This window comes from Eublepharis macularius, chromosome 4 (assembly GCF_028583425.1).
Source record: "Eublepharis macularius isolate TG4126 chromosome 4, MPM_Emac_v1.0, whole genome shotgun sequence".
Lineage (NCBI taxonomy): Eukaryota > Metazoa > Chordata > Lepidosauria > Squamata > Eublepharidae > Eublepharis > Eublepharis macularius.
In genome coordinates, this window is record NC_072793.1 from 159,746,332 (window position 1) to 159,887,234 (window position 140,903).

The 140,903-nt window shown below is 46.3% G+C and overlaps 7 protein-coding genes, 1 long non-coding RNA gene and 1 pseudogene across 9 annotated transcripts; 6 read left to right on the forward strand and 3 right to left on the reverse strand.

Annotated features, from left to right (window-relative positions):
- Positions 1 to 2,719: 2,719 nt before the first annotated feature.
- LOC129328781 (nmrA-like family domain-containing protein 1) lies at positions 2,720 to 20,790 on the reverse strand. Its single transcript, XM_054978054.1, has 5 exons — positions 20,727 to 20,790; positions 9,653 to 9,894; positions 6,764 to 7,010; positions 4,620 to 4,810; positions 2,720 to 2,890 (listed from the first exon to the last, which is right to left on the reverse strand). The coding sequence occupies exons 1-5, from the start codon at positions 20,770 to 20,772 to the stop codon at positions 2,720 to 2,722; spliced, it is 897 nt and encodes a 298-aa protein (XP_054834029.1). The 5' UTR covers positions 20,773 to 20,790.
- On the forward strand, positions 12,299 to 13,486 carry LOC129328783 (uncharacterized). The gene is made up of 3 exons (XR_008596892.1): positions 12,299 to 12,559; positions 12,880 to 12,931; positions 13,290 to 13,486. It is a non-coding gene; the product is annotated as an uncharacterized LOC129328783 (long non-coding RNA).
- LOC129328782 (uncharacterized) lies at positions 15,572 to 16,718 on the forward strand. Its single transcript, XM_054978055.1, has 2 exons — positions 15,572 to 15,605; positions 15,726 to 16,718. Exon 2 carries the CDS (start codon positions 16,075 to 16,077, stop codon positions 16,714 to 16,716), a length of 642 nt encoding a protein of 213 aa, XP_054834030.1. The 5' UTR covers positions 15,572 to 15,605; positions 15,726 to 16,074; the 3' UTR covers positions 16,717 to 16,718.
- A 2,464-nt stretch (positions 20,791 to 23,254) lies between the features above and the next one.
- On the forward strand, positions 23,255 to 27,773 carry LSM2 (LSM2 homolog, U6 small nuclear RNA and mRNA degradation associated). Its single transcript, XM_054977642.1, has 5 exons — positions 23,255 to 23,358; positions 24,787 to 24,854; positions 25,026 to 25,056; positions 25,278 to 25,337; positions 26,689 to 27,773. The coding sequence occupies exons 1-5, from the start codon at positions 23,356 to 23,358 to the stop codon at positions 26,812 to 26,814; spliced, it is 288 nt and encodes a 95-aa protein (XP_054833617.1). The 5' UTR covers positions 23,255 to 23,355; the 3' UTR covers positions 26,815 to 27,773.
- Positions 27,774 to 30,338: 2,565 nt separating this feature from the next.
- LOC129327725 (zinc finger protein 3-like) lies at positions 30,339 to 34,980 on the reverse strand. The gene is made up of 3 exons (XM_054976480.1): positions 34,130 to 34,980; positions 32,734 to 32,854; positions 30,339 to 31,240 (listed from the first exon to the last, which is right to left on the reverse strand). Exons 1-3 carry the CDS (start codon positions 34,895 to 34,897, stop codon positions 30,339 to 30,341), a joined length of 1,791 nt encoding a protein of 596 aa, XP_054832455.1. The 5' UTR covers positions 34,898 to 34,980.
- A 2,356-nt stretch (positions 34,981 to 37,336) lies between these two features.
- Positions 37,337 to 65,674, forward strand: VARS1 (valyl-tRNA synthetase 1). Of its 2 annotated transcripts, none has more exons than XM_054978324.1 (31): positions 37,337 to 37,380; positions 39,517 to 39,889; positions 41,500 to 41,643; positions 42,392 to 42,542; positions 43,428 to 43,588; positions 43,969 to 44,053; positions 44,794 to 44,894; positions 45,103 to 45,230; positions 45,625 to 45,789; positions 45,894 to 45,975; positions 47,610 to 47,729; positions 47,831 to 47,939; positions 48,068 to 48,156; positions 49,505 to 49,595; positions 50,294 to 50,418; positions 50,643 to 50,746; positions 52,165 to 52,323; positions 52,771 to 52,861; positions 54,297 to 54,402; positions 55,828 to 55,898; positions 56,013 to 56,138; positions 57,523 to 57,627; positions 58,180 to 58,248; positions 60,517 to 60,595; positions 60,706 to 60,833; positions 61,012 to 61,167; positions 61,675 to 61,884; positions 62,202 to 62,313; positions 64,335 to 64,510; positions 65,112 to 65,261; positions 65,443 to 65,674. In XM_054978324.1, exons 2-31 carry the CDS (start codon positions 39,536 to 39,538, stop codon positions 65,509 to 65,511), a joined length of 3,816 nt encoding a protein of 1,271 aa, XP_054834299.1. In that variant the 5' UTR covers positions 37,337 to 37,380; positions 39,517 to 39,535; the 3' UTR covers positions 65,512 to 65,674. The 2 variants fall into 2 exon arrangements, with proteins under 2 accessions (XP_054834299.1, XP_054834298.1); XM_054978323.1 differs by lacking the exon at positions 37,337 to 37,380 and adding an exon at positions 38,001 to 38,087.
- Positions 65,675 to 69,222: 3,548 nt separating this feature from the next.
- VWA7 (von Willebrand factor A domain containing 7) lies at positions 69,223 to 98,742 on the forward strand. The gene is made up of 17 exons (XM_054975298.1): positions 69,223 to 69,296; positions 77,072 to 77,323; positions 79,218 to 79,499; positions 80,727 to 80,823; positions 82,393 to 82,515; positions 84,496 to 84,691; positions 85,998 to 86,167; positions 87,314 to 87,426; positions 88,177 to 88,293; positions 88,875 to 89,054; positions 90,257 to 90,434; positions 91,426 to 91,578; positions 92,430 to 92,522; positions 92,778 to 93,058; positions 93,918 to 94,054; positions 95,414 to 95,582; positions 96,568 to 98,742. Exons 2-17 carry the CDS (start codon positions 77,087 to 77,089, stop codon positions 96,964 to 96,966), a joined length of 2,925 nt encoding a protein of 974 aa, XP_054831273.1. The 5' UTR covers positions 69,223 to 69,296; positions 77,072 to 77,086; the 3' UTR covers positions 96,967 to 98,742.
- Positions 98,743 to 103,527: 4,785 nt separating this feature from the next.
- Positions 103,528 to 132,877, reverse strand: SAPCD1 (suppressor APC domain containing 1). Its single transcript, XM_054978284.1, has 6 exons — positions 132,451 to 132,877; positions 117,032 to 117,168; positions 109,120 to 109,257; positions 108,025 to 108,126; positions 104,816 to 104,923; positions 103,528 to 103,650 (listed from the first exon to the last, which is right to left on the reverse strand). Exons 1-6 carry the CDS (start codon positions 132,875 to 132,877, stop codon positions 103,528 to 103,530), a joined length of 1,035 nt encoding a protein of 344 aa, XP_054834259.1.
- LOC129327006 (proton-coupled zinc antiporter SLC30A2-like) lies at positions 121,711 to 122,817 on the forward strand (annotated as a pseudogene).
- Positions 132,878 to 140,903: the final 8,026 nt, after the last annotated feature.

Sequence of the window (140,903 nt, forward strand, 5' to 3'; positions counted from 1 at the left end):
GTCAGCCACTGAGGTTGCTGGTGGGCTTCTCTGCAACACGGACTGATCACAACTGAAAACGGGATGGTAGGCTGTACAGAGACGTGTGGTCCGATCCAGCGGTGGCGTTCTTATATTTTTATATTCTAACTTATGTTCTGACTCAATCCACCCTTTGGCTGGATTGACTTTGAGTGGGATGAAGAATTTGTATGTATGTTTATCTTAGAAAGAAGAGATAAAGCGGTGAGTCAACTGCCAGAACTTATTTATTTACAGTTTCTCTGGTGTCTTACTGTTAAAAGCTATGTAGGAGAGTTGTACTCTGCTGCCCCCTTGTGGAGGCAACAAAAACATCTGATTGACATCACATCAGTCCTTGCTGTCCCTTTATTGCCCCCTGGGAACTTGTGGATTTAGGATTTCTTCCCATTAGCTGTCCTACTGCACAGATGGCCAATTAAGTGGATTCTAGATGTATTCATAATCCCTAACACATTACTAAAATTTACTCCAAACTCCAAGTAGTGTCTGGAATTCTCTTGGAATCACAACTGACCTCCAGACTACAGAGATCACTTGCCTACTGCCTGCCTGTGCTGCCGCTGCACAGTAAGAACTAAACTGAACCACACGAACTGTTCAGTGCGAGGGAGCTGTTACAGCTTTGTTTCCCCAGTTTGTTCCACCGTTCTGGAAGCTGCTTTAACTAACCGAACCAGTGATTTCCTAATGTATTTTTGGCTCATTTGTTCCATTTTGCACACCTCTAACAGTTATATATTTAATATTAGTAGTGATATCTTATTGTATGTGTGTGTTTGGCAAGGTAGTGCATATGGCATACAGGAACCACAGGGCTCTTTTGGTTGATGGTAAGTGTGAGCATGGCTCACTATGAACCACGGAGTGAGTACCATGGCTGTAGTTGGAGAGATTTTTTTCCTTTTTCTTTCTTTTTTAGTATCTGGGATTTTTTGATTCCTGTTAGATTACTCACATGTTTGAGTCACCCAGAAAAATTTCCTTTGTAAGTACTCGTTTGTGCTGTAGTGGATTATGGGACACTGTTTTTGGAACTGCACATATTAATAGGTGGAGGAGCTCCTGGGAAGATTTTGTCTTTGGCCTTTTGGTCCCATCCAACTTTATGACAGCAATGTGGGTTTTCTATAGAAAATACAAATAGGAACATTTTCTAGCACCTTGGATAGATGCTATCTCATCTTTATTTTGACTTACACTTAGTAAGCAACATTTTCAAAGAACCCCATGTTAAGTTTATGCCCCAATAGCAACAGATACCTAAACCGAAATATTTGATGCGGAAAAATAAAGTGCGGTTTAAATGTTATATTAAGCCAAACTCGGTTTTATGTTCAAATTCTGTTTTATTGAAATAACGCTTTGTGGCAAAACGAGGCCTTTCCTCCTACTGGTAGACCCCGCTTTGCCTACCCCTCCCATTTCGCCTCTAGCCAGGCACCTGAAGGGGCTGTCTCCCTTTCCTGTCTCCGGGTAGTTGCTGCCACCACTGTCCCTGTATGGGGTCCTGGTTAGGCGGGACAGCCTCCTAACCTCCCTCCTCTGCTAGTGGGCCCAAGCGGTTGGGGGACTGTGTGGAACTGAAGAGCTTTCTTCCTTCATAAATTCCAAAACTCATTTATTTAACTTCTAACTATATACAGGCAAATATACAGTGAACAGAAGGAATAATAAAACAGAAACCTCTACTCTATCTCCCTCATGCCCTAATTAGATGTTGTGTAGGGCAGGCCCGATACTTTGGTACCTGGGGTTACATTAGATCTACATCTCCCCTCAGAGCCATCTCCCTCAACTTCCCCAGCCACCAACTGTCAACTTCCAACTCCCACCCACCAACTGACTCCCTCTCCCTCCAATCACATTCTACTCCAGAACTGGCCCCTGCCCTCTGCAGCCCATAGAAAGTTAACTCCACAAACAGAATGGCGTTTCTCCACACGCTTATAAAACTGTAAAGTTAATATGGCGAGTAGTTCCCTTACATTGTTTACATTTCAGAAAAATCTAAAGGCACTGAAAACCGCCGACACTCTAATTTTAGCATAACCATAGAACTGTGCATTATGTGCTATAAATGTGGCTGTCCACTCATCTATTTCAGCAGAATTTAACCCTTTTCTATGCAGGTGGCCGACTGTACCATTCTAAGAAGATCTACTCAGAATCCTAGTCCAGTTTTCTCAATAGGGCTTACTCCCCGGAAGGTGTTCTTAGGATTGTACCATAGAGAACCTCAGTTTCACCCTCATTCTCCATAGCATCACTTGTATTACTTGATAGCTCCATATCGATTGGTGATCACAATGCCCCTTCACTGCGAGAGAGGAGACTTATAATTAAGAGTTTTAGTTTTGTTTTTATTTGACCTGCACAGCCTATGAGGTAGAGGCATAACTTGACTTTTTCTAATTTGGATTATATGTAATTGTGTTTTTATTTTCCCCCACCCCTGTTTTTCAAAGGAATAAAACAGATACACTTCCTCGCACACTCCCTAGGGAATAATCACTTGAAAAATATTAATTACAACTTTGGAATTGCCAAGCTTGTCTAATATCCTATCTGCAACAGCATCCATTCTCTGGTATTTATTTTAGGAAACAATGGATCTTTAGAAATGGAAAATTTCCACTGTAAAAATAAAGCGCTGGAAAATTTCTTGACCCACATCTCTACTGCATGACTGCCAGGTTCAGAGATCTTCCATGGTCCACTTGATCTCCTCCACCCACTGTTGGAAGCTCCGGGCTTTGGGATTCAATTGATGGATCACATCTTCATCATAATTTGACATGGTTTGGAGGTAGCGGAACATGTCAGCAAAAGATTTTGAAGTCTGTTGCTCATAGTTTTCAAGAGAAATCTGCAAACAAAAAAAGTCACTGGTCATTTATGTTGATATCCAAACTTTCTTCCCTCAGGAAACTCTAGACAAGGTTCCTAAGAGTTCTAGACAGGCACTGATCAGACTAATTTATTTATGTATTTACTTACTTCATTTATACCCCCACCTTTCTCCCTGCTGTGGATTCCTTATGCTCCATTTCCCCCTCACAACTTTAGGCTGAGAGGTTGTAACTGACCCAAGTTCACCCAGTGAGTTTCCATGGCAGAGCAGGGATTTGAACCTGGGTCTCCCAAGATCCTAGTCCAACACTCTACCCACTACACCACCTCCTTAGCATCGGCAGGGTTGCCATATTGTGTGTCTTTCAACCATATCTGGGGTTAAAATTTGTTCACTATTTATGGAAGATTGATCAGACATGCGAGGATTCTGGAAGAGTCTGTCAGATTCTTAAGGCCAAAAGGTTGGATCCCCTTGAAAAGAACTTCACCTAAGAAGAGAGAGAAAATTTCCCTCATGTTGCTCCCCTCTCCCCCAGGAGAAGCACGAAGGAGCTGCCTCAGGAGGCAGAAGGCAACAGAAGTTGAGCTTTCGTGCCTTGGCATTTAGATGGGATCCAGCTCAGAGTACCTGTTACCTTAATGCCTGCCTACAGGGATCTTCTCCACATCTCCCAGGAGTGCTGAGTTTAAGGTGACGCTAGGCAAGAGATTGTTGGCTCATTGCTCACCATTTCTTCAGCCCCTGAAAGCATCTGGCAATGAGCAAGATGGAACCAAGGAAATGCTTAACACTATGGCAGAATGTCATATGACTCCTATATCTATATCTATATCTATATCTATATCTATATCTATATCTATATCTATATCTATATCTATATCTATAGCTGCTATAGCACAGTGGTTAAGTAGTTCAGCTGCGAATCAGCACTCTACTGGTTCAAATCCTGCTACTGTCCTGAGCTCAGTAGGTGGCCTTCGGTAAGCCACTCCTCTCAGCCCCAGCTCCCCAGCTGCATTGTGGGGATAATAATAACACTAACTTGTTCACCGATCTGGGTGAGGCACTAATTTCTCTAGAAGAGTGGTATATAAGCACAGTTGTGTATAAGCACAGTGGTATATAAGCACAGTGTTGTTATTATTGTTGTTTATATCTATATCTATATCTATATCTATATCTATATCTATATCTATATCTATATCTATATCTATATCTATCTATATCTATATCTATATCTATATCTATATCTATATCTATATCTATATCTATATCTATATCTATATCTATCTATGCTACTAGCAGACTGGAGGAAAGAGAGGCAAGATGATACAAGGATGTTCTAATGGTACATCCTTGGTAATATGGTAATATATGGTTCACATGATAATATAAGGATGCGCTAATAGCTCATCTGGACCAGCCTAATGGTCCTCCTAATCCAGCATCTGTTTCCCATCCCACAGCTATTAAGCAGATTTGGGACGGAAACAGGAACGTGCAATTGTTTATTATGTATTGGGATGTAATCAGGCCAGAGGAGAATGCTGAAGAGGAACTTTGAAATGTATATGATTATGTGATTGTTCAGGTTATTTTTGGATAAAGGTAAAGTTATTTGGTCCTACAAGTTTATGATATTGTGGTTAGGCTGTATCGGTTTTGTTCTGTGTTAAATGTAAATGTTTTTGCAAATAAAAAAGCCTAAGCCCAATGAGGTCAATGTCCGACTCTCTCTTACCTGAGAATCGCGGATGTTTTTCCCTAAACACTGTGACAGGATTTCAGCAAATTCCTGCTCCTTCAGCGCATCCCGAAACAGAGTGATGCTTTTCCCTATATAGACTTCAGGAGCTTTAAAAATGTTGACCACCGCTGGGCCCAAATCATACACCCCCATGGCATGGATTGGGAGGTCTCCCATCGGCATGGCTGGAAAAGAATTTTAAGTAATTCATTTTTAATCTATACCTCACCTTTATCCCTCCAGACTCAGGAAAGTCTATATTTGAAAAAAGAAACCGCCTATTTAGCTTCTGTAACAGCTGCTCTCCAGCACAGAAGAACCGCTCTCACTGTTTTTGAACTCACTGTCCTAACACAACCTACAACCTAACCCACAACCTGTATGCTTCTTGAATGTCCAAATGCAGAGGACATGAGTTTCACATACTCATAGTGCTGCCCGATCAGTGAGACTATCAGTTTGATCTCAGCTCTCTGTCTTTCCGTATAAAACAAATCACATGTGCATACAGCACTGAATGGGTCTGATTCGTATCCTTCATCTTTGCTTGGTTAGCTACAACCCAATCCCCCAGACAAATGTCATTTTAAAGAAAAAGTAGGTCTTTTTTCAAAACCTGTCCCCCACCCCCTTTAAAGGCATGAGGAATCTTGGGTCTCCCCATTTGCAATATGTGGTAATGTTTATATGTCACCAAATTGCTTCTGACTTATGGTGACCCTATGAATTAACAACCTCCAAAACTTCCTAGCATTGACAGCTTTACTCAGGTCTTGCAAATGGAAGGTTGTAGCTTCCTTTACTGACTCAATCCATCTCATGTTGGGTCTTCCTCTTTTCTTACTGCCTTCAACTTTTCCTAGCTTCACTGTCTTTTCCAGTGAGTCTTCCCATGACAAAAGAACAATACTCTCCATTTACTTATTTTAGCTTCCAAGGAGAATTTAGGCTTGATTTGTTCTAGAACCCACTTATGTCTCTTTTTGATAGTCCATGATATCTGCAAAACTTTCCTCCAACACTGCATTTCAAATAAATCAGTTTTCTTCCTCCCGTCAGTTTTCTTCATTGTCCAACTTCACATCCGTATGTAATAATGGGGAATACTATGGTATGAATCATCTTGATCTTGATCCGCAGGGACACTTCCTTATCCTTAAGGATCTTTTCTTTATTTTTTCCTTGCAGGGCTCTTTTAGAGATCATCAGGGCTTTTTTTCAGGGGGAACACAGGGGAACAGAGTTCCAGAACCTCTTGAAAATGGTCACATGGCTTTTGGCCCCACCCCCTGATCTCCAGACAGAGGGGAGTTGAGATTGCCCTCCGCGCCACTGAGCGGTGCAGAGGGCCATCTAAACTCCCCTCTGTCTGGAGATCAGGGGGCGGGGCCACCAGCCATGTGACTATTTCTCTGAGGGCAACCCACTGAGTTCCACCACCTTTTTTCCCAGAAAAAAAGCTCTGGAGATTATAATTAAATAGTGACTCCCATGTGGCACACACGAATACCGAGGAGCCTGCTAATGGATTTGCTGGTGCCCATTTGCTTCTTTCATAGAGCATCTCCTCCCCAAAAGACAGTCCTGGCTTTGCTTCGCTACATTGAGTAGGAGATACTACAGAAAAACCCAGGAGGCATCATCTTTGTGTCTGCCATGAGCACCCCTTCAGCAACAGCTGCCTCCATCGTAGGAGAAAGCTTGGCTTGCAACCTCCCAACATTTTGTGATTGGTCCCAGCACCTGAACCGTGAGGCAGCCATTTTGTGGTGTTGCCCATGCCCCATCCTCATAATTCCAGAAAGAACCTTAACAAGATTGGAGATCCCTGCTCTAAGGTATGTTAAATGCCTTAAAAACAAAAGTGCTATATAAAAGTTTAGCCTTATTCTCCTTCTGCCCTATTGCTCAAGTTCATCCCAATACTTCTTAGATCCCAAACATGAGGGAAGGAGGGAGGGAGGAAGGAAAGAGCCCCATCCACTTGCCCCATCCTACGAAGCTCTCCCACTCTATGAGCGAAGGCGCAAAATTCATTCTCTCATTAAAAAGCAGCAAAGCAACATTTTGTCCTATACATCCTCACATGAAGCGGACAATCCCTTTTCCAACATACAGATCCAACTGTTGTTACGTACTAATGGTATAAGCATCTTCCCCAGGCTCCCTTCGAGGGCGGCAAAATGTGACAAAGTTCTCATAGTAGCAAGGCACCTGGACGCTTGTGAGGGGCACCCCTAGTTCCCAGAAATGAGTTTCAGCTTCCCTCTTGACATCATATAACGGCACATTCCGTTGCCTGGTTGACAGCATCACGTGGTCCAATCCGCCAAAGATGACATGTTTCAAGCCCAGGCGTTTGGCGACCTCTGCAGCGTTCTTGGCCTTGGAGGAAATATGGGTTAGAGTGGAAGCGTTGGGTCGAAACTGGAAATGTCGTATTTCTTACTTACTAAATGCATCTACCATTTCTGATCTGTTATTTCCAAAGGTGTTTACAAAATAAAGCAGGTAAATATGATAAAGCACACACACACAAAGCCCAGTTCTAAAAACTTCACAGAATACACAAACCCCTGAGAAGCGATCCTCGTGGCTCTGTAAAGAGGAGAAATTGACAGAGCCTTCCAATCTGTCTTTGAAAACTCAGCTTCCTGGCTAATATTGTGGCTCCCTTCACTAGAGCGTCCTTGTGTAAGAGGTCTAGAAACTCTGTAGAGACTCTCTGTATAGAGACTCTGATCAGACAGCTAGCTTTTGATAATATCAGTAACGAACAACACTCTCAATGTAGTCAGAGACACTCTTATTTCCTCGTGCTTAGAGGACATAAACAATTGCTTCTGCCTCCTGTTTTGGATTTTAAACAATGAGATCTAAAAGGGCAGGGCAGGGCAGGGCAGGGCAGGGCAGGGCAACGTCCGCATCAATTGTGTGCACTGACCCGAATATAAGACCCAGAATCCTTTGCAGTGTGGCAGGGTGAGGGGTGGCACCGTGGCAGATTTGCTCAGGAAAAGGTTCCATCACAGGAAAATGTCTGAAAAGCAGTGCAGTCTTTTGTCTTGCTTATCTCAAGTGATCCAACAAGACAACAGATTTGATTTAGATGTAATCTCTTGCAGTAAATCCATCATCACTCCCCATCTTCCTGCTTCCTCCTCTCCTTCTCACCCAGCTTTGTCTGTCCTCTGTCTTCACCTTTTCCCCTCCCACCCCTGGCAGCCTCTCCCCTATGGCCCAATTGTGTGATACCAGCTGAGCCAGGCCCAGTTTCATGACGGGGTACCTGCAGGGACTTGTGGGGGTACTTCACTTTTCCCTGTATCCCCTTCCCTACACTATTTCCTCTTTCCCTCCTCCTAGCAGCCTTCACATGCTCATCTTTCCCTATGTCCTTCTCTCCTTCAAATCCACTAAACTACTTGCTTTTTATCTGCCCCTCAACATCTACATGTATTAATTTAATTCATTTATATTCTGCCTTTCTCCAAATGGGGAACCAAAACAGCTTACATGATACTGTTCTCAGAACAACCCTGTGAGGTCTCTTAGATTCTACTCTGAAATGCTTTGTAGCAGGGGAGGTTGCTGTTGAACAGGAGCAATCAGCCAGGCCTGGGTGAGTCATGCAAGTTATGAGGTATGAAGTCGCCTGGTAGCTGCTTCCAGGCCTGGCCCAATGAGCCCTTCCTTAAAGGCCCAAACAGCCCTGGAAAGGGCCTTGCCCCTTGCCTTTTACTGAGAGAAACCAAGCCTGGAGTATTGGCTCAACTGTTATGGATCCTGACAACAGATGAGGGCATCTGGACTTAGGTTTGCCAGCTCTCCTTACCTGCTGTGAAGCACAGGCATGCTCATGGGGTGGCACAATGACATCAGTGACGTTGTTGCACCAGCCCTGGGAGTGCGCCTGGGAGGCCCATTCCTCGCCTTTCCCCCTATCAGCCAGATATTATGTATGTATTGTCTATTATGTAAGATGTGACTGATGCCTTTGGATTTGACAGTTCTCCCTTGAGAAGTATGTAGCAACGTGTTTTAAGTTATCTAATTTTCATTCTTTCATGTCACCAGGGAGATTTTTTTGTTTTGAATGAATCTTCAGTCAAAAGTCAAGGCTGGAATTTATTTATTTGCTTCATCTATACCCTGCTTTTCTTCCAATATGGTCCCAAAGCAGCTTTTACATCATTCCCCATTCTTCCAGTTTAGGATTCCAACCTTTCCTCATATATATATATATGAGTTCACATTTTTGTAAATGTATTAATTAAGGTTGCCAGTCTCTAGGTGATGCCTGGAGACCTTCCAGAATTACAACTGAGCTCCAGGCAAGAAAGATCAGTTCATCTGGGAAAAAATGGCTGCTTTGGAGGATGGACTCTACGGCATTATACCTTCCTAAGCTCCCTCCCCTCCCCAAACTCTGCCCTCCTCTGGCTCCATCCCCCAAATTTCCAGGAATATTCCAACTCAAAGTTGGCGATCCTATTTAAACGCACCTACATGAAGTTGCTTTATATTGAATCAAACCGATGGTCCATTAACATCAGGCCTGTCTACTTTAACCGGAGATGCCAGGGTGCAAACCTGGAACCTTCTTCATGCCAGCAAATGCTTTACTACTACTGGGCCCCAGCCCCTCTGTATCTTGAACCCAAATTTTTTCATGTTCTAATAATGGTTCAAAATGGAATGGTTCTCCTGTTTTTTAAAGCAGGCACAAACATGATGACTGGACTTCTTTTGCACGTGGTCCTTACTTCCGGCATCTCTTCGAAAAGACTGTATGCAACAAGGGAAAAGAACAATTTCAGTTTAAAAACTAACTGAAATGGCAAGGCTTCCCTCAAGGAACCCTGGAAATTGTAGTTTTGTGAGAGTGCTGGGGGATTATAACGCTCTCTCACAGAACAACCATTTCCAAAGGAAGCCGTGAAGGTCAATCTGGTTTAGGACATTTGTAATGTTGGCATGCCACAGGCAGAAAATGGGTGGGAAACCACAGCCCTCATTTTATTTACTTGACTATTCTCTTGCTCCTGGCTGAAATCATCAGAGAAGCTGGTAACCACAAAAGCTCCATACGCTCCTTCCATAATCTTCTCCAAAGTAGCCAGGTTGTTGAGGTCTCCCCCAACCACTGTAGCTCCACGGCGAATGAGGGCTTGACCCGGTGGCTTGCTGAGGTTGTGGCCCACCGCAAGGACACTGAAGGTACCATCAAGAAGGAGGGCATTAGCGACTGAATTCCCCTTCCCACCTGCTAAAAGAAGGGGGGGGGAATTAGGTGCCTCTGTGTTGTTCTCTTTGCTGAGAATTTAACAGTTCTGCTTTCCAATAGCATCAGCAATTTTTTGTGGCAGCCTCATATATTTTTAGAAGGTGACCCAACACATCAGTCCTGAAGCTCTATTCAGCTGTTACATGAAGCAGTGGCTTCTTTTAACTGTGGCTGGTTTGTAACACCAGGATTTGGCCAACAGACTTTCACATAATCCTGGTTTGACTTAATAAATACTGGTTGGAGCGCCTCCATTCTTTTCTCCACTTTCCCTGCTATTCGGATCCTTCTTCCACTTCGCTGCAGCCCCCTGACTGATGTGGCTGGCAAGCCACACAAACCAGGAATATGAGAGTAGCCCAGGGCCGATTCCAGACGGGCACAAATAAAGCGAGTGCTTTCGCTTTTCCAGCGACCTCACTCGTAAAAACCCATAATGTCCCGTCCCTGCTTACCTCTGGTTCATGGCGCTGTGTTGCGCTCCAGAAGCGGACGGTGTGAACGCCGTATTGCGGGTTTGCACACTTCTGGACGCTTCGTCGCCGTGGAGAGGCCCTCCCCTTTCCCTCGTTCCTTTGCCGGCCGGCCGGCAACAATATTCCCTTAATTTTTTTTTTAAAACCGGGTGCCATTTGCGCAGTTGCACGTTTGCGCACATTGAACTGCGCAAATGCGCACAAATGCACAAAAGTTGACGCTGCATATTCGCATACCTGCACATTTGTGCATTTGCGCATTTGCGCAAAACACGTAAAAAAATTTTTTTTAAAAAAACTGAAATGTGAACCAATGAAGGCCCCCGACGTCAACTGTGATGGGGAGGAAACAACCAATCCCGGGTACCTCAGTTGGCCGTGTGAACATCCGGAAGCGGGATGGCACGGTACGCTGCGAAACAAAGCGGATGGAGTGAACGTGTGGCTGGTTAGTGGCCGGTGTGTGTGTGTGGCTGGTAAGCGATTATTTCCGCAGAAAAACCGCAATTTCTGGCCATCTGGAATCGGTCAAGGTTACCAACTCTGAGATGGGAAATCCTGGAGATTTGGAAGTGGAGCCTGGGGAGAGTGGAGTTTGAGGACAGGACGGGAGGACCACCACGGTATAATACTAGCCTGCCCACCTCCTCCAAAGCAGCCATTTTCCCAGAGGAACTGATCTCTGTTATCTGGAGATCAGTTTTAATTCCAGATCTCCAGGCCCCACTTGGAGGTTGGAAACCCTCTCCAGGAATCAGTTTTCTGGGGTCAGGAGGAGATTGCTCAGGGAAAAGGAATACAGTAAGTATCTGCACTTTCTCTGCTGATGAATTGCTGGATCCAGCTAGGGTTGCATCTCTCCAGGAGAAAAATGCCTCTTTAATGTGTGGAAAGAGGCAGTTCAAGCTTTTAAAGGCATGGAGGTAAATAATACCACCTGGTAAATGACATCCCATTAAGCCTTTATTAAAGGGGCAGATTTCTCCAGGCCTGTTGGCATCCTGATTTCTAGCATGAGCCAGTGACTTTCCGTGCCCACTTGCACTGTTCTCATGCTTTCATTCCATGTCATAAATTATATGACTGTGGATGTTATCTCAATGGGGGCTAATTGCTAGGAAATGATTCCCTAAATCCCAGAAGGCACACTATTGTGTATGCCCTACACTTGTTCTCACCTTTTACACATGTACAAAGCAAGCATATTGTTTAAAAACTATCGTTGTTGAAGTGAGCTCTGACTCACAAAAGCTTCTGCTGGAATAAAGGTTATTTGTTTTTAAGGTCAAAAAGAGTCCAGTAGCACCTTTAAGACTAACCAATTTTATTTTATTGTAGCATAAGCTTTCGAGAATCAAGTTCTCTTCGTCAGATGCCTGATACAGAGACTGGACAAACACAGAAGAGCAAGAGAGGGAAGAGGCAATTAGGGGGGGAGGGGGAGGGAGCAATCAAAACATTCCTTTGCTAGTATATGTAAACATCTCCTTTTGGTGTGTGTATCAGTTGGCTTCAAAGGAGTTTGCCCTGTTAGTTTGTAGAAGCCAAACAGCTAGACCATCCAATTCCAATGCAGTATGGGCCTTCGATAACCACAGCTCTCCCTGCCAGATGCATGGTGCCACTCCTTAAATAAAACTCGAGTTGGGCAGCCCAATCCTAAGAAGGGCACGGAAAGTGAACAGGAACCGAACTAAGGCTTGCGAGGGCGCATCTAGCCCGTACGCCCGCGTAAGTGGCCTTCCGCCCGCGCTGGGACGCGGCGCTGGCCCGCCGGCGGGCCAGCACCGGTGCAAGCCACAGGCGCCCGGGCGGCGGCGCAGAAGTGGCGTAGAGCCCTACGCCGACGCAGGGGGGGGCGGGGAGCAAGGCGGGGTCGGAGTTAGTCCGCTCCCTAAGCTCCTCCAGAAGCGGGAACGCCCACAGCGGCGCAAAAAAGCTACGCCACGGAAAAAGAAGGCGTAGCCCATAGGCGTCCATGGAACGGCGAAAAATCAGCCCCCTCTCTGAGCGCCTCGCCCCGCCCCTATGGCCCGAAGGAGCATAGGATGAGAACTATCCCGGGGACCAATCAGCGTGCGCGCCCGGCATGGACGAGCCCCCCTCTCTGCACCCAATCACCTGCGACCGCGTCCTACAAAACATCCGGCCAGCACCGCCCAAACCCCCAGGTAAGTGAGCACTCGGCCGGAGGCTCTGCCCGTCTGCTGAGTGGCATTGCCCCTTTGAAAACCGAAACGGGCTGAGGGCATTCACATTGGCAGGCGCAGAATGCACTCAGGGGACTTTGCGAAAAACTGGGGGAACTTCGCATAAAGGGGAAGAGGTGCCTAACTGCCTAACTCTCTTTCTACCGTGATAGAAAGAATGACTCCACAGCTAACTGATGCATGCTAGTTGCTTCTAACTAAGCACAAACAAACTAACCCTTCCGTGGCAGAAGGGAATGACACTTTGCAAATTAACCGCATGCTCTCCCGTTTCCTTGCAGGTGCCCTGACTCTTGCGCTCCCACCTGGTGATGACCGACAGAGCGCTGACAGGTAAGGAGGAGGTGGGGGGGCATTCCGCAGATTAGTGCAAACCGCCCATTCACCTGAACCCACCCGCTCACTTGCCGCTTTGGGTGAGGCCCAGCAGGGGTGGGGGGCAACCATGCCCGCCCCTGGCTGCCTCAGAGGCAGGCGCCTCGAAAACCACATGTGGCCAGGTGTTTGTTGTGACCAGCTCATTCTCTCCCTTAAAGGTAAAGGCTTGCCAAGGCCGAGTGCATCCTCACCAGACCGTCATGCATCAGCTGCTGCCCTCGACCATGTGCAACCCCCCCCCGGATGGCGGAGTGTGGGGCTTGCCTTGCCAGTGGAACGAGGCAAAGCCCACACGTGTCTTTTTCCCCCACAGGCACGTCCAGGGCATGGCTGCTCCCCCGCGCCCCGCCCTCCCCAAACATCTCTGACGGACGGTTGGCTGCAGCCCAGGAAGCACCGTCGCGCCGCGGCCTGCATCCCAGCCCCGCCCCTCCGAGCGGGAAGGAGGGCTGTGTGGAATGCTCCGGCTCCCTCGCCAGCCTAAACGCAAGCCCGCTCTTTCCAGTGCAATAAAACGAGATGTACAACAACTGTTTTCTGTGTCTGCGAGTCTGACTTCGTCCTCCGCCCCTCCCCCAACACTCCCGTCACATCTCCCCACCTGCACATTGCCACAAATGTATCCGACACACCCCGTCTTGCCTCCCCGCCCCCTCCCTCCTCCTCCCCCCCTCCTCCTCTGTATTTGACCAGTGTCTGTACCACCCATCTGCTGAAGAGAACTTGATTCTCAGAAGCCTATGCCACAATAAAATTGGATAGTTTTAAAGGTGCTATGGGACCCTTTTTGAATTCGCTACCACAGGCTAACACGGCTAACTCCCCTGCATCTATGGCCAGGTAGAGGGTTGGGGCGGGGCATGTGAGCGGGGAGGGGGATCAATCCCCGGTGGGGAGAATAGCTGGCACCCGATAAGCAAGGGAGAGGGTGGTGCGAGCTGCCGCTGCAAGGGAGCGGGAGATGGCAGGGGAAACGGTCCACTCGCGGGAATCCTAGCCCCCACCAATGGAGAATCCAGGGTGGTGGCAGGCGGATGCCATATCCCGGGCAGGAGGTCTCGCGCGCCTGGGGAGGGTCGCCCCCATCGCAGCCGCAGCCCCAGCAACACAGTCCCATGAGCGGCCGCCTCCCAGAGTGGGTCCAGCCCCTCGGGCGTCTGCAGCAGCCCCATTGGTCATTCCACCCCAGGGCGTCCTGCCTCGCATCCAATCCCGTGGAGCAGTTGCCAGCCTCCCACGCCAACAGGCCATGGTTGTTGGGAGGGGTGGGGTGTGTCCGAGGCTGCGCGTGGCTCCGCCCTGGCTCGGCGCCGTCTCCTGCGTTCAGCAATTGTGGCCACTCGCGTTGCCCTGCCGGGGGGGGGGAACCACTCCGAGGCTGCCAGCCCCGCCAATCCTGCAGGGAAGGCCGCTGGCCCCGCCCACAGGGGCAGTGGAAGAGCGCATCAGCTGCGCAAAGTGGCTAAAATGCGGGAGCCCGAGGCCTCCCGGCTGGCTGCCACAGCGTGCCCCTTCCCCGGCCGGGCCATGCAGGCTGGGTGGCCACCCCAGGCCCGGGAGGGCCCCCTGATGGCAGGTTGCGTGACTGCCCCAGCTCAGGGCGGCATGCCAGGCAGGGCAGGTGCGTTAGGGCAATATGGAAGACATGCCAGAGCGGCCCCTGGCCAGTCCTTGTGCATCCTAAGCCCCCCCCCCTTGGAAGGGATGCGCTGTCACCGCGGGCCTGGTCATGCACTCATGGTGCCAGGGCAGGATATGGCTGGCAGTTCACCAAACTATCGCAGGCAGACACGGGTCCATGTGTAGATGAGCTTTATTCCCAGTCCCACGGCGCAACGTACAGCCAGGCCCAAGGGTTCACGTCCCGCAAGGATGCACTTGAGCAGCACAGCATCCCCGCAAGGGAAGAGGGCCCTGGGGCCATAGGAAGCCAACCACCACGGCCCCCTCCCCTCCAACCCACAGGTCTGAGACGGGGGGGGGGGCCTGTGCTGAACCTATCCATGAACTATGCAGCTGCCAGACAGAAGATAGGGAATTGTTACATCTCAGACCCTCCAAGGTCATGCCGGCGGGCGGTGTAGTTCGGTGGGCAGCACAGAAACACTATACCCACAGCGGTCCCGGCTGCATGGAGGGCGACGGGTGGCGGGAGCAGTGGGCGGCCAGGCTCGGGGCCCAGCTCATTGCCAAGGCTGCCGGGAATGACCTCCTGGCAGATGAGGGTGCAATGACTGCACGGCCAGTTTACCTGGAGGAGCTCTTCCCTGGCCGTGCGGAGGAGGCCCACCTCATACGAGCGTGGCTAGACACGGCGCTGTGCGAGGTGGAGCATGACCTCCTGGAAGAGGAGGTGGCTGCGGGCCCCGCGCGCAGTAAGTCAGGGTCCTCGGCGCCATCCAGGGAGCCTCCTCCGCTGCCACAGAGGGCAGGCCATAAGGGCCCGGAGGCGTCCCAGCCACTTCCGTCGAGGCGCAGGTTGCAGGTGCTTGCAGCAGATGCCGGGCTGCCACCAACGGGTGCCCCCCCTCCCTCTCTCCCCCCTCTGCAGGGACCATCAATGACAGGTGGATGGCTGCCATGGACCGGGTTCACGGGGCATTCCAGCAGGCGCGGGCAGCGGCACCATGTGAGTCTCGCCAACAGGAGGGGCACGGGCATGTGGGGTGGGGCGGCCTGCGGCCGCGACAACAACCCCAGAGCCCACAGGGGCCCTGACGCTCCCATCCCCCACCTCTTGCCCCCACAGCGGCGCCCGCCCGGAGCCCCTCGCCAGATGAGGAGGAACTTGGGAGGGGCTTCACCGCCTGGTCTCCACCCCGCTACCCGCCACCCGCTGAAGACCCAGAGGGTGACCCAGTGGAGGGGCCTGGCAGGAAGCGGCCGAAGCTGGAGCCCGTCCCCGCAGACGGCCGGGCAGCTGCCGATATGCCATCCCAGGCACAGGCATCTTGGACCCCAGCCGGGCCCCTGCTCTGTAACGGGGATGCCGTGGCGGGGTCGCTGGCCTCCCCCTGCTCCGACGCGCTACCTAGCCCTCACCCTCCTGGCTGCTGAGGCCGGGGTTCTGGGTTGGCAAGCTGCTCTCTGGGCGCCTGATGCGGCCCTGGAATCGATTGGGAATAAAGCCAAGTTCATTAACCGCTTTTCCCGTGCAGCCCGTCCATGGGGGGCGGTGGCTGCTGGCCGGGGCGGCTTTCCCATGCTCTCTACATGCAGGGGTTGAGGGAGCGGGGACTCGGAGGGGCCGCCTGGGACACCATAGGGGCGTAAAGGGCGAGTGTTTGGCCGGCCGAGCCCCCCATGGCCAGGCATGGCCCTCAGCGCGCAGCATGCCACAGGTGCTCCGCGACCCTGTCTCGCACAGCTCGGTCATGCTCCTGGGGCTCTGCCGGGGCGTCAGGAGAAAGGCGACCGGCGGGCGGCAGCCAGGGGTCCTCGCCTGGGCCCTCTGTGGCTGGCAAGGGGAGCTGCTGGCGCACGGCAATATTGTGCAGCATGACACAGGCAGCCACGAGCTTGGCGACGGTGAACGGCTGCATGGCCAGGCGGCCGCCCGTGTGATGGAGGCATCTGAAGCGCATTTTCAGCTGACCGAAAGCACGTTCGATCACCATCCTCGTGCGCCGGTGGGCCTGGTTGTAGTTGGCTCTGTCGGCGGGCTCATCCGCAGGGTATGGCGTCAGGAGGTAAGGCAGCAATGGATAGCCACGGTCACCTGCAAGGGGAGGCGGAGTTAGGATCTCCCTTCCCATCCCCGTCCCCTCACAGCTCCCCCACCAACTCCTGACCTAGGAGCCAGCCTCTCCCCTCAGGCCATGATGACAGGAGCCTGTTCAGGCCGGAGGTGGTGAAGATCTGTGCGTCGTGGACGCTTCCCGGGAACTTGGCAACGAGGTCCGTGAAGATCCCCTGGTGGTCACAGGCTGCCTGGACATTGATACTGTAGAACCGGTGCCGATTCCTGTAGACCTGCGGCTCCTCTCTGGGAGCGCATATGGCCACATGCGTGCAGTCGACTGCTCCAATCACATTGGGGAAGCCTGCAAAGGAGGAGAAGCCAGCCCGGATGGGTGCCAACTCTGCCTCCGAGGTGGGAAAGTGGATGTGCTCGCGGATCCGACCAACTAGGGCGTCCAGGAAGGCATGCAGGCAGCGGCTGGCGGATGACTGGGAGACCTCCAAGGCCTCAGCCATGACTCCCTGGAAGGAGCCGGTCGCAAGGTAGCGGAGGGACAGCAGGACCCTCTGGAGGACGGGGATGCCCCGGGGAGCCGCAGCTTGCCCCTGAAGGGCGGGCGCGAGCTCCTCGCACAGAGCCTGTATGGCTGCCCTGTCCAGGCGGAAGCGGTCCAGGCAAGTCATGTCGCCCAGGAGCAGGGATGGCACCCTGGCCTGGAACCGGCGGCGGCGTCTGAGGCGGCGCCGCCTGAGGGCCGCTCGGACAAACACGGCTGGCAGGAGGTGGCTGGTCCGGATGGCTGGGAGCCGCGGCGGCAGTGGCGGGCACCAGGCGGGGATGATCAAGGTCCTGCCTGGAAGGAACGCAGGTTGAGTTTCAGCACCCTGAACCCCCCCCCCCCACGCACAGCAGCAGGCCTACCGGTCTCAGCGGCCCGTTGCAAGTGGTGCTCAGGAGCAGGTCCTCTGTCCGCTGCATGGGCCGTCCCAGCCACCCTTCCCGGTCCTGCACCCCCTGTGCCCTCCTCCATCTTGCCGAGGGGATGGGTGAGCACATGACTAGGTGGCTGGTTCCCACCACTTATCTCGGGGACCGGACATTCCAGCGGGCACTACCCCCATGTCTGCTGAGAGCACTAGTGGCGGCGGAAGCCAGCGCCAGGCAAACTGGACAGAGGCCGAGAGAGTGCTGCTTTTTGGGCTCGTGGTGGAGAATGCGGAGGTCGCCCTGAGCACGCACAGGGGCGCCTCGTCCCGGTCTCGACGACGGGCATTCTGGCAGATGGCAGCTGACAGGGTCTCGGCTGTGGGCAACGCGCCCCGCACTGCTCACTCGGCAATGAAGCGCTGGAATGATTCTTTCGGGCCCGCGCGCAAACGAGTGCGCCTCCTCATGTCTCAGGGGGTTCCTTATGAGCGGGCCCTTGACGAGGGGCTCCCAGGCCCAGAGGCGGTCATGCGAGCGGTCATCCCGGAGGCGGTGGTGGGCGGCCTGGGCGTTGAGGTCCTGCCCGGTTAGTATTTGTGGATTCAGGGAGGCGAGGGGGGGGACGTATGGATCGTGGCACATGTGTGACAGGGCCTCTCCCGTGAGTAGGCACGGCCCCTGAGGGTCCAGACCCAAGCCAGGCGGAGGCAGAGGCAGCGGAGTCTGTGCCCCCCCTGGCAGAGAGCGGGGCCCAGGAACAGACAGCCCTTCCACCGCCACAGCAAGCCCCTGCTGCCAGCGACGAGGAGCCTCAACCGGGCCCGTCGGGGGGCATGGATCCGGAGCACGGTATGTATCTGTGGCCCTGCTGCTGGTGGGGCCAGGGACCGGCTCGGCCGCCGGCCTCGGCCACACATCCAAGGCCACTCATGGCGCCGACCGGTCTCAAGACGAGGGGTTGCGGCCGCAGTTGGAATGGGTGTGCTTGGCCTGGCTCGGTGGCCTGTGGCAGCCCATGTTGGGCCGCTGCTCTTCCCTCCCTGGGGCCTCTTCCCACCCATGTCTCGCTCCAGCAGGGACCATGCGCCTGGAGATAGGCGGGGAGGTGATTGCCCAGCTGCGTGAGCTGCCACCCTCCCGGAGGACCTCTGCTGCCGGAGCGGCTCTCCTGCAGTCGCTCGGCTTCCCTGTGTCGGTGGAGGGTGAAGGTGGCCCTGGGACTCCGCCGGTTCAGGACACCTCATCGACAGAGCCGCTCGAGGAGCTGTCCCAGCCTGCAGCACCATCCCCTCCAGCCCCCCCGCCCCCGGGTGCCATGGGCCGTGTGCGGGAAGGACCTGGCTCCGCCTCTGAGGGGGAGGGGCCCATGGAGGGGATCCTTCCAGGCGCACGGGCTCGCGGCCCCCGCCCTGCCCAGCGGCTTCCCCCGACACTAGCCGCAATGTGGGCGGCGATCGAGAGGGAGCGGCTAGAGGTGCACGCTGCATGGGAGGAGGCGAACAACCGCGGCCGGGAGTTCATGGCTGCGGTACTGGAAGTGGGGGAAGGGGTCCGTGCCTCTCAAGTCCGTGCCGAAGCCCTGCTCGGGCGGCTCGTCGCCATCCTCGACCCTCCGGCCCCACCCGCTGCAGCAGCTCCACCCGCCCCAGAGGCACCCCTCCCTCGGGCCCAGTTGCGTGCGAGAGGCCGGGCCCGTGGACGGCCAAGGGGGTCCGGCCGCCGGCCTCGCCGGTGACCGCCGCTGCCGCCTTGGGGGTGGGGTGGGGTGTTTTGCTGCACAGACGGCTCTCCTACACGCCTCCCCTTCCTCACGTCTGCTGGGGGAGGTGGGATGATATAATAATAAAGGCTGATTTCTGTGCAATGGGTGTCTGTGTTCTTTGCCTTGGGATGGGGACGAGGGGGCAGGCCCGCTGTGTCTGCCTCTTGGTGGCGGCCTCAGGCCAGCCCTCCCCTTCGGCGCCACTGGGGGGCTGTCCCCTGCTGCCAGAGACTGGCTGCTGCCCTGGATTCCTCATGGCAGGGCGCCTGCCAGTCCCATGCCAACCTCTCTGGACGCGGCCGCCAGGGACTTGGTGCTACATTGGGCAAACGGGGGAAAGGCTTCTCAGACTACGCCCACCCCTCTCCTTCCCGACTGCGAGCCCCGCCCGACACACGAGCCGAGGCAGTCTGCCAGCATGGGCGCGGTTTGCCTGCTGCTCTGGGGCCTGGCCGGGATCGCGTGCTGCCCATAGGCTGCGCCTTTCCTGGCCCCTCCCCCTGACGCTTGTCAGGAACAGCGCCCTTTGGCTGCGCCTGGCGGCGGCCGTGGATCAGACCCGCCCACAACACTTTCTGGTTCTCCAAAATTGCATCTCTGCGCCGCTGCGGGCGCCGCTGCGGCCACACTTTGCTGGCACAGGATCCGGCCCGGCGGCGCTGCCACACCACCAGTGCAGCCGCGTCGGCGTTGGGGCCGGCCATAGGATTGCGCTGTTATTCTGCTAACACAATTACAGGGCTACCCAAGGTACATGACAGGTGCACACAAATCCAGATTGGACTAGAGTGTGTGTAGGCAGGTTAGCTCTTTCACTTTCCACACTAACTGGAACACCCCTCACCCTGGATAAGAATGAGAGATTCTTTAAAGCAATGTGTTTTTCTATTAGCAAAATTATTGGAGAGGCTGACGAATAAACCACCCATTCCCCTACTCCCACTGGCCCAATCCAAATTGGAACCACACGCCCCTCTAATTTACTTTTAAAAAACTGAATGGCAATTTTGCTACTTCTGTCCAATTTGGTTGAACCCTAATAAGTCTAATACAGCAGCACTGGACAATGAAAGCCTTCAGCAGGCACCCCACTGTGGCTGCCCCCAGGTGTCTCCAGGTATCCTTTTGCCCTAGCCCCATGCCACTGAGGATATGGTTTGGGATTGCCAGTCTCCAGGTGGGGCCTTGGAGCTGAGCTCCAAGTCATAGAGACCAGTTCCCCTGGAGAAAATGGAAGCTTTGGAGGGTGGACTGTATGGCATTATACCCTGCTGGTGTCCCTCCCCAAACCTTGACCTCCCCAGGCTCCACTCCCAAAATCTCCAGGACTTTCCCAGGCTGGAGTTGGCAACCCTATCTGGCTTCTGTCCAAGCCTTACTTGTGGCCCCAAACACCACGATGGTCTTCTTCTGTGTTGCCATCATTAGTCCCGTTTCAGATGCTGCTGGTGGCGGAACCGGCTCAGAAGAGATCCAATATATTCTTGGGAGTTGGTCAAAAAGTTGAGTGTGAGATCTCACAGCTGCCCCAGTAGACTAAGCCACACAATGACACCCTCCCAGGGGACTTACTTTACCAAAGGTGTGGCAAAATCAGATAACAAGGAAGAAAGCGGAACTGATCTTAGAGATAAGTTAGAAGGGGGAAAACATATTCCTTTGTACCTTCACAAGAGTATCTGACCCTGGCCTGTTGGAATGGTTTGCTCTCTAGAGGTTGCCAGCTCCAGGTTGGAAAATTCCTGGAGATTTGGGGGGTAAAATTTGGAAAGGGAGGTGCTTGGGGAGGGGCTTGAGCTGGGTACAATGGTATAGAGTCCACCTTCCAAGGCAGCCGTTTTCTCCATGGGAATTAGTCTTTGTCACCTGGAGATCAGTTTTAATTCCAGGAGATCTCCAGTTACCAACTGGAGGTTGGGAACCCTACAATATACTCATACCTCCTTACAGATTTGCACATTACTTTGCACACTATTTTGATTCACCCTATTCTGTCAATCTTTCTAAAGTCAGGAGTAGATTATTTACTTTTATGACTGATATTAGTTTTATCGGTGCTCAGCAATGTAATGTGACGCAACTTGACATGGAAAACTGAGCCCTCTGCCCTTTCTTTGTAATAACTCCTTCGTCCTTCTGCTGTTTGTAGATCTGGCTATAAATCTCCCTGACAACTGAAAAGCTTCTGCCATGATGTTATTTTTGTCAAAGCAGACTTAACCCTTCTGGAATTTGCCTTATTCAGCTAAAAATTCATATACACTAAACTCCCCTTAGACAATATGTGAGTGGCAGTTGGGCTACAGGCGTTTCTCTTGATTATATGCCTGTTTTTTATTATCTTTGAGTAGAAAAAGAGCTGGAAGTTTGCTGGGTGACCTTCAGCCAGTCACACTCTCTCAGCTTCACCAACTTCACAAGGTTGTTGTGAGGATAAAATGGAGAAGAGATTATGTAAGTCCCTTTGGGTCTCTATTAGGGAGAAAGGCAAAGTAAATAACTAAAACATTGCTCCTTATCTAATAATAATTACAACATTTGATTTATACACTGCCCTTCCAGACAACTTAATACCATCCTCAGAGCAGTTTACAGAGTGTGTTGTTATTATCCCCACAACAACAGTCGCCCTGTGAGGTGGGTGGGGTTGAGAGAGCTCCAAGAAGCTGTGCCTGACTCAAAGTCACCCAGCTGGCTTCAAGTGGAGGAGTGGGGAATCAAACCTGGTTCTCCAGATTAGAATCCTGCCGCTCTTAACCACTGGCTCTCAAATTTTAGTACTGACAAATATTTCATAATCATATAAATGGGTACAGCTTGTAGATCGCCTTTGTAAAGATGTGACATTTTATTTATTGCTTATTGATTGCCAATACTCATTTTTCAGCATTATTTGCTGTTCCTAATTTTGCACAATTCACTGCAGTGTGAGGAACACTATTCAAATACCATAATGTCATATTTTCATTGGTCAGAAGAACAATAAATATTGCTGCAAGACCTGTGCTCAGCCCTTTCTTGAGATACACTCTGGTACTCTTCTGTTGCAATGACAAGTGGAGGGAAAGTGGAGCGCAAGTGAACAGGGAGGAATACACATGAGTCTGTTCACTTGCCGTTCAAGTGTCATTCATCACTTGTAGCTTGGCCCTGAGTTGCCTTCCAGACACTCTCCACTGACAGTAGCCTGTAGCCACTCTGTCATGGGAAGACCTTGAATGGGGGCAGCTTTCCCCATCAAATTCATGGAATGCTCCACCAGTTAAATGTCTGCCTGCTGCTCACTTGTTAAAAAATAATAGTAAAAAAGAAAAAAAAAGTGTAGTTTGCTGAAAAAACATGTCAAGTCCTGAGTGGGAGAGAGAAGCAGGTCATCCATCAAGGGGAAACTTTTAAACATTACTCGTAAGGTATGGCTTTCCTAGGTAGATCCGGGTCCATCTATCATCTTGTTCTGTTTTCAACAGGGTACAAATAGATTCCTCTAGGAAGATTCCCAGCCTCTTTAAGTCCAGTGGCACCTTAGAGAACAACAAGATCTTCAGGGTGTGAAGTTTTCGGGAGTCAGAGCTCACTTCTCAGACAGCCTCTGTGATTCAGCAGCACACTGCCGCTGTACATGGAGTAGGGTTGCCAGGTCCAGGTTGGGAGATTCCTGGAGGTTCCATTTTGTTTATCGTGAACAGCTAACAAGGACTTTAACAATAGGATGTCTGGCCACTCGAAGAAACAAACCTTGAAAACAAATCGGCCGACCCCACGTTGGAAAACTCGAAGGCGGCAGCATGGAATAATTAGACAGCGGCCTCTTTAAGAACAGCTCCCTGTTCCCATTCACTTCCGAGTGCACGCGAGGTTTCCCTTCTCACGTGACGGGGGAGCGCCCGCAATCCCGCCCTTCCTTTCCATAGACGCGCTTGCAACGTCTGTCCAGCCCGGGAACTTCTTTCAAGCACTGAAGGTTTTATCCACGCGGGTTCTTTGCTGCTGTGAGTGGCAACTCCCGCAATGGTAGGTTATGACGTCACAACCTTTGTTTTCTGACGCAATTTATTTTGTCCCCTCCTCCTTTTCGTAAAGCGGGGTGCACGAATGAGTAGAGTTGGGCTTTGTGCAGAATGGTCAGGCTTCAGGTTTGGGCAACAGAGACGTCATGGGGGAGCTAGTTGTACACCTCGTTGGTGTGCGGTGGATGAATTTGTCCTGGTGTAAGTGGTGGACGGGCTGGGCTGGATTTGATATATTAACAAATGCCAAACAATTTATTCTTACTGCTGCCTAGAGTTGGGTCCTGCAGTCTACGGCTCTGGAGTCAATATGGCTTTTTAAAAATGCAGCGCTATCATTGCACTATTTCAATGGGCCTATTTTGATTGATTGGGTTAATTTATATTTATACGTTAATTATGCAAACTAAATTAATAACATAATAATAATAATATTTGATTTATATACCGCCATTCAGGACAACTTAATGCCCACTCAGAGCAGTTTGTGATGTTGTATACCTCTCTGAGCATGGTTAAGGGGAGGGCAGTTTAGAAATCCAATAAAAAAATGTTTTAAGTTAAGATATGTCCCAGGGGTAGTCTGGATGCTAGAATATTTACTTCCTTTATGCCCTGCCTTTCTCCCTGGTTGGACCCAAAGTTCGCATTGTTCTCCTGTCCAGTATTTTATCTTCACAACAGCCCTGTGAGGTAAGGTAGGCCAAGATCGAGTGACTCACCCATAGGTCACCCACCCTGCAAGCTTCCATGGAAGAGTGAGCTAACCAGTACGTGAAGGGAATTTGTATGGAACTAAAGGGCTTCTTAGAAGATGCACTACAGAAATCATAGAGGAGTGTGGTTGTTAGTAATCCAAGGGCAAACCATGTACTGATTTATAACTGTGCGCTAAAATAATTGTGCATCTTGTGTTCCTGTGTATATTTATTATGAGACTTTATTTGATTTATATCTTACTTCAATTATACCCAGCCTTTCTTCCTAATGGCTCCCCAAGGCAGCTTACATCATTCTTCTCCATTTTTTCCCACTCACAACAACCCTGTGAGGTTGGTTAGGCTGAGAGTGTTTGATGGCCCAAGGTCACCCAACAAGCTTGCAGGGCAGAGCAGGGAATTGAACCTTGGTCGCCCAGATCCTAGTCTGCCACTCTGTCCATTACACCACACTGGCTTGTTCCTAATAAAGGACTTGCATCAGTTAGTAGGACTTTTCAGTTATGCAAGTGGGCTTTCTTATACTGGCTCTTTGCTAATCTTTTGCTTTGAATTGTAACATTATTTTGCTCTTTAATTGTATGATGAGGTATGTTCTACGTGTCACTGCTTCCCACTGCAGTGTGGAATGAAGGTTGTGTGTTTTTTGTTTCTGATCTTTAAAAAAAAAAACTTTCCTTGGAGTTGATGTGTTCTTCTTTCTGCCCATATAGCTCTTCTACTCCTTCTTCAAATCCCTGGTAGGGAAGGACGTGGTGGTTGAGCTGAAGAACGACTTGAGGTAGGTCTTTATTCAGAGCTGCTTCCCGCAGGGAAAACTGGGGGAGTCCTAGATCCTAAACCCTTCCTGGCTCTCTGCCCTCTGTTTCCCCTGAAGTCTTTAATGCTCTAGATCTTCCACTCAAATTAAAATTATATTGTAATTGGTTTTCCCCCCTCTTATTTTCTACAGTATATGTGGAACTCTGCACTCTGTGGATCAGGTACGAATGGCAATATCTATTTCTTTCTCCTGTATGATAAATTTGATTCTGGGTGACCAGATATTTCTAATCTCGACATGTTTTAGTGGCCATCTGTTTTCTCTGGGTAACAGCAACTTGGTTACGGTATCTCGGCCCATATAAACAAGCTTTGGAGCACAGTCTTATGTACTTGTTGAATCTTTGCTGCTTAGCGTTTCTGTCTCTTTCTCACTTTGCAGTACCTGAATATCAAACTCACAGACATTAGTGTGACAGACCCAGAGAAATATCCTCATATGGTGAGTATCTGTCATGTTTTTAACCCATCCTTCTTCTAAGGAGCTTGAAAACACATGGCTGTCCTTATCTCTATTTTATCTTCACAACAGTCCTGTGAGGTAGGCTAGCTGATATACTAACTGTCCCAAAGTCCCCCAGTTAGCTTTATGGATGAATTGGGGATTTGAATTTGGACGTCCCTACCTGGAAGAGCTTTCAGAGGGGAGGAATACTTTGTAAACTGCTCTGAGTGGGCATTAAAAAGAGAGAGAGAGGGGAGGAATGGCGTGTTTTGTTTTCAGGTACATCTTGGCATCTCAGTCTTAGAAATATGTGTGCAGAAAGCTTGACTCTTACACATAGTGGTGGCTACATATAACTGGCTGGCTGTGAGCAGGGAGCTAGCATGGGCCAGGCTTTCCAGTAGGTGCCTGACCTCATAAAATTCACGTAAGATCAGTAGCTGCACATACATACACGTTCTCTGTTAGTGGCCCTAAGCTTGTGAATGGATTGCCTGAGGAGGTCAGCTGGGCTCCCACGCTTCTGTCATTCCACAAACTATAAAACAGAAATTGTTCAGGAAGGCATTTTTATAAAGACCAGGACTATAATCTGTGCCACTGTGTTGCATATATCTGTTTGTTGTATGTATTGTCCTGCTCTTAGGGCATCACTGTCTACTTTTGTAATTCCATTTTTTGCATCATTTGACACGTCCGATACCTTTTTATACAGTTTCTAATTTTTATAATCCTAGTCCTGTTGCATTGCTTATTAAATATCTCATACTGTTTGATTGCATTTTCTTATACCATACAATCTGTCTTGAGTCTCGGTCTTTATAAAATAAAGACAATATAGTTCTATATCTGGATCCGCCTAAGGCCATCTGGGATGAAGATACTTCTTGTCTTACTGTTGATGACTACTTTATGCCCAATTCCGAAACACAGAATGTTAATGTACTGCTCATTATTATGGGCATGAGGTTGGAGATGCCATAAAGAGCCACCTGCCTGGAGGCCCTTGCCACTTCCCCTGGTACTGCCCCAGTTAATTGGAGTCCTTTGTTGTAAACTGCTGCTGTGATGGCTTTCCATAATATTGATTTGTTTGGGTCTCCACTGGACACTCAAACCCTAAGACAGAAGGCGACTTGCCCGAGGTCACCCTGCCAGTTTCAGAGCAGAACAGGGATTTCAACCTGGCTCTCCCAAACGCAGTCCAGTGCTTTAATCACTGCTCCATACTGGCGACACACTTCGCACTAGCCTCTCCTGTAGTGTAATTTAGCTGCCTGCATATCATCATTACACGGTTTTCCTCCCTGGCTCTAATGGTCTTCTCCTCTTCCTCCCCCCACCCCAGTTGTCTGTCAAGAACTGCTTCATTCGCGGCTCAGTCGTCCGCTATGTCCAGCTTCCGGCCGACGAGGTTGACACGCAACTCCTGCAGGATGCTGCACGGAAGGAGGCCCTCCAGCAGAAGCAGTGATGGTTCTGTTGTCTTCTTTTGTGCTGCCTGGTCCCCTCCCCGGAAAAGCGTTGGAGACAGTGTGGGCAAGATTCTTTGGGAGAGAACCTTGAAATATTTTGTGTCTGTCTTAGTTTTGTCCCTGTTCAGAAAGAGCGGGTAGCGTGCTTGTGTGCCTGTTTCTTGGACCTACCAGAAGAACCAAATTTTCTATCTTACTTTCAAATAGGGTTATACATTGTTCGGTCCTGTGGCTTTGTTAGGCACATAGAAGCCCTTGCTGAAAAATGGCAGTAAAAAGATTAGAGAGCCTGGAGCATGATTTGTTTTCCTAGATCTTCCCATTCCAAGCATTTGACCCCCATTGTCTTCATGGCACTGTTAAATGATGGGAGAGAGACTTCTTGGGGCAGAGTGTCCAATATTCCATTTTCCTATTTTTTAAAAAAGCTCATTTTTCTATACTGTGCTTACAAGCAACAGAATGTGCACTCTGTCCATTTGCCACTGGCCTTTTCTAGAGATCTACTGAAGGTGTGTGTCTTACACTTTTGGGGGGTATTTTCGCCTGCATTTGACCAGCACAAATCTTGCTTTTATTTATATTCCAAACAGGTACCAAAAAGTCCTGAAAACTCCCAAGACACTCATGTGTCAATTACTTCTGTTCTGTAAACTATAATTCAGTCTGTAATTCAGGGCTCTCTGAGGGGTACTAAGGATTAATAATTTCTATTTGTGTTATTTTTGGCCAACAGAGCATGTTCTGCGGTCAGTTTCTCTAATCTTCAAAATGAAGCCCCACCCCCGTTCTGGATCTTCAGAGGTTTTGAGGCCATGAAAAATGAAATGTGTTCATTTTTGTGTTTCTGATCTTTTGTTACCTATAAACATCACAAGAGTATGTGGCTATTTTTTTACGTGGATCTCTAAAACTTGTGTATAAAACTGTAAAAGAATAAAATGTTGAAAGTTTGTGATTTAGAGTGCACTCCTAAGCTGCTCTACTCTGAATCCCATTGAGGCCTAGCCAGTGTGGCTTGCTCCTAGGAAAGTGGCTTACCTAATTGTCCTCTCTACCATTTTATTCCCTCACCAACTCTGAGGTAGATTAAATTGTGTGCAGTTGGCACAAGGTTGCACAGCAAGCAGAGGGGATTTAAACTGGGGTCTCTCAGATCCTCGTCAGGTGCTGTAACCATTACACCACACTGGCTCTATGTTTTAAGGTGACCGTCCTGACTTTCAAGTGGTAGGCACTGAAGATTGCTATACACAGAATGTGCTAATGATCAGGGTGTCAGGGACAGCCTGTGTCTTAACTTTTTAGTTGGTGGGGAACTACTTGTATATTTCTAGGTACCCTTCATGTCTCTTATTCAAAGGGGTTGGAACATCTGTTCCATTTCCACACTTTTCTAGTAATTGGAGTGTCTTTTGGACCATACCTTTCATGTTCTAGATCTCATGGAGAATTTCTACAGGCAGAAGGGATCACCCCGCCCCCCCCCACACACACACCCCACACACACACCCCACACACACACACAGAGCAACCCAAAATGGCCCATGAAATACTCTCCCAGTGGGGAGTAGGGGTGAAGGAGAATTAGTAATTATTCCCCATCTGCTAGGCCCAAGCTTCTACATACAACATAACATAGTGAAAAGGGAAATACTTAATATAGTGAATGCTCCTAATAGTGCATACCAATCTTTGTAGCTTAACCGAATGAGTCCTGCTTGGGGGTGCCATGAATTGTACTGCTTGAATACAGTCATCACTGAACATACGGTTATTGGCAAATATCACAGGTGGGACCCATTACGGCTTTTCTGTCGCATGGGTTGTGAGAACTTGTCATCTTTAAAATATGGACAAAACTAGTTAAGGCAACGCTCAAATGAGCATCTTTTCATGGTGACCACGAGGTCTAGAAAAGACTAACAAAATGAAAGATGGGCAGAAGTTCCTATGCATCTTACTATACAAACAGTCTAGGCTCTTTACACTAAAAGCAAAAGCGCTAGGAACATAGCTGAGATTTAATTTTTTTTAAAAATGGGCACAAAATGAGTTGCAGGATATCAGCTACCAAGACAACTAGCCTCTCTCTCAACTTTCCCCCTTTGCTTGCTTTCAAATGTTTTATAGAAATTAGGTAGGATGCCGTTGTTGAGAATTTGCATCTTATACTTCAGTGCTAAACTAGCATCCACTTGTAGCATGAACAAGGCACCTTTGCCGACTGGCTCATTAATATAGTCCTATGCCATATGATTACATGACTACAGTCAAATACAAGTATAAACATTTTGTGAAGTAGGGGATAAAGGCTTTGATTCCACCAAAGATCTTCCCAATGAAAGAATTTTCATCAGCACAGTATGACTTCTTCACTTTCCTGCTGCAGCCTAAAATACCCTCTTTAAATGCTGCTCATAGGACACAGCCCGTCACCAAAAAAACAGAATGAGGCAGAAGTTGGCAATCTCCCATAGACATGACCAGCAGGCCCCAACCTAATTTTTCAGCCTTTTCCTAAAAGCAGAAAGAACAAGAATATAGTCAGAGGGTGCCAATTTTACATTTAAGTAGCCTGTACTAACTTATGCACAGCACTGACAGACTGTTGCCGTAAAACCACATTTTAAATTCTGCATGGCCCTTTAAATACTCAAGCTCAAATTGTATTTCAGCCAGGCACATTGCTTAGCCATTGGGAATTAACCTGATGGGCAACAGGTACTCGGCTAAAAAAGGATGCAATTCTTCACCATTCTATAACTATGCAACTCGTTGCCACAAGACGTGGATGGCATTTTACTGTATTGCAAATGGGATGATATTGACAAAGAGTATTAGGCCTGGTTATGGCTAACTAACGTAACAGCTAAGCATGGAAGCTTAGCTTCATTTTCAGACAGTGTTCTGCTTATTACCAGATACAATTTTGAAGAGTGCAAAAAGCGTTTAATGCAGAATGTACAAGTAACCTGAAAACACTCTGAGAAAACCCATCTGTTTCCACATATGCTTCCTAACCAACACGTAGAGTCCTCCTTTCCCAGTTCTTACCCACGTTCCTTCTGTATATAATAAGGGTACTTAGAAAGGCAGGTTTGATGGTTTACAGGGTTATTTCCCCCCCCCCCTTCTTTCTTGCTGATGGGTCAATTATTTTAAAAAGGCAGCTCTCTCACTGAAGCTATCTGGAGGGTATAATTGACCAACCCTGTAGATAACCAATAGGGCATTATGCTGAAGGATGTTGTAGTACATTTGGACAGCAGCAGGTGGACCTTTGGGCCTGGCTCTGGCACAGTGCCTGACTTGTGAAACTGCCTGCTTTGTGCTTTAGTAGACCACAGAGAAAACCACACCAAACCACAAGGGCCTATATGTGCATTAAAGAGGTACGATCCTATACTGTGAACTTGTTAGCACACTTGCCAAGAAGACCAACCATCACTTCCTCATAGTTTTTCTCCACATACGTGCTACAGTTTGGGTTCTGGCTCAAAGTTCCTCCACATTCTATAAATCAATATGATTTCTGCCCTGCATGGGTTTTCTCGTGGCTGACAAGCTGAGAGCGCTGACTGAACCGTCTCCCACAATTAGAGCATTCGTATGGTTTTTCTCCTGTATGGATCCTCCTGTGTTTAATAAGGAGGGAGCTGCGAGTAAAGCTCTTCCCACAGTCCAAGCACATGTATGGTCTCTCTCCTGTGTGGCTTCGTGCATGCGCAGTGAGAGCTGAAAGCTGTTTGAAGCTCTTCCCGCAGTCGGAACATTTAAAAGGCCTTTCTCCTGTGTGGGTTCTTTCGTGTTCAGTAAGAATTGACCTCTGGTTAAAGCTTTTTCCACAGTCTGAGCATTTATACGGCCTCTCTCCCGTATGGGTACGCGCATGTACAGTGAGGGCTGACCTCTGGTTGAAGCTTTTCCCACAGTCTGAGCACTTGTGTGGCCTCTCGCCTGTGTGAATCCTCTTATGTGCAATGACATGGGAACGATGTCTAAAGCTGTCCCCGCAGTCAGAGCACTCGTATGGTCTCCCTCCTGTATGGACAGTTTTGTGAGCAATGAGATTTGAACGATGGCTAAACCGTTTCCCACAGTCAGGACATTCGTACGGCCTCTCTCCTGTGTGTGTCCTTTCGTGTATGGTAAGTGTTGATCGCTGGTTAAAGCTTTTCCCGCAGAAAGAGCATGTATATGGTTTCCCTCCTGGTGGGATTCTTTCACATGCTTGAAGGTCATGCTGGAGACGTTTGTCTCCTCCCTTGTCCGGGCAGCTTTCCTGCTGGGACTCCGAGACTTCTTGCTGATCAGGGAGGTGGGAGACAGCTTGCTGACAGCTTCCTCGCAGTGTCCAGTGTGGTTCCCTTTCGCTGAAATTTTCTGGTATGTTTCGCTGCTCATCTCTGGGCTTCATATCATCTAGAATAGGAACAGATAACATGGAGGATTTTTTTCTCCTCAGAAATGAAAATGAAAGATCCTGATTTTCCTACAGAATGCCGATTCCACACACACGTTCTGTTTAACTTGCATAATCTAACCTTTCCACCTTTTTACTACTACTACTGTATGCCAGTGGCAGCAGAGCCCTTTTTGGAGGCAGCCTGTTCTCTTACTTATTGCCTCATAACTTTTATATATCTGGTCTGCTTGGTGGGGTGATTAGAGTGTCCATCTGGGTGACCCAGGTTCAGTTTCCCACTTGGCCATGGAACTCAATGAGTGAGCTCGTAACATTCACTCTCAGGGCCAAGCTACACATGACGAATGACACTTGAACAGCAAGTGGATTGAGTGGAGGGCAAGTGAACACGGAGAAATACACTTGCTGTTCAAGTGTCATTCGTCATGTGTAGCTTGGCCCTCAGCCGAAACCACCCCACAGTTGTGAGGTTAAAATGGAGGAAGGAAGGGAGATGAATGTCACCTACAGCTTCCTGGACAAAGGGCAGGATAAAAGAATACCATATAACTTGAGTAGAATTTACATATCCCTGTGTTTTTGAAATGTTGTTTTCGATATATTATTCTGTGAGCAGGATTGCTCACGTTCTGTTGACTTAAAAAAATTGAAAAGGTTTTCAAAAGAGAAGTGAGTGATATTTTATGAGGATTTTGTTGACATCCAATAAAGTCTGCCGGCAAAATAACAGAATGTCACAGTTCTCCCCAAGGCAGATTGAAATTTGGGATTAAAAAGAAAGCAAAGATACAAGTGCTTGTAAAATGTCCACTCTATTAAAAACAGCAATACCACAAATTTGGACTTCTCCCATGGCTAGGTGTATATGCATTTTACCCTCAGGAAGAACCTTTATGTCCCGGTAGCTGTAAGATTCCTTCCACACAATTGGGCGCCATGGCTCAGTGGCAGAGCATCAGTTTGCTATGCAGAAGGTCCAGGTTCTATCCCCAGTATCTTAGGTAAAGAGATGAGGTAAGAGGTGATGTGGAAAACCTCTGCTTAAGACCCTGCTGCCAGCTTCATAGACAATACTGACACTGAAGGACCCCAAAGTCCATGCATTCACCATACACAGAGTTAAAATCTACAGACTTCAACTGGAGTAACTGATACAGGATTGCATGGCTTGCTGCTTAGCTCTTCCTTTACTTGCATCCTCTTTCCCACATATTATATGTCAATATGCCGGCTCACCTCTCTCCTGACCATCTGCTCACCATTGGGAATCATGTTAGTAAACACCGGGCAGCCGTTTTCCTTATTTTGTAATTGCAGAAAAATAAACGTTGCAGAGGCAGAGGGTGGGGGGTTTCTGCCTCCTCAGACTTGTGCCAGAGATTAGAAGAGAAGCCCCTATACTTGGGGCATCAGCAACTGAAGACCTTGAAGCCAAAGCTCATCCTTGGATCTCGAGAGCACACTATAATAAGGCTCAAGGAATCCTTACCCAGGGAGCTGGCATCACAGTCATCGTGCTGAACCTCACAGATGCTCTCCTCTTTGACTTCCTTGAAGAGGGACCTCTGCCTTGTGTCCAAGGTGGCAACTTGTACTTCTGTGCAATGTACCTGAAAGAGCAGCAAGGGTCCTGTTCAGAGCACCAGAGACAAGACTAGGAGAGGGAACAAGCACTATAAGACCTCAATTCAGTAACTCACTCCCACCTTTCATCCCATTCTAGTTAAGAAACCAGAAAGGCCTGGAAATAACGTTGTGAAATTCAGCAAAAGAACATATTGACATGGGAAAGCCAGTGCAGCGTAGTGGTTAGGGTGGCAGGCTAGGACCTGGGAGACCCAGGTTCAAAGCCCCACTCTGTCATGAAGTTTGCTGGGTGACTATTTCTCAGCGTAACCTACCTCACAGGGTTGTTGTGAGGAAAAATGGAGGCGCAAAGAACAATGTTGTATACCACCCTGAGCTCCTTGGAGGCAGTGTGGGGAAAAGATGTCCTTGATTAAAAATAAATACAAGCCTGAGAAATCGCTGCACTGTAGGTCTTCTAACACATGTTTACAGAATGCACAATGCCTTTATGTACATTGTCCCCATAATCTTGATATCAGTCTGTTAAGGTGGCCAATATTATGATCTCTGTAATAGGGATGACTAGTGCCAATTACAGATGCCATAAAATCAGGCCATCCAGAGGCAACTCAAGTGTTTCTATATATTTGGGGATGTGCAGAAAAATACGATTTTGTGCATTAACAGAAAGAAAAAGACACCACCACCACCATCAAAATCTCGCTTAGGACTGAGTATGTTTTAAGAGGCACAAAATGTTGAGAGCAGATGAGAATCTGTTAATCAGGAAGAAAGTAGGGCAATGAAAATTAACCTCTTTAAGCCCCTGAATACTTACTTAACCCTAGAGAAGATTTTAAGCACAGAGGCTTCCATATTCCCTAGCCCTTGCCTGCTGCAACTCTTTAAGAGTACCTGTCTGTCCCTTATATAATAGACGATGTGTGGTGGCTGTTCGAAGCCTCCAAGAATGCCCAATGAATCCATAGCAGTTTCAATTAAGGAACTTCCTGGCTCACAGCTCATGCTTCTGTCTACTATGGTACTTGATGGTGGGAGAGGCACCTGACAGACACCATGCTTTAGCTATTGTGCCAAGGTCCCCTTTATTTTCTACCACTGCGTACTTATTTCCTCAATGACTGGACACGCTACTATACTATGATTTTGAGCGTAATCTCAAGCATGATACTTTCCAATGGAAGTCGTTCACATGTTCCGTTAAGTGGTGTATAGTTTCAAGTGATAAGATGTAGAAAAGAGGAACAAATACATCCCTGCAGGCCCTTGGAACAACCACAACCAAACTCCCTTACCTGAACTTCCTGCTGCTTCCGTAGAAAACCCTGTGCCAGAGCCACTGCCTGAGCACAGGTCTGTGGTCCTCCTTCCCTGACCCATTTCTGGAGTTCTTGAGGCAGAATGGTCAGGAATTGCTCCAGAACCACCAGCTCCAGGATCTGTTCCTTGGTGTGCCTTTCTGGCTTCAGCCATTGAAGACAAAGCTGCCACAGCTGCCGACAAGCCGCCTGAGGCCCCTCAGCTTCCTGGTAGCGGAACTGCCAGAAGCCTTGCTGCTCGATGTCCAAGATGGTGGAACTGTTATCTGGCTCCTCCTCTTTCACTCCTCTGCCATCTGCCTCGGTGTTGTCTGACAGTTGACCGTTGGTTTCTTGGCCTTCTTTGCTGAGGACTGGCAGGACTTGGGCTGAACCCTCAGGGCTGGGGTTGGCTACCCCTTTGAGGCATGGCAGGAAAGCTTTGGTATGATTGACTGGCACGGGCCTTGACAACTGGGGATTTCTCCACTCTGACTGGGGGGACTCCACTCTTTTCAGGAACTCCTGTAACTGAATGTCCCAGCACTGTTGTAGTCGCTTCTGAGGTTCCAGTTTAACATCTTCCAGAATTGTTCTTTCCCCCCAATCTCCTTTACTCTCCCTTGGGACAATACAATAGCTGTTTTCTGCTCTCTTCCTTGGCTCAAGACTGGTGGGTTCCAGCTCCTCCATTTTCAGTCCCTTCTCTAGCATCACTTGGACAGGGAGAGGCAGGGTGGACACGTCCCCTTCATCTGCTGCCATTTTGTTTTCTTGAAGAAGAGGTAAGGGAGACTGAACAGGAACTATGAGTAAATCGCGCAGATTCAACGAGATGCTGTGAGAAATTCAGAATCTGTACAGGTGAAATGGGATGTTACAAGGGCAGAGGTTCTTGAAAAAAATACCATTACCAAATAGTGATAATGGAGGGTTAAGAATTATATACTGGCCACAAAAAGACAGCTTTGCTTTTTGCTCCTTCCCCAAACCTTCCCTCTCTCTTTTCCAAGATCATGGCTGTTCCCTGACCTGTAATTGGAACTTCCACTTGCCATCCCATCCTCTCATCCTTTGGCTTTCCTAAGAAGAGCCCTGCTGGATCAGATCGGTGGTCCATCTAGTCCATCCTCCTATTTCATACAGTGTCCAACCAGGTGCCCCTGAAGGGGCACAACTGGCCAAGCCCCACCCCTCTTGCCTACCAGCTGGTTAGTCCACCCCTTCAGACCTTGTCTACAATTGTACTTTTTTCTCTATCAGGACTCCCACACACGCAAGAGTTGCATGACAGTATCCCACAAGTGAAGAGTCTGCCACAGCACTCTATCGGCACATGACAAAAGCCACACCTGTTGAAATTCTGCCTTTCCTGCAGCTGAAAGCCCTGCCAATGTTGGGAGGTGATGGCAATCTTTCTGTAAATCTATGAGGTCTGAAAGGCATATACTAGTGATGGAAATCAGAAACAAAGGGAAAGAATGGGACTGATACACAGAACAGTTTCTGTGCCTTTAAGGGTTACAACGAAGGACTCAACTAGTGCAGTTGTTCAGTCTTCAGCTGGGCTTACTCAAGTCCCGTATTGAAAGGGGACAGGTGCCCTCTGCCTTCCTCTGCAACCTGGTTTTACCCACCCCCTTTCTACTAATTTCTGAGTTGTGCCATCCCAATTTCGCCTTGATGCCTTCCTTTTCCCTTTTTACTCATCAGAGTCCCCCTTCCAAACTGTGACGGTCTTTAATCCATCCAGCGCTTGGGAAATTCAAACACCATTTTCCCTTGCGAGCGCAGCGGCCACCTCCTTCCCTGGGAAATGGAGCTTTGTCCATTTAACTCTTCAGACTGTCGCTGAATAGCACCCAATCTGGCCTGGCTGGAAGGGGATCAGAAAGAGTGCAGAAGATACCAGAGCAAGGACGACACATCATTGCTCCACCGGGTAGGAATCCACTCCACTTTCTAGGATTTTGCAAGTAGGACATCTGGCACGCAAGGAGCTCTTTCCATCACTGAGCGCTCGTTCTCCTCTCCATGAGCGTCTTTTTCTATCTGTCGGCGCTTATCCAACCGGTTTGTGCCGTCCACTCTATGGTAGAAAAACCCCGCTAGAGGTTTTTCAGCACTTCCGGTGTCAAATGGAACTCGGGTCCTACAGTAACTATAAATAAGTACCAAGGACTGCTCAATCACAGAGATGTAAAATGATAGAGCGGCAGTAATGACCATGATTCATGCAAAAGGCTAGGAGGTGTGTCACTAGTTTCCTTCTAACTCTATGAACGGATCAGGCCCTTGACAAGTCCCACCCCCGTCAGTTCAGGGCTGTCTTAGGAATTGCCTTTCTAAAAATGGGGAATCACTTCATCATGCTGCAAAGTTGTAAAATAGTCTCAAAATACTTTTTCCCTAACTCCCCATAGTTGAATACCTTGTTACAGGCGACAATATTAATTTTTCTGCTAAATGCTACCTGTTTTTTGCAACACTCATGGACAATAATTTAGGGAGTTTTTAAGAAGGATTCATACATTGAGACAGGGCGCTCCAATGGAATTCATTCATTCACTTCTTTTCTCCCCTGCCTTTCCCCCAAAGTAGCTTACATCATCCCCTTTATCATTTTATCCTCACAACAACCCTGCGAGGTAGGTCAGGCTGAGAGAGCGTGACTGGCCCAAGGTCGCCCAGCAAGCTTCCATGTTAGCTCAATGGAACCTCCAAGGACAGAGGCAGTATTTCTGGATGTCAGGTGCAGGGGACATACAACAGGAGATGGCTATTAATAGTCACATGAATGTAGGAAGCTGCATTACACGGAGTCCAGTCAGACCATCCGACTATCAAACTACTCTGACCGGCAGTGCTCCTCTGGCTTTCTTCAGACGTTCCCCAGAACTGAGCCCCTGACACTGGAGTGTGAACCCTCCTCAAAGCAAGAAAGCTGCAAGCTACAGGGTAAAGGGGGGGCACTTAGCACATGAGCACAGCAACTTCTGTTCCTCCTCATTACTACTGTACATAAAATGATAACTACAGAGGGGGGGGGGCGAGTAAGAGAGGCGGGGGGAGGCAGGGCTCTTGGCTCTCCTAAGCGCAGGAGTCTCTCTCAGAATCTGACGCGCGCAAAACACAGGCTTGGCTCGCTTCAGATTAGTGAGGCTTTGCTGTAGACACCTTCAGGCGGGGTCCTTCTGCCAAGAGAAAATAGCACGTGTGGAAAGAGCTGGGACCGGCTGGTGGTGCAGGTAAGGGGGGACCCCGCCCCTTCCCCATGAGAACCCAGGAGTCCGGCTTCCCAGTCTCTAATCGAGACCTCTAATCGAAACCCTCTCTACCTCTCCGGGCAACTCCCCCATTTTCCGGTTTTTCTTCCTATCTAGCACCTCCCCTTTCTCTTCCAGAGGACCCAGGAGTCCTGGATCATTACGCCCTGCCCCTAACCCACTGGATCTCAGTTTCCTTCCAAAGGGTCCAGGGTTCTGGATTTCATTCACTTCCCAAGTTTCTAGTAGCTTGCCTGGCTTCCAAGTTGCCTGTTCCCTTACCAGGAATCAACATACTAGGTTCCCAACCCCCAGGATCTCTTTTTAACTCAGTTACATCTATCCTGTTTCTTCCAATGAGCCTCCTGCTCCCACCCACTAGCCCCTCAGACTTTCATCCTCACAATCTATCGGCTTTGTGAGGTGCCTCCACTTTTAAAACAATCTGTTCTTCTCTTCTTCCTTGGTGGTGGATTGCAGCCTGATTTGGGGTGACAGCCTGCTGAGATTACAGGTCTGGGTTAGGGGGATGCCACCACACTACGTAGAAGTGACAATCCCCATGAGGAATATATTAACCACCCCAACTTAAAACTGTCAGAAGCATCTGTGGAGGAGGTGATTTTTAAAGCTGATCTTTACTGATGTCTCCAAATATGTTATGGCACTTGATATTTAAACAAAAACAGGTAATATCTGTATGCTTTGAACAATTCCTTTCTCACGTTCTATTTTTAGAACCTTCCTCCACCCTTGTGCCTGGAGGAGAGCTGGGGTATCTAGGTCTAAAACCCAGGAGTCCTGGGTTTTCTGGGAGGGGAGTAGCAGTAATAACAATGTAGAGAAGGGAACATCTGTTGAAAAGTAGGATTTTAGGCTTTGCTAGGGTAGGGAGTGAGGTCTGAAGTCGTAGGGCAGGGCATCTGCATTTTTTCAAATAAAACATGCTTTCCCTGGATGACAGGGTATAAGGGTTCCAGAGAGGCAAATAAACAAATGAACAAAAAACACTTTCATTTGTGATTTCTGGACAGGCAAATCACATATGTGTGTATGTAGGGTTGCATTTACATTGCATCAGAAAAGTGAAATTAATGAGTTACTGAAGACTTGCTGTATATTGTACCATATAAAAGACAACTTTATGTGCTCTAAGGCTGCTTGGAGCTAGGTGTAACCTAAAAGACAGGAGTCACATAGTTCATGAGTCACCGTCTTCCTCCCAGGTTGTGTTAAAATTACATCTGGTGTGCAAGGAGTGAATGAAGAATTTTTCTTCCTCTGTTGTAGCACTAGAACTTGGACTTAACAATGAAAATGATAAGCAGGGTAGTGAATAATGAATGTAAGGAAGGTGGTGATAGCCACTAGTTTAAGTAGCTTTAAAAAAAAAAAGCAGTAGACAAATTCATGGAAGATAGAGTGCAGTACCAACATCTAGTTGTGAAGCTGCCAGAGAATGACTGAGAGTTGCAAAGTCTTGTGCTATGAGAATTTTTAAAAAAAACAGATCCAAAGTTAATCTTTAGGAACAGTGGGATTCCTTTTAGGTTTTGTTGTTTGTTGTAATAGGCTAACCTGGCTTTCTTCCTGGAACTCATCTGCAACTGGTGATCTCTGTCGAGCTCATAGTAGTCAATCCCTGCCACCTCCACACATCTTGAGTTCTTTGGGCAGTGGGTTGCTGGAAGAATGGCACTGGGGTTTTGCATATGACCCCGCTCCCCAATAATCTGGCCCCTTTCCAAGCTTTTACAGTTGTGCATGTTGTGACAGTGATGTATGCATGGCGGCTGCCAGCTAGCATGAGCCTACCCTTTAAGGGGGATGCTTCAGTATTCCAGAGGGTAACTCCTAATGGGGCAGAGATTTAGAATCAGTAAAGATTACTCACATTCAATCTATAGCTGTTACCAATCAGAGAGGTGTTCATGAGCAGGAACTGAGAATGTGGATACAGTGGCATTTCTTCAAGCTATCACAAACAGCAGAGAGAAAGATCTATTCGTATAGTGGCATGGTTTAGGATGTGGATAGAGCAATCTTTATCAATCTTCAGGCTATGACTCTATTATGTGTGGTAGCCCTACTCTCAATTCTTTGTTTCTTCCTTTCCAGGTCACTCCGTCTCCTCACCATGCCCACTGTCTATCTTTCCCCGCATCCCGATAACTTTCAGAATCTCCGTGTGCTTGTTGCTGCCTGTTATGGCCGACAGGAGCCCAAGGTGGTTGAACTGCCTCCCGACAGAGAGTTGGGGAGTCCTTCCTTCTCTCTGCCCAAACTCCCAGCTCTGGAAACCCAGGCAGGCGTCTATGTGTCTGGCCCAGCAGCCGTTTCTTACCTGCTGTCCCCAGATAACATGAGAGGGCAAGGCCCAAATGCAAGTGCTTTGATACGGCAGTGGATCAGTTATGCGGATTTAGAAATTGCCCCTGTAGCTTGCACGGCTGCCTTCTCTGTTCTGGGGATCTCCAAGCAGAGTAAACAGGTGAGAAGCCTATTGTTGAGGTTGTGTTGGTGTTCTGTACCATGTTGTTTTGTAGCCAGGTATGTAGCAACCCTCTCCCTGAGACCCCGTAGAGCCCATGGTTCAAGCCTTACCTCATCCACAAACTTTATAGATCCTAAACTGCCCCATCTGCAATATGGAGGTATTATTGGCTAATGTTATTTACATGGCTATTGAAAAGATTGCTGAGATAATGTATGAGATGCCTTAAACTTCACTTGTTTATGACATTTTTAGCCAAATCTTCCTCCCAGGTGTGCTGAGAGGCATACGTGGCTCTTCCCTGTTCTATTTTATTCACACAATAACCCTGTGATAAAGTTTAAATGGGGGGGAAATGCCAATTCAGTATTCTGATTCTACACCACTGCAAATTCCAGTTAGAATTATGTTGTATTGAGCTCAGGCGAAGCAGTGTCGTGGTTTGAGTGTTAATCTTGGACTGGAGAGACCTGGTTTCAGACTCCTACTCAGAAAGTAACCTTGCTAGGTAACTTTGGACCAGTAACTTTCTCTCATGATGGTTGTTGTGGGTTTTCCGGGCTGTATTGCCGTGGTCTTGGCATTGTAGTTCCTGACGTTTCGCCAGCAGCTGTGGCTGGCATCTTCAGAGGTGTAGCACCAAAAGACAGAGATCTCTCAGAGAGATCTCTCACACTGAGAGATCTCTGTCTTTTGGTGCTACACCTCTGAAGATGCCAGCCACAGCTGCTGGCGAAACGTCAGGAACTACAATGCCAAGACCACGGCAATACAGCCCGGAAAACCCACAACAACCATCGTTCTCCAGCCGTGAAAGCCTTCGACAATACAACTTTCTCTCAGCTCAGCCTACCTTTCAAGGGTGCTGTGAGTATAAAGAGGAAAATAGACGTAACGTATATGCTGCCTCAGTTCAGAAGGGCAGGATAAAACTTTGATTGATTTCAGTCATTACAGTTTTGATTCTCAGAGCATGTGTAAGGGGTGATGGTGCTACCTATGATCCACCCAATACTCTCTGGCACTGTTTGGTGTGATGTAGCATGCCTATGTTCCAGCTTTGGTAGGCATGAACCCTTGCAACACGTCTGGGTTTCTGAGTGCGCATACCAAAGCTGGAAAATACACATGTTGCCCTAATCCAACAAAATGACGCCAGTATGTATTAGAACGACTACAGGTGCTGTGAGCACCCTTGATGCATGATTTGAGCATCAGAAATGTAAAGGCTGATTCTAGTGTTCTTCCGAAACCGTGAGAGGGTTAATCAGTTAGAGAAGAGGAGGCTAAGGACAAGCATGGAGGATAGGTCTGTTAGCGGCTACTAGCCATGGTGACTAAAGGGAACTTTCCCACTCAGAGGCAGTTCATCCTTGAATACCTGTGCCAGAAGGCTACATCAGGGAAGGCCTCACTCTGTGCCCAGCTGTTGGCCCCCTGGAGTAACTGGTTGGCCACTGTGTGAGAAAGGATGCTGGACTAGATGCACCGCTGGTCTGATCCAGCAGGGCTCATATGTTCTTAAAGACTGTACCCCTAAGCAGAATTACACCCTTCTAAGTCCAGTGAAGTATGAAAGTCCTGTTGTTTTCTCTCCTTTTGCCCAGGTGTCGGATCGTGCTCTGGTGGAACTCCGGAAGCTGCTTGAGGTGCTGGATAGTCATTTGAAGTTGCGGACATACCTGGTTGGGGAGGCCCTGACTTTGGCAGATGTGACAGTGGCTTGCTCTCTGCTGTTGCCGTATAAATACGTGAGTCTGCTTGCACCCCAACCCTCAGTAGGAATATGTGTAATAGTTCCTAGACAGGCACTCTTTCCAGGCTGTTTTTCTAGGGAGTGATTTGCAAGTTGCAGAGATTGGCAGAAATTGTTTTTGAATTACAAGGAGAGAAAGGAGGGAAATTGGAGTATTTTATTTATTTACAAATGTATACCTCACTTTTCTCCCTTCTCCTCAGATTCCATTCTTGCACTTCCCCGTCCCAGCGTTAGACCCTCTTAATCTTCCCTGTCTAACTTCATTCTGCTCATTAGGTAACCACACAAGAGGAGAAAAACAAACCAAAATGATTTGCTCCTTTCTTTAAGAATAAGGATGAAGAAACTGTCTCACTTAATAACATCAGTTTTAAACCTAGGTCCATATTTAATCCCCCACCCCACCTCACAACAAATGTATTTCAAGATTCACCTGGAAATTGAAATTACTATATAAGACCACTTTTGAATTGTAACTCTAAAGGGATAATTATGCTGTACAACGCCCTTGTAATTTGATGTATATAGGAATGATGACAAGACCAATGAAAACACACATTTGTGAACACAGAGGATGTGTTAGGAGAGAAGAAAGTGCAGGTTCTTGCTTGTGAAACACTCAGTAGCTTTGAATTAACACAGATAAGTAATTGATAGTTGGGTTGGGTCTTTTCCCCTGCATTTTTATCTTGTTATTCACTCATCCCAAGGTGTAATGCTTCTAACTTTACTTCTTCTAGGTCCTAGACCTTGGCCTTCGCACGCACTACACCAACGTCACCCGGTGGTTCCTGACATGTGTCAATCAGCCAGAGTTTAAAGCTGTCCTTGGTCCCTTGAAGCTGTGTGGCCAGCCACTGGGTGGGGGGGATCTGGCACTGGAGCTGAAAGGTAAGAGGTGTCTGCTGTTCTCCTCCTACCCCCTCCTTGCGATCCTCATGAGTGTGGTGGGGACAAAGAAAGGGTAAGGAATATATCTACAAAGTTTCATCCATTTACTTTAACCTGTAAATTAACGAAAAAAGATGCCCCACTTAAACAGATACTGTAAAAAATGTTAATATAATACAAAAATTCATAAAATTATGGTTGTGACAGGCGTCCTCTCAGAAGAGTCTCTCTGCCCTCTTTCTCTCACAGGGAGGAAATGCCTCTACTAAAATGCTATTGGCTGCTAAATATCTAAGATCAAAGTGTGCTTCCCCCCCTTTTTATGAAGATAATTGAATAAGTCTCACAAACGAATGAACCAGGTATAGGATTCCTTTAATCATGTGACAGTCCTAGTAAGGAAGAAGGATCCCTGCCAAGCATCATGAACTCGTTCCTTCCTCTGTGAAGAGTTTGGTGGCCATTTTTTAAAATGTTGGTTACCTGTTGCCAGGGCAACCAAAATGGTAGCTGAACTTTCGTGAGAAGAAGGAATTTTGTGAGAGTTTGGAAAGCACTGTTGGCCATGTGTGGCCTGTTGTGCCTTTTTAAAAAGAGGCATGGGAGAGTGATAAAGCCAAGAGAGGATTAACTGCTCTGGCTTCCCAATAGCGGCAACCAGTGAAGAAGGTGAGGCAGGGTTGTGATTGTGGAGGAGACAAATGGATAGGAGGGGAGGCCATGGGTATGGGTGGCTGGGTCCTTCTTGGCTGGCTTCATAGCGGCACTGGCTTCTGGTTACAACATGTTCTTTTCCTGTTCCATCCAAGTTTTGTGGTGTTTTGACAAGGTGTAGCTGGGGTTGGCTCATTGGTCTCTGCGCAATGTTTCCTTTTTCCTCTCCAGATCCTGCATCATGTCCCAGGGCAGAACTGTTAGAGCAGAGGCCGCTAACAGAGCCGCCACCCAAAAGTGCATCTCAGCTGAAGAAGGAGGCCAAGAAGAAAGAGAAACTGGAGAAGTTTCAGCAGAAGAAGGAAAAGAGCCAGCAGCAACAGCAAGGGGAGGTCAGAATTGCGTCAGACGAACAGGTTTTTTTACAAAAACAGGATTGTACAACTTCAAAATGGAGGGGGGTGGTTGGATGGGACCGAAGTTGCTTTCTTGAAATATTCCTCCAGGACAGACACCTCCCCTGCATGTAGAAAGCAAGTACGTTGGGGGAGAGTCTTGCCTCACCACTTTCTAACATGCCAAGTTTTCATCTTCAGGGCACACTGGCCGCACTGTCCTTAATACTGAGTTGCAGTTTGGTGGGTAAAGGGTGGGTGAGGATTTAAAATGGAGGAATGAATTTGGCTGTTTTCAAGAAAACTTGGAACAGGGATCACTGTATATGAAGCTAGTTATCCTCTCCTTGCCTATCTTCTGTGTTGGATCTTTGCAGAAGAAGCCAAAAGCTGAAAAGAAGGAGAAGAAGGATCTTGGAGTGATAACCTATGACATCCCAACCAATCCTGGGGACAAAAAAGGTATTATGGACAGGAAGGGAGAGGAGGCCACTTGGATGTTTATGGATGGAATAGACAGGAGCTCCAAGGAACAGCAGACAAGCCCTTCAGAGCCAGACAAAGGCCCCATTTGGGCTGGCATCCTGTTTCCCAAAGTGGCCAAGTAAACACGTCTGGGAGGCACATAAGCAGGGCTTGAAGCCAGCAGGCTTCCTCTGCTGTGGCCTTCCAGTAACTGATATTCAGTGGTAGGTTGCCTTTGAATGTGGAGGTTCAACCTAGCTCTCAGCCAATTGCTCGTCTGTCCTTTGCAAATTTGTCTGGGTCCCTTTCGAAGCCCGTCTAAACTTCCAGCACCACCATGTCTGACATGGCTTCTCTGATCCATCCTACTACTGAGCGTTTAGAGAAAGGAAGCTGCTTACTCCTGAGTAACGCACACTAAGAAGAGGAGTAAGAATGTGCACACACAATTGTATTCTTTTTTAAAAATGTTCATATTGCTGCTTACCTGGTGTGTGGCCGGTGTTGCTTTTCAGTACTGTGCAAATTTAGCTAGTCACCGTCTAGCCCAGTATTGTTCACTCCAGCAGGCTTTCTCAGTATTTGCTTCCTGAGATACTTTTTTAGCTCAAGATGTGGCATTGGTTTGCAGCCTCTGAGCTGAATCACCCTTTTTAATGCACACGTGCCCCCAGAGGCCTATAATGTAATCAGATGTCTTCTGCTGCTCACAAGATCCTTTGCCTTTTGCCTTCCAGATGTCACCAGCCCAATGCCTGACTCCTACAGCCCGCAGTATGTTGAAGCTGCCTGGTACCAGTGGTGGGAGAGCCAGGGTTTTTTCAAACCAGAGTATGGGGTGAGTACAGGTGGTTTGTGCACTTGTATGTGCATGTGTGATGACTATTTAATTTACAGGTATGTTTGCCCTGTGTGTATCCATGTGTGTGATTTCTTTCACAACATGGGAGGACACCCCCTTTCCTTTATCTTGAGGCACAGAAGGTGTAGCAGGTCCATCAGAACTGCACATGTTCCTCACACCAGCTCTTTTCTTCTCTCGCTAGCGTTGCAGCATCTCTGAGCCAAACCCCAAAGGCCTCTTCATGATGTGTATCCCTCCACCCAACGTCACGGGATCTCTGCATCTTGGGCACGCTCTCACCAATGCCATCCAAGACTCCCTCACTCGATGGTGAGATGGACTGCTCAGCCCATCCTGGGCAGATTTTGTCGGTGCAGATCCACAGCTTGCTCCTCCTTTCCACTGCCCATATGATTGGTTTACTTTGCTCCATGTAGTCTTTTCGTTCTGTTTGTGGGCTTGCCCAAATGATCAGTTCAAGTCTCCCCTCCCCTGTCATTTGAGATTTAGTGGAATAATCCTGCGAGCCCTGATTTAAAGGCTGCTTTTATGATATGCTTCTGTAGGCATCCCAAAAAATCATAGAAAAGCGTTAACAGGTGCAGAATTCAGTTATCTGACAATCCGCTGTTTTCCTTTTCCTAACCCCCCTCCCCCATGCCACAAAGAGAAAACGTGTCTTATATGCTCGAAAGAACCAAACAAAATTAATTGAATCTTGCAGGCACCGGATGCGAGGGGAGACCACCTTGTGGAACCCTGGCTGTGACCACGCGGGCATTGCCACTCAGGTGGTGGTGGAGAAGAAGCTTTGGAAGGAGCAGGGCAAGACGCGGCATGACCTTGGGCGCGAGGCATTCATCGAGGCAGTCTGGAGGTGGAAAAATGAGTGAGTAATCTTGTGAATCCCTTTTATGATAATTGTGTGTATATTATACTGCACAGAATCATGTCGTAGTTTGTAGTGATCGTATTTTTTTTCTTTAACTGCAGAAAAGGTGATCGGATCAACCACCAGCTGAAGAAGCTTGGCGCCTCGATGGACTGGGATAGAGCTTGTTTCACTATGGACCCGGTAAGATCTTGTGTAGATAGTGAAAAGGCCCTGGGTAAAAGCTGTACCTAGGAAAAGCCCAGGAAAAAAGCAAAGCCAGTAAAGTGCGCCTTTGACTTCCTAACACCCAGTGCATCTTCCTTTTTCCATAGAAAGAGGTTGGTCTGGAAGGAGATGCAACCTTGAATCCATTGAACAGTTTTTCCCCTTAGAGCAAAAAAACCGGGGCGAGAAAACAATTCTCAAACAATTCTCAAACAATTTTGAGAATTGTTTTCTCGTCCCGGTTTTTTTGCTCTAGTTGTCTAACGTACCTGGGCGTCCCCCCTTTTGTTTGTTGTCCAGTTTTTCCCCTTGGCAAAAATATTGAAATGCATTAGCAATTATTTATGAACTTGCGCCTTGTTGACTTTGCCTGCTGAGGTATTGGTGGGGCCTTACCTCTTCTAGGTTGCTCTTCTATTGACTGTTGCTGATTAGATCAGGGAACTGCTGGGAATGGGGTGTGAGGGGGGTTGCCTTTTACTGCCAGTTGGCCTTCAACTTGGGGGGGCGGGCACTGACAAGTGGATCTGACCCCAACCTAAGGTGGTTTTGAGCAGTAACACCACCCTATTTGAATGGAGGTCCTTTTCTACAAGGAAGGAACAAGGCAGAGAGAGCAAGGCTGAACAGAAGCAAAGGAGAACAATCTTTCCTTTATCTTCAGTAGTTGTGTAGAAGATACTTTGGCAGAGGCAGCTTCTTAATTTTTGTCTGGCAGCCAAAATTCCCTATTCTCTACAGCTATGAAAATATATATTTGATCTGTTCTCCTTTCATCAAACCATCCTAAAGAAAGAGAGAAGCAAGCTGTTGAAGCATATTGGTTAAATGGTTGGGTTGTGAATCTGCGCTTTGCTGGCTCAAATCCTACTACTGCCACAAGCTCAGTAAGTGGCCCGGGTAACCCACTCCTCTCACCCCCAACTCTTCAGCTGTATTGTTTGGATAATAACAACATTGACCTTGTTCACTGCTCTGAATGGGGCATTAATCTGTCTAGAAAAGTGGTATCACTTTTCAATATCAACTGCACTTGTTGATATTGTTGTTATTATGGTAAAGGAATTAGTTATGGGTGCCGTATTGGGGTGAGGGGAGTTATTTGAGGTTTTATTTTGTATGTTTTCAGTGGCTCTGCTTTAAATTGGAATTTGTAAGCTTCCTTTAATCACAACTCACAAGTAAAGGCAAGATACGGGTATTGTACTAAATAAAAGTTGTAGTTGTGGCTGGTATTACTATGCTCATAGTACAGGTGCAAGGTGGTATCAATAGATGATGCTCAGAGAATGATGGTTTTACTCACAATCACCTAGTCAATTCATAGCTCAGTAGAGACTTCTGGATCAGTAGTCTGGTACTGAGATTTTGTACTAATAAGCTCAGTCCCTGCTGAGGAGTGCATTACACGAAAAAAGTCCCACATAGAAGTCCAGCTGTAAAGTACAGCTTTTTGGAACAAAACGGTTGCAGCTGTACATTGTTGCAGTGCAAAGACAGCAGTTGAGTTCCCAAAGAAAGGGAAGCCCAATTCTCCGTGAAACATAGGGGTTTCGTGAAAGCTGATGAAAGCTAAGCATTACTCAGTACTCTTCTCGTATTGCCCACAGAAACTCTCTTATGCTGTCCAAGAGGCTTTTATCCGGCTTCACGAGGAAGGGGTTATCTACCGAAGCAAACGTCTCGTCAATTGGTCCTGCACCCTCAACTCAGCCATCTCTGACATAGAGGTGATTTGGGCATGAGGGAGTATGCATGTGTCGTGCCTTGTTCCAGGAGGAAGCAAAAAGTGAGTAAGATGCTTTGAGCCTTGGTATCTTTCCATTACCAGGTGGATAAGAAGGAGCTGGCAGGCCGAACGCTCCTGCCCGTCCCCGGCTACAAAGAGAAGGTTGAATTTGGGGTGCTGGTTTCCTTCGCTTACAAGACTCAGGACTCAGGTGAGAAAGGGGGACTTGGCTAGCTGGTAGGTAGCTGGGCAGGAATCAGAATCTGGAGCCTTCCCTACTAATTCATTGTTGGCTTTGTTCTGGGTGGAACTGGCTTAAAAATAACTCTTTCTTCCTAGATGATGAAGTGGTGGTGGCTACAACCCGTATTGAGACCATGCTGGGGGATACCGCAGTTGCAGTCCATCCCCAGGATCCCCGCTATCGGGTAAAGAACCCTAAATAATTAATAGACCGGAGAAGTGGTAGGGGTTGGACTTGGAAGGTTGTCAAAAGCTGGGAACCTGCATGCTCTTCGACAGTACCTGGCTTGTGGGCACTCAGTTGAGGCTGCTGTCCTTGGTATGGGTGCTTCCCCCCGCCAACCACCACCACTAATTCCCACAGATACCTAGGAGCTGACCATTGCTAAAAAGCCTTATTTTGAACGAAAAATCTTAGGGTGGCTCATACCAGCCTGAGGAAGCCCTCCTTCAACTTAACAAGGCTCTTCCATTGGAGGCTCTTTAGGCTGGAGGAAGGAGATGGTTGGATCCACCCCAATATGTTTTGCCCAATTGGATGAACAGGCCCGTCAGTCCTTGGCAGTTAGATCCACAAGTTCTCCACTGCAAACACTCAGGTGTATGAGTTAAAGTAACTTTATTAGAGATCCATCAGGTTCAAGGTGCTCAGACAGTTGCATTGGCAGAAGTGACGTAAATGGGGATGGTAGCAGGGCTTTTTTTCAGGGGGAACATGGGAACGGAGTTCCGGAACCTCTTGAAAATGGTCACATGACTGGTGGCCCCACCCCCTGATCTCCAGACAGAGGGGAGTTGAGATTGTTCTCCGCACCGCTGAGCGGCGCAGAGGGCAATCTAAACTCCCTTCAGTCTGGAGATCAGGGGGCAGGGCCACCAGCCATGTGGCCATTTTCTCTGAGGGCAACCCACTGAGTTCCACCACGTCTTTTCCCAGAAAAAAAGCCCTGGGTGGTAGTGTTAGTTATAGGAAGGGTTCCCGCCCTCAGGACAGAGACTGAGAGTTCTGGCGTGAAGGTGCCAGAGGGTGGGAAGATGGGTTTAGGCTAGACGGAGAAAAGAATGAAATCATCTTGGTTCCCAAGGATGATACATCTCGAGCAGGCTTCAGCCAGCATTCAAGGACACTTGCTCCAGTCGGCTGGGAAAGTAAACACTTGCAAGATAAGCTACCAGCTTAGCATCAATGATATACTTCTCATACCCTCAGAGGATCAGTACAGAACACAGAATACATTCATGGCAGATATGTAGGCAGACATATATGACAAGGCCACTTTGGATAGTTGGAAAAATATCAGAAGGACATGAGGAGAATTCAGATACGGGATGAAACAGATAGTAGTGGAAGGTCATCATTGGGATTGAAGACTATAACAGAGTTCTTTTCTATAGTGTGCGTAGCAGGGGTGAGAGCTGGGAGATATTTCTGATGGGGAGTGTGGGGTCTGGTAAACGGTGAGTGTCTTAGAGTCTGGAAAAGTAGCTACTGGGAACATGTCAGCCTTTTTGTCTTCCTGATTTTGTTCACAGCATCTGCACGGCCGGAGTGTCCTTCACCCCTTTACTGGACAGCTCTTGCCTATTGTTTGTGATGACTTTGTGGACATGGAATTTGGAACTGGTATGTGTGGGATTGATACACAAGTGTGTGCATTTTTTATCCCTAACTTGAAGAAACAACTCTGAGTATGTTCTTTTACCTCGTACTAAGGAGAGTGCCTTGAGATCACTGAGTATTTCTCAGCAAGTGTGTGTGGGTGGGTGGGTGGGTGGGTGGGTGTGTGGGTGTGTGTGTTCTTCTGATCATAGGTTTTGGGGTTCTGAGTTACTTTCCCTTTTTCTTGGAGACGCATCAATGTGTTAATAGTCTATCAGAATTTTCTGATGGAAGGGTAGAAGGAGCAACCACCCAGCCTCATGTCTTCAGTTGTGCCCCAGACACAAAAGGAGTGGTTGGAATAATAACATAATATAATATGACATTCAATTTATATACCGCCCTTCAGGATGACTGAACAGCCACTCAGAGCGATTTACAAAGTATGTTACTATTATCCCCACAAAACACCCTGTGAGGTGGGTGGGGTTGAGAGAGCTCCTAGAAGCTGTGAGTGACCCAAGGTCACCCACCTGGCTTCTAGTGGAGAAGTGGGGAATCAAACCCAGCTCTCCAGATTAGAGTCCCGTGCTCTTAACCACTACACCAAACTGGTTCCCTGGAAATAAACTCAAAGATTAGGTCAAAGTAGAGGAGATTCTTCCTGCCATGTTTGGGCCGTAACCCAAGCAAATACCTTTTTTCTCCGCCTTCTCTCTCAGGTGCAGTGAAGATCACCCCAGCCCATGATCCGAACGACTACGAGGTCGGCTTGCGTCATGGGCTTGACTTCATCACCATCATCGATGAGAATGGCTATCTTGTCAACGTGCCTCCTCCTTTCTTGGTATCAGTGGGAATGGGCAGGACACGGGGACAGAGCTCTGAAGATCCCTTTAAGTCTGGGCCTTATTCATGTGCGATGGTGTCTGCTTGGCCGTAACTAATTTAGGAGTGTGTGACATTGGGGGATTATGCCTGAGGGGTAATGTGTTGAGTTCAAATGACCCTTGTATGCATTCCAGCCATACAGTTATCTAATTCTCACCCCCTTCTACCCCCTCTCTCCAGGGCATGAAACGCTTTGATGCTCGTCGAGCAGTGTTGGAAGCTCTGAAGGAAAAGGGGCATTTTAGGGAGGTGAAGGACAACCCCATGGTAGTACCTGTCTGCAGGTAAGGAGGGATGTCAGGGTAGAGGAGTAATTTAGGTGGAGATGGCCCATTCTGCATTTTTGTGGACCACTCCAATACCTAAACAAGAATCCTGAGGCTGAAAGCGGTTTTTGCCATTCCCAGTAACGATGGTTGTTGTGGGTTTTCCGGGCTGTATTGCCGTGGTCTTGGCATTGTAGTTCCTGACACTGTAGTTCCTGTAGTTCCGAAACGCCAGGAACTACAATGCCAAGACCACGGCAATACAGCCCGGAAAACCCACAACAACCATCGTTCTCCGGCCATGAAAGCCTTCGACAATACATTCCCAGTAACCTTTTCAGGAATGGTTTAGGCTGTACATCGAAGAGGCTGTTGCCTGGTAATGAGAGCTCCACAGTCAGGGATTATATGTAGTTGGGCAGAGCTAGGATACTACATAGAAAAATCTAAAAAGAGACAGAAAAGCCATAATGCCTTTTTTAAAAAGTATGAGGAAAACCTCCCCCATCAATTACAGCTTGACTAAAGTTAGCAGGGATGCCGAGGTCTATGTAAAATGGCTTCAGAGGCCAGATTTTAGATTTATAACATGCCCTGCAGCCTGGTGAGGGTGGGGAGACATATGTCATTACTGTAATACTGTAATACTGTAAAAACCAGTCTGTCTCCTTAGCCCTAAACTGTCTGAATTCTTTGTTCAGCATCAAAAAAGCATTAATCCCTGCTGGAGTTATTCGGGGGGGGGGGGACTTTCTCCCAGTTCTCTTCACATTTGCTCCATGTTGGAGAGAAGGTAATAAGTCTGTTGCTTTCTCCCTGTAAGCTGCTTTACCAAAGCTTATTAAAATATTCAGGACACAAAGAATGAAGTCTGGTGTTGCCAAGGTTCATTCTCACCACTTCAGAATGCAGATTGGGAGCTGGGCGGAGAGAGGGGAGGAGAAAATCTTGCCACAGAAATTCGTAGAAGACTAGGAGTAGCTTTTCTCTCTCTCTTTGATGTTAGTTTCTTTACATGCAGGAAGTTTTTGATACGGACAATAAATGAAACTAGTGCCAACTCTTTTTTCCATTCAAACACGCTTCATTTTTATGATAGGAAAAGATTGACTAGGGTGACAGGTTATCTGTAATTAGGAATATGGAGGATTCAAAGAAGAATGATGGTGGGATACTGGGGGAAAGAGGGGAGATAAAACAGAGTAGGTTTAACTTCCTGAGAGAGAACTTGACGATCAAAGTATATTCCATCTGAGGGAACGGGGGACTGTATGAACCGGGGGAAGCATATCTGGGTAGGAGAGAGGTGAGATTTTATTTAGTGAAAGGAATGATTGACATAAGGTTGTTCTTTAAGCTGCTGGAACAGCAGAATTCATGGGCCTGTGGCTAATTTCATTTTTCTTAACTCCCCCCCCCCACTGCCATTACTTTAGCCGCTCCAAAGATGTGGTTGAGCCGCTTCTGAAGCCTCAGTGGTATGTGCGCTGTGACACAATGGCCCGGGGGGCTGCCGAGGCAGTGCGTCGAGGGGATTTGCGCATTGTGCCAGATTTCCACCTCAAAACCTGGTTTAATTGGATGGACAACATCAGGTGAGATTGTTGCCCATTCTCTAAGAATGATGGTTGCGTTAAGCATCCTTCTGGAAACTGGGTGGAGAGGGCAGAGGGAAGAAAATCAGACCCTTTTCTCTTCTGTGCATTTCTCTGCCCCCTCGCCAGATGGAGGAATTTCTTTAGTCCATCATTTCCTTTTACAATGTTTAGTGAAATATTGCTTATGTGGGTGATCAAGTACTCATTGCCGTTTTTCCATTCTCTCTCCCCTCACTCCACCTCTCAATTTATTTTTCGTTTCTAAAAAGAGGGATATATTGTGTATTCTAAATGTTTTGTGGGGGGGGCGTTGTGTGAACTTTCACATTCTCCAGAAGTTTTACAACTCCTGATGAGGGCAGAAAGGCAGGGGTATAAAATTTGTAAATAAAAAAAGATCTTTCCATCATTTCCCTTTTAATTCATCTGCCCATTCAACTCTAGGGATTGGTGCATTTCTCGACAGCTGTGGTGGGGACATCGTATCCCAGCATATTTTGTGACTATTGATGATCCCTCAGTCCCTCCAGGGGAGGTAAGATAAACCACCAAGCTGTCAAGGAGCAAATGATGGTGTGAGGAAATGTCTGGAAGATATAAGCAGATATGCAGCTTCCTTCATGTGTTCCCAGAGCCTGTGGCTAAAGAGAGGATAGAAAAGAGGAGAGAATACTCTTAACACGTTGAACTTAGCATGCAATTGCTGGTATTTGAAATTTCTGAATTAGATGTGAAAGGCTTAGGATGACACGAAACAATAAAATCTACAAATTGGATATCCAGTAATGAAATAAATTTATATACGCAAAATTTCACTACCACTCCTCTGCTGGAAAGGCTCAGGTGACTGATCAGAAGAGAAGCTTGTGGAACCCGATCAAGAAGGGTAAAATATACAGTGTGGTCCTTTTTTAAGACCATTGACTTGGATGGATTGAAAATGCTGCAACTGTTCAGGATTCCAGTGTGTTTGGCCTGCTCCCAGTAGCATGTAGGGCACTTCTCCCATTTGCATAAGCATGAGTTCCTATGAATGCACATACTGGTTTGCAGGAGTGCAGACACCTATTCGTTTGGGAATTCACACCATTGTATCTGTGCAGAATCAGTGTAAAGGAAAGAGCTGCTAGTATAGGAATCACTGGCAAAATGAATTGCTTGTGGTGGTGGTGTTTTAATACAAAAACTTAGTTCTTCCACAATGACAGTGGACCGTGGACTTCCTCATTTTTGCGATTCTAACAGGATATATCTTATACTGCAGACTGTCAAATGTCATACAACAAGAGCAGATGAACGGCGACCTTTCTTTTAAAACAATGTTTAGTGGTCTCTTTAGATTAAATATTAAGGCTTGGATCCTGCAATGTACAAGCAGAAACAAAAACAGACTTCGTGATTCTGCTTGCAGAAGATCTTTTGCAACACTTAATAATAGTAACATTCGATTTATATACCACCCTTCAGGACAACTTAACACCCACTCAGAGTGGTTGACAGAGTATGTTATTATTATCCCCACAACAATCACCCTGTGAGGTGGGTGGGGCTGAGAGAGCTCTGGAAGAGCTGTGACTGACCCTAAAGTCACTTAGTACATTCTTCTGTATATATTATAGTGTCTATAATTTTGTTGCACAACGTATTATTTGAGAAGAAACACAAAAGGGATACAGTAATTTTGATTTAGCGCAAGTAGCTACCATGGTCTTGTGTTTCCACTTGTGCAAGAGCTTGAACACAAGCAGAATTTTGGGGGTGGGTTCAACCCTTAAGCTGTCTCAAATGTCAGAGGAACTACACCCCATGTTTAATATCTGCAGAAAAGCACTCTCGTTGAAGTTGTAATGACCAGCAAATATATTTAAATGTACGGCAACCAGTCCTTGGCTGACAGCACTGATACTCTGACCCGATTCCATGATAGAGCAGAGTTGGAGGTTTCAAGTAATCTGTTGCCACCTTCCCAGGATACCGATGGCAAGTACTGGGTGAGCGGCAGAAGTGAACAAGAAGCAAAAGAGAAAGCTGCCAAAGCCTTCAAGGTGACCACAGATAAGATCTCACTCCGGCAAGGTATGGGGAACTGGTGTTTCTGGGGAAGGAATTAGCAAGGAGGTTACAGTGACCTCTTGACCCCATGCAGGGATCCTCAGCAAAAGAGAGAACTTCACACTACACACCAACCTGCAGCCAGGGAGTGGGGGGAGAAAATTGACTGTCTTGGGAGGGTCTGCACAACTACCAGAAGAGAACAAGAAGGTTAAGTAGATGTCTCCAGAGCCAGAGAAGCGTGGAGCTTTCCCCTGACTCCATGGCTATCTATCTGCCATTTTTTTCCTCCTTCTTCTTCCAAGGAGCTCAGGGTGGTGGTGTACATGGTTCTCCCTTGCTCTGGTTTCACCTCACAACAACTGTGTGAGGTAGGTTAGGCTACGAGAGTGATTTGAACTTGGCCCTCCTAAGTCGTGTTCTGCCCCCTTAACCAGTACACCACAGTGGCTTTGTAGTGGCTACTAATCCCAGATCCCTCCCTCACTCCTGCCTGCCTCGTGGCACACCCCATCCTCCCCCCTCCCCCTTCCAGTCATAACATCCCATTCTTTGAATGGGCAAAATGTCGGTTGCCACCGCAGAGAATTTGGACTGTGGGCTGTGGGTGGGCAGGGCGCCTTGCAATACTAGTCTGCTATTAATTTCCCCTGAGAATCACTCATGTTTCTGAACTCAAAACAAGTTACGAAAAAGATTGGGAATATGTGCTTGCTTTTTGACATTTCTGAGGCCGCAAATTAAGCTGAGACAGGGTTCCCTCCCCCCTTCCATCCTGAATTAGCAGGTGTGGGACTGGGAGGAGTTGTAGGAGTGCATACGAGAACATTCAGGTATTACAAAGATCAGAATGTTGGCTAGAGGCAAGAAGGACGGGATCGGCATATAGCATTGCCTTATATGTAGCCGAACCATAGGTCCATCTTTGCCCAGCATTGCCTACTTGGATAGGTAATGGTTCTTTAAGGTCTCTGGCAAGGTCTCTTCCAGCAGCCCTGCTACTTGAGATCTTTTAGTCAGAGAAGCCAGGTGTATACAAAAGTGTGCGGTTTAGCCACAGGACTGGAGCCCCTCTCCTGCACACTCCGGGGCCTGGAAGATCTTGTTGACTGTATGAAGTTTCTCTATTCAGTCAGACTGCTGGTCCATCAAGGTCAATACTATCTGCTCTGACTGGTAGTAGCTCTCCGGTGTCTCACATAGAGGCTTTCCAATTTTGTTGCCTGGAAACACCCGTGATTGAACCTTGGACCTTCCGCAGGCTAAGCAGAGGTCCTGCCACTCAGCCGGGGCCCCTCAGGCTCTGCCCGTGCTGCAGTGTCCCCCTGCCTTATTTTCTCAGGGTTTCCTCTAGCTCAGGGAAATTTATTCTGTGTCTGAATGAACGGGAGGAGGATTCAAGTGTTCCCTTTCTTTTTTTTTAACCACTGATTCATGTCCTGTTTCCAGATGAGGATGTCCTTGACACCTGGTTCTCCTCTGGGCTGTTCCCGTTCTCCATCTTTGGATGGCCAAACCCTGTAAGTCTGACGGCAAAGCAAGGACGAGAAGATGGGCAGTGCGGGGGCATGTTGTTGGTCTTAGCTGTACTCCAAACCTCTTTCAGCTTTGTTACAGTTTCTTTTTTCTTCTAGAGTGAAGATCTTCAGGTTTTTTACCCTGGCACTCTCCTGGAGACCGGGCATGATATCCTCTTCTTCTGGGTGGCCCGCATGGTCATGTTGGGCCTCAAGCTTACTGGGAAGCTGCCCTTCAGAGAAGTAAGAGAGCGGCTCCATTATGGAAGTTTTCTTCCTGGGTTCTTCGGAAGCATGATCTCCCACCCACCCCTTGCCGCATATGGCCAATTAGGTCTTTTTATTGTCTCATCACACAAGTATGCAACATGCTGTCTTCTGCAGAACTTGCTGTCCTGATCATTTTTGCTTGAATTAAGGACATGGGGTGGGGTCGGGAAGGCTCCCACTCTTCTGTCTTTCCTTAGAAGGTGCACAAGAGAAATGTTCAGGAGGGTAACTTTTTATAAAGGGATTAGAACCGTAGTAGAATGGAACAGCCCAGGAAGGTGCCCATTATATTGGAAGAGGACCATAGACTACTGCAACGATTAGCGTTGGTCTCATTTTGCTTTTACTGTTTTGTAATTCACTTTCTCCAGCACTGTTTATCGTATACCGTTCCCATTGTTTTCTAATTACATAATCCTCGTTCTGTTGTATTGTTCATTGATTGTCTTATGGGGTTTGATCTTTTATCGTTTTATATTCAGTAATCTGGCTTGAGTTCCAGTGAGAAAGGCAGGCTGCAAATAAAAATACCATCTCTCATGGAAGTAACAGAAAAGAAATCAAGCTTAGAACATGAACTGTAAGGCCTGTGGTCCTCAGAGTTTTCACAAATAGCACCCTACCTAGCTCCATATTTTTGTTCTTCCCGTTCCTTGCCCCAACCTTGCCTGCTCTTCAGGCCCAAGTTCTCATGCCCTTCGAATCAAAGACAAAGGGAGAAGAAAAAAAGCCGGCTGTCAACTTGACCCATCTCCCACCAAACTGGAAACCCTGCCCAGGCCCTAGCAGCCACCCTGAAGGCTGAAAACCTGATCCTCTGGGGGAAGGCGGAGGGGAATGGCAATTCCGCTACAGTTACTCACCTTTTTTCTGCTTCAGAAGACATAATTTTGACATGAGCGCAGCTACTTAGCTCCGAAAGTTCAATTTGCTGTATTTGCGCACCTGCTCTTTTCTTCTAATGGACGCCGTGTAGGAATGAGCTGTTGTTAAATCCTGGAGAACTGCTTTAACAGTATGCATTTCTTTATGCAGAATGTGCTTTTCCCATATGAAAACTTCATGGAAATCATCCCATGTGACTGCTTAGCAGCCCATCCCCATGCTTAGAAGTTAATGTAGCTCCCAGCAAGTGGGAGGTTATTACATACGACCCTTTGTGTGCTGCCTTTTTGTTCTTTTCTTGCATGGAAGTCAAATCTGTAACGTGCTGCACACTGAGAGTAGAAGACATTGGACCAAGTCAGACAGAAGTGCAAGCCCCTGTCTTCTTACTTCCTGAGCATAGTGCCTGTTTATGTGCCTTCTCTCCACAGCACTCCCCTTATTTATACTCTTTCTGGGGTTCCCCTTCCAGGTTTATCTTCACGCTGTTGTCAGAGATGCCCACGGCAGGAAGATGAGCAAATCACTGGGAAATGTCATAGATCCATTGGATGTGATAACTGGCATTACACTGGAGGTAACTTTGTGTTTTGTGCTCTCAGAAATGTCAGGGGCGGGGGGCGGGGAGGTCCGTAAGCCAGTGCTACAGCGGACATAATTGCATCCAGGCAAAGCCCAAGGACGGTCCAGCTAAAATCCAACACTGCTATTGCATTTTCCTAACAGCTTTATGGCATTCTCTTCAGTGCTAAAAGAGAAAGAGCCTCAGATTTTTGGCTGTGTGTGACAGACAGAGACCACATACACAGAGACATCAGGCCCCAATCAGTTTTTCTGAGGAGGATTTACTCTCCAATCTGTGGATGTTGTCTGTCCTTGCTGGGACAGAATGCTGTACAGGATGAACCTTTTTTGGTTTGATCCTGTCAGAGGACTCAGACAGGGGTGTGTGTGCTTTGGGAGGATTCTCTCGCTTCAGTGGAAGCTTCTTTTAGCTGCTTATGGTTTTATTTGGCCTCATGAAAAGCCAGGGGGATGAAGGAGAGAGCATGTTCATTGGGTTTGCTCTTCTATGAAACATATTGTGGTTCTCTCCCATGAAAGACCACCTTTTTCTCTGCCTCAACAGGGATTGCATGCTCAACTGCTAGATAGCAATTTGGACCCCGCTGAGACAGAGCGAGCAAAACAAGGACAGGTTGGTTGTTTTATTTATTTATTTGGAATATTTATAAGCCGCCTCTTCAGAGACCTGCTTGAAGTAAAAGTAACACAATAAAGTCTGAAAAAGTGTAAGAATTATTGTAAGAACAAGCCATAAAACAACATCCAGCAGTCTAAGATGTCATTCATAAAACTTTCCTCAGGCATTCCAAAGATGAGGGGCCACCACTGAAAAAGACCTGCCTCTGGTCACCACCTGCCTCACTTTTTATGGGCAGAGGTGAATGGGACATGTTGCTCAGCTCTGCTGACTAGGTCAGGCCCGCACCCAGACATGGCTGCACCTGCTGTAGTAGCGCCTGTCGTGGGTCTTTGGGCGGTGCCTTTGACTCTATTGGGCTGAGGCATCTCAGCTCCTGACTTATCACCACCTGTCAAAGACTTACAGGCGTCAGCCTGCAGGCCCCAGTCTGGCCTCAGGTTTATGGCCAGAGGGGGTGGGTATACATCACCCTCGTACCCTCTCGTCCGTTCCTCCACCCTGCCTGCCTCTGTCCAGCCCTCCAACTCCTTGCCCTGCCTGGCATCCTCCCCTCCTTCACACGCTTGCACCAACTCCTTCTCCGTCTCTTTCTCTTCTGTGTGGACTTCCCTTATATCCCTTCACCACTTCCTAACCCCACCTGCTGGCCATGCCCCAACACCCTAGTTCTGGTCCTGGCTGTCCTAGGCAGCCACACCTGGGATTGCTCTGCTGGCTGTCCTGGGTACCGCACCTGAGCTTGCTCTGCTGACTGCCCTAGGCAGTCCCACCTGTGGTTGCTTTGCTCCCAGCCTTTCCTTCCCAACCTCTTCTAGCCTGCCTGCTGGTTGAGGTGTGGCTTGGTGCTGCCTTTGCTGTCCTTCAGCTACTGCTGGTGAGTTTGCTGGTGGTCTTGCTGTCTGGTTGTCCCTGACACCTGTGCCCTCTCCACCCCAGCCTAGGCCCCCAGCCTCCCACTGGAGGGAGGGGCTGTCTGTCTTCCACCTGCCCCGTTTGCCTCTCTGGGGCTTGGGTGTTTCTTTCCCTTCTTCTGTTGCTGGTCGTGGCAGGGTCTTCGTGTCTGTCTGGGCGGTTGAGTGGAGGCCATCCAGCTGTCTCTCCTCCCCTTCTCCTGTTAAGTCCGGGGGCAGAGTCTCAGATCCCGGACAAGGTCACAGTGGCACAATCTCTTTTCTGGATTCTGGTGAGAGCAAGACCAACCACAAGAGATCTTTTTAGATTTACAAATCAAGACCATGTATTAAGCACAGTAGCACACTACACTCGTAACAGCAAATAATCAAGTTACAGGTGTACGAAATCTGTCATTTATCATCTCATCCATGAGAAATAAGGATTCCAGCTGAAGCTACAGATTAGGCAACCAGTCACTTCAGAAGTAGAGGGCACATCTGGTTATTCTCTGGGTTGGTGAGGAAGAAGCAGACACCCATGATCAGTCTTGCCTAAGTTTGCTCTTGCAATGTTGGAATTGAAGAGCATAGAACCAGCTGGGTTTCTTGGGATGGTATCTTTACCTGCTATTAGAGACTCAGCAGATTAATCCACCAGACTAGTGAATCTTGCAGAGATAGAATGCAAGATTTCACATCCTTTCTGGCTAAGCTCATTTGGCTTCCCAGCACACTCACAGTTCTCTCTCAGTGTACCAGTGTACCATGCTTTCCCCCCCAAACTACTGTGTATATACTGTTACCTCCAACCACCTCTAGAGAACTCACTAGCGGTTTGCATGTCGCTCCCTCGCGTCCTTCTATCCAGGCAACAGTTCTAGCCAGAGTTGTTTTGCTTCAATGCTAGAACTGCATTATGTACCCTCTGATTATTTTCTGAGCTGAGAGAAGGAGAAAAAAGGAGCCCTGGAAATCCCCCCCTCCCCTTGGTTTTAATCTTCCCTTAGGTATCTGCTTGCTTGAGGGAAGCTACTTACCTCTTCAGGGCCGATTCCAGACGGCCCTCTGCATTCCGAAACATTGCGCGTCGTTGCACGGAAAACGCGAAATATCGTGTTTTCTTGCGCGAGTTTTGCGCAACCTCGCGCAAAACTCACGTGAGAAAACGCGGTATTTCATGTTTTCTGCGCGACGACGCGCAATGTTTCGGAATGCAGAGGGCCGTCTGGAATCGGCCCTGGTTTCCGATGATTCTTTAAAGAGTTTTTGCCTATTTTGATGGGAAAGGCACAATTAGGTTGTCTGTGGCACCTAAGTGGCTAGGAATGAATGGTAGGATTGATTGTCCCTCTTTATTTCTTCACAGAAATCTGATTACCCCAATGGGATTCCAGAATGTGGCACTGATGCCCTTCGGTTTGCTCTCTGTGCATACACCTCTCAAGGTAATATTTTCAATTCCCTGCGAGAGAGGGATGCACCTTAACTGACCTCTGGTCTCTCCTTTCTCCATTGCTTGTGTTTGATGTTTCTCTTCCTTCCGTCCTGTCCTCAGGCCGGGACATAAACCTGGATGTGAACCGGATCTTGGGCTATCGCCATTTCTGCAACAAGCTGTGGAATGCCACCAAGTTTGCCATCCGTGGCCTTGGGGACGGATTCCAACCACAGCCTAGGCCAGAGGTGAAAACATTTCCTTATCGTTCTTGACCCTATGTTTCTTTTCCCCCTTCCCAGTCCCTTTGTACTCAAATAAGTTCAGCACAGGCTGTGGAGTGTGGACTCTTCTTGCTCCCTCAGTATCCACACCACAAGCACCACCAGAAATACTTCCTTGTTAACAGAAAATGTTTTATTGCAGCCCAGTGGCATGGAGAGTCTCGTTGACCTGTGGATCCTGAGTCGCCTGAGCCATGCTGTGGAGTTATGTGGTAGTGGGTTCCAGGCCTATGACTTCCCCGGCATCACCACAGCAATATATAACTTCTGGCTCTATGAGCTTTGTGATGTCTACTTGGTGAGTGGGATCTTGGGGAGGCAGGGTTCTTTCCCCTGCCCCCAATCTAAAAAGTTCACAGTGATACACAGTTTACTCATTTAGATGTTTGTATCCTGTTTTTCTCCTCATGGGGACCCAAAGCAGCGTATGTCATGCTCTATTTTATTTTCACAAAAATAACCCTGTGACATAGGTTTGGCGAAGAGGGTGTGACTGGCCCAAGGTGACCCAGCAGCTCCCCCTGGTTAAAAAAGGTGGCCAGCATTTTGTTTTTGATGGGGTAGTGCTAAATTCTAGGTTCTTGTTCAGTCATGAAGCTCCCTGAGTAGCCATGAGCCAGGCTTCTCACACCTTGACATACTTCAAGGGGAGTTTTATGGCTAAAACGTTTATTGGAGAAAGATAGGGATGCAAATATAATAAACGTAATGTACAATAAAACATTTAAGCTGCCCTAGGCATTCCACTAGGGCATAAAAAAAGAGAACTTGATTTCCTTACAACATCTCTTAATTCTCCACCCAGGAATGCCTAAAGCCTGTGTTTGCTGGCCCTGATGAAGCTGCAATCCAGACAGCCCGGAATGTTCTCTACACCTGTTTGGATGCTGGTCTTCGTCTTCTTAGCCCTTTCATGCCTTTCGTCACAGAGGAACTGTTCCAGCGGCTGCCTCGACGGTCAACTTCCTCCAACCCCCCCAGCATCTGTGTCACCTCTTACCCCACCACGGAGCAGGTAGTGGGAAACAAACTCTCAGGCTAGTAGCTAGAAATGTCATGGGAGGTTTCCCATGGTGCTGTGGGAGCCTCATTATAAGTTAGCAAGAAACAAACAGGGAAAAATTTAAATTTTGAGCAGTTTATTAGTACAGATATTATTTTACTGACATAGATTAATAGGTTTAAATGATGTGCCTAGACCACATTTGGAAAGCCTGTCCACCAATTCAACATTCAGGGTGCCCTTATAATGTTCAGCTTCATTTGTGAATTGCGATACCCAGAATATCATTAAACCAATGTATCAAGAATCTTTTTCCTGTCTTTTCTTAGTACTGCTGGAGGAATGAGGACTTAGACCACACCGTTGACTTCATGCTGAGCATTGTTAGGGCTGTGCGTTCCCTCAGAGCAGATTATAACCTCACCAAGACCAAAGCTGACTGTGAGTACAGAGTGTGAGGTGAATGGGAAGGTTTTCATGGTGGAAGGAGAGAGTATTACTAGATACTAGAAATGTAGTTGTCTAACCTTCTGAGTCTGAAATGCTGATCAGTCTTGACTTGAGACAAAATTAACTTGGTAGCGTGAGTTGAATATTTTCAGTTATTTTTTTATGCCATGTCTTAAGGACCTTTCATCATGGAGATTTTCTCATGGTTCAGTTGTTGAACTGCAGCGGTTATTTTGCTGAACTTCCTCCCTTGTTTTCCATTTGTTGTTTTCTGTGTTTTTGACCACATTTCTGTGTTTTCTCAAACCACATTTGATTCAAATTGAGCAAGCATGGAGGAATGACAAAGAAGGCACGAAAAGACAAATGGGAAATAAGGAACTGAGGAAGCTCAGAGGAAAACTGCTGCAGTTCAGTACCCAAGCCACAGGAAAGCTCGTTTGAAAAGACCCTGAGAGGGGGAGCATTTAGCTCAAGGTCTCACTCTAATTTCTTGGGGCAGGGACAGGGGAAATTGAACTTAAATCTTTCTTAATTTGAGTCTGACCTTCTTTCACAGCACCCTTGTTGCTTTGTGATTTTTGTTAAACAGGAGCCTTGGGTCACCCTACAGACGGACTAGTTTATATTCTAGCTCAGACTTTTTGTAGTTTGCAAGATAACCTATTTTATTTTGCTGCAATGGGCAGCTACCCCTCCAGAAACAGGATTTTTCCCTTAATGTGTTGAGCAGAGCAGAAGTGACATTTTTGCATGAATCAGATGGGGGTGTGCTTTTAAAAAAAAGAAATCCAACATTTTGATTTTAAAATTTGATTTTGAAGGGACCGTTAAGATTCAGTTTTTGAATTTTAAATTGTACAGGAGTGATTTTAATTACTAGCCAAATGCAATGTGGAACACCCAGTTTTTCCAAAGCCTCCAGATATGAGTGGTTCTCCAATCTTGTGCTATAAATGTTAGTTTTGGGCAAAGATAAATGTAATTTTTTAAAAAAATAGGCAACCCCCCATTCATATTTGCTTCTGCTCTTCTTTTCAGTTCTCTCTCTAGATACCTGGTAAAACATCCCCTTGTCCACTGAATATCTGGACAAAAGTCAACTTTGTGTTGACATCAACATGTTACAAATTGTCGTGAAAATCCGTATCAGACAGATGTACAGGGCTGCATATGTTTTGTGCAAGTAAAAAAAATCAGAATTATCTGCCAAGATAACACAAGTTCTAAGCCATGAAAAAAATGAATTCTGTGTACTCCTTAACATGTGTACGTGCTTCATTGTGCATGACTTAATTTTGCTTCAACTAGTTTGAGGAAGGGACAAAGAGCTATGTAGGTTTCTAAAGAGAGCCAGTGTGGTGTAGTGGTTAGAGTGTCAGATTAGGGCTGGGGAGGGTCAGTTGCTCTCACCTTAACCAATCAGATAATGATGATTCTACTTTTATGTGTGTATATATAGTACTTTGGTTTTCAAAGCTCTTCTTCACATACATAAAACAACTCTGTAAAATAGGGCAATATTATTATCCCCATATCAAAATTGGGAGCCTGAGACTTTGCCTAAAGTTATCCAGTAAGTTATTGGGAGAGATGAGATTTAAACTGGGGAGTTCCTCATTCTTTTAGCCATTTTGATAGAATTGTTCCTGATTAATTGGGGAGTGGGAATCAAGTATACCAACCTAGCTTCTTTATGTGTGAAGAAGGGGATAAAATATTAAATAACAGAATAAAACTAATCTTCTCCTTTCGCGACCGTCAGGGCTAGACACTTGCTTCTTAACATTTTTATTTACTAGGATGTTGACCTATGCCCCTGATGCAAGTTCATGTGCATTGTGTGCTGAAACAGGAAACTAGAACTTGCAGTAGAAACCAAGCAGCAGACAAATTCAAGATGGGTGTTTTAATCGACCCAATTGGTCCTGATGGGAATGAAAGGGTATAGACACCCCAAGGCCAAGCTAGCTGAGACAAATGGATGATTCCTGTTTTCTTCCACTCCGTAGGTTACTTGCAGTGCCTGGACTCGGAAACAGCAGCGGCTGTTGCTTGCTGCTCTGAATACATCCGCACCCTCTCCTCTTCCAAGCAAGTGCTGGTTCTTGAGCCCACACAAGTACCCCCTCCTGGCTGCGCAGTAGCCATCGCCTCCGACAGATGCACCGTCCACCTTCTGCTCAAGGTACCTGAAACCACATACCCACTGAAATGACCAGTAGCGCTAAGAACCAATAAGCTTTACTAATCATAGGAATGGCTTTTCTTCCTAATGGGGCAGAGGGTGGGCGGAGCCTGTGGTTCCAACATAGCTGTGCTGCTTTCCTTCCTCTGCTGCCATGTTCTCTTTCTCAAGCTTGTCTTATAACTGAGGCTGCGCACTACCTACTTGTGGTATTTCCGGGTATAACCGGAATAACTGGTTTCTTCCTCAGAGTTTTGACATTTACAGAAACCCGTGTTTCTAGATGTCAAGGTTATGGAGACGTTTTTGACAAGCAGCATTAAGGTGCGCAAAAGCACTGCACAATGTCAGTTGGCTTAGTTATAAATCAACAGGCAACGCTGCAGTCTGTCTCCCATTCTGCAGAGAACGTGTTCTGTTCTTCAGAAACCATGACTAGGGAAATAAATATTGGTTATGCTGGACCATGTTCAGTACAGTATCCATTTGGGGGACCTGCACCTGACTCTTGGAGTGAGGAGGTACATGTAATGCACCAGTAGCATAGAGATTCTCCCTGCTACCATTAATATGCTGTGATCTTTCCATCGTCCCCCACCAGGGCTTGATTGATGCTGAGAAGGAGGTCTCCAAACTGGCAGGCAAAAAAACTGAGCTACAGAAGCAAATCTTGCGCTTACGGGAGCGCATGGACAGTCCGGACTACGCCACTAAGGTGCCGCCCAAAATCCAGGAGGCAGATGCTGCCAAGGTAACAGTGACCATTGTTAGAACTCAGATCCCTTCCACATCCTGCAGGCAGGGTAATGGATATTTGAGAGGTCGGGCAGCAGGATTCTCATGGCCAAACACTTACGGGACTTCTAATATAGACATTGGGAGGACTGGTACAGATGCACTGTTTACAAACACGTATTTTGTTCTTTTCCCAGTTGAAACAAAGTGAGACTGAATTGCAGAAGGCAGAAGAAGCCATCGAAAATTTCAAGATGATGATCTGAAACTGAAGGATCTGTGGGATTCTTAGAACACCCTGAAGTTGAGGAGCGGGGGCACGGTTAGGTTAGGGAACCTTTTAAAGAGAAAACCCATTTCTTTTGTTGAGGCATTCTTGATTTATTCTATTTTCTGCAAAAACATTAAAATTATTTTGCTGAGTTAGAAGTCTGAATTGTCATTGCTGTTTAAATGGGGGAGATGGACAGTAAGGAATGCGTAATCCTTTCCATCCGGAGATGGGACCACCCCTGCATGTTTGTTGATTGCCTGTGTACCGCAACACGTACAGCTTGCTTGTATATAAGACCACAGCTCATTTTCAAAGCAGGTTCAGGTTATGCAACAGTGAATAATTATGTAATGAGAAATCAAGTGAGATATTTCTCTGCCACATTCTTATCCCATCCTTCCTCCAAAGAACTCGGAGGGGGGGCGGGGGACATACATGGTTCTTCCTGCCTGTGTCTTGTCCTTACAACAACCTTGAGAGGGTAGGTAAGGTAAAGATAAAGTGATTGCCCTAAGTTCACCTAATGAATGTTGAGTGGAGATTTAAACCTTTTCTACCCCACCACTCAAGCTGCTGGAAGGAATGGAGCGCTTGCTTGCCTGCGTTGTTCCCACCTGCTCTGCCATACCACCCTGAAGATTAGATGGTTGATGGCAGGAGATAGAAATTCTGTGTTCATACATTCCACGTTCTGCACTGATGAAAGATGGGTTCTGCATGGTATATACATTATACAAATTAAGCAAATTTAAATATCTTCTCTATTGTTCTGCTTTATTTTTCTGTTTTGTCTCACTGGTTCTCCGGATGCTAGTCACGGGGAGGAGTAAGGAGCAAAAATATATAGCCTTGCCTTCAACCATGAGAAATTTTCCTCAGCAACCTCTCATGGGAACTAGATTTAAGCAGACATGGTATACAGTTTTTCAAACATATATTCAGTCATAAGGTCTAGAAATGAAAGTTGAGTTCTCCCCTCCCCAGTATGCCATTTGGCACTTCTGATAACACTCTGTTGATCCCGCAAATGATTCACGTGACAGGAGTGTTTCTCTGGGTTTGGAATAACTGGTGAAATCTTTAAAACACGACTTCCCCCTGCCTAATGCTTCCTCAGGATGGGCTAAGCAACCAGAGGAAGATGGAAAGCATTAGGGGACACCATTTGAGTGTCCCCTAACCCTGCACTATGCCCCTGAATTCTGACCCAAAGGCTGTGCCAGCCTCCATCCTAGACTGGGGACATGTGATCAAGTTATCCACTTTGGAATTTCTTAGTCCTCAAAAACCTCAGTGGTTAATCACTTCTTTTTCTGAGAGCATTTTCAATTAAAGAATTTTAAATAGCTGAAAGAATTTTTAATACCATGATTATTTTGGAGGGTAGCTTCAAGTAAGGTTTCGGATTATTTTGCAATTACCCTTCGACGTCCTTAAGGTTGCTGTTTATTGTTCATTTTGTTTTTATTCCTGCCCCACTTTCCTCCCCAGTATGGACCCCAAGCCGGCTCCATTTTATTCTCACATCTTAGGCTGAGAGAGAATAGCTAGCTCAAGGTCACCTTGCAAGCTTCCATGGCAGTGCCTTCCAATCCCAGTTCAAATTTTAACCACTACACCACACTGGCTCTTGCCAATGCCTCCAAATTTATTTCAAACTTCTTCTGTAGTTGTGCCTTCAACAGTAGGTGGGCTAGGCAGGAATCCTGTAGCACTCCATGGAGATAAACATCACTTGCTGATGGCTGTGGATCCAGTGGCCCTTACAGACATGGGTTAGAAGTCTGAATCATCACTGGCATGTAGACAGAGGTCTCGTGCTCCCCCCCCCCCCCCGTTTCTAGCTCATTGGTAAACTTAAAAGCTGTATTTCTAGGGAGACAGGTAGCTCTTGCTGCTAGATTTTCTGCTGTCTCTCTCCATCCAAGAAAACCCAGGAATCCTAGCTCTGCACCCATCCCCCTCTATAACCCAGTCCAGGTACTCAGCAATCTCCTACCATGACTCAGTGTTGCTTTCTGAGCCAAGAATCCACTTAGCTTAAAATGGAAGAATCTTTTCCCCCAAAGGGCAACAATTTTTCCCTTGTGGGTTGAGTCGCACTGCAGATGCATAGCTAAGAGAATGCAGGAGCGTTTAAATTTCTATTTGTACCTTCCTAGATGCGATCATATTCTCTTTCTAGAGCGCCCAGCATTATCCTGGCATCAACCAGTTGCTCCTTTTGCTCCTGTGCCTTAACAGCCGTTTGAGATATTTGACGAAAGCTCTTTTGCTGCCATTAATCTATGGGGGGGGGCGGGATCACTCCAGCTGAGCTATGGTTGAAAGCTCTGGTACCTGATCCCTTCCTACCTCCAAGGAGTTCAGGGCTGTGCAGGCGATTCTCTTCTCCTTTTTAGCTTCGTAACATTACAATCCCTGTGACAGGGTGAGAGTGTGACTGGCCTAAAGTCACGTAGGCCATTTCATGACTGGGGGGGTGGAGGGGAGGATGAAACTAAGTTCTGCCCTAATATTCTCCTCCATGCACTGCCCAGGCTGTTAACTGTGGCTGGAGACACCAGGAACTGGACCTTCTCCATGCAAAGCTCATGTGCTGCCTCTCAGCAATACTTCCCTCTGCAGCAGCAGATCTTTGGCTTAAGTATCATCTGCACAGGCAGTTCTCCAGGATCTCAGGCCAAGATCTTTCACCTCACCTCTTTTCTGATCATTTTTACTGGAGATTAACTTGGGACCTTCAGTGCCTGAAACAGCAGAGTTCAGCAACTCTGCTGTTAAGACATGGCTCCACCCCCGGGCTGGGTTCACTGAGACTCGAACCCATGTCGCAGTTCCAAATTTATTGAAATTTTTGTATGCCGTCTCTTCTGTTCAAAGTAGCCAGCATAACAGCATGCACATCTTATACCACAAGCCTGGAAAATAGATTCGGCTGAGAGAAAATGGATGCCCACTAGGGTTGCCAGCCTCCAGGTAGTGGCTGGAGATCTCCCGGAATTACAACTGGTCTCCAGGCCACAGAGATCAGTTTACCTGGAGAAAATGGATACTTTTAGGGTGGACTCTATGGAATTACGCCATGCCAAGGTCCTTTCCCTCTCCAAACCCCACTTTCTACAGGTTTCTCCAGGTTTCACCCCCCAGATCTCCAGGAATTTCCCAACTAGGCACTGGCAATCCTACTCCACGCTCAAAATCTCCAGGAATTTCCCAATCTGGAGGCGGCAACCCTATCGCCCACTGAGCTGTATGGCAGAGTAGGGATTTGAGACTAGGTTTTTCTGGCGCTGGCTTCTCATCCATCTCAATTATAACAGGTGAAGCTTTTTTCTCTCCCTTGTCGCAAAACAAGGGTGATGAGGAGATCCTTTTTATTTCTGTGCCACAGGCGGCAGGTTGCTGCCGCATCTGGAGGGGGCGTTGGGGGAACCCCGGACGCCTGGGTTCTCCAGGCAGCAGCCACTCTGAGGGGCGGGTTGGCAACAGGCGCGCTCCCTGCCCCGCTCCGCCCTCCCTCTCTCCACCGGCGCGCCTCAGTTCACGTGCGCTATAATTATAGCCCCTGACTGCCCCTGTGGCCCCGGATGGCTCTGGACCCACTTGCCGGTTATTAATAGGGGCTGGCATCGGGGCGCTGCGTGGGCCCGGGTAGAGGGGCGGCGCCTTAAGAGTAGCAGCAACTAGATTTCTGCCCCGGAGCAAAGGAGTCAGCCCCGGGACGCTCAAGGTGAAGGATCCCTGAGTCATTCTTGTGGCGATCTCTGCTGCCCGGTAGGTCCAACTGAGGGGCATCTTATAGGGTGCCTCGGAGATGGGGAGCTTGGATCTTATGGGGGCAGCGATAGGGGCGCAGAGTGGTTTCCAATTGTATTCTGTTCCTTAAAGCGGGCGAGCTGCACCTGAACAGCAGCAGGCTTGACCCTTGTTTTGCACTTGGGACCCACCGTTAATTCTTAACCTGCAAGCTGTTTTTCATTTTGTGCGTGCCTTCTTCGCCATCTTTCCCTGCCTTCCTTTCTGGCGCAACCGAACGGACAAATCATTCCCGCGTTTAGCATCCAGCTTTCCTCGACCCCCCGCCTTTTTCGGTGTTTGCGTGAAGGAGAAGCGAGGGGTCTAATTTGTGGGTTGAGGGCGCGGAGGCTTGGTGTGCTTGGAGGCAGGGAGGCTAGATAAAACTAGTCCTTGTTGAGGGTTGTACAGGAAAGGGGGGAATTATAGCAGGTGCACCGTTTGCCTTATGGAAGCCAGAAAATGGCACCTGTTGAAATCCCCCTTTTGAAGGAGGCTGCATCTGGCCAGCGTGCTTGGAGTTCAGGCATGTTATCCTGTTTATCTGGTGTCTCTTCCAGATGACATGACACACAGTCTGAAGAATATTTCAAACCAGGGGTGTATTATTCATAAGGCTGACTAGGCTGAAGGGGCCCTGCAGGAACTAGGGGCCCATCAATTTTTTTTTTTTTGCTGAGGAACACCCCCACATAAATTACAATTAATTGATTCTCCTTTATAACCTCAAACTGCTTTTTTATTGAAGTGAAACAAATGTTCTCTTATATTAAAACAATTATCCATAAATTATATATTTTTAATAAATAAAATGTTTATTCACTTCAAAATATTACGGTATTGAACAATTATACCCCCCAAATGTGCTTTCCTGAAGAGTTCTACTTGTGCAATAAAAATGTTTTTAAAATTGTGAATAGAATTCTTTAGGAGACCCTCAAAATGGATATAGGGCTATGTGCTGCGGTCTAGTACCTACCCTACCAGGGTCATACTGTCAGCTGTAGTGGGGTGAAAGAGTGAAGTGCTGGAGGGGGCCCGAAATACCTGAAAGCCTAGGGGCCCAGCCATGGGTTAATCTTTTTTTTTTTTGTAATCGCAGCCCTCCTGAGTACAGTCAGAAGGGAGCTTGCCTTCTGGCACATGTTTTTGGCTGAAATACAGATTCTAATATGTGAACAGCCATCAGGAGACAAATACCAGTTTTTGACTTTAATACCATTTTGATAGCTCTCAGAGCACATGGGGAAGATTGCATGCTGTGGACAGGTGAACATTATTTAATCTTCCCGTTGTCATGCTTATAACCTAGCAGGTTTAATTTGCGGCCAGGTTCCCTGGAATTCAGCTGAGGCATATGTTTTTGGTGCCATGGCTCAATCCTGAGACATAACAACAGTATGTTTCTGAGCTGGTAAAGAGTGCATTTTCCTCACTACTGTGTGACTGCAGGGAAATCACATACACCAGAGATTGGAAGGTCTTCCTGTGCAAAGGACGTTTATTTCTTCATATCCTTCTGTCTCTTCTTCTCTTTCCCTTAAAACGAAACACTGCAGTCAGCATCTTGACAGCATGTTGTTCATGCGCTCCTTCATAATAAAACAGGCGTCTACTGCTACCTTAAAGACTAATACAGTTTATCCCAGCATAAGTTTTTGAGTTCAAGCTCATTTCCTCAGATGCATGAACTGTACATCCATTAGGCACAAGACTGATATTCAAAACTGCGAACTGCAGAAGGGGGGGGGGTTTACAAAGAGAGGCCACTTTCAAACAATGTTGAATCAAAAGAATAATCAGTACGCCAGGAGTCAATGAGGACTGCTACCAACTGTTAGACAAAGTAGGATTAACATAAAATAGGTCTCCTGCAAGGTGAAACATGATAAGCAAGTTTGATCAGAAAAGTGTAGTAGCTGGTGCTGAAAGGAGGGTTCTTCTAAACCTCTTTACTGATTGAGCACAAAACATGGGGCTGCACTTACAATCCTGTTAATTAAACCAATGTGCATGCAATTCCACCTCCAACTGTGAGGCTGGTAAGTCAGTGTGGCAATGCTTGTCATGCTGTTTGCATTCTTTATTTAGGAATATGCCCCATAGAATTATGTAAGGCTTGCTTCTGAGTAAACTTGCATCGTGTCCAGCTCTGTGTCGGCTTAGGGTTAGCACAGATTGTGCCATTTAGTTTCTAACGAAGGCGCCAACACTGTCTGAAGCCTGTTTCCCTAGTTGTATAGGCTTACAGTGGTTAGAGAAAGGCTTTTAGTGCACAATTCCAGGTACTCTCTTCACTTATTAGTGGGCTCAGTCTTGACATTCAGAATGATGCATCAATCTGGAGAAGAGCACTGGGAAATCCTCATTCAAATAGAAACACAATTCCCTCTGTTGTATGATTAATCATTGCAGAGGAGGGGTGGAGCTGAATGACCACAACGTAACAGTGAAATATAGTGTTTCTGTGTTGAAATATGTGAAGAATGGGTGAATTTTGTATGGCATAGCGTATATAAGGATGTCCTTGTTCCTGTAACCTTGACCATGTGTGTTTACCTTGTACAACATATACACAAGGTTGTGCCTTTTAAATCTAAAGTAAGTATTTTGTTGTCTTGACGACAGGTTCTATGAAAGAGTTTCAGGTGCAGATTTTAAAAAATGGCTATATCAACACATTGCATATAATAGTTTACAGAGCACCAGTAGAAAAAATATCACAATAGCCAAACTTTATTGTTGCGTCAAATTACTGTGTAGGTTTCTTGATAAGATTGCAGTTTTCCCCACTCCAAGAGCAAACTGTCATTTTTTCTGTTACACTATTAGAATCTTGATTAGGTTTTCTTCACTGGGTGCCCTAAATACAGAGCCAGAGTTCAAGAGATCCCTCAGTCTGCCCTTTTAGATTCTTGTCCCTAGATTTTGTATCAAAGCACATTCTTTGAGGAGAGAGGGATGAAAAGTGTCAAGATGGTATAGAGAAAAAAGCTTTTCTCTTGAAGTTCTAAAACTAGAACTTTGGGTTACCTGATGATACTGATTGAAAGCAAGTTCGGCATAGAGGGAACCTACTAGTGGCTTTGTGTAGGATTACTTCTTCCCACATTACTTAATTAAGGAGTGCCTTATTATGTGATCTGATGATAGCCATTAGTTTAAATAAATTCAAAAAAAGATTAGACATTCACCTCTTAAAACAATTGTTGGATGGAACCTCCATGTACAGGGGCAATGCACCTTGGCATAGAAAATATATTAGTTTTATTACACTATTTATCAAAAAAAATGGGGTCCCTAAGTGACTCGTGGGAATCTTACCATTTTGTACTGGATTATTTTGAAAGTTCAATACAAAGAGGTTCCTTGAGAAAAGGATTGTTAACTGAGTTGGTTACTGATGTGGCTGGAAGGTGCCTGGCTGCTTTCTCAGAGGGCCTAACTGATGGGATTTGAAAGCCGAAGGGAAGGGGGCCTCTCAGGCGGAGCTGAGCCCCAGCATGGTGGAGATCAACAGAAGAAAGCTGTTCACATCATTCTGTGCTTGGAAGTTCTTAGCACCATCTCTCTTGTTGCCATTGGAAACTGAATGCTGAATGAGACAGGCTTGGATCTCACCCAGCGAGCCAATTCTTTTGCTTTCCAGACTCTGTGTTCAGAAGTGTAACTAAAAGTTGGGAGGGCTGGCTTGATGGTAGAGGCAGAGCTTGTCAGTCATGCTTGAAACAGTGTGAGAACCCGCCACTGCTGCTGCTTCTGGCAGAGCTGGTGTGAAGGGGAAGCATGCCTCAATACTCTCCTCTAGTGTTTAGGGCACCCTGAGGTATTTTCTCAGGGAGACAGCCACACAGGAAGTGTTGCGAGTGCCGTTCCACATGCGTTCCACAATACGCGCTATCTGTTTATCTGTGCGTTTTTCAGTTGGTGAGTGTTCATGCCGGAGCCTGTTATCTTTCAGCCCAAGCTGCCTGCTTCATCAGCCCAGTTCTAAGAAACTGCCAAGGGCAGATCTCAGCTGTCAACTTGCAGGGTTTGTGGAGTGGAAAAGCAAAGAGACCACCCCATGGAAGAGAGGGCCAAGGCCAGTGTTATTGTGCGAGGTTGTATCATGAATCCACAACTGTTTAGTAACCACCCTGAACAGGAGACTCAGCAGTGAAAAGAGACTTCTCAGACACTGCAGCCCCTTGTCTCCAGTGACCGTTTTGCAGGCAGTGGGTCCATGTTTTTTACACTGGGGAAATAACATCATCAGATATTAGGTTGTGCGAGTGGGGGATTTGTGGGGGCACCTCACCCTTGTATCCATCTTCCCACACTGTTTCCTGTTTCCCTCCTCCTGGCTACTCCAGTATCCTCACCTTTCCCTGCATCCTTTTCTCGTTACCAGTCCCCAACTTACCTATCATTTATCTGCCCCTCATCTTCAGCTATATTTATTATTTATGTATGTCAGTAATACCTCATAGATCCAGAGGAGTTAACCGTGTTATTCTATAGTAGCAAAATTGAAGAGTCCAGTAGCACCTTTAAAACCAACTTTACTGTAGCATAAGCTTTCGGGAATCACAGTTCTCTTCATCAAATGCACGCATCTGACGAAGAGAACTGTGATTCTCGAAAGCTTATGCTACAGTAAAGTTGGTTAGTCTTAAAGGTAATACTAATACCTCACTTTTCTCCACAGTGGGGACCCAAAGCAGGTTACGTCATTCTCCTGTCATCTACTTTATCCTCACAATAACCCTGTGTTGTAGATTAGGCAGAGCGTGTGATGAGAGATGTTCACTGTGAGCTTCATGACAGAATAGGGATTCGAATCTGGGTCTCCCAGATCCTAATCTGAAACTCTAACCACTACACAATACTGGCTTTCATGGGTTGGCTTCTGTCAAACGGTAGCAAGCAGCCAAGCCTGGGTAAATCATGCAGATTGGATGGTAGCAAGTCACTGGGTGGTTACTGCTGGGTCTGGCCCTGATGAGTCCTCCCTTAGTGGCCCTGGGAATGGCCATGTGCTCTCCCCCTGCCTTTTACTGACAGAATCTATTATTTGGGGGGGTTTAACCTCCACCCCCCACGGTGTATTTTTATTTTTAGATTTCAGATTTTTCTGCAAGCCTGGGGCATTTTTCAGATTTGTAGAAATATCTGTCTTGTCTGTTCCTAGCTCCATTCTCTGTATTTAAGTATCCACAGATTTGAACACATTAAGATTGCCAACCTCAGGTGTGACCTGGAGATCTTCTGGGATTACACCTGCTCTCCAGATTATAGAGATCAGTTCCCCCAGAGAAAATGGCTGCTTTGGAGAGTGGACTCTGGTATTATGCCCCACTGAGGTTCCCTCCCCATTACCTCGCCCTTCCCAGGCCCCACCCCCCAATTCTCCAGGAATTTCCCAACCCAGAGTTGGCAATTATTGATACTAAGACTTAAAGTGGTAGGTGGATGATCCTCTCTGGAGCGGATTTCCACCATTTCACACATTATGCAGATCTGTGATTACTCTTTGGATTGGATCTTGTTTTGGGCTGGCCTTTTTCTGTAACCTGCCCTCCTCCATTATGTATATAAATCAACCAGATGGATGATCACTTCAATGACTGTGATCAACTAAGCTCTGAAATCAACTGTTGTTAGTCTTTAAGGTGCCATTGGTCTCTTGTTTTCTCCAGCTGCCGAACAAATGTGGGATGCATGTTTCTGTCAGCGTGGTTTTGTCATATTCTAACTTGTGAGAATCAGGGATTTTTTAAAGCTATATATAAGTGATCATTTCTGTAAAATTCTCTGGTATGCTTTCTTTCTTATCCTTTAGAGATTAATAAACCAAGATGCACAAGTGGATATTATTGAACTGTTTCTTGAGGGCACCTGTTGGGTGTTGAGATTCTTGCAAAGAATGCTGAACTAGAAATTAAAGACTACTTAGCACATATTAAGAGGTGTTAGGAGAGTCTGAGAATGCACTCTGGCCTTTATAACTCATTAGGGAGCCATTGGTGGACCACAGGGATTTGTGAATTTAAAGTAGACCGTTCAAGAGTGAGGCAGTCAACTCATGCTGGAAAGACTTCCAGAATTTTGCAGAGAGCAGGAATTGTGAGAATAGTTCTATTACATCTTTGGAATGAAAAATACTTTCTAAAATGTGAAAATGAATATTTCCTCAGATTCCTTGGGTTATGGTATTCTTTTTGAAACTCTGTTTCTGGTAAAACAATTTCATGATCTTGTCTTCTGAGCATGAGTTACTGAAGTTGACATTCAGATTTCAACTACCATTAGATTTCAACTGGCTTTCTGGAAGAGATGCGTCTCTAGACTATTCCACACACACATGCAAATATGCTTGCAGTGTGCGCATGCACACACATGCATGTGTCCGTGCATGCGCGCGCACACATCATCCATATCATCACTTCTACAGGTAATATGTTTAGGAAAAAGTAAACTTTATAAATGCTTAAATCTTCTAAGGGACTGGGTTATCTTGACAGAATAGCTACAACTCAGATGAATTGAGGCTGATATTATTATTGTCATTGTTTTTATTAAAAGGTATCCTGCAGTCTCTGGGCAGAAGCTTCTAAAGCTAACTTTTAGTGATGTAATTGCTAACACACTATCCCTGCCAAAATCGTGGACACATTCACACAACCTAGAAATGTTACTGGAGTTCTGCACGCAGCAGAACAGGTTGGTCAGGGAGGCTGTGCTACTGTTCTGCAGAGTGGAGGAGTGCCTTTTTTAATGCACACACCCATTAAAAAAAAAAAAAGACCATGGAAGGAAAGACAACTTCCCATATTAGACGAGACAAAGAGGACCTTCCTTTTGGCTGTTGTGGGTTTTCCGGGCTGTATTGCCGTGGTCTTGGCATTGTAGTTCCTGACATTTCGCCAGCAGCTGTGGCTGGCATCTTCAGAGGTGTAGCACCAAAAGACAGAGATCTCTCCGTGTCCCTGTGACACTGAGGGCCAAGCTACACATGACGAAAGACACTTGCCTGGCAAGTGGATTGAGTGGAGGGCAAGTGAACAGGGAGGAATACACTTGCCATTCAAGTGTCATTTGTCACTTGTAGCTTGGCCCACAGAGATCTCTGTCTTTTGGTGCTGCACTTCTGAAGATGCCAGCCACAGCTGCTGGCGAAATGTCAGGAACTACAATGCCAAGACCACGGCAATACAGCCTGGAAAACCCACAACAGCCATCGTTCTCCGGCCGTGAAAGCCTTCGACAATACGACCTTTCTTTTGTTTTTTTGCTGGCAGTATTTAATCTCACCAAGCCTTCAAAAATGGCATCTCCCACCTGCAAGGAAGTAATACAATGTGCTCTGTGCCCAGATTGCTATGTGTATGTATCTCCCCAAACATCTAGGATAAAAGGGCTGTGTGTGTGTTTGCCTGTCCAACATTGTTGCTGAGATAGTTCCCTGTGTTCCTTTTGTATCCCAACAATCTATCCCTCCCCCCCCACCCACCCAGTGCTGTGATGGGCATTAGAGTGAACTGGGTCAGTGCAGCAATATACCACTGTTCATGCTGTTCTTTCTGTGCTCGGATGCTTGGACTCACCTCCTGTGCCTGCTGGGCATAGATAAGGTAGATTTGGCAACCATGCTCAGCAGGTTGGCTGTGCCAGAGGAACCTGGAAGGGGGCCTGCTAGTCTTTGACAGAGCTCCGTGATAAAGCAGCAAGGGGTTGCTGGTTCTAATTCCCGCTTTGTTCTTGATCTGCAGATAAATGTATGCAATATGGACCATACCCTGGGCTGCTTCTGGCGTCTCTTGTGGACTCTGATGCTGTTGCGTTTGCCGCCACAAGGAATCCATGGATTCTTCCCCAACTTCTGGTCTCGCGCCATGTCTTTTGCCTGGGGTTCCATCACCCACCAAGACATGACTGAGGAGGCCATTCTCAACATCACCTTACGCCTCTTCATGGAGATGCCTCATCCGAAGGGGAAGTGCATCCGAGAGGAGGACTTCAAGGTGAGAAGAAATGAGTCCGGGTTTCTTACATGATCTTGGAAAACTGGAAGTGTTAATAGAGGGGCTAACTGCAAAAGAAGAAAGGCTGTTGTGTAGCTTTAATGGATGTTTAAGAAAGAGGCAATTCAGCCATTGCTGTATAGTGCTTGGCATTTCTGCAGCATTTTAGAGTGTTCCAGGCATATCATGCATTGTGGTTAGATCTGAGCCCTGTGCATGGTTTCAGATTTGGCCTGGCCTTACAGCAAGTGACAGCTTTTTCCAGAATATCTAGGATGCAATGAATTCTGGGTCACATTCTCTGACCAGCCGGAGCTTGGCCAGCTGAGGGACAAGTCCATGAAGGTTCCAACGTGGCTGGGCTTTAAACCAAATGTGAGTGTGCCCCAAAGCCCCTTGACATGGCCTGGAGGATACTGTAGAGCACCTTAAGTTCATACGGGACCACACCATTCCACTTTCACTGGTCATGCCTGTATTTCCACTCCAGACATTTAAGGGATTCCCAAAACTAAGATGACTAACGAGTCTCAAAGTTGGATCTGATCTCAAAACCCTTCCTAAGCCAGGGCAAATGACTCATATCGCTCTGAAAGTGCCATTATATTTTCATGAACTCAAACAGAGCTACATTAACTGCAGGAAAGCAACTTTTAAAACATTTGTAGTTCATTGTTTTCTTATCTCATTTGGTGTTCTTCTTTTCTTCCTCCTGGTTCTTTTGTATCTTGAAAGTGGCTCCCTTTTCTCTGCAAAGGAAAGTGTTGGGAGAGGACAATTTTGCAGGGCAAAAATAATGAATGAGAGAAAGGATGTTTCACCCTTCTCTCATATTCCCGTTTTCCCCCTTGCAACCCCCACTCAGCCAAGGCTTTCGTGTTGTGTTTCTGTCACTTCTGTTGGTCTGGGATTGTAGATGGCAGAAGTGTGGCTGTGGGAAAGCTGCAGAGAAAAGATCGTGGCAGGCGAGACAATGGCTAAGCACCTTTTCTCCCATTTGCTGCGTTGTCTCCTATTCATTCTGAGATCGTTTGAAGTAGTGACTGATGTTTCAAGATGTGAGGGGTGGAACATGTTGTTCCGCCTTAAATTAAATAATAAACGGTAGCCATTTTGAAAAAGTGTGACATGGAGGATATAAAGCCATAGAGTCCATCCTTTAAAGCTGCCATTTTCTCATCTGTTCTACTGGGTACTGTCTGTTGATATAGATATGCTCCTACTGGATAGTCTCCATGTCGTTAAAGATGTTATGTTTAATTACGTACACTTTGTGTCAGTAATGGTTCATCTCTGTTCTAGCTGTTGATGATATTGATGATACTGAATTTAATTCATTGAATGCCCTAGTGGTTGTTTATATTGACTTGCACTGTGTAATCTGCCTTGAGTCTCAGTGAGGAAGGTAGACTATAAATAAATGAAATATCATCATCATCTCTGTAGCCTGGAGATCGTTTGTAATTCTGGGAAGACTCCAGGCCCACCTGCAGGTTGGCAACTCTAGCACCTGCCCCAGGTAGAAGTACATCCCTTCATACCTCCTTTCCCTTCAGGCCAAGATGTTCTTCCCTGCTCCCTCCAGCTCCTCAGTGCCAAAATGTTTTCTGCTGTGCCAAGTAACTGAGTCACAAGTTAAGTTATAAACAAGGTTTATTTTATAAATTTAAACATGTACAGCAACATTTTCCTTGTTCTGTTGGAATAACAGCGCCATCCTAAGCAGACTTATGCCTTCTATGTTCATTGACTTCAGTGGACTTAAGAGGAGATAATTTTACTCAGGATATCACTGTAAATATCCCATCAGGCAGTGCTTCCAACTGTTGTTTAGAGACACTATCTAAGAACAGTAACTTTTCTTACCTGTTTTCCCCTCCCCTCTCTCACCTAGGACAGGACCCTCCTGGCTGATGACATCTTTGCAGCTTTCTTTGGTCCTAAGGTATCAGCCAAGCGTTTCCGTGGGGCCATTGCCCAGGTAGCCAATGCCAATGCCGCCATGGACTTCCTGAACACCACGCGAGATGACCCGGTGCTTCACTTCGATTCTGAGCTCATCCACTCTGCCAACGCCTGGCTTTTGCAAGCTCGCAAGGAGATCTTGCAAGCTGTGCACTCTGAGCAGTATGGCATCGCCAGAGAAAAACTAGGACAGCTGCTGCATACGTTACAGGTACTGAGAGAGCTATAGATAGCCCTAAGTAGGGAAAGGTGGCTGGTTGTGAGCTGGTGGGTATATAAGGTGGTCCCCTGGTCTTTTATTAACTTACTCAAGCAGGCATATACATTGTCTATCTAAATAGAACTCTAGGAGTATCCTACAAAATATAAATAAATAAATCATCAGGGTTAAATGAGTTGTGGTCTTTGATCACCCATCCAAAACCTATAAGATGCTATACAGGCTTAAACTGTGAGGTGTTACCCCAAACCTCCATAGTTCAAATCAGCATAAATGGAAGTGTCAGTCTGGAACCCTGGCAGGGGAAAACTGCAGCAGAGTCAACATGGTGTAGTGGGTAACATGTTGGACTGTGATCTGGAAGACTGAGAGCCAAGCTACAAGTGACGAATGACACTTGCCTGGCAAGTGAACAGGGAGGAATACATGTGAGTCTGTTCACTTGCCAGGCAAGTGTCATTCGTCACTTGTAGCTTGGCTCCGATTTTGAATCCCTATTCGGGCATGAAATTCACTGGGTAACCTTGGCCCAGTCAGTCTCTCTCAGCAGCCCGCCTCACAGGGTTTGAGAGTAAAATGGAAGAGGGGACTCTCTGTATGCAACTCCAGGCTCCTTAGAAGAACAGTGGAATTGGAGTGTGGCCTAAGAAGAAAGGTTTTAAAAACCATGATACATTCTATGGATGTTCCCAAGGGAATGTGGCAAAGGAGAGGGGGGGGGTCTGGTTCCTGTGCGCTCATCTTTCTCCCTGCTCAATTTATCCCTCCCCCTGAGGTTTTCTCCTGTGAGAAGGGCTGGGGCTCTCAAATCTGCTTCGGCCTGGGAACCATTCATCGCCCGGCTCTGCTGTATATTTACTGATTTGCGGTTACTAAGCAATGAGGGAAAGGCATTCAGTGCCTCTGAGCATGTGAAACCTTATTTACATAATAAAGGCGCTTTGAACCCGTCAGGGATTGAATTCTGAATTCCCACTACGTCTACTTAAATAACGGGAGCGGGTTGAGTGCCAGCTATGCTGCTTCTACTACTTTATCTCTCCATCTGTCAACCTTTATATTATCTCTCTCTCTATTTACCCTTAATCTGATTTGTTTTAGCAGATTACATGGTGGTGAGGATATAGAACAGTGATCTGTCCCATTATTGGTTTGCTTTGTTCTGTTAATGAAACTCCTTCAATTCTCGCCCCTTTAATTATCTTTCTGTCTGGCCAGGATTTTTATAGTCACAGCAACTGGGTAGAACTTGGGCACCAGCATATTCACCCACACCTGCTGAAACCAGGCCGGGAAATCAAATCAATTGCAGAAGGTAACATACTGTCGGTGTTTCCCCAGATATTTCTAACATGTCTTTCTGCTTTTAAGTCCTCAAGGCAGTTTTCAACAGTTGTGTTAGTAAAAGGAAGATAAATGAAGACAATTGTCCTTCTGTGACATGACCACAATAAAGACCTTACCCTGACTGTTGGTCCATCAGAGAGAAGATGTTCCTTCAGATTATGCTGGCCCTTAAACCATTTAGACATTTATAGGTTAAAACCGCCTTTTTGAATTAACCCCCCCCTTCCCCGCAAACAAATGTACCTCAGCGTGGAATGCTCAGTGAGAAAGCTGCTGTAGCACAGCAGTTAAGTGGTTTGGATGCGAATCAGCACTCTACTGGTTCAAATCCCACTACTGCCATGAGCTCAGTAGGTGGCCTTGGGTAAACCCACCCCTCTCAGCCCCAGCTCCCCAGCTGTATTGTGTGGATAATAATAACACTAACTTGTTCACCACTCTGGGTGAGGCACCAATCTGTCTAGAAGAGTGGTATATAAGCGCAGTTGTTGCTGCTGCTGCTGCTGCTATTATTCAGGGTTTTGAGACAGAGTTCTGCCCCAGAACCAATTCTCAGTGGCAGACCTGAGGCCCAAGTCATAAATAAAAGTGACTGGATGTATGCAGAATGTCTTTTCATCACCAATTACTGTACTGTACTGTACTATACTATATACTATACTACTAATAATAATAATAATAACAGCAACAGCAACATTCAATTTATATACCGCCCTTCAGAACAACTTAATGCCCACTAAGAGTGGTTTACAAAGTGTTATTATTATCCTCATGACAATCATCCTGTGAGGTGGGTGGGGCTGAGAGAGCTCTAGAAGAGCTGTGACTCACCCAAAGTCACCTAGCTGGCTTCAAGTGAAGGAGTGGGCAATCAAACCCAGTTCTCCAAATTGGAGTCCCGCTGCTCTTAACCACTACACCAAACTGGCTCCGAGTATAGTATATTATACTATATATGCAAGACTGGGCCCCAAGTATATATTTGTTTTGCTGCCCTAGAAGAATTAAGCTCCCCTGCTTCCTGGTGTCTTATTTTGCATCTTGAGTACCAAAGAAATGGTGCACTAAATGATCAAGGGTTAACCAAGGTGCTGTTTCTCTCTCAAAATTTTAATGCCTCATTACAAAAGGTTAGTCTAGAAAGTACCAAAGGACACCTTAATGTCCTTCTCCAGCTAAAGTTAAAGCTTCCAGGGCAAACTATGTTACTTCCATATGTGCATGACCTGACACCACTCATCAAAAGAAACCAGATTTTGCTGATATTGATGTAAAACTTGCACCAATCCTTGATAACTTTGCATCTGAGATTGCCTTTTTATGAGATACTGAAAAGACCTTAATTGAGATAAGGTATTTCTCTTGAAAATGCGTTTCTAGGAGTGGAAGTAGTCCCAAGTGCTCAGTGATTAAATGAGGGAAAGGTGGAACAGAAACTGATGCCCATGCTGTGTTGTGTATGTTGTTCAAATCTGGTAACCAGCTCCTGGGTCTTTGGCTTGTTCATTCTCTTATTGTGTCTCTCCTATACCTGCAGCTGACATCCAGACTTGCAGCAGCTGTTCTTACTGGACATGTGAAGGAAACCTCTTAGAAGGCCTTGCTGCTAAAGGACTTTTGACCACTGGTTACTATGGTACCCGGCCTGAAAAACCAATAGGTACGTTTTTATTGCCAGGCCAAGATGGGCATAGCTCTGATTTTGAGAGAGAATTTGTGTTAATAAGTAGGTTTGTTCTTCATATATCCATGTATCTTTTCATCTTAAAAGCCAAGAAGGTAAAAAAGAGTTTTTACCACAGTGTAAAGAAGCACTTTTACCCCAAGCCATCTTTTACCCAACTGAGACTGTCTGTCTTTACTATAATTGGTTGTCTGCAGGGCTTTTTTTCTAGGGAAAGAGGTAGCAGAACTCAGTGGGTTGCCCTCGGAGAAAATGGTCACGTGGCTGGTGGCCCCGCCCCCTGATCTCCAGACAGAGGGGAGGAGGGCAATCTAAGCTCCTCTCTGTCTGGAGATCAGGGGCGGGGCCACCAGCCATGTGACCATTTTCAAGAGGTTCCGGAACTCCGTTCCGCCGTGTTCCAGCTGAAGAAAAGCCCTGGTTGTCTGTAAACAGGGTTGCAAACTGCAAAATTCTGGTGTTTCTTATGGAAGGCTGTGTCTTTATGCTTCTGGGCAAATGCAGAGTGCTTTTCTCCTCAGGAACCAGCTGTTCAAAGAAATCAGTCTAAGGACAGGATTCCCTTAAAGTAAGGTTGCCAACATCCAGGTGGACCTGGAGATCTTTTGGAATTACAATCTCCAGATTACAGAGATCAGTTTCTCTGGAGAAAATGGCTACTTTGGAGGGTAGACTCTATGGTATTGTGCCCTGCTGAACCCTATCCCCTACCCAAACCTTACCCTCCCCAGGCTCCACCCCCCAATCTCCAGGAATTTCCCAGTCCAGAGTTGGCAACCCTACTCTGAAGCTATTACTCTACAAAGTGTTCCAATGCCTAAGTTATTTTTTTCAAGTACGTCTTGGAGAACTTGCTTTCCGACTGGAATTCTAACATTTTGTCTGTCCATCAGTTTTTATGTTGCTGTTCCTCTATGAAATTCAGAACAGTGACTCCCTCCCATTATTTTCTCACACCAACCCTGTGGTAGAGGTGAGACTGGCAGAGAGTCACTGGCTGGCTCAAGACCCACCCAGCAAGTTTCATGGTTGAAATGGGATTTGAACCCGGGTCTCTCACGTTCTATTCTGACTCTATCATGACAAACTGAACACTTCAAATTCCTCCTTCCTGGCAATCAGTGAGCAGGATGGGATTCAGTTATTTATGAAGCCTCTCAGATTCTGCCTGATCGGCTACTTTATCTTTTGTAAGGACTTCTGCTTAATCCACAGAAGTGGAGAGCGTTGTCCTGTCCTATCATAGGTAATGAATGAAGGAATGGATCTTTAGTGCGATTCTCTCGGCTCAGCGGATTTCTGTTTTGTTCCATGAGACCTAATGCTGTACGGTAACTCTTGTTTCTATTCAGGGGCACTTTCACTGTCACTTGAGCAGGTGGGTTTCAGAATTATCCCTCACGCTGGAAAAAAAGAGTCAGTGGAATTAAAGCAGCACCTATCGATAGATCATGGCATGAGCTGAAAGCCCTTCATTTAAAATTTTTTTGCTTACTCTTGAATTTAGAGCCGATCTAAGTGTGTGGCACAGCACTCTTGGGTCTGAATACAGTGAGGCTGGTTACTTTGAATATTCTCTTTTTAAAATCCTTCATCTAGGAAACTAGCATGTTAAGGAACCCTTCTCCCTGACATACTAGGTCTCCTTGGACAAGCATTTTGTTTAACATGGGAAGCATTCAGTCATGCAATACTCTAGTTGTGTTCTGAAAAAATAAAAACCCCAGGAGGGACTATACCATATACAGTGGCCAACCACTTTCCCCCTCACCAAATTCTTAGTTAATGCCCTTTATTTTGGCCTGACTCCTTGAATGTAGTTGTCACTTCGTTTAGGTTCTTAATTTTTTTCCTGTGGAGTAAATGTACGGCTTACTCGGAAATGCTTGGAAAGTGTGAATAGTTTTTTTATTGTATCTCCCCCCCTCTCCTATGTAATGTCTCCCTGTTTCCCAGGGAAGTGCAGTCACGGTGGGAAATTTGACGACAGCCGCCACAGAGATCCTCATGGTGGGATCAATAAGGATAGTTCATCCTTGTTCTTCTCGCCCCACCACTATCTGCACAGTGAAGCAGCTGCCCTGGCCCAGGAGGCTTCGACGCACTTCCTGGAGATTCTGTGGCGGGAAATTGGGAACAAGCAGTTCATGAGGTAATAGGCCATTTTGTTACACTGTGTCTGGCTGGCATTGTATTCCTTCTCTTCTCCTTGTTCCCCTCCTGCACATGGGTCACAATCTTAAGCCTTCCCCACTGCTCCTTAACAGCATGATCTGAGTGTGTTTTGTTACATTTCAAGTCCCCCTACATCTTAGTAACGAGCAGGGTTCTGTATGTACTAGATTAAACTAAAAATCTGCAGCCAAAGCCTTGATTAATTAGGTCAGACTGATAATATATTCTTCCCTCTTACCTTTTCTTTTGGCCTTTCTCCCCCATTGAGCCCCACCAGCCTGCATTCCCATCCTTCTAAGAGCAGATAGCCACCATGTTTCAGCAGAAAGCCAATAAAAAGTTTCCTTGTGCGTGCACACACACATACGGCTGTGTGAGTTCTCTTCTCCAGTCTGCTTTTCCCATTGCTTTCATCAGCTGCTGAGTCTCTACCTCCCCAAGCTGCTGTTCTGCTCCCATTGACCACTTGTCACCTTTTTTCCAGCTACCTCTTTGTTGATTCTCTGTGTCAACATTCAGTTTCTACCACTTGCCCAACACCATTGCCTTCCTGCCAGCAGCATGCAGCCTAGGCCTTGTGCGAACCTTTTAAAAAATTCTCAGCTAAACCAATTCCTTAGAGAAACAGATGGCCAGCATTCTATTGCTGATGCATGAGCAGACAGAATATTTATGAACATTCTATAATTTGCAGCAGCTCTGGCAAGTGTGGGGCTGGTCTTGCACGCAGGTGACAAGATTTAAACAAAATTGAATGTATGCCACACCTGCCTCCTGCCACATTAATAAAGTGGGGATGGGGAGCTGGTCAGGGATTGGAGCAGGGAAGGCACAGATAGAGGTGAGGAGACTCTGTGGTAGGGAACAGCAGAAATAAATCTGAAGGCCATTCTTGACCTCGAAGTTGTTCTGGAAGTCATGGCTCCAGAGACTTTCTCCGCACCTGGCTTGTCATCTTGTAGTCCCAGATAGGGGATGACTTGCAGGCTGAATCTCAGCCTGGTATGCCCCAATTTCATAGTGTGCTGCAGGCATAGGCCCTGGCTCTTGCATAACAAGCACGTAGGTTGGAAAGGGATTTCTTTGGAGTACTTTGAGTACAGTTTATTCTGTTGTGTGACAGGAACGCTGATGTAGTGATCCACGAGGTGCTTTCCAACTCCTATCTAAAAGAAAGTAAATCTAAAAGAAATTTTAGATTTAATACTGTGTGTCTTTTTTCCTCCTCTGTCCGAGAGATTTTGGGATAAGGGTTCACCCACAGCTTCTGTTTCCGTCCTTAGGTTGTTAGATATCAGTCCAGCCACAGGCTTGAGCTTTGTTGTGGACACCACTGGGAGCATGGGAGAAGAGATCAACGCGGCCAAATCCCAGGCACGAAGGATCATTGACTCACGCCGTGGCACCCTTCAAGAGCCAGATTTCTATCTCTTAGTGCCGTTCAACGACCCTGGTGAGATGAGAGTGGAGTGGGTGGCAAAGTTCCGTGTGCAATGTGTCTGTCTTCTGTGGATTTCATCTGGGACTATGGCCAGAGTCCTGCTCTCACAATTGATTAAATAGATCAGAATTAAGAGGAATAGGAAAATCTCTTGATTTCATTCACCAAACAAGATTATCCATCTTTGAAACATCTTCTTGAAACCTTATTATAACAATAGCCAGTTCATCTTGCTACTTTTTGTATGAACAAAGAATTAGTGATTACAAGTTTCTCATACATCTGAATATCTTTTGGACCTCCCCCAATGTAACTATCCTCGAATAATTTGCCAGCCTCTATGAAGTTATACTTTCCTGCCGTTCTCAGATACTCCCTGCACCTGAGCTTTGGTACATTGTATGCATTAGTATGAATTAGATGGCTCTTCTAATCTACACATGGCAGTGCAACTGTGTAACTCTGTTGTTTTGTGCCCTTCTCCAAGGTTATTTTATTCTAGGCCTCTAGACTCCCTTAATGGTCTATCTAACTTTGGGGCCAGGCTAACCCTGTTTCTGTGTGCATAGATGTCTTGAACAACTTTCTTGGTCTTATCCAGCAATTGTTCCCATATAGTTCTAGCCATATCCATGACAAAGTGATGGGTGACAAACAGCTGTTAATGGTCCCCTGGCTCCAACCTGGTGGAACGCTGTCTAAAGAGACAACGGCCCAGTAGAATTTGCTATCCTTCCGCCGGACCTGCAAGATGGAGCTGTTCCGCCAAGTGTACAGTTGACGCTGGCTGGGCCTCCCGCTGGCCGACTAGAGGAGAACGTGCCCCCCTACTGGAAGCATTTACTGCCCAGCCTTGTTAAATACTTTTGGAGATAGTTGGGTGGTGGGTTTTAGAGAAATCTGCTGCTGTATGTTTTTTAAATATTTATATGGTTTTATTGGTTTTAAAGCTATTTGTGTTTTAAATTATTATATCGGTTGTAATCCGCCCGGAGCCTGCTGATGCAGGGAGGGCGGAATATAAATTGAATTAAATAAATAAATATACTTTCTTGGTCATATCCAGCAATTGTTCCCATGCAGTTCTAGCCATGTGACAAAGTGATGGGCAAGTATGGATGGATTGGTCCTGGTCACTGTCTCTCTCTTGTCTTCCAGATTTTGGCCCTGTGCTTAAGACCAGCGACTCACAAAAGTTCTGGGAATTCCTCGACACCATCAGTCCTTTAGGTGGCAAGGACGAGCCAGAAATGTGCCTTTCTGCACTTGAGGTAGTACCAGGATGACTCCCCTCGCCCCCGCCCCCGCCTTTGATGTCTACATAATATATAGATCGTAGCAGCAGTAGTGCCCGGTGCACAATGGAGTTCCAATAAAATTTGATCTTTTGATCCAAAAATCTTCATCAAGAGCACCTTCTGCTGAATATATAATACTCCAGTGTGTAACACTAATTTATATGTGGGAAGATGGATCCGCTCCTACCCAAATCAATGCTCCTTATTTTTCAGTATGTGCCTGTCATCAATACTATTTCTGCCATCTCAAAAAAAAAAGGAGGGGGGGGGGGACGATGATCTTTAAATAACACTTCCTCAACATATGTAGAAGGGCTAAATGAAGGGGGGAGATCAAAGAGGAAAAGGGCCTCTTTTATTATTCCCATTATCCAAATATTCCTATCAGCAGAGTCTTAATTCAACAAATATAAACATCAGACCATTGCAAAGAAAAAAAACCCAGTCATTGTCTTTATTTGAAGTTCATCTCTTTCTATCCATCTTCGCTGCAAGGAATTATCCTTACTGTCATTAGGCTCGTGCTCTTTGTTTATCAGCACGTTTTAAAATCAATAAACTTTGTTTAAATTATGCAATGGGGGACTCGTTTCAACCTGGAAAATGGAGGAGCCTCTGAGGCCCTCAAAGCATCCTCAAATGAGCTGCTCTTGTCTGTTGCTTTGGCTGCTGCCGTGGTCAGAGCTGGCTATGCATCTGACTGGTCTTTGTCCTTGCTTCCAGCTCGCCCTCCAGAACTCACCTCCGTACTCCGAGATCTTTGTCTTTACTGATGCATCAGCTAAAGATGCTCACCTCAAGAACAGTGTGGAAGCCCTTATCCAGGAACAAAAATGCAAGGTTGGCTGAGGAGTCAGCTTTTGACGGGACTCGAGTTTCAGAAATTTAGCTGGTTTTTAGTTGATGCAGAAGCTTTGTCTTCATCTCTGTAGCAAGCTGGAGCAAAGCCTCTCTATGCCAGGGCTAGTTCCAGGTTTTTTAGGGAGACTGGGCAGACAGCGCTCAGTCTCCCCCACACCCACCACTAGGTGCCTGTGTGTCATTCCTCCACCACCTGCTCTCCCACCACCTGCAGCTGCCCACATTGCCTGCGCATCTTTTCCCCAATGTGATGCTGGGTAGTGGATGCAGTTAAGGGTGCCACGGCCATCAGGAATGCTGATGCTTTGTGCACCACCCACATGCCCTGCTCCAGCAGCGCTCGGCAGCATGACAAAGCACTCACAAGCAGGCAGTGGAAGAGTGCAGGCACGAGGAGGGGCATCAGTAGGGAGTCAGCAGCAGTGGGCATCACCAGAAGCCACAGGCCCTGGCAGCTCCCTACCTCCCCGTGGGTTGATGTCAGCCCTCCTCAACACCTTAATTTTAGAGTATAAACTCCCAAAGGAGGACATCACGTTCTTTCTTCCTCCTCAACTCAGGTGACCTTCCTAATCACAGAAGATCCATCCAGAACCCGGGTGAAACGGGAAACTCTTGCCCCAGACCGATTCAACCTCTATATAAACCTAGCTCACAGCTCGGGCGGCCAGATCATATTTACGAACAACGAGAACATCCGACGAGTGGCTGAAATCATTGGTGAATCCAGCGTATCTTCGGTAAAGGGCGATGGGAGAGAGGAATAGTTGGGGGGGGGGGAGTGCATTACAGTGACAAATAACAGATCCACTGTAATATATCTGTGCCCGCAGATTAAACCTTCACAGAATGAGGAATGGCTAAAAACAACTTTAATATGTATAGCTGCTAAAACATTTTGTATAGCAATTTGTAATCCTTGTTCTAGAACAAACCATGGTCATGTGATCTTGGAGCAAGTCCACACATAACTAATTGCTTGCACTGTAAAATATAAGGGGATGTTTCTAAATTTTAAGTTCTACCTCATATTCATTTTCTTTACTCCTTTCCTCATTTTAGCTACACAGTGCTGTTTTCCCCCTTTAGCAGGCAGTAAATCCCAAACTTTCTTTCACCACAAAGATACTGGAAGAATATAACATATTAATTCATACAAGATACTGGAAGAATATAACACATAATTTCACAGTTCTAATTTTCATTTTTCTTAAAATCTCCCTGAAATCCTTTTCTTGGTAAAACTTGCTGTCTTCATCTCAAAGGGACCAATCTTAGGTTCTTTCTCCTGTCATTTCTTATTCTGATTACTGTAATACTCTCTTTCTTGGTCTTTTATTGTTTGGTGAGAATCCCCTCACATTTATCTATTCCTTTTTGTTTTCCTGTTATGAATATTAGTGCATTGCTCACTTTCTCCTCTATCAGTTTTAACCATGTCACTTCTGTGTTGTATGAACTTTTAATGAAAATCCAGATGTGAAATCACATAGCTCTAGGTATCACTGGAAAATATGCGGTTTTACCATAGAGTTTCTGGGAATTCCTAGAGTAACAAGCTGTCACTTATTTGTTTTCCCTGGAAATGTCATGCTGCATGTGACGCTGGTATGTCCCCTACCACCCAAGCTCTTGCCAGATGCCAAACACAGCCTAGCGACCCTAGTATATTGAGTCTAACTGGTGGTGGTTTTATGGGGGCTCAGGTTAGTGAACTTTTGTATCTCCTGCTACTTGATCCTTTTAACTGGCAATACCAGGACTGGAAGCTTTGGCACGCAAAGCAAGCGATCTACCTCTGAGCTATGATTTCTCCCCAAGCATTATAAGATTGTTTTAATAATGTAAGTTGCCTTGCATATTTATTTCTAAATATAAATATTATATAAATAAATGCACTGATTCATATTGAAAGGGTTTTGTGGGTGGGTGCTCTTTCTAGGTGACCCTCTTCTACCACCAAAAAGGAACCAGCTTCAAACTGGAAGGCTCACACAAGAGGTCAAGAAGGCAAGCGACAAAACAGGAGGTTCACTCATTTTGGATTGACAGCCTAGTTGACAATGTAGTCATAACCATCCAAGGTGCCATTTGGGCCTTCGCCATCCGGGATCCTGCAGGTTTTAATTCATTTTCTCTATCGCTCCTGTCAGCTTCCATTCATGCATCAATCTCAGGGTTTCCCCCAATATTTTATTGCTTTGGGTGGCTCCTGTATGGTAAAAAGTATATAAAATGGTTAGATATAATTAACAAGCAGTTAGTGTTTTGTCCACGTCTCCTGGTGGAGTTGGGAAGAAGGACCAAGGAGCAGGATGTAATATAGCTGCAGGAGGAGTTGCAGTTGTAGCTTCTAGGCCCAAATTGTAAAATTAATATAAATAATAAGTTATTTCTTAAGAAGCTGGGATCAGTTCTTTGAAGCTCTTGCTGAGAAATTCCTAGAGGTTTGTAGGTGGAGCACAGATAGGGTGGTTTTGAGGAGAGGAGAGACCTAAGTGGGGTATAAAGTCCACCCTCCAGAACAGCCATTTTCTCCAGGGGAAGTGATGTCTGTTGTCTGGAGTTCAGGTATAATTCTGGGAAATCTCCAGGCCCCACCTTGAGGCTGGCAACCTTAGTTCTGTGGGGAATGTGAGGGATCTTTTTAAGCCACATTAGGACAACCCTATAGGACAGATAAGGAGAGTACACGGTGAATTGAATACAATGGAAGCTTGCTTAGTGACTTTCGGCCCATAGCACCCTTTCAACCTAACCTACCTCACAAGATTGTTGTGAAGGAAACATGGAGGTGAGGAGAACAACGTAAGCTGTTTTGGGTCCCCACTGCAGAGAAAGGCAGGATACAAATGAAGTAAAATAAAATAAATACCATATATACTAATGTACAGATTAGAGGTGTGCCCAGGCTTATTTAAAGGGAAGCGGTGGTTGTCAAATTGTGTTCCAGGGAAAACAAGAGCTTCTTGAAAGCTTTTCCTCAGAATTGCGTTAAACTTACTGGACTTGGAGTATTTCACTAAAAACTGGAAAGTTGTCAGGTCTGGCTGGATCCTTGTATATTTAGCCTAATAGTTAAACCAACCCTAGTTTGACCTTTCCCGGCAGGTTCAACCCAGACTTCTACATCCCTTCATGGTCCCTTAGCTGAGGTCCAGTCCATTGGAGGCATCTACAGAGTGTTGCTTTTTTCTCCTGTCCGTACCGGAGAATGGACGTTGATGCTTCAGTCGAAAGGCAACTACTCTATACACATCCAGGGTGAGCAAAGGGTTAAAACTGAATATTTCCTCTCCAGCTATGGTTGCCAACAGCCTGGAAAAGAAAGGCCCCACCCCTTTAGTAGATGTTTAATAAAGTGTTCTGCGCCAGTTGATGTTATTTACCTCAGTGCCATGAAAAGCTTCAGCTGCCCATTACCATACATTAAGCCTCTGCTGAGGGAGCAGGCTATTCTTTTCTCCCGGCTGTTGGTGACCGTAGCTCCAACTGCTTATTCCCTTGTTTTCCACTTGATAAGTGTTGAAGGCTCTTGGATAAATTGTGAGTCGAATTCTCATTGGACCCGTGGTTGGGCTCATGTTTTGTGCTTGTACTTGGGATCTTGAATTCATGGATCCTACCCACGGCTGCTTCTGCAGTGGAATAAGTTCCTGTGAACTGGAGGACTCACAGCCAAGCTACAAGAGACAAATTACACGAGGAGGAGCACGTGAAGGGAGTAGCAATGTTAGCGGGGAAGCTGAGTTTTAAAAGAGATCGGAAGGCTTTGTCAATTTCCCCTCTTTACAGAGCCAGGGAGATCTCTGCTCAGAGGGTTCATTAATTTCCTCTATGCCTTCTATCTCCCTGGCTCTGTAGAGAGGGGAAATTGACAAAGCCTTCCGATCTCTTTTAAAACTCAGCTTCCCTGCTAACATTGTGACTCCCTTCACGTGCTCCTCCTTGTGTAATTAGTCTCTTGTAGCTTAGCTCTTAGCTTCTGGAGAACAAATGGTTTCTAGTTAATAGAGTGGCTATGGGATGCCAGGCTACACTTTGGAGCCACCTGACCTACAGTTGGAAATCGCACCGCCATTCAGAATTTCAAATTTCTCCTCATTTGCTTACAGGTCAGAGCACCCTTGACTTCCTGCACTATTTTGCTGTCCAAGTGGATGGACGGCACCCTGGGCTTTTAAAAATGGACAGTAGCCCCATAGAAGGTATGTGTGGGATATTTCCCTTTCAGTGGAACGGGCTTTGGTTTTTAAATAGCACCTCGAGTCTCTTTGTATTATTTGAGTGTGGCTGCCTCAAAGGGATACAGAAATACTGACTCCGCTGCCGCTCTCCACGTGCAGTGCCATTTTCCCAATGTAATCACAGCTAGAGAGACTGAGTCTACCTAAAGCACACGCATTTGGTACCTTGGGGAGTGGGAGCAGGACCCAGTGAGCTTCTGACTTTGTTTTAAACAGGTGTTCCAATATACCTGGTTGTTACGGCAATGGGCTTGAGCCAACCGGAGTCTGGCTCGGTTCAGCTACAGGCCGTGAACTTAGCAGGGAAGACGGGCAGCCTCGGGGAGCTGAGCTTGCAGAAAGGCACCAACAAGACTGATTTGTTCGTGGCTGAGCTGCCGCCATCCCTGTTGATCAACGGCAGCTTCACAGTGGTACTGCGCGGTGTTGACAGTGAGGGGCGGAAGGTGGAGAGAGCGGCTCCACAAGTTGCCACTGTGGTGGGATCCCTGCTGGAGGTAAGATGGGGTAACAAAATGGGGCAGGGTATGCTTCCGGGCAGCTGGACTCAGAGGCATGAATAGTCTTCCATCTCTTCCCCCTTCCTTGCGTGTTGCAGGGTTTTAGCCCTATGTGAATTTCTAAGGCTTTGGCTCTCTTGTGCTTGACTTCTGATAAGCACAGATCAAACCATCTGCTTGCTGCCTTGAGCCTTTGAGGGGAGGCGGTGCCAGTTTGCAGTGGTGGAGTAAGATAAAACATGACTCCCTATTTGCATGCGGAACAGCCTTCATGCCAAGCTACACACCATGGTGGCACACTCATGCCGGAACCAGATTGCTCCAGCTCCCTAGGGAAGGTAGGGGTGTATGTGTGAATTTAAAGTACATCCTGTGGGAGGGGCATGTATGGAGCCAAGCCTCTTCCTTGCTTACGCTTTCCCCCTGGAACTATTAAATGTGCTTTGCTATTTTTTCCCTCTCAGTGGGGCTTGTTTGTCCTGAAATAATCAGTGTCCCTGTTCTTTAAGAAGGTCACATTTTGATTGCGCTTGATTCTTCATTTTTCTCTCTTTTGCTGTCCCTCCCTCTTAATATTTCTGAAATTTATTCTTTTTCTTTCTCCGTGCACTTCTATAACACTTGTCTGTTCTCCTAGCATCAGGGGAAGGCTCCTCTCCTCTCCCCATGTTGTACATTAAAATCTGCACAAACACCCCTTCAATATATAGTGGCAATCTGGAGTGCTTAGCTACCAGTGGCAGATCTCCCTGTGAATACACATCTAGCCCCCTGCTCTGCCCTCTGTAGGGAGCTCACACAGTGAGAACTCTGGCGCTAGCCTTAGTTCTATAACCTACACCCTGGTTTGTTCTAGCTGAGCAGAGACACTCCTGTGTTCCCAGGGAAGCCAGTTTCCATCGCCTGGAAGTTGACGAATCCGGGCTCGTTCAAGCAGTACGGTCTGAAAGCGAGCACTGTTCCCCAGCTCCCAGTAAACATCTCCAGCTCCAGGTAATTCTGGTGAATAAGCCTGCACAGGGAAAAGCTAGTCTGTTAGGTTGTGACTTGATAATGATCTAGTGGCCAATTCACATGTTAAGGAGAAAAAAGATTGGATCTGGGATCCCTGCGCTGTGTAATAGTCAGATATGAGTCGGGGGTTCTCCTCAGTTCCCGTGAGTGGCATGCCCAGTTTGGATTTGGACTGCAGCGTGCCTGGAGACAAGGTTTGAGCCTTCTCCCAATCTCATTTTTGTGGCTGGGAAGTGTCCCATGTGTTTCCTGGGATACGCATGTGTGAAGATGGGGCTTTTGAAATGGCATTAGAATAGAGGCAGCACCATGTCAGGTTTAACTAATGTGGTTTGTACCTCAACCACCACCTGAAAGACCAAACCCGTGGCTTCTAAACGCAATTATTTCAGTACATGTGAGGGAAATCACCACAGCTTAATTAGTGTTGCTACCTGTTATAGTTACTCTTTTTTCCTCCTGTCCTGCCAGTGTTATATTTTAGAAATGCCTTGCCCATCCTGGAACTTCACAAAAGTCAGGAAGGAAACATGAGTGAGGAGGGACCAGTAACTTTTATTGACTTCCTGGGATAGGGGAATAAGGATGTTAAGCAAAAAGGGTTGAAAGCATTTACAAGCGACTCACGTAGCATTTGCTGGGCTTATCCAGCTATAACATTACAGTTCTCAATTCCTGGGTGTAGAGAATGATTATCAGCCAGTCTTTTAGTCTTTGCTCTTTCTACAACCGTAGAAATCTCACATTATAAATGTGAGCTCCTCCTAGAAGCAGCCAGTTCTTTAGCCAGCTTTCCTCAGAAGCTAAGCTTTGAGACAGGTACTGTCTTCTTTTGACTGTTCGCTGAGTTAATCTGCTTTCCCTAAAAGCCAGGCACTGAGACTTACGTGGACTCTTGAAAAAGGATTTTCAGCCTACAAAGGAACAAACCCTATCTGATCTGAGCCGACAGTGTTAACAGCTTTTTCTCTCCCCCTTCGCGTCTTGGCTTCCACAACTGGCCATGGGCCCTGGTTGACTGTCAGTTGCTCTGCACTCATACCAAAGGTGGTTGAAGGGGATTGGTGATTGACAGAAAGGGGCAGGACCTTTGTCCATCCCAGCAAGCCAAAAAGCACCTTCTCAGGTCAGGAAAACAGCTCAGTAGGGAGAGGTTGAAGCCTCTTCTCCGTGGACACTATGGTCCTGGCCTGAATCGGGCACCCCACACAATGGAAAGGAGGAGAACCCAAAACTCACATCTGGTGGCGACCCCAGATCCAGCTTGCGTATGTAATGTGTGAATTGTCGCTGGCCACCCATCTGGCCATCTTGAATTTCCTTTCCTGTTCTCCACAGGCTACAGTTAGGCCCTAACCAAACGGCAACAGGGCAGATGACTCTTCATGCACCCAGTGCTGCTGTTCCTGGCTCCGTGATCACCGTAACCCTGCAAGCCAGTTCCCTTCACCCGGCTGGAGATCCTACATTTGCTCACATCCACTTGCTTGTGATGCCGCCTCCTCCGGTAAGTCTTAGGTTAGAGCAACATGGGGGAGGAGTTGTAAAAAGTACCACTTGGAGAGAATGTGCAGTGGGGAGAGGAACTTTGCAATTCCCCCCCCCCCCCGAACTCTGGGTGGAATTGCAAAGATCCTCCTCCCCCAGCGATCTCGCACTGCTCCGTCTTTGAAAACTTTTATTTTAACACCTGGCAGATCCCATCCAGAGTTCAGGAGGGGGGAACTAAAGGCTCGCGCCCATAAACTACACTAGAAAAATGCTTCTAACCTCATTTTGCTTGCATTTTCAACACTCCTCTCCACAGCGATCCCAAGCAATTCTTTTAAAACTTCAGTTCACAGAAAACAGTGCCTCACCCGACACTTGAAGAACCTGTCCGAGAGGTCTTGTGTAGAGAGACTCTTAGTTAGCTTCTTCGTTAGTTCTTTAACTAGAGCTAGAGAGACCTGGACTCAAGTCTTTGTTCAGCCGTAAATCTCACTAGGTGACTTTGGACCAGTCTCTCTCTCTCTCTCTCTCTCTCTCTCTGCTACCCCATGCTTCTTGGAAGGAACACAGGATAAAAAAATGTGGTGGTGTGTCCTAACAAAGCCATGTCATATTTTTTATTAAGATTCAGCAAAATGACGCACAACAGTGTGCAACCTTTCGAGTTCTCTAGAGCTCTTCATCTAGCTGGATGTTTAAACAGAAAAATGGGTGTGGAAAGAAAATAAGATGTGACCTTGAAAGCACCCTTTGTTGGGTGCTGAGCAGATATGCTTGCAAGGCAGTCTTAAGAACACGGCCTGAGATCTTTTCTTCTTAAACACCCGGCCTGATGAAGAGTTATGGAGAATTTGAAAGCTTGCATGTTCTTCTGTGTCATTTTGATTGAGCCTAATAAAAGGTTGACTTTTGGTTTTGGATTTTGCTTTTGACTAAGTGCGGCTATCTGCAGCACCCTTTCTACTTCAAGAATGTCCTGACGTGACCTCGCTTCCCCTCAGGTGCACAACCTCTCCTTGCCGTTCTGCAACACCTCTCTGGTAGATGGTTCCTGCAGTCCTTTGGAGCCCCACTGTCACACCCACCACTGGACAGCCACTTTACGAATCTGGGATGAAGCTGGCGTCCACTCCGTGCAGGTCGAGGGAGGAGTTGTGGTACCACACCAAGCTGATGGGTTGGCTGAGCTGGTCACCTACACCTCGGATTGTTGCTTGCCGAAGGCCACGTTGGTGGTCACCAACCGCCTTGGAGAGAAATATCTGTGCCAAGTGGAAGCACCGGTAGAAATTCCTGGGAAGGTGGCAGCGTTCCCTGACGTTTCTAGCGAGGGAACTGCTGCTGTTGCAACATGGTGGCAGGTGTTGTTGGCTTTTATGGTCACCTGTTTAGCGCTGTGAGACTTCAGGGAAATGTGTGTTACGCTGTGCCAAAAGGCTGCTTGATGCAGAGGCTGCCTTCTGCTCTGAGAATGTGGCATTTCAGCAAATTGTGGGCTAAATCAGCGCCTTGCCGAAAATGCTTACGAAAAAGAAGGTCCTTGAAGTCTGGGGTACCTTGGAGAGCAGCAGGAGACTGATCCCAGGAAGGACTTCTGGTGTTGCGCTGGGCCACTGGCGGCCAACATACAAGAAACCGAGGACTCCCATCTTCTTGCCTGATTTTTAAGCTGCTATCTGGTCTGGACTTTGCGACACAGCTAGCGATAGATCTTGCATCTTGGCCATTCTCGTGAAAAGAACACGAGAGACAAAACGGTTGCTATATCAAGCCAGACCAGAATGATCTGCTCCGTGTGGCAGTGACTCTTCAAGGACTGTCATCTTTTCTGCTGTTCAAGATCCTGGTGGGACACTGGTGTCTTCTGCATGCAAAGCATGCGCATTCCACAGAGCTGTGGCTGCTCCCAGGGCAGAACATGGCAGTAAACAGTGTAGGACCCGAACTCGTGGCTATGGCATTACTGTCCCCAAATTCTGACCAGCTAGGCATCTTTCTCCCCCTCCAGCTGTCTTGTCCTTCATGTTTTATGTCTCATTCGATTCCTGCAAAGTGAGCAATCATTTGTTTGAATTTTCCCTTCCTGCCTGTGATTTTATAGCCTTCATTTAGCCTTATTGCTAGAAGAATATTTCCTAGGCATGCAATCAACTGCCTTGGTTGGGGTTGTGGCCTCTGAAAGTTTTGGTTGGCTCTGCCGTGGTGAGGGGGATTCCTCCTGGAGCATATATCTCAGCTGGAAGTCTGATAGGAATTTGTGACATGTAAACTATAGAAGAAGAAAAAGGTGCATACATTACGCTGAATTTATCACATCATTCTGCGTGTCAACATTAAAAGGCTGCAACTTGCTCGTACCCCTGTTAACTCACCATCAATGTATGCCTGTCTAATGAAATTAGTATGGTAAAATAAGCACAAACCAATTCTGTGACATGAATTCAAAAGCAAGTCATTAAATTGCTTAGGGCCGTTCTCTGCAGACTGCCAGGTGTTTTTCAGTGCCGAAGCATTCACTGAAATAGCTCATTTTGCCTTCGCACCATTATTTGCATTTGTGAGTGGCTGTGCGGTAAGTACAGGTGTTTCTGCCCCTTTTAATCTGCTCACACTTCATGGTGACCAGTAGTAAAGAGGGCTTCCTTTGGGGAAGTGGGGGGCTTCTCTTTTAAAGTAAGATTTCAAATGCATTTTTGCCAGAATTCTGTTAGCCTGGCTTCTTTGCGTGTTGCTCTTTCCTCATAGGCGCTCAAAGACAACGTTCTTCCTAGCTGGCTTGTGGTTGTCCTCCTAACATTACAATGACTATGGTAGACCTTGCACCTCCGTTTAGTACCTTGGCCTGCTTACACATTCTTGCATCTGCTCTCATCTCTGACACACTCATGCACCAACCCTACCCAAGACATGCATTCCTTGAACAGCCAAGGATTCCCACTTTTGCTGTTCCTGCGTCCAAGAATGCCTGTTTATTCAGATATTTAGCCTGCCTGATCTTTCACAGGCTGAAACCCCCAAATTAGCAAAGGCGTAAGATTTCATCTGATTCAGTGCAATGGTTGCCTTCCCTGACTCGACTCTAAGCCCTCAAGGGCAGCCCAAACAGGTTAGACATTAGGGAACAGGCAGTGAAAGAGATTCTAGCTCTTCATTTCTGCAAATGCAGTGCTTTTTTTCAGCGGGAACGCAGCGGAACGGAGTTCCGGAACCTCTTGAAAATGGTCACATGGCTGGTGGCCCCGCCCCCTGATCTCCAGACAGAGGGGAGTTGAGATTGCCCTCCGCGCCGCTGGAGTGGCGCGGAAGGCAATTTCAACTCCCCTCTGTCTGGAGATCAGGGGGCGGGGCCACCAGCCATGTGACCATTTTCTCTGAGGGCAACCCACTGAGTTCCACCACCTCTTCCCAGAAAAAAAAGCCCTGTGCAAATGTAACCATTTGCAGCACATTGGCAATGGAGCATCTGCAGGGCAAGTTTCCCCACCGTTTCTCTGTCCCAGTCCCTCAGCAGTGGTCTTCTCCCCATCTCTGCATGACTAGGATCTTTTCAGTTTTTTAAAAAATCAGACATTCAGATATTGAAGATGGTTATATCAATATAACAATAGGTATATCAGTGCTTTTTTTCTTTAAAAAAGGCACTGGTATTCACAATGTTCTCTCCTTTCAGCCCAGTCCCAAAATAGCCAAGCGATGCTGGTACTCCATACCTGTGTACACTTCCTCGAAAAAATCTCTGGGTATACAGGGTCCTGTTTTTTAAAAAATTCTAGCCCAGGGGCAGATTGAGAAGGGAAAACTGACCCACTGTGTCCAGCCCTTGCTGACCTGTCCCCACCCACTAAACGGAGCGCCACCTCTCCCCCTCACCAGGTGAGTTGCATGAGGGACTGGCAGGCTACCATTGTCTGCCTGTCACTCCACAGTGGTTGGTCCACTGAACCCAGGTCAGATAACTTGGGTGGGAATGCTCCTAATGAAGAGACGGAAAGTGAGTTGATGTAAAACTGTGGGTGTTTTTGTCAATGCTTGACAGGACTTGTAGAAATGCATTTCCCCCCAGAATTATCACTCCATCCTCCCATTGTGACTTTTTACCACTGTAAAAATTATTCGAAGGCCAGTGATGGTGTTGGGTTGTTAAAGCACAACTTACTTCAGCCTGGTCATTGTAGGGATGGGAGGCTGGCTGGGAATCTACATAATCCGTTACCTCTTCGTAAGTACAAGAATGGAAACTATGCAAGACAAACTTTTTGAAGTGTGCATGCTGCAAGGTAATGCGGGTCTATCTTGCAAATGCATGCTCATAATTTCGTTTAACCTACCACTGATAATAACCTTTATGTCACCTGGCATTGCCTCAAATGTAATGTATTTTCAGTGGTGTCACTTAATTCAGTTTTCCATCACTGAGATGCACACTGATGTGTAATGCACACAAATGAGGGGCTGCAGCTTCATCGAATACACTGGAGTTTGTGTCGCAGGGTGGTCAAGCCAAGTTGGCTGGCACATTATTTTGGCTTTGAGATGCCTGCAGGAAGAGCTCAAGAGAGTTGCTGTTTCGTTTCTGAATTCAGAGGAACTACTTCACTACAGCCAAAGCTAGTTGCATAAAGTGGGTTTTTCCACGCAAAGGCAAGAGGTTATATCATTTTAAGGAAGTATTTGATTGCTGTAAAGAGTTTTCTCTCAACTTGGTACATGTTGGAAGGCAAAACAGGAGTTCTGACATCACCACAGAGCTCTCTATGTGTGGATGCTCTAGAATGGGTTAATGCTTGTGTTTGGGGGCTAGAATTTGGATTTTTTAAATTACAGATATAAAAGTAGTTGGCAGTCTTTAAATCTTGTATAAACATGTTCTTGAAAAATTGCGTAACTTGCTCCAGAAGGTTTCAAACAATTCCACCAGTATCGTCATCTTCTAATAGATAAAATTACACAGGAGCTCATGAACATCTTAAAGATTAATGAAATTTATTTCAGCATAAGATTTGACGTGTCAGAGTTCAGTTTCTCCTGTGCATTCTAATAAACAGTATTTTTCTTGAGTACCTGGACCTTATTTACATGGAACTTCCCCCCACCTCAATAATTCCTCTCACTGAAGTTTCCTTAAATTAAATCTGATCTGCACCTTTTGCCTACTGATCTAAAACTCTCTATTTTTATGCAAATTATTTTTTTATTTCCAGATGCTTACTTTTTGCTATATGAGGTCCCCCCAACGGGCTTTACAAGATGAATATGTTAATGCCAGGCAAACCTTTTTAAAAAGTGTATTTCTCCATTAATAAAGTCAAAAGTGAGATACTCGCTTCCTTTGTTGCTAAACTGCTGCACCAAAGTATTATTTTTGTGTTAGGGGTTGGGCTTTGGAAGTAGGGTAGTACACTAAAATAATTCCACATATTTAAAGAAGGTTGCCCTTTAATCACACATTAATGTCAGTTCTTGGCTATGTAAAAACAGGAGAATTAAATGCACAATCTTTCAAAGGAGGTGGAGAGATATGGGTGCAGTTGAATGGGAAAGGTCAAGAGATTAACACGTTTTTTTTAAAAAAAAAACCTTTGCAATCTTTTAACATTTTCCAGTGGGATAAACTCTTTAGTCTGTTGCAGCAAAAATGAAATCTTGTAGCACCTTAAAACCAGATTTGTCCAGCCCGCCAAAGTTTGAATTTATTTACTTAAACTTTTGTAGGCTAGAGCTCATGAAAGTTTATGCTTAATAATAAATCTGTTAGTCTTTAGGGTGTCAGAATATTTCTCTAATCGTAGAAAGCTGCTTGTTATACTCATTCTATCCAGTAGGGGGAGCCATTGACCCATGGAAGTAGGTGAAATAGAGAAAATGCCCCCTTAAAAAGAAAACACTAAATGGGCAACTAAAATTTAGAATGGATGAAAAAGGAGAAGTAGCGTCTGCTGTTGCCAAGGGAGTCCAACTTCCGATGCCAAGCAAATAGGATTTGCCCCATAAGGTTGTCAACTCTGGGTTGGGAAATTCCTGGAGATTTAGGGGGGGAGCCTGGGGAGGGTGGGGTTTGGGGGAAGGAAGGCACCTCAGTGAGGTACAATGTTCGAGTCGCCCTTCCAAAGGAGCTGTTTTCTCCAGGAGAACTGATCTTTGTAGTCTGGAAGTCAGTTGTAATTCCTGGAGATCTCCAGGCCTCACATGGATGTTGGCAACCCAACCCATGCAGATGGTAAGGCTGAAAGAACTCCATGTTAGGGCCAAACTACAAGTGACGCCTGACACTAGTCGGACACTTGTCAGCTTCCCTCAAGGTTTGATGGGAAATGTGGGCAGCTTGGCGGAATGTTGGACAAGTGACAGTTGAAAAGTCCATTGGACAGCAGTCAGAGAGCCAAGCTGCAAGACCAGGATGCCTACATTTCCCATCAAAACTTGAGGGAAGCTGACAAGTGTCCAACCTGTGTCATTTATCACTTGTAGCTTGGCTCTCAGTTTCATGGTGGCTTTCAAATGGAAACCAAAAGTAAGGGCTGCATGTTGCTTTAGTCCTCAGTTTATGCTTACTGTGATTTTATCAGTTAAACACCCCAGAGATCCATGTGAGGGCTGCTGACTTCATAGGCCTAAGAAGAAAGTGACTGTTTCAGAGGAAAACAATATGGGAAGGCAGGATTAACTATCATTAAGAATTTTGTACAGAAAAATAATACTGGTAACTTTTAAAGTACAATAACGGAAACCTACCTCAATGTTAAGAGCCTTCAGGAGAAAGAAATAATTTCCTACTGTTAAGGAATTCAACACCTGCCAAGGGGCTAATGGTTAAGAGGACTGGATGTGGACCTGGTTTCATGTTCTTGCTCAGTCATGCATAAGGAATGATCAGGCAGCCTCAGTCCCCCAAATTGCAGAATGGGAAAAAACAAGACTCCTTTGATGTGAAGCTGAAGAACGGCAAGATGACGTATATAGCTGCTTAAGTGCTGAATAGACCAGACTATACGGAAGAAGACAATGGCAAAGTACCTCTGCTCATCTCTTGTCCTGAAAACCTCAGGATGGTCAGGGGGCGTAAGTCAGTTGTAACTTGATGGCACTTAAGTATTCTTTACCCAGATGGCCCAGGTGATTTCCCACCCCACTTTATCAGATCTTAGAAGCTAAACAGGGTTAGCCACAGTTAGTACTTAAATGGAAGACCAGCAAGGGAGTCCTGGGTTGTTATGCCACCACAGAGAATTGCAGGAAGGCCTGATGTGGTGCTGACAGGAGAATGGTGTAAGTATGAAGGAAATAACATCACACAACCTCTAGGGGGAAGTGTGCAGTTAAGAATACAGGAGGAAGTGATGTCATCCAATGAGGCACCACTGGAACACTGCAAGACTACAATTGTGGCAGTATTTGAAATTTTGCATCTTAATACAAAATCCTAAACTAATTGTTAAAGTTAACATTCTAGCTCCCCAGGCTAGGTAGAAACTTTTTAAAAATGTTGGTAGATCAGGACAGACATGGGAACAGCCCACCATGCAATCTTACTCCCCCGTTCCTTCCACCTATGATTCTGCATGAATCCCAGTAAATGTTTCCATCGGCCATCCAGTGCCTCAGAATATCCCCTCCCCAGCCTCCAAGTAATTTAGTTAACTCTGCAAACTGAGAGCATTTTTTCTAATATATGCATAATTTGGGCAGTTGCAGAATGGTGGGCGGGGGGAGTCATAGAGAATAAAATTTGTTTCCACAAATCCATGGCAGAAGCTCTGTTTGCAGAGGTGAGGCGGTGGCATAAAAGAGCAGGTGATGGCAAACTCCTTGTGTGGGAAATTTATGCCAGAAACACTGTCCTTTGGCCTGGACTCTGCAAAGGAAATGATGTCACAGAAGCTGTAGCCGGAGGAGCGAGTGCTCCATAAATACCAAAGGGGGAGGACATCATATTCAGTTTCAATAGGAAGTAACCTTGATTGTCAGATAAACGTGGACTCCTTGTGGCTGGGGAGGCGGTAGCCCCGGCTCTCTCTCAGCTGTTTGCAAAGGGCTGCTTTCTCTTGCTCCAGTTGGGCAATGCGGTCGCTTTTCTCAGACACTTCCTGTTAGCCAGGCAGACATCAAGAATTATGGTCAGGCATGCTGGGAGTCACAGCCCCGCCCCACCAAAGATGACTTCCTGGCCCCTCTCCTCCCACCCAAATGCCAACTGGAACATCGTGTGAAAATAAAACATCATTTGTCCCGTTCCAACAATCCATTGAAGCTGTTCCCCTACTCTCCCCACCACCTCAGAGTATAACAACAATAACAATAATAATTAATCGACCTGTGCCCCATATGCTCAGAGAGAACTCTGTTATGCAAACTTCTCCCAAAGAGCTGTGTACAATATGAGGAATCATAAATAAACCCATGCTCTACACCAGGGCTTCTTTTCTGGGGAAAGAGGTGGTGGAACTCAGTGGGTTTCCCTTGGAGAAAATGGTCACATGGCCGGTGGCCCCACCCCCTGATCTCCAGACAGAGGGGAGTTGAGATTGCCCTCCGGGCCGCTGAGTGGCACGGAGGGCAATCTGAACTCCCCTCTGTCTGGAGATCAGGGGGCGGGGCCACCAGCCATGTGACCATTTTCAAGAGGTTCCGGAACTCCGTTCCACCGCGTTCCAGCTGAAAAAAAGCCCTGCTCTACACTGTGTTGGTGCTTTTACTGTTTCTATGGAAAGGGAAGGGGGTTTAGACTTAATTTTAGTTGCGTACCCCATCTCTCACCAGTTAGAGGGGCCTATTGGGTGTCTTTGCCTGCTCATGCCACCCTGAATTGATATTACTGGTGCATTCTCATTTTTTAAAAAGTCTGTCAGTATGTTTATTAGTGGGGTCTCCAATAAGCTGATTAAAATCGAAAGGTTCTAGACTGCAAAGAAATATTAGTCTGAAAAATCTTGCTTGCCCAACATCTTCCCTCCCATTCCATGGCAACTGCTCAGTTGTGTGTCTTACTCATTCCCATACTATGAAGTCATTCTTCACTTGATACAAAAGAGGTGTAGTTTTTTGTCTGCCAGTGGAGTATACATAGGATAAATTTCAGGGATCAGGGAGACGCCCTCGAATGCTGCCCTAGGTCTGCCCTTGAGGAGATAGCAACACAGTAGGACTGGCTACAAGTAATCATTTGGGATTGGTTCAGAGCTTGCGTATTAGACATGAAACAAAATAATTCTCCCTTTTAAAAAAAAAATTGCCAGGTGATGCTTTTGTTACCTTGATCAACAAGTGATTCTGTTCCTTGAGGACATTGACTGCTTGCTGGTGAAACTCCTTTCCTGGTGGATAAAGAGGAACTCCAAATCCACTAGGTGGGACTTCAGGCTGGAGAAGAAGAAAACCCACATAACCATCTGCATGTGATTAGCCCAAGATCAGTCTGTGAGCTTCATGGTGATTGAGAATTTGAACCTCAGTTGTCCTGGTCCACGCTGGTTCTCATGAGATGACAGCGGAAGCTTAGTCACATATCTGCATAAACCCAGGGCTCATTTCGAGGGGGAATGCACAGGAACGCAGTTCCGGCAGTTCCCCAAAGAGGTCACATGTCAGGTGGCCCCACCCACCTGACTCTCGTCCATTTTGGGCCCGTTTCAGCCTGGATTGGGGCTGAAACGGCCCATATCGGTCCTCTGATGGGTGGTGGATCACTCTCCCACTCAGTAGTGGCCCAATCCTGACCATTTTGTGCCCCTTTTCGGCCATTTTCAGCCCCTTTTTGCCATTTTGGGCCCAATTTCAGCCCTGAATTGCCAGGATTGGGTCCAAAACAGCCAGAATAGGTGATGTCAGGGGGTGTGGCATATGCAAATCAGTTATACTAATGACACACTTCCAGTGATGGCAAGAGGCGTGGCATATGCTAATGAGTTATGCTAATGAGTTCCTCCAGCTCTTTTTCTACGAAATGACCCCTGCATAAACCCATGATGCAGCTGTGACATTGTACTATGCTTTCCCTCGGCACTTTTGATGCAACATCTAAACGTGCACCCTGTGATGTGCAATCCTTGCCACTCGTGACTGATTACTTACGGATTGGCTGTAGGGACATGGAACTCTACATCCAAGCCTATCAGTGATTATGCTACAAACAGGAAGGCGAGGGCAGGCTAATGGCTGGATGGGTGCAATCCTAGTGTCTCACCACCATCCTTGTGAATACAGGAGAAGCTTTTACCATGTCTTGAGAGAGGATCTACTAAAGAAATGGGCCATAAGGAGGAGAAAGAAAGAAATTCAATATGCACGGATACCATGAAGCTGCCTTATATTGAGTGGCCCTTGGTCCATCAAGGTCAGCATTGCCTACTCTAACTGGCAAAGGCTCCTTTGGGTCTTTCACATCACCTACTGTTGGATAGATCCTTTTAACCAGAGAGGCCAGGGATTGAACCCGAGACCTTCAGCATGCAAAGTGGACACTCTACCACCAAGCCACAGTTCCATCCTGTCTTCACTGTAACCATGTGACTTGATTTCACCTTTACTGCCTCTTTTCCTTGTTGGCCTGGCCTTCCCATCTGCCACTCCTCCAATAAATTCAAAATAACTATCCATTCTTAAGTTACTTTTGTCTTCTGTCACCAAGACATTGCCTCCTCTGTCCTTAAGCCCTTACACTGGCATTATCCGCCGTTACATTCATTTCAGGTTTCTAGTTCTCCTCGGTTTCCAAATTCTCCATGTACATGTGGGGATAATAATAACACTGACTTCATTCACAATTCTGAGTGGAGCACTGATCTGTCTTGAAGAACAGTATATAAGTACTGTTGTTGTTGTTGCTGTTGTTGTGAGAATAATATTCCAAGAGGGAGAGGTTACTTCCCTAGCTAGAGCCAGTCCAGGATATTTTAGTTCCAAGTCAGAAAATCAAAATGGCTCCCTCTCCTTCACACTGGCTACTACAGGGGCATAATTCCCTCCATAAATTTAAAAAAAGGTTGAGACTCATTAACATGAACAGGAATTGTGCTCCTGTGTTCCTATTCGTTTCTAGGATGCTAGCACCAGAGACCTAGTGTTCTGTTGCCTATATCAATATCACATGAATTCACCCAGTGCCTACTGTACTAATTAAAATCCTTGCCTCTCAGCCAGTCACCTCACCTTGCTTCATGATAGGCTACCTCCGTCACACGGGCCTACAACTTTTTCCCCTCCCCCCCAAATTCTGGTGATACCTCTTGTAAAGAAACTGGCCTAAAATGGTATTCCATGTTTGGACTTGCTTGGCAAGACTCAAAATGTATCATCATGGGTATGCTTGTCAATTCTGAATGAGCTCACTTCCAGAGACATGTCCTGACTTGTTATTTACCCCAGTTGCAAGTCTGAAACCATTACAGTGGAGGATGGGGGAGCCAAGGCTAAAACATTCGATCCAATCAAGCTGATCTGGAATCAGTTTTGGTTCTCAGGAGAAGCTGGAGCAATGATATCTGGGCATGACACAGCTGCAGAGGGTCATCTCTGACATCATTGCTGAGCTCTGATTGGTCAACCAGATCACCACATGTTGCTGGCCAATGTGGAATAAAAATGCTCAGTTCAGTTATTCCTTTGTCTTGAGTTTGGGGTCCAGCTTAGATCTGTGCCCATGGCCATCTGGATTTACAACTATCTTGAAACCTTGAAATTTTGATTCTGAAATCTATGTTAGATTGGCATAAGGCCATGTTATTTTATTTATACTTTTTGCATGTTCTCTACTTATTAGTAGTTTTTTGTACCTTGTTAAAAAACTAAATATGTTTTACAACTGTGCAGTATTTCATTGGTTCTGTGGCTTCCATCTGAAGGCCAGTTTTGGCCCCTGCTACCTATGTAACTTTTGGGTTGGGACTCAGCACAGCTAACCCCCAGATCTATTCTGGTAAGGGTTGGAGCTTCATTCCCCAGCTTCTGGCTAGGACCTAATAGGGGAACTGGTGGCAGCTACAGAATGTGGGGGCAGGCAGTCCTTTGCCAAGGCTCCCCTGCAGGGCCGGCGCGCCCATTGAGGCCAGGTAGGCGGTGGCCTCAGGCGCGGGGTGCCGGAGGGAGCACCGGAGGAGACACAGGGGGCGGGAGCGCGTGCCACAAAGCAGCTGCCGCCTATCCCTCCCACCCCGCCCCACGCTGCCACCGCCGCCAGCACAAGCCCCTTGCCGGGCACAGCCGCCGCGGGCAAGCATCTGCGGCGGTGCAGGCAACCAAGTGGGAGAGCTCGGAGGCCGCCCGCCACAGTGATCAGGCCGCCGCCGGCGCACTCCCGTGATGATGTCATGCATGACATCATCACGCAGGCCAGTGCGTGCGCGCTTGCGCGCGCATGGGGGAGGCACCCAGCCGGCCAGCCGCGAGCGCCACAAACCCTTGCACCGCCCCTGCTCCCCTGATTCTGAATCTTTTGAGTTCTTGACACTCCTAGTCCTTCTTACCTTTCCAGGGGAGGTGAGCAGGTTTTTCAAGCACATATTCACTTCTTGGATCTTGGTGAACAGCAGACAGTTCTGGTTAGAGTAGGACTCTGGAAAATAGTTCTGCAAATGTGAGAAAGACAGGTATGGGAATCTAGAACTCGGATCCAGTGTTATCCCAATGAATGGGTTTGAAACCGGGAGTAGAAAGGGGACACTTGGGAATTTGAAATACATCACATTTGCTGTTTACAAAACTGGGTGGGTTTATTCAAATCAAACAAAACAGCTGTGCATGCAAGAAAGTGTTACAGCTGGAGTAGATTTTAAAATCACCTTTTATTTTGTTCATTTTGCAGGCCTGTGCAGCCTCAATTTGACTGGAAGCCATGCAGGTAAGGGAGAGGGAGTTAACTCTTCAACCAGGGTTACCAGGTCTCCTGCTTTGCCAGGAAGCCTCCTGACTCCCTGTGTCTCAGGGAGAAATTGGGGTGAAATGGGGGGACTGGCATTGCCTAGTATGATGTCATCACATGGAGACACTAGCATTTGCCCCAAACTCTATGTTTAAACCATAGACTTTTGGGCAACTGCTAGAGCACCACCTCCAGTGCAATGATGTCACTTCTGGTCATGCTGGAAGTGATGTCATCACCCTAAGGGCAACACCAACAGTGTAAGTCTCACCTCCCCCATCTCCTGCCAGTTGCCAGCCACAGGCTAGAAACCCTACCTTCATCCTCCACTGATTTTTGCTACCGGAAATTGGCTTCCTGCTTTGTGATTAGCATTTTAAAAGGGGAAAATACACATTCTTAAAAACAAAATAAAACCATGTGATCTTTGTCTGGTCTGTTGGGTCCTTAAATTGCTGGTCCTCCTCTTGCCCATGGGTCTTTACAGTTATCTCAGGCCCAAAGATGGGCTCTGGAGCATAGCACTTGCTTTCTCTTCTAGGCTTAGGAGGCCCTTAAGCACATGACATCTTGCAGCCCCTTCACACAGGAGTTCCCCAACAATGGACAAATCCCCCCAAACAAAAATGTATGCTGTTAAGGAAATGCAGATTCCATAAGACCAGGATCCATTCTACCCACCCCTGGGGCCAGAACTTACTGCATCAGTCCCCATGTGCTTCTGACGCCTCTGGGCTTCCAGTAGGTGATGCTGGAACCAGTCCCGCACCTGGTCGACCATCTCCAGCCCTTGTAACAAGGCATCTCGCTCCCGTTCCAACTCCTGCATCCGCTTCAGCTGCAAGACAGAGCGGAGAATTGGGCTTTCCTAGATGGGGTCCTAATCAATTAAAAGTTACCAGGATTAGGAAAGTCAGAACCAACGGCACTTTGTGGCTAACAAAGACTTTGAGCCTGAAGGGAATTAAGGTGGGCTACCTTTAAAAACCAAATAAAATTATATTTATTTATTATACGCTGGAACCAGTTTGCAATACCCTTCAGGTGGACAGAAGCATCCTAAATAAGTGGGTGACACCTTGTCCTGAAACCAGGAGCATCAACATTTCCATACGGTCCTAGTAGTAAAAAGGGGGCCTACGTCTTCCTTCACTCTTGGGCTACTTTCCCAAGCTGAAATGGCCCCAAGGAACCAGTATTTGTGCCCACTTGATAAACTTACGTGTAGCCATCAGTACATGTAAGTTTCCCTAGAGGGCAAATATTGGCTCCTTAGAGCTGCTTCAGGTTGAGAAAACAATGTGAGGGCAAAGACTTAATTTCCTTCATCCCACAAGCTATAGTCCCTGCCTGAATTGAGACCATACCTGGCTGAGAATGGGGTCCCCAGCAGGGAACTCCAGGCATACATTTGTTAAAAAGCACTTGCAGTGGCCATAGGGACTTTGTAAGGTGTGAAACAGGGATTATCAATCTCTTGCATCTCCAACTAGAAGAAACTTAGGGCCAAGCTACAAGTGACAAATGACACTTGCCTGGCAAGTGAACAGACTCACGTGTTTTCCTACCTGTTCGCTTGCCAAGTGAATGGCAAGCGGACAGGGAGGAATACACGTGAGTCTGTTCACTTGCCTGGCAAGTGTCATTCATCACTTGTAGCTTGGCCCTCAGGTCTTAGCTACATGTCAGCTGCTTCTACATATTTTCTTTTGCAAATGCAACTACTGGGATTACCCAGTAGTAGTAAGCAGGGGGTGGGGTAGGGCTTTAACTTTTTCCTCCCTCACTGCTTTCTCACTGGAGAAAGCCAAGCTGCTTTTACTTTCACTCGGGAAAACTTATACAAGCAGTTGCTGTATTCATACCCTGTACCTATGGTTGTTGCTAGCTGTATAGACCAGTACAGTGCAAATGGCTGCCATACATGAGGGAATGGGGAGGGGGGCGTTCTCAGTCAGAGGCCCCCGCTTGTTCAATTATTTGTGCATATTATAGTAAATAATAATAACCGTGATGATGATAATATTAGCTGCAATGTGCATAAATAAATGAACACAGCACCATATATAGCACCACATACAGAGAGAAAGATCTGCACCAGTGTGGTGTAGTGAGGCAGTGTAGTGTCAGACAAGAATCTAGGAGGCCCAGGTTCAAATCCCCACTCAGCCATGAGAAGCTCACTGGATGACCTGAGGCCAGCACTGTTTCTCAGCCTAACCTGACTCACAGGGTCGTTAATGTTGTGATGATAAAGCAGAAGAGAATGAGGATGTTGTAAGCCATTTTGAGCTTACAGTGATAGAGGGGGAAAGAGGCCTGAGGGAGGTGAAAGGGGAAGGCAAAGATAAGAAGGGACAATACAACTAGATTCCCTTTCACATCCTGAAGTTTCATTGTGCTGGTATAGGGTAGTGAAAGCTAAGGGGTTCAGCCAAAAGCTTCACTAAAACGGGGCTGTGAGGATGGATTTGAAGGAAATGTCATGCAGGCATCTGAGGAGAGATTTCCAGGCATAGGGAACATCACAGAAGGAAGAACAAATCCTTTTTTGGGAGATGGCTTCTTAGGGTCAGAGGGTGATAGGATGGTATGAGCAAGGCATCATGGGTAGAGAGAGAAGTATTGGGAAAATACCTCAGAAACCTCAAAGGAAAGAACCAGATAAAGCAGGAGTTTGGTAGCCAGGGAAAAGCATTCCTATAGAAATTGTATAAAATTACTCTGGTAAAATTCTAACATGCTAGGCAGTTCACCAGTATAATACAATCTACAACTCTCCATAATAAAGGATACTATCCTACCAAAACAGAAAGTACCCCACTATTTGCAGGAGCAACATGAAAGCACTGCAGGTGAGTGCTGCCGGTGGAAGGAACAAAGCAGGATTACAGCTGAACATCAAGAAGACAGAAGTGATGACTACGGGGGAATTACACCATTTTAAAGTTGACAATAAGGAAATTGAAATTGTTCAAGATTTTCTATGCCTTGGCTCAATTATCAACCAAAGGGAGACTGCAACCAAGAGTGCCTCTACACAAGACGCCTAGGTGCATGTTCGTCAAGTGTAGGGAGATGCAATGTTAGCAGGAGGTGTAGTTCAAAAAGACAGCCAGAGGAGATCACTCCTCAGAGGGTTTGCTAATTTCTTCTTCGCCTCCTGAAAGACTCTGTCAATTTCACCTTTTCAGTCTAAAACTGTGTGGGATTGCAACCAGAGGGCAGCAAGGAACAGAAATCGGCTGGAGCTGCTATCCAAAGCCAAGCTTGGAGCTGGAGCTTGGACCTATAATGGGCTGAGGTTTCCCTTCCGGCATTTCGTAGCCCCTTCATGCAGCTCCAGTGTATAGCAAAACCTTTGCCCTGCCGCCAGCTCTGTCTTTTTAAACTACCCTTCCTGGCTACCATTGCATCTCCCAACATGTGTTTTTCACGTGTCAGATGTCTCATGTAGAGAGACTCCAAGGAATCAGAAGAAGATAGGAACTAGAAAAGATCCTTAAAGATACAGATCCAGAGGAGTTAGCCCATGCATCTGATGAAGAGAACTGTGATTCTCGAAAGCTTATGCTACAATAAAATTGGTTAGTCTTAAAGGTGCTACTGGACTCTTTTTGATTTTAAAGATACAGATGTCTCTCTAGGGACCAAGATCATCCAAACTATGGTATTCCCCCTTACTTTGTATGGATGTGAAAGCTGGACAATGAAGAAAGCTGACAGGAAGAAAATTTCATCCTTTGACATGTGGCACTGGAGGAGAGTTTTGTGGATACCATGGATGGCCAAAAGGACAAATAAGTGAGTTCTAGATCAAATCAAGCCTGAATTCTCCCTAGAAGCTAAAAGGACATAACTGAGGCTATCATACTTTGGTCACATCATGAGAAGACAAGACTCACTGAAATAGCCAATAATGCTAGAAAAAGTGGAAGGAAATATGAAAAGAGGAAGACCCAACATGAAATGGCTTGGCTCAATCAAAGAAGCCTCGTCCTCCAGTTTTCAGGATCTGAGCAAGTCTGTTAATGAGAGGACCTTTGGGAGGTCTTTCCTTCATAAGGTAGCCATAGGTTGGAAGCCACTTGACAGCACGTAACACTTACACACGAGAGAATCCCAAAGACAAGGCATCCCAGTGAAGAAGCCCTTGCAGTGAGCAGCAGTGTAGACTGTGCACACACACAGCAGGGGGTCTTCAGCAGATCCCAATGGTCAGTGAGATTTGCTTCCTCAGGCTGACTGTGTATCTTTCACTCCAGAAATTAAGCACTGGCTCCCAGGCAAGGTCAGTGGCTTAGAGCAAGTATGTCCAACAGAAATGGGTGGGTGGGTTGTGATCCCAAACAACTCTGCCCCACATGATCACTCACCCAGAAAAAGACCCGTAGAGCTTCCAGGCTTCCGAGGGCCGTGCCCAGTGGGACGATGAGGATGGTGTAGCCTCTTTGTACAGCCATCGGGGCGCTGGGGTGGCAGGAGGGCAGCAGTGCCCAGAAGAACAGTGGTGGGGGCCAGCCCGGCATTCCAGGAAGACACAGAGGATCCCCCCTCCAGTGTAATACCTTACTCAGGGAAGGGTCTTTGAGGAAGCTACCCAGTTTGGCCGTTTAATGCTTTCCTTGCCCCTCTGTCATCCAAATGGCCTCTTCCTTTCTCTCTCTCTCTTTCTCACGTTTCTTTCACTTCTGCTCCCCCCAAATCCTCCAGGCTCGGCACCCAAACATCCGATGCTAATTCCTTCAGAACCCTCTCACCACTTCTCGTTCCAGCCTGTCGCACTATCCGCTGTTCTACAAACTCTTGCTAAATTCTTTCCTCCACCATTTCTCCTGTCCCTCCTGTACCCTCCCCTGCCCTGGAGCAAACTGACACCGTGTCTGAAACTCCCCCCCCTCCTCGGTTTACCCCAGTTTGCTGGTCTCAGCACTCCCAGAGCATCCTGGGATACATTTTAAAAGCCTCAATTGCCTTGGACAATGGTGGCCGTAATCCCAGCCTTTCCGGCTGGCCGAATGAGCTTGCGGGAATGGAGAAAAGCAAGTAGAGGGTCTGCTTTGCCATAAGTTAACCCTTTTAGTCTTAGAATAGTTTTGTCCTGTGGTTTCTGGTGTGCCTTGACCCAGCTAATATGGGGTTGCCAGCCTGAAAGTGGTGGCTGAAGATCTCTTGGAATTACAACAGATCTCCAGACAACAGAGGTCAATTCACCCGGAGAAAATGTCTCCTTTTCAGAGTGGACTTTATGCCATTCTACCCTGCTGAGGTCCCTCCCCTCCCTAAACCCTGCCTTATCCAGGCTCCACCCCCCAAAGCTCCAGGAATTTCCCACCCTAGAGCTGGCAACTGACTGGAGATTCATTTCATTCCTCTTCCCATTTGTTAGCCTACTTTTTGGACCAACTAGGATGCCCCCTCTCCCAAGTCAACTCACAACATAAGCAGAGCAAAACATATTAAAACAAACATTACAATAGCACATTCACACATTTTAAGCCAGCTAAATTACTCTATTGTACCCCATTTCCTACCATTTTCTCTTGTTTAGGCGTTAACCTGGACTGGGGAGGCAGTTTGGGGGGGATTCTGAATGACAAAAATAGCTGCTGAAGAAAAGAGGTAAGCATGCCCACTTCCTGCCCTTTCAACATTTCAGTCTCTCATGGCTGTTCTCATTTTTTTCAATGCATTTTTTGTTCCATTTGCACATCCTGAGCAATGAACATGGTTTTGGTTCATAGTAGAGATGGGCACGAACCAAAATACGAACCAAAATTCACGATGAACCAGGCCGGTTCGTGGTTCATGAACAAGCGGTTCGTCAGATTCCCGTTTCTGACGAACTGTCACAAACTTTAGGCTGGTTCATTTGGTTCATTTTTTGATTCGTCACTGCAGACAGCCTGGTGCGGATCAATCAGTTTCCTAGGCAACAGGTGATGGACTACCTGCAGACCTTCTGCTGGCCCAGAAGTGACACTTTTCTGGCCTGGATGTGACGTTTTCACGAACTGGTTCACAAACCGGGAGTGGGGGGGAGGTTCATGAAAGTTCATGGTTCGTGGTTTGTGAAATTTGATGAACCACATGGTTCTTTCCCCCCCGCCCCAGTTCATGCCCATCTCTAGTCCATAAAGAAACCTCCTTCCCTGGACAATCCATGCTTGAATTTATTCTGTACTACAGTCTAATGATCTGGTTCTAATCAGATATTGGCTACTGTTCACTGTTTGCACAAGCATTTTATTACAGTAGTGACCCTTCTTGCAAGACTGATTGCCCTTTTCCATAAACTGCAAAAAACCCCTCAAGTTTCAACTTTCCAGTTCATAGGAGGTAGGAAGAGGTCTCATGTTAATTTGCTGCTCCCATGTTATTCCAAGTGAATAAGCTACTTGAATAAGCAACAGGTTTTTTTGCAAAACAGTCTCCACTCTCCACATTTTTGCTGGAAACAACAGGCCAGTTTTGCTTTTAAGCCTCCTTGTAGTTTATAGTTTGTTATAGTCTGTTGTATTCTGCCCTTAAAGTCAACTCAGAAAATCAAGTTAGTACAAAATGTCACAGCTCAACTATTATCAGGCATGAGGCAGAACGTACATTATGTCACACCCATTCGGCAATCGTTCCATTGGTTACTGATCAGTTTCCAGGTTCAATTCAATATGTTATCACCTACAAAATCCTTCACGGCCTTGGACTCATAGACCTGCAGGACTGCCTCTCTTGCTATGCTCCACTGCAAAAGCTTTACTGTTCTGAGTAAAGCTGTTCTGAAGGTGCCACCCTGGAAATGTGCAAAAATAACAGCAGCCATACTGTGTTGTGGCCCCCACCTTGTGGAATGGACTATCTGGAAGGCTCTCACACATCTGTCATTCCACAGACTGCATAAAACAAAGGTTTGCCGACTCTGGGTTGGGATACTCAGGGAGATTTGGAGGGGGTCCACTCTCCAAAGCAGTTGATTTTCTTTGGGGAACTGATCTCTGTAGTCTCTAGAGACCAGCTGTAATTTTGGGGGATCTTCAGACTCCATCTGGAGGCTGGTAACCCTAGTAAAACAGAATGTTCAGGAGGGTGATTTTATGGGGAAAAATGGGGCTGTAGCATAATGGAATAGCTCAGGAGGTGCTATTATAAGAGTTGTTGTCTATTGCGCTGTTTATTGTACGTGTTACCTTGTTTTTACGGCATCCTGTTCTACTTCTGAAATCCATCTTCTGCAATGTTTATGACATGTCAGGGCTGAGTTTTTTATGTTCTCATTTTGTATTCCTAGTCCTATTGCATTGTTCATTGGTTGTCTTATGCTGTTTGACTGCATTTTTTTTAAAAAAAGTTGTCATCTATCTTGAGTCTCAACAAGAAACACTAGCTATAAATGAAGCTTTTTAGAGAACTGGGAATTCTAGAAGTGGAGCCCCTCCCTCCCTGGGGCTGTCAAGGGGATAAAATTCTATGGGGTCTGTTCAGCCTGGGAGGCCATGAAACTGGACAGATCATGATGGGCATTCATGCGAAGTTTGGATTGGGTCTTGGTGGTACAGAACGGCCCCATAACGAAATTTTGGGGTTACAACACTCATGGTTCAAAGAAAACGAAGACTAAGAAAACATCTTAACATGGTGGTGCAGACATGCCCTTAAGCAGAAGAGCATCAAAGGACAACTACTGCCTGAGGTCACAGAATGTAAATTAATTTACATTACAATATGGCTGGTTTGCATTTCTGGAAGCTTGCATAAAATGATGAACATGTTTGTTACTACGATGTGCCTCCCATTTGCAACAAGAGAGCAGAATCAGCGGGGCAGTGGAAGTAAATTGGTACAGGCTGGTGTGGAGTAGTAAAGGGGCCCAAATGATACCTCCCTTCTTCTGCCTCAAGACAACCACCACCCCTGCAACGAGATAGTGGGCAGCCAGCGTTCTACCACCCATATACAGCAGGCACATGTTTCTTATCATTCCTAGAGTTGCAGGATCCATGCAGAGGAATACCGTGAGAATCAGTGGGCTGAAGTGAGCAGGGACAAGAGGAGTTTTCTTCACCAGAGCAGCCCTTGTGAAAGAGGAAGGAGAGCAATTCCACCTCCCCCTCCCTACTCTGGCTCCTCCAAACTAGGTAGCTATTCCTCCATGCAGTCCTGCAGCTTTTGGAAGATCTTTCAATTTTTTCCCAACCTCTTGACCAACCTCCATGCATGGAATGCCTCGTTTTCCTCTCTGTTTTTTCAACGAGGCATTCCATGCATGGAGTGGAAGGATATTGCCCAGTCTTACTAAGAAAGGTAAGAGCAAGTCCAGCAGAACCTTAAAGACCAGCAAGATTTCCAGGGTATAAACTTTCAAGAGTCAAAGCTCTCTGTAGATATCTGATCAAGGTTGCTTTGACCCTCCAACCTTATACCCTGGAAATCTTGTTGGTCTTCAAGATGCTACTGGACTGAAATTTTCCTCTGCGATTGCAGTACAACCACCTGAATACCAACCTAAAACTAAGACATGTAAGTTACTTTCATTACTGGGAAGAAGGACCCCCCTGGTTGAACTGAATGCTTAAGCAGCCATTTGACCTTAAGGGACGCCCCCCAAATCTACTCACTACATCGTATTCCAAGGCATTGGAAATGGTGTGCCTACGAGGCTCCTTGGGGATCCGGATGCTCCGATATCGACCAGTTTGGCAGAGAGAGCTGTTGATGCTACGGGACCGGGTGACTCCTTTCCCATCAGATTCTCCTGGAGAAAAAGACCGAAGGGCAGAGTTATGTTATGACGCACCTTTATCATGTTCTTAAAAATCTTCTCTGAAAGAAACCTACATAATTTTTGATTTACAGGGGCTATTTCAAAATGCAGAATACAAGACCCAGAACCCTCTGGAATCAATAATTTAGATTCCAAAAACCTACTAAGGACAGAGGCTACCTTTCAATGAAAACACTCAGATACGTGCAATTCTACTGTTGAATTACCACCACCACCCTTATTTCTATTATACCCTTGGACACATGAAGCTGTCTTCTACTGAGTGAGCCCACCGATCTATCAAGATCAGTATTATCTACTCTGATTGGCAGCGCCTCTACAGAATCTCAGGTAGAATTTTTTGCATCACCTACTGCTGGATCCCAAACTAGAGAAGGTAGGGATTGAAGCTGGAAATTTCTGCATGGAAAGCAGATGCTGAACCAATGAACTATGGCCCTTCCTCGCTCAGTTCTTCCAGCTGTTATGAAATGCACTGTGGAATGTATAAATCACAGAATCGTAGCTGCTCCCCAAATATTTCACAATAGATCCTTAGTTTTATAGCCTAGGGGTGGAGGGAAATCTAAATATAAAAAGCCGCATCCTGAAACCTAGGATGTTAAAAAAAATTCTATCACACTCTTGCTAGGTGTTGACTATTCTGAATGGTAGAAAAATTAAAGCATACTAAACATATATCCTCCATGCCTCTTCCAACCACTAAACAGCTGCTCGTTTTTTGAAAAGGGCCGTTTCCACACGGCTTACCTTATTCTGCAAAATAGCGAAATCTCGCGAGATAACAGCGTCTTCTCGCAAGATTGCGCACGAGATTTCGCTATTTTGCAGAATAAGGTAAGCCGTGTGGAAACAACCAATGCTTTGAAATGCTCAGGCTAGGAGGAAGCTGAAGATACTTTTCTCTGTGTCATTTGTGTTTTGCTTATTGAAGGTGCTATTAGAAAGGTGATGGGACAAAGAATAGAGACACTGCCAATCTCTCCACAAATGCATTCGGTGAGCAAACACATCACCATGTGCCAAATCTCAGATCTCTGCCGCTTGCCACAGCCTGATCCAAACACTATTTGGTTCTCACCTGCCTTGCTGTGGTGCCTTGAAAAGCAGTTTGCCACACAAACAGTGCAATCCTAAACAGATTTACTCCAGTCTAAGTCCATTGCAATCAACATGTTTAGGATTGCACTGAAAATGTGAGCCGGGGAAGATTTTTCTGCTGCCGCAGAGAGACAACAAGAGGAAACATCGCTGCATGCTTAATTGTCATCTGCCAGGCTGCAGGGTCAGTCAAAGAGCGAGAATACCACTTGCCACCGATTGTTGTTCAGTTCCTCGTTTTCATAGATTTCTATCCCTGGTGCATCCATAACGCTTTAATTAAAGCCACTAATTACAGGCCTTCATTGATTAACTGAGCCAGGCTTGGCTCTGAACCTGTGGGATTGATTGCCCCCGCTGACTTCCTAGAGACAGAATTAATGAGGGATGAACGGCACATGATAAAAGAACACGAAGGGCCCTGGGGACTGCTCCCCCTCCCCCATCTATGCCCCTTAATCCTGACCTCTGTCTCCATCTTGCCATCCCTGATGTGATGGTCCTCACGGACCAGACACAAAGAAGGATGTTGGCTTCCATACTTTTAATAGCTGGGTAGCATCGGACAATTTAACTGGCAAGTTTATCATGCAGGGGAGAGAGAAACTCCGTTTGTCAAAATGTCTTCCTTATGTAAGATGGAAAAGTATAACCAGCATGGTATAGTGATCAGAGTGTCAAACTAGGATCTGGGAGACCCGGGTCTGAATCCCCCTCTCTGCCGTAGATATTTAGTTGGTCTTTAAGGTGCTACTGGATCTGAATCTTGTTGTTCTGCTACAGGCCTGAAACACTCTGCCATGCAGGGGTCATTTTGTAGAAAAAGAACTGGAGGAACTTATTAGCACAACTCATTAGCATATGCCACACACCCCGACATCACCTATCCTGGCTGTTTTGGACCCAATCCTGGCCATTCAGGGCCGAAATTGGGCCCAAGATGGCAAAAAGGGGCTGAAAATGGTCGGAAAGGGGCCCCAAATGGTCAGGATCGGGCCACTGCTGAATAGGAGAGTGATCCACCACCTGTCAGAGGCCCGATCCGGGTCATTTCAGCCCCAATCCAGGCTGAAACCGGCCCAAAATGGCCGAGAGTCAGGTGAGTGGGGCCACCTGTCATGTGACTTCTTTGGGGAACTGCATTCCTGCGCGTTCCCCCTCAAAATGAGCCCTGCTGCCCTGGAAGCTTGCTGCATGACCTTGGGCCAGTCACACAATCTACCTCACAAGGTGGTCGTTAGGATAAAATTGAAAAAGAAAGAAAGATATTATAAACCATTTTGGGTTCCCACTGGGGAGAAAAGTGGGGTATAAATATCTGATTAAATGTCACTGCCCTGGTCCCTGCTGCATCTGGCAATTCCAGATTTTTTCTCCTACACCTATTGTTTTCCTGCAATGAATATTTAGGGTGGTGGTGGTGATAACTACTTCTTCTCTCTCCTTCTTTTTAATTGATGTATCAGTCTGCAAATGGAAGCAGAAATTACATGAGGAGTGGAGGAAGTGGAGAGTTCCCAAACTAGATGGTCAGCTGTAGGGAAGAAGAGGCTGTGGATGACACAGAATACTCTGAGGAACATTACCCAAATCTCAGCTGATACGCGAAATCTACAGAGGGCGGGATGGTGTGGTGCCAGTCGACACTCCTGAGTTGGTTGGCAGCCATCCAGACAATGAGACTGCTCTGAGCCAACTCAGCAGATGGAGGGATGCCCATGGCGCAGCGCCAAATGCCAAGAGCTGCCAAATTCTCCCTGCTGTATGAATCACAGCTGGGACAGCAACCGTTGATCAGCTCACATTTATGAATCTTCCTTTCCTGACAGGCACCCTCGGTTGTTTTCTGAACATTAATTCTACAGCCCTTCCCTCTTCCCTCTGAAGACGCCCTGTAATCCAGGCTTGCATACTTTTCATTTGTCCTGTGCTGAGTTGCTTAACCCATTTTGTCATGTATCAGAGGATTTTCTACAAGGACTAAACAAGTGAAAAGTTAGCTGAGGTACTACTCTTCCAAGCCCCTGCCCAAAGAAATGTATGGTTGTCAAATTAAAAGCAAAATGGCAATTTAATTCAAAAACTGCAAGCCATGGCCTTGCCATTGGCCAACATCGCCCAAGTTTACTATGCTGTGATTGCCTCACAGATACTTTCAAGGTCTATTTGCCTCTCCTTTTACAAACAGTGTACACTTGGCAACTTTTTCTTCCTGGCCAGATAATAGCAAAATCAAGGGGATCAGTAAATGTTAGTGAGAGACTGTCCAGTGACCCCTGCTCAATGCCCAGAGGAAGGCAAAAAACCCTCCAGGTTCCCTGGCCAATCTGGCCTGGAGGAAAATTCCTTCCTTACCCCAAAGTGGCAATTGGCATTTCCCTGGGTATGTATGGAGGGGTTACAAGAGCCTAGTACCGGATCTGCATACATTCATGTTGAGTCATAGAATCATCATTGGTGTCAGGTGGCCATCTAGCCTCGTCTAAAATACTTCCAAGGAAGGAGAGCCCACCACCTCCTGAGGAAGCCTGTTCCACTAGGTTTGCTAGGACCCCTAGGCTCCTAACGGGGGGGGGGGCAGGGATTGTCTTGGGGGGGTGCTTGGGGGATACTTTCTGTATGTGCACGCTCGGGACCTTTACTTTTTGCGCTGGGAATGATGTCAGTCCCGGCGCAATGAAGGGTCTGAAGCACATAGGAGCTCACTCCAGAACTCCCGGGCCCATTCCCTGTACCTCCACCCCCGCTCCTTGCCAGCCAGGTAACATGTGGCAGAGGGCAGAGGTTTTTGCTGTTTTGTTACCTGCATAGTTTGCATAGATAAGGTAGGGTATAAATATTTCAAATACATATAGACATACATACTTACTTACAAATGAAGGACTGGATGGGCATTTGCTTTGATCCAGCATGGCTCTTCTTGTGTTCTTATTGAGTTGTAATGCAATAGCCACTACCAATTTTTTAAAAAGTCATCAAAAAGCCCTCCATTTGAGCAATTGCGGGTGTGTGTGTGTGTGCGCGCTAAAAATGGCAGCAGATGAAAGAAACGGCACACAAAATTCCCATGCAGGCACCTCATCCATTGTGGTGATACCAGGGAAACAGAGACTCCACACCATGTAGATGCACCCAAAATGTGTAGTAGATTTTATTGTAAAACAATGTACTATATTAGAGAATGGTAGTTTCTGTCATAAAAGGTGTGTGTGTGTTTAAATGTTGCCAGAATCAGAGGTGGGAAGAATGCAGTTGTGTGTGAGCTGCCAATGTGTGAGCCAGGAATGCGGGTGTGAAAGTTAGAGGTGTGGCAACACACAAGAGGCCAGCTGTCTATCAAAGAAAGGAGATAACTCCGGGCAGACAGATTGGGGGTCATTGGAAGGGCTCAGCTCACACCTGCCGGGAAAGATGGACTCAGGTGACATAGGAGAAACAAGCATCTTCCTGAAAGAGCCAGAAGCCAGTTCTTATTTAGGATTCTGGGGAGCAGTTTCTATGGTTTAATGCTCAGCTACGTCCCAGGCTTCTCTGCTATTGAGCTGGGTCTGAAAGGAAATCAGCATTGCCCGTTCAACTGGGCCTCTGGTAAAGGCTACAGCCGTGAAAGAGAGAGCATGAGGAGGAAGCTGTACGTGGCCTCTGTCATCTGTTTGGTCTTCATGATGGGGGAAGTTGTGTGGGGATATTTTGCCCACGGCTTGGCCATCATGACGAATGCAGCCCATCTACTGATCGACTTTGCCAGCATGATAATCAGCCTCTTCTCACTCTGGATGTTGTCCACCACCAAGGCCACCAAGACGATGAACTTTGGTTGGCATCGGACAGAGATTTTGGGAGCCCTCCTGTCGGTGCTGTCCATCTGGGTTGTGACAGGTGTCTCGGTCTACCTGGCTGTCCAGCAGCCGCTGTCGGTCGAATTTGAGATAGAAGGGGAAGCAATGCCCATCACCTCTGCTTGTGCAGTGGCAGTGGACATCATAATGGGAGTTGTCTTCACCAGTCAGGTCATGGGCACAGCCATCACGGTCATGGGGAACACCAGTGTCCAGGCTGAATTCATCCAGGTGGTTGGGGACCTTCTGCAGAGCATTGGGGTCTTGGTAGCAGCCTACATAATCTATTTCAAGATGGAGATGAAGTATGCGGATCCCATCTCCACTTTCCCGTTTTCCATCCTTGTCCTTGGAATGACACTCAGGATTCTCTGAGATGGAGTCCCCGGGCTGATGGAACGTATACCCAAAGGTGTGGATTTTAATGAAGTGAAGACAATCCTGCTGTCCATCAATGGCGTAAAAGTCCTTCACAGCCTCCACATATGGGCCTTAACTGTCTCCACCAGTCTGGTCGGTCCACATTGCAGTCAATGAGGATGCAGAGGCACAGGCCATCTTGAAGGAAACCAGTTCCTGGCTGCAAGAGACCTTCCACTTCCACATCGCTACCATCCAGACAGAGAACTACTCCAAGGACAAGAATGATATTCAGGAATGCCAGAGCCCCTTGGACTGACTGGTGCCCACTGAGGAGGGTTGCTAAGCAACCCTCACTGGATGGCCTTGTCAGAACTGCTACCTCAGACCTCCTGTCGCTGCGACTTTAAAATCTTGTAGCCTTCTGGGCCAGTTGTGGCCAAGGAACATTCCAGGGTCACCCAAGGGGTGTTTGAGACTTGAGCAACGTGATTTTAAGGAACCATCATGTTTCCCCCGTTTGTTCATTAATGTCTCCTTTTCAGGAAATGTTATTTTTTAAAATAGCCTGAACTTAAAAATTTAATTAAAATTAAATGGAGCAACAGACCAACAAATCCAACTACATCCAAGCCTGCTATGCAAACAAACCTCACACAACAAGGAAATGCACCCACACCCAGCTGTGCAATTACACAGTACTTAAATGGAAACCAGACACACCTTGGGTGGCCAGCCTACAACCCAGAGATTCGCTTTGTCCCATGGAATTACCAACAAAGCAGAAGCCAGTTCTCCAGACCTCCGTCTCTCTGCTGAGTCTGGGGCTTACCTGCAAACCTTGCTCTCTGCAGCAGGTGGGGGGAGCTGACTAAAGGATAATAGTGTGGGAGGGAGCTGTAGATGCTGAGTTCCCTGGTTAAGCAGAATGCTCAGGGCCAAGCTACAAGTGACGAATGACACTTGAACAGGAAGTGGATTGAGTGGAGGGCAAGTGAACAGGGAGAAATACACTTGCCGTTCAAGTGTCATTCGTCACTTGTAGCTTGGCCATCAGCTGAATTCTTTTGCAGAAGGTTTGCTTCTGCTCAGCAGCTTGCGCTTCCCTCATTCCCACTGCTGACCATTTGCTGATTCTGGCGAAATAAAAAAAGGAGCCGTGTGGCCCCTTAGAAACTAACAAAATATATTTCAGCATCAGCTTTTGTAACTCAGAACTCACTTCATCACGTGCATTGGAGGGAAAATCCATCAGGCAGATTTAGATACACTACAATTATTTTGGTTGTAATGAGTTTTGTTTATATGCTCTCTCTGCTTTATGCATATTAAATATTTTTTTCTTATTCTGCTGCTGGCTCTTTAGTATCTTTGTAATCTTTGTGCATTAGTTTTATAATGAGTTTTAACAGCTGTATGTTTTATTACTGTAATTGCTCTGCAATTTTTTAAAAACTGGAGTGCAGTACATACATTTTTTTGAAGGAACATACATTTAATTGTTTTAAAGGGACAGGCTAGATCTGTGGGCTGCAAGCTGGCAATCTGAGACACAACAGTAATGGACATACACTTGGGGTGAAATTAGACAAACTCAGGGCTCTTACCCTAACCTGGGGGCGGGGGCGTTCTTTGTGAGTTGGAGGAATTAGCATTCAAGGAGATGCAGCGAGAGGGGGTAACTGACAACTCCACTTATGTATACCAGCCTTGTTCCTCTAGAGAACTCTCAAACAAACAGACAGGTGTTCTACAGGAAAGGTTTCTTTATTAATAGAGAGGTAAAAGGCAAGACTACAGTAAAACATGCATAGCATACACACAGAGCTAACTGTGAGGAAAGGGGAAAACAATTTCAGGAGAAGGGCAAAATTTACCAGTCTTGAAGAGGGGGAGAAGGTCTGCAAAGGTGCAGCAAAACAACCAGCGTTTCACAGAGAGAAGAAATGAAGTGGGTGTGTGTGGACAGGTAACAAGACATACATACACTGAGCACATGGCTGGACTAGGGCCGGTGCATCCATGGAGGCGGGTCTGGGAGCTGCCTCGAGCACTGAGGCGCTGGAGGGGGCGCTGGGGGCATGCACCACGGAACTAGAGGCAGCAGCGCTGGCAGCTGAGCGGAAGGGCTGGGAAGCCGCCTGTGCACTGCCCCGGCTGCCTGCCATGCCTGGCCCGCAGCTACTGTACCCGGCTGGGAGTGCATGATGGTGGTGGCAGCGTGGGGCAGTCTGAGCGAGCATCCTCCCAGCCCTCCCACTAACTTGCCCCATGCTGCTGCTGTTGCCTGCACACAGCTGCAGGCCAGGCGCAGCAGGTGGCCAGGGCAGTGCAGGGCAACTGAGTGGGAGGGCTGGGAGGCCACCTATGCGCCGTCCTAGCTGCCTGCTGCACCAATGGGGCCAGCTCGCAGCGGTATGCTGCGTGATGATGCCACCACACAGTCCGGGTGCGCGAGGTGGCGGCAACAGCTCTGAAGCTGCCCCTGGCCTCACGCGCCAGAAACTCTGGCACTGGCCCAGGGCTGGACAGCCCAGTTATAGAGCGAAACGTACCCTGGAGCAAAACTGACGTCTTGCTTCCAAAAACAATACTTTAATGGTTTGTCCAGAGGTAGGATAATAAAGTGGAAAAGGTGTGAGATGTCTATCTAGGATGGTCTATAGGTAAAAATATTGCTCGATGACCTGGTAAGTATTCGACAGGAAGGTTGTCAGGTTCACTGAATAGCTTGATTAGGTTAGCTGGGTGAGGGGAAGCACGGAAGGAGCCATTATCTCTGCTTCTCTGCGGGGCATGAGGGCCATTCAGTCCGTCATTCCCCAATGATTCATGGTTTGGTAATTCTCCAGTCTCCAGGCCAGCTGGCATCCACTCTGCCTGGGGCCAGGCAGCATCTGGGACTTCTGGCAAGGGGTCCATAAACTGCCGTTTCAGTATGAGGGAGGGGTTTGACTGCTAACAGGGCTGCCACTTAAAATGTCAAGTGTTGAGCTGTCCCTCTCCACTTGCTTATTGTGTAGTACAACTTACCTTGAGTTCCGATGATATTATGTTGCACATTTCCTTGCCATGAATAATTTGGGGGCAGGGAAAAACATGACATAATGTTGCAAGGACACAGGTTAGGTATTTTGCACATGACAGATTGTGCAAAGTAACAGCCTTGAGTGGTAATGCCATTCAGCCTACAGGAGGTTACCATCTACTTAAATGAGGTTAGCAGACCAGGATCCTTCTGGGAACTCAGGGAAATAGATGTGACCAGAGGTGCCTGGTATAATCTTAGGCTGATCTGGCAATTGTGCCCTCTATTGGAACAAATGGTGCCATCATTCGTGTCTTAGTGCAGCAGTTCCCAAACTTGTAGAAGTGGGACACACTTCTAAACTTACTGTATTTTTTGGAAACCAATTCTAAATTTGTTGCTGGAATTTAAATTTTCAGTACTCGCTTGTAAAGTGACAGCACATTATTTTCTAGCTCCCCAAGAGAAAATTCAGGAATCTCCCATCAGTTAGCATTGAACAAGTTTATCTTCCCCTTCTCCCATGTTTAGCATTTATATAGTATCGCTAGGAAATAAGCTGCTTTTTTTTGGCCCTTCAGGCCTCATGGCACACCTGCGAGAGAGTTGCAACCCACTTTTGGGTCCCAACTCACAGCCCGAAACCCACTTCTTTAGTGCCCCGTGGTTAGATGGCTGCTATAGCTGTCAGTGGCACGGTCCTTAAAGATGTTCAAGAAACTTCAGATGGTTCTAAATCCTAATTGACGATTAGTAAAGGAACAAGACAAGGTTGCCCGTTATCTCCATTGTTGTTCATTTTAGTATTGGAGATTCTGATGACACAAGTACGACAAGATGAGGAAATACGAGGAATAAAAATAAAGGACTATTCATACAAGGTTAGAGCATTTGCAGATGACATAATGTTAATTGTAGAAGATCCATTGGAGAACATGCCAAAAGTGATAGATAAGATCAAGGAGTTTGGTGACTTGGCAGGTTTCTTCATTAACAAAAAGAAGTCAAAGATATTATGTAAAAACATGACTAAGCAGAAACAACAATTGTTAATGGAAACAACGGACTGTGAAGTAACTAGTAAGGTGAAATATTTGGGAGTTGAGCTGACTGCAAAAAATATAGATTTGTTCAAGAATAATTATGAAAAATTATGGACTCAGATAGAGAGAGACTTGATCAAATGGAATAGACTGAATTTGTCATGGTTGGGCAGGATTGCAGCAGTTAAGATGAATGTGTTACCAAGAGTAATGTTTTTGCTACAGACAATACCAATCATCAGAGACTCTAAGCAATTTGAAAAATGGCAGAGGAAAATATCAGATTTTGTTTGGGCAGGCAAGAAGCCTCGAGTGAAAGTAAAAGTTCTACAAGATGCAAAGGAAAGAGGCGGAATGCAACTGCCCAACCTGAGACTTTACCATGATGCAATCTGCCTAGTTTGGTTAAAAGAGTGGATGACATTAAAGAATAAGAAACTATTAGCCCTAGAGGGATATAAAAAAATTTTTGGATGGCACGCATACCTATGGCATGACAAAGTAAAGGTCAACTCGATGTTCCTGCATCATTTTGTAAGGAGAAGTTTATATATAATCTGGAAGAAGTACAGAATTTACTTACAAGAAGGAACCCCCTTGTGGGTGGTTCCATATGAGGTGATAGATCCGAGAGCTGTTGATAATGAACAACAATGTTTAACGTACAAAGAAATAACTAAAACTGAAGTATCTAAACTTAGAATAAAGACGCAAGAGGAACTATCACCTAACTATGATTGGTTCCAGTACAGACAGATTAGAGACTTATATAATTCGGACTCTGCAAAAGGGGGCATACGAACAGAGAACTCGGAACTAGAGCAGACCCTTCTTAAAGAAGACAAGAAAAGAATATCCAAGGTATACCAAGTATTGTTGAAATGGTACACTGAGGATGAGATAGTTAAAACACAGATGGTGAAATGGGCTATAAATTTCAATAAAGAAATAACAATGGAGGCATGGGAATACTTGTGGAAAACTACAATGAAGACAACGACATGTATTAATATTAAAGAGAACATTTTCAAAATGATCTATCGTTGGTACATGACACCAAAGAAGATTGCGCTAGGGAACTTGAACACTTCTAATAAATGCTGGAAATGTAGGAAGCATGAGGGCTCCCTCTATCATATGTGGTGGTCGTGTGAGGTAGCTAGGCAGTTCTGGGGGGAAATAATAAGAGAAATGAGTGAAATTTTACAGTTTCAAATAAATAAGAACCCAGAACTCCTGCTGCTAAACTTGGGAATGGAGGGAATTCCAGCCCATCATAGGGTGTTGATATTTTATATGACTGCAGCAGCTAGACTTTTGTATGCGCAGAAATGGAAAGTACAAGAAGTGCCAACTATTGAAGATTGGATCTACAAATTGCTGTATATGGCTGAAATGGACAAGATGACAAGAAAATTGAGAGATCTGGACTCAGGGCAGTTTAACACAGATTGGGAGAAGCTGAAACAATATCTGGAGAAGAAGTGGGAGGTGGGAGGAAAACTGTGGCAGTTTGAGAACTACTGAAGTACAATAAAAGTATAAAAGAGAGGGGTGACTTTACCGGGGGAGGAAGAGAAATGTGAATTTATAAGCAGTTAGATTAATTAATTGATTGAGATATATATATAGATATGTAAGGGTTAATTGATAGAATATTGATAGAGAATAATTAACGGTTTAAACATGAGGATTGAGTAATTAATAATATTTTTTTTACTTGATAAGACTTATATGCACCAAACTGAATGTATAGAAGAGTTAAAACGACTGACTATGTGATGAGTTATATAGAAATACTATAAAAAGAAGAAATGATTAATATATGGAGAACAAATCAAATTGTTTGATTTAAATGTGGGAAATTTTTATGGTTTATGATATATAGAAATATTCAAAATTGGAAAATGGGATAAATTGTTTATCTAAAGAAGTATAGTTTGGATGTATAATAAGTAAAAGAGTTAAAGATGTACTGCTTAATATAATGGAGAATATAGATTTGTTTTAGACAGAGGAAATTAATAGAAGTAAGGGAAAAGGGACAGAGGGTGGGAAAGCTGTTGGAAGTCAACAAAAGGGGGGGAAAGGGAGGGGGTTAGAAACGAAAAACTAGGGAAAAATTGAATGTAATGTAATGTAAAAATATTAATGTTCTAACCCAATAAAAATTTTTAAAAAAAAAAGATGGTTCTAAATCCTGCTCCAGCTATGGTGGAGAGTGAGGGATTATACTGAAACCAATGGTTTCTGAGGTACACTGATTACCCTTCCATTTCCAAGTAGAATAGAAGGTGCTGCATTTGACCTTTAAAACTCTAAAACAGTAGCTGCCTTTCCAGACTGGGGTTCTACTGAGCTGCAAATACAACAGGAAGTAACATGACATCATTGCCAAGCAACAGGAAGAAGGGAGGCAGTGTCATGACCATCAATGTTGAGGCCAGGACCGCAGGGCAACAGACCAGTTGGTTGGTGGGTGGTTGCAGGGCTTTTTTTCAGGGGGAATGCGGGGGAACGGAGTTCCAGCACCTCTTGAAAATACTCGGCAATAGTGCTTGAAAATAATATGATTTCAAAGAATCCCATGTGTTTCTTCCTCATTTTCCTCTTGAGAGTTCCACCACCTCTTTTCCCAGAAAAAAACTCTGGTTGGCTGGCTGGCTGGCTGGCGGGCCGGGCCGGGCCGGGCCGGGCTGGGCCAGGCCGGGCTGGCTGGTAGTCCACCTTTCTCACTGAGACCCAAGGTGGATTACATAGTGTGAGATTAGTACAGTAAATATCAAGGACATAAGGTAAATAAATGCAAGTTTACAAAGGCATAACATTAGCAAAAATCCAATACAGATGTATTGTCGAAGGCTTTCACGGCCGGAGAACGATGGTTGTTGTGGGTTTTCCGGGCTGTATTGCCGTGGTCTTGGCATTGTAGTTCCTGACGTTTCGCCAGCAGCTGTGGCTGGCATCTTCAGAGGTGTAGCACCAAAAGACAGCGATCTCTCAGTGTCAAAAGACAGAGATCTCTCAGTGCTGACACTGAGAGATCTCTGTATTTTGGTGCTACACCTCTGAAGATGCCAGCCACAGCTGCTGGCGAAACGTCAGGAACTACAATGCCAAGACCACGGCAATACAGCCCGGAAAACCCACAACAACCAATCCAATACAGAGTTGAAGAAATGCTGAAACGGAGCATAAGCAGGTCTAGGACTGACATTAGACAACATAAAACCACCCAGAAGGGTCATACTTGAAGCAACCGATAGGACGTAAGTCAAACTAGGAGGTAAGGGACAAGCCAGAGGTTAGAGCCATGGAAGACTCCTCTCCGTCGCTGATCAACCTCACCTCCCTGTCTTGCCATTCTTTGCAGCATGTATGCAAAGACAGGCAAGAAGCACACAGCTGGTCCAAAAGGCAGTTTTGCAACAGTTCATGACTCAGCAGGAGGGGCTCCACCACCCATCCAATGGTCCTGGTCCATGAGCTAAAAACCTGTCCTATATGGTTTAGGCTCAAGGTACTCAAGGCAAGATCTACTGCTCTAGGCATCTTCCTGCTCTTTAAGACCTGCCAATGAAGCTGCGCTTGAGATTCCATGTTGTGTGGGAGCAAGGCTGGTATCTACCAACATTGACTAGTCATCCAGATACTGTGTAACTCACTCTCCCATGACGTTCACCTGACCCCCCCCCCACCTTTGCCTTCTCTTGAGAGGCAGGCCAAGACTATGCTCTTATGACCATGAGTAAGCCCTAAACCATTTTTCTGTGGCTTATTTTGGGAGCTGCTATTCCGAGACCTTTATGATGGTTTTTATACCAACGTGTGAGTTTATTGTCGTTATTTAATTGTTCTGAATTGCTTTTAACCTTCTGGTATGCATATTTTGGAGAAATGAAACAATGTTTTTAAAAAATGAACCTGAATTCCATGAAAGTTTGTGTGTGTGTGTGTGCCTGTGTGTGTGCATAAAAGAGAGAGACAGACAGAGAAATAGAAGCACAGACAAACATACATGTGAAGAGATCGAGAGGATAGACTGGATGGTTATTTATTCAGTCTAATCCGCTTCCCACTCCCCACCTCCATTCTTTGTCCCATTAACAAAAGCTCCTTACCAGTGGGTAGGTTGGATCAGAGCAGCCGGCTAAGAAGATTGGTTGTCTCTATGGCTGGGGAGACAGGATCAGCGGTGCTAAACCCCTGGCCGTATGCTGTCGTGGCTGAGAGGTAGGCCTGGCAGGGGCCTCAACACTTGGGGTAGTATTTGCCAAGCCGGGAATGGAAAAGTAATCTCAATCCTTGTATATTGCTTGTAATTATTCCTCTTTTCATTTTCTTAATACACTCCTCCATCTCCTTATTTACATATATACACCGTTCTCTCTCTAACCCAAAGCATTCTTGGAGGCTCCGTAATTTCCATTGCCCTCTTCCGAGTCACACAGAAATTTACTCTCCATAATCCACACTAATATATCCCATGCAAAGAGAAGGTGATAACTAAGCAAATCATGGTAAAAGGCACCTGCATCATTAAAAAAATATATTAGAAGCAACTGAGGCAGATCTAAATGCCAGTAAAGGAACAGGCTTTCTTATCTGAATACTCCCTCCCACCTAAGTCTCTCTGCATGTAGAGAGTTAGCACATCAGGACAAAAGGTTGTGAAGCCTTCCCTGGACACGTACGTATGGAGTGCTTTTCATAAAGGGGAGCCATCAAATGTAATACCTTACATTCTGCAGTGAGGTAGTTGCTAGAAAACCTTACAACATAGATGAGTGACAGCTTATGAACTGGTTCCTCTAGTTAACCCTTTAGCGTTAGTTTGGGCAAATGCCAGGATTTACTTCTGTCTCATAAAAAAACCCTCCACTATCCATTTGTGCATATTTAGCCTCTATTAAAGGGGTAGGACGCTTTTTCTCCAGGCAAGTTGCCAACCTTTCTCCCAAAAGATGTCCTCAAAGGAGGGGGAAATCCCACGTACACAAGATACTTGGGCAGAGTCATACTAAGGGCTACCTGCCTTCAGATTCTTTTCACCATCCCCTTTGGGCCTCTTATTTGTGAATGTGAAGAATGCCAGATACGAAGCAGAAGGTGTGGGTTAGCCAACTTTTCCTGTACATGTAAAAGGGGTTACATCTGCAGACAGTAGCAGATTTTATTCTTCTTTTCTCCATTCCATGAAAAAAGTCTCTTGTTGCTTTCTACAAATAGGGTTGCTGACCTCCAGGTGATCGGCAACCTTATCTGGAATTGTAACTGATCTCCAGATTACAGAGATCAGTTCCCCTGGAGAAAATGGCTGCTTTGGAGGATGAACTCTATGGCATTATACCCCACTGAGGTCCCTCAACTAGCCCTTCCCTCCCCAGTCTCCACCCCCATATCTCTAGGAATTTACCATCCCAGAGTTGGCAACCATATCTGCAGAGCCATTGGCTGTTAAAGGCACAAAAGCCGTCCAGGCCATTTTTTTTCTTGATCATTTGACTGCACTGTAAATCTCTTGTCCAGAAGGCTTTCAAAACCTGGAAATAGCTCCTAGCACTCTATACCTGCCCATTCCTTCCTCACTTTCACTGCTGCTAAGATCTGGCCTTAGGAGTCAACTCCTCAGCTTTCCTCCAGACAAAGCTGGCAAGACCAAAAGGCAATCGAATCCAGCTCTGCCAAAATAAGGTTGCCCTACTCACCCCCCTGCTACTGATCAGCCCACACGATCTGGACAAACACAACCTGGATCTCCTGGCTCCTGTTCCCCAGTTATCACAACCCTTTCTCAAAGAACTTAGGAGTCCTGGCTTTGTGTTCCACCCCACTAGAGTTGCTCTACTCACATCAAGCCTAGGTCTCCCCTGTCACTTACGTATTCGGCTCAGGTTCTTCATGGACTGTGATGAACTCCGTCCACTTTCAGCCTGCCTGGCACTAGAGCTTTCTCCGGCCTTCTCTTCCTCTTCTTCAGCTCGGAGAAGGGCAATTCTCAATCCAGCCACCAAGCGGGGAAAACTCAAGTAACCCCCACAGGGCTCTGCCACCTGCTGTAGGGCCTGGAGAACCCCAGCTGGGAGCTGACATCTCTCTTTGTCTCCCTGAGGGGTCACCCCAGAGCCTCCGCGACCCCAACGGCTTTCGATTTCCGAGATGTGGATGGTCCCACTCTGTTGATCATCCAAGATTTCAAAGAGGGTCCGGAGGCTGCGGAGAAAGGGACGCGGCAGGCGGGTGGCCCGAGTTGGAGAAGGGTCCTCTGGGCTGAGGGGGAGGGATGGGGCAGCCAGTGCAGAGCTCATTGGAAGCAGGGCTCACGATGCCACCTGGATGGGAGCTGGGACTTCTTTAGGGAGGGCAACAAATTTAAGGAGTGGGGAGTGAGGAGAAAGCCAGAGACAGCGACCTCAGTGTGCGGCACAATGAGATGCTGAAGATGGAAAGTCAGAACTTCTGGGTTCCTGAGAGGAGGAGAGTAATTCTGCATATATGTGTGTCAGGACACCTGGGTTCTCTGGGAGGGTAGTGGCTTAGTGCAGAAGGTCTGAAAAACCGGGCTGCAGAGTTTTCTGTCTCCCTCTCTGTGCTGCCGGGGTTGCTCTGATGTTTTGCTGATGACTCTGGCTTGTCAGAGCAGGAATATCTGATTGAGTCAGATTGGCCAAGCTGGTCCAGGAAGGGGGGAGGGCAGCTGGGGATGGAATCATGTGACCTCTCCCAGATAATCACCCTGGACGCCAGATGATTAGCAGCTCTAGCTAACAAGGTAGCTTCCCCTCCGGGGGAGAAAAACAGACAGAGAGAGGGGGAAAGACTTTGTTTTCCCTGTGGGACAGTGAAATCAGACTCTAGGGTCAGTGGGTTACAATATTGTCTAAGTATCCCAAAAGAACGGACAAATATTCAGCAGATCGCTCCAGCCAAAGACTGCTTTGACTCGTCCTGGCCTTCTTTTCAAGGAAAGGCAAAAGGAAGCCAACAAGCCATTTCCTGGTAGAGATACCTGCTGAACCATTGTTTGTTCTGTTAGGATACTTAAACAAAATTGTAGGAAAGGAAGTTTAGAACCAGCAGTGCATTTAATGACAGCATCCTAAAATAGCTGTGTGGTTATGTGAAGGTTGCAGTCTTGAGAATCATTTTATTGTTCATCCTGTTTTGGAATGATACGTTTTCTAATAATGTCACACATTATTTTGTCTTTTGTTAGAATGATATTGGAAATTTAAAACTGAATAGATTTTAAAAGGCTAGTTACGAAGTGCTTTTAATTTTCTCCCATTGAAACCGGTGGGCCTGTTTCAGATCACATTTGATCTGAAATTTGTTTTCTTTATTTCATTGCAAGGATGTATATTTGGAAATTAATGAATTAAAACCCAAACCAAACCACCTCTGTTGTTCAATCCAATTGCTCTTTACCATCTGCTTTTTACAACTGCATGATGCGAGGGATGTAGGAAAGGCAGCAAGAGGAGCAAGCGTTTAACTGAGGGGGACATGTTCCAGTCAGATGAGTTAACAGATGTTCCCACCAAAAAGGAGCCTTCCCATAACTAAACATGTTCCCCCTTTCTGAAAATGATTGCAGCATCTTAGTTGGCTTGGGCAGGAGTTTCTTTATTACATAAACACTGGAATCTAGTTTGCTTGCTATTCCTTGCTGTGCTGTAGTACTCCACCTGCCTGCCAGGGATAAGCATTTTTCCTGACATGCTCTGAGGACACATGCTGCAGGCTGTGATGGGCGGGATAGAGGCAGAGACTGCACCCCATTCTGCTTGCCTGCAATAGACAGCACACCTGCCAGGGACAGGGAGAAAACATGTTGCTTGTACACCATGGAAGGCAGGCAGCTGCAGACTAAAGTCCCTTCTGCACTGGGAACATAACTCCTCACTTTCCCTGAAGTCAAGCAGAAAGTCATGGAATTGTCTTGTATGTCCGTTCACACCTCTCTAAAACTTGATATTAAAATCTTTATTTTTGATACCCAGATATTTAGCCCCCTATACAATATTCCCACCCATGCAAAAGCAAAAAGGATAAGGAAGGAACTTCTCCCTGTGTGCTTTCAAACCAGCAATTCATCGATCCTGTGTTGGACTTAAAAAAAAAAAAATTAAGAGGAAAGAGGGGAGGGGGGAAGGATGGAAAGGAGGGGGGGCTGACTAGATGAGAGTAGCCAATCACAATGCAGTGGGCTGGCAGGGGTGGGAGAGGGGAGAAAAGGGTGGAACACCAAAAAGGGAATAAAGAGTATGCACAGGAAACAGAGGATTTTTTTTTTTAAGTTGGGGTATAAGTGCTCCCAGGAAAGCCAGGGAAAAGCCACATAGTAGCCAGAGTGACTACTCATGGCGGCAAATCTGGTGCATACAATCATGAAAAAAACGCTGCAGTATGAGAACTGAACTGGTGAAATTGACCCATGCAGACTTGGCTTAAGGTATAAAGGCAGATGATAGATTGTGCAACCTTTCCACACCCCTGCAGTACCCAACGCACCTCCAATGGAGAGAAGTAATGCTGTTGCTTGAAAATTCAGGGAGGCACACTATTTAATAGATGCCTGATGTGTGGAAACGGGCAGTTGAAACTTTTCATGCCATGTAGGTAAATAACATCACCTGGTAAGTAACATCTCATTAAGCATCTATTAAAAGAGCAGGACATATTTCTACTGGCCATTTAGCAACCCTAGGGGACAATCACAGAAAACGGCACTCCAGCAGATTGGCAAAGATCAAAGTTAGAGCCCAAAATGCATTTCCTATTGAATGGAATGATAAATCGACAGGTGTGGGGGGGGAGGGGGGCACTGAATGACAAGCTGGGTATGAGTAGTGGTCCCATATTGTTTTCACATGTTCTAAATTCTGCATGGATCCATTCAGGCTCCAAATTCATGACACTCCTGTGTGGACACAAGGAAATAAAAAAAGAAAAGCATTATGGGTAGACTCAAGGAAAAGAGAACCATGTGGCAACCTTGAACTTTGCAGAGATCCATTCAGTAGATGAAAGACAAAAAGAAACAAATTGTAGAAATAAGGAAGGGAAGAATCCCCCTCCCTGAGTTCCCTGTCCCCATGCAAACCTTACAGGTACTTCTGCTACCAATGGTTGTTACTCTAAGGGCTCAGCAGCACTCCTTGGACACAGTGTCCAGTGTATCTTTTTCTCTGAAAACCAGGCAAACTAGGGGCCTAGTTGGACTGGGATCTTGGTTCAAGGAAACAGAGAGTTAAACCTCCCCCTCTCACACACACCATTTGCCCAATCTGAACAGGCCCTGGAGAGCCCCTGTTTATCTTGTTGGGATAAACATGGCATCATGACTGTGCAAGCCCAAGTTGTCCATACCAGTGAAACAGGAGTTCTACCACAGAGATGCTGGTGTAGAGCAACACCGTGACAGAGTCATGGTCAATAGGGATTTTCAGTTCTTTCAGAAATTCACTCTGTGCGTTGCTCAACTCTTTGTTTTAACTTAACGGCCAGCCCTTCCCAAAACCACCTCAGGCTGTAAAGGAAGCCAATTGTCAGTTGTTTAATTTAGTGTGGTGTAGTGGTTAGCGTGTGGACGTAGTGTAGTTAGTTTCAGGTAGGTAGCCATATTGGACTGCGGTAGAACAGCCAAATTTGAATCGTGGCACCTTAGAGACCAACAGGTCTCTAAGCATGAAAGCATGAAAGCTTTTAGGAGTCAAAGCTCCCTTCTTCAGATACAGGTGCAGTGCAGTGTAGTGGTTAGAGTGTCAGACCAGGAACCGGAAGGCACAGATTTGAATCCCTGTTCTGCCATGAAAGCTTACTGGATGACCTTCGGCCAATCACACTCTCTCAGCCTAACCTAACTCATGAAGATGAAATAGATGAGGGGAAAATATTGTATGCTGCTTTGGATCCCTACTGAGGAAAAAAGCAGGATATAAATGAAGTAAAAATATATTAATTTTACTGAGAGAGAGAGAGGAAAGAGAGAGACACACTGATAAGACATATATGTACCTCTTAGGCTTTTCTGCACTAAAAATGTCTCTGGCATAAAAAACTTTTGTGGTGTGTGGTGGTTAGAATATTGGACTGGAACTGGAGGCTGGGGTTCCACCCCCCACTAGGATAATGACATTTCTAGGGCAACCATGGGTCAATCTCCATGTTTCTTAGCCTAACCAATTTCACACGTTTTATGTGATGATAAAATAGAAGTAGAGAGGATTGTGTATACTTGAAAACCTTGGAGGAAGGCTGAGATAAAAATGTAAAAAAAATAGATAGGCCTAAGAGGAAGAAAAGAATCCCATCAACGTGGTACATGCAACACAGATTACTCAGCCCATTTTTTAAACATCCCATTTGGTCTTGAGACTAGTCTGCAAAGGAGTGTGGTACATCATATAAGAAATGACTTCAAATGTAACATAAATTCCAAAACAACAGCCCTCAGTCAATAAGAATTCCAGAGGCATTGTCTGTAGCGGCAGCAAATACAAAAAGGAATCCTATGGCACCTTGAGATTTATTGTGACATATGCCTTTGTGGACTTCATCAGACACAACAGGGGAGTTAGGAACGTGCTTTTAACTCTCTCCCATTGAGAACAATGAGACTTAACACGGGGTGGGACATATCCAGTTGTCAGTACAGTGCTATGTTATAGAGTTCACCTTTGACATCTTATGAGAAGACAATGGCCGTCCATTGCAAAAATATAAATCATATGCAGGTTTTGAAGTTTATTGGCTGCCAACTCTGTCTTGGGAAATTCCTGGAGATACATGGGGAGGATGGAATTTGGGAGAGGAGCTCAGAAGCAAGGTGATGTCACTCTATGACTTCTATTTCTCCTAGACTGTACCATAGTGTCTGCCCCTTTGAAGCAGCCATTTCCTCCCAGGAAATTACAGCTGATTACTTTAGCAATCAGTAGTTCTAATTCTGCAAGAACTCCAGATGCCACCTTGAGAGTGGTAACTCTAACACTAGGTATCTCTCTGGTGTCCCTGGCAGCCCATCCAGACCATAAGATAGAAGAGAATCAGGCTGATATCAGCAGTACCAGCTGTTCAGCTTTTAAACCCAGCCTTCCATTTTCCAAAATAGGAAAAGACATGTTAATTTATCAAGGGGTGAAGTAAAGACAAAGGAGCTCTGTGACTTTGAGAGATAAACACACCGTATCGCCCCACGTCTTTCCATGGCTCCAAACAGGAAGATGAAGCACAGGGAAAACATCTGCCACTCTAACCAGATGTTAAGCACCTTTCTGTAGAGAAGACTTTGTCATCACATCAAGAAGAAGTGCCAGGATAGAGGGTGGGGACAAGAGCAGGGAGGATAATTGGAACATAAATAAAAGAAAACAAGGAAGAGACAAAGAGGGAAAAACGAAATAGCCCTATTGTATTAAAGATCGAAATAAGATTGTGCAATTATATTATCTCTCTAGTACATTTTTATCCTGCTCTTCCTCCAAGGATTTGGAGCAGTGCGCATGGTTATCTATTCTCCATTTTATCCTCACAACAACCGTGGGAGTAAGTTAGGCTGACAGCATGTGGCTGGCCCAATGTCACCCGACAGGTTACCGGGGAAAGTAGATATTTGTATCCATCCCTCCCAGATCCTAGCCATACCACATCAGTTCTAGTGTCCCCTTCTTGTTTGCATCATCCTGTACTCCACTGGAGCCGCCCTGGGCCATGCTGCAGCTATGTACATTATTTTTTTAGCCTGGGTTGATTATGGTGCCAGCCAGTTGTTTTGTATTGTTTTTATGGTTTTTAGATATGTATGTGGTCTTAATTGTATAATATATGTTGTTAGCTGCCCTGAGCCCATTTGCGGGAGCGCGGGGTATAAATTTAATAAAATAAATAAAATATATTATGGCCAAAATTATTTAAAATACCATCATTTGCTACTGGAGTGGCATAACTACGATGCATGGGGACTGGAAGCACAATACTTCATGTTTCCTTTTTTCCCTGCCCCCCAGCCTTGACCCAACCCGATCTTTCACATTTCCCCCCCCCAACATTTTAGCCCTGGCTTGTGCCCAACACGCCTTTCAATCTGAAGGGAAGCTAGAGTTGGACGGCAGATTCTACTACCACAGAAGTTCCACCTTGTGGCCAATGGCAGACTCTCGCCCACCCCGATTAATTTTTTTAAACCAACCAAAAGAAAAACTCTTACACATGACAGTCAATAGTCGAAGGATCCAAAGCAGGCAAAACCATCTATTTCCCTGGAAGAGCATCTGTTAATGAAAACAAAAAAGATGCTTTTTGGTACCGTAGAGACAAATTTATTATGGCAGAAGCTTTTGTATTTGGCAGAAGCTGGTCCATTCCATCAGATGCACAAAAGTCAACATCTATGTGCACACATATGCAGGACTTTTTTTCTGGGAAAAGAGGTGGTGGAACTCAGTGGGTTGCCCTTGGAGAAAATGGTCACATGGCTGGTGGCCCCGCTCCCTGATCTCCAGACAGAGGGGAGTTGAGATTGCCCTCGGAGATTGCCCTCGGAGGGCAATCTAAACTCTCCCCTGTCTGGAGATCAGGGGGCGGGGCCACCAGCCATGTGACCATTTTCAAGAGGTTCCGGAACTCCGTTCCACCACGTTCCAGCTGAAAAAAAGCCCTGCATATACGTGCATATACAGGGGAAAATGATGAATGTGGACATATTCAAAATGCAGATTCTCCTGAGGAGAGTCAGTTCAAATGCATGTGGTCTATCTCTGCATTAGGAAGGAGCACAACAAACAGAAATGTAAGGGGTGCAGTTATTCCTGGCAAGGAAATGCAGTAGAGTGGTAACAGCCCCTGTTGAATTTCTTCCTGTTTTACAATACTCAAATGCCTCTTACAGTGAAATCCTAAGCAGAGTTACTCTAGTTTAAGCCCATTGAAATCAATGGGCTTAGACTACGGTAACTCTACTTAGGATTTCACTGTAAAAGTAGTAAAATTTACAGTCATAAGCACATGAGTTATTTTTATTTGTAGAATAAAAATAGCAATACCAAATTATGTGGGATACAAATCCCATGTACAACTATGCAAAACAAATGAAAATAACACCAAAAGAAAATTGTAAAAAATGATTAAAATGATAATATGGAGGGTTAATATGCCACTAATTTTAGGGAATGGAAGGTCCTGCATTATCTCAATAAATCTAACACTAACCATGTAAAGTAGACCAGTATTATCCTTGGGTTGCCATAGGTTTTTACAATACCCTATGGGTCGCCATAGGTCGGAGACAACTTGACAGCACATAAAATACACACACATCCTTGGGATTTGCTCATTGCCAGAAATGTACCAGTAAAAGGGCATAAATATACCGCTGACATTGTGGGTGGTGTCCAGGATTGTCAAATTGAACAGTTTATTGTTAAAAGTACTCCTCCCACACACAATAGGTATGTTTCACACAGTATCTCTTGTGGTTTTGAAGAGATTGGCTGTTTGCCAAACTAACTAAAAATTGCACCAAATGTGCTTAATACAAAAGTAGCTTTTATTGTCAACTGTTTTCTCCCATCTCTGTACATGGGCAGCACCACAAACAGGCATGCACAGTCTCTGTAATATGGAGCACCATTGCCTATCCAGGAAAAAGAATTTGTTTATGATCATACTGAGAGTCCTATATTTAGAGCACCTGCCGCCTTCTCTCAAGACATGTTTCAGGGCATAACACCGAGGGACAGGATTCAAAATTTTATTGGGAAAGCTGGGTGGGAGAGATAGCAATTAATCCATGCCTTAATTACTACAATGGGAGATTCCTAAATTACACCTGCTCCAAATGAGAAGTTATTCCCTAACACAATGTGGATAGATGTCTGGTTAGTGGTGTTGATCCAGTCTTGGGCTGGGGTGGGGGGAAATTCCTCCATTCTGAGGAGCCTTCCTCCAAATTTAATACCTCTGCTTTTGGCAGAAGGCTTCAAACTTTGCTCAGAGGAGTGGCAGAAAGCATGCCACTGTGTGGAGAGAGAATGTCTTGGCATTTAGATAATTGATTCTTCTTGGCCCAGATTTATTTAGATCCTCCGAAAGACCTATTTTTTTTGTCTGTCATGAGAGGCGATGGCACTCTAAGGCTGTTTGATATGTCTCCTCAGTCATTGGGCCTTTTGTAGTAAAGCATTTCTTTTTTCTGTAGAGGAAGGTTTTGGAGTTACTATAACCCAATTGAGAATTATGCTTCTTCATTCATTTAGCCCTAATCCCAGATTTTGAGGAAGGTAAGGATAATGGTTATTTACTGGTGAATAAAAGACATACTCAGGAGGAAAG

Coding starts and splice junctions, on each gene's coding strand:
- VWA7 (XM_054975298.1), top strand. CDS start 77,087: ATGGACCATACCCTGGGCTGCTTCTGGCGTCTCTTGTGGACTCTGATG. Junction 77,324..79,217: donor TCCGAGAGGAGGACTTCAAG/GTGAGAAGAAAT, acceptor TCTCTCACCTAG/GACAGGACCCTCCTGGCTGA. Junction 79,500..80,726: donor AGCTGCTGCATACGTTACAG/GTACTGAGAGAG, acceptor CTGTCTGGCCAG/GATTTTTATAGTCACAGCAA.
- LOC129327725 (XM_054976480.1), bottom strand. CDS start 34,897: ATGGCAGCAGATGAAGGGGACGTGTCCACCCTGCCTCTCCCTGTCCAA. Junction 32,855..34,129: donor GGAAGCAGCAGGAAGTTCAG/GTAAGGGAGTTT, acceptor CTGCTCTTTCAG/GTACATTGCACAGAAGTACA. Junction 31,241..32,733: donor CTGTGATGCCAGCTCCCTGG/GTAAGGATTCCT, acceptor TTCCTATTCTAG/ATGATATGAAGCCCAGAGAT.
- LOC129328781 (XM_054978054.1), bottom strand. CDS start 20,772: ATGATGGCAACACAGAAGAAGACCATCGTGGTGTTTGGGGCCACAA. Junction 4,811..6,763: donor GGAAGATGCTTATACCATTA/GTACGTAACAAC, acceptor ATTCTTTTCCAG/CCATGCCGATGGGAGACCTC. Junction 2,891..4,619: donor AAAACATCCGCGATTCTCAG/GTAAGAGAGAGT, acceptor TTTTGTTTGCAG/ATTTCTCTTGAAAACTATGA.
- LSM2 (XM_054977642.1), top strand. Junction 24,855..25,025: donor GAGCTGAAGAACGACTTGAG/GTAGGTCTTTAT, acceptor TATTTTCTACAG/TATATGTGGAACTCTGCACT. Junction 25,057..25,277: donor CTCTGCACTCTGTGGATCAG/GTACGAATGGCA, acceptor CTCACTTTGCAG/TACCTGAATATCAAACTCAC.
- SAPCD1 (XM_054978284.1), bottom strand. CDS start 132,877: ATGAGCTCTGCACTGGCTGCCCCATCCCTCCCCCTCAGCCCAGAGGAC. Junction 117,169..132,450: donor GAAGAACCTGAGCCGAATAC/GTAAGTGACAGG, acceptor CTTTTTCTCCAG/GAGAATCTGATGGGAAAGGA. Junction 109,258..117,031: donor ATGCCTTGGAATACGATGTA/GTGAGTAGATTT, acceptor TCTGTCTTGCAG/CTGAAGCGGATGCAGGAGTT.
- LOC129328782 (XM_054978055.1), top strand. CDS start 16,075: ATGCGGCCCTGGAATCGATTGGGAATAAAGCCAAGTTCATTAACCGCT.
- VARS1 (XM_054978324.1), top strand. CDS start 39,536: ATGCCCACTGTCTATCTTTCCCCGCATCCCGATAACTTTCAGAATCTC. Junction 44,895..45,102: donor TTTTCAAACCAGAGTATGGG/GTGAGTACAGGT, acceptor TTCTCTCGCTAG/CGTTGCAGCATCTCTGAGCC. Junction 62,314..64,334: donor CACCAAGACCAAAGCTGACT/GTGAGTACAGAG, acceptor TCCACTCCGTAG/GTTACTTGCAGTGCCTGGAC.